This window comes from Peromyscus californicus, unplaced genomic scaffold (assembly GCF_007827085.1).
Source record: "Peromyscus californicus insignis strain IS unplaced genomic scaffold, ASM782708v3 Scaffold_7__1_contigs__length_154581171, whole genome shotgun sequence".
NCBI classification, from domain to species: Eukaryota; Metazoa; Chordata; class Mammalia; order Rodentia; family Cricetidae; genus Peromyscus; species Peromyscus californicus.
Genome location: NW_026294595.1, coordinates 145,342,114 through 145,486,292, shown reverse-complemented (window position 1 = coordinate 145,486,292; position 144,179 = coordinate 145,342,114). Strand labels below are relative to the sequence as shown.

At 46.1% G+C, this 144,179-nt stretch overlaps 1 protein-coding gene across 12 annotated transcripts; it reads left to right on the top strand.

Moving 5' to 3' along the window:
• Positions 1-30,766: 30,766 nt before the first annotated feature.
• On the top strand, positions 30,767-115,438 carry Bcas1 (brain enriched myelin associated protein 1). Of its 12 annotated transcripts, none has more exons than XM_052725694.1 (13): positions 30,767-30,843; positions 32,807-32,885; positions 45,946-46,523; positions 62,527-62,682; positions 63,336-63,380; positions 65,695-65,826; positions 72,446-72,655; positions 81,611-81,652; positions 86,412-86,579; positions 98,416-98,481; positions 102,663-102,938; positions 107,521-107,591; positions 110,834-115,438. In XM_052725694.1, exons 1-13 carry the CDS (start codon positions 30,772-30,774, stop codon positions 110,895-110,897), a joined length of 1,959 nt encoding a protein of 652 aa, XP_052581654.1. In that variant the 5' UTR covers positions 30,767-30,771; the 3' UTR covers positions 110,898-115,438. The 12 variants fall into 12 exon arrangements, with proteins under 12 accessions (XP_052581654.1, XP_052581653.1, XP_052581660.1 ...); XM_052725693.1 differs by having other exon boundaries at positions 65,692-65,826; XM_052725700.1 differs by lacking the exon at positions 86,412-86,579 and having other exon boundaries at positions 65,692-65,826.
• The last annotated feature ends 28,741 nt before the right edge of the window (positions 115,439-144,179 follow it).

The window sequence follows — 144,179 nt, the reverse complement described above, 5'->3', positions numbered from 1 at the left end:
ATTCTCATGCCTCCATTTCCCATCTTGCTGGCATCACAGATGGGTGCTACCAGGCTAGCCTTACAGGAGTTCTGGGGATCTGAACCCGGGTCCTCATGATTAGGCGGCAAGGAAGATAGCTCCCCAGCCCTCTGCAAGTATGTTTTAATAGTTGGCCACTGTTGGTTTGTTTTGTCCCTGCACACAGGAAATTTAATTGACATATCAACTTCATTTCAATCTCGTAGCTATTAGAATGTTTGATTTTTTTTTTTGAGGTCATGTTTTATATGACCCCTAGCAAGTGCTTCAGGTGTAAGCAAGCCTGAAACAAACAACCTCATCCTCATACACAGAACACTCAGTAGAGGAGAACAAAGAGGTCCAGACCTCACCAACTCCAGCTGCTGTCATCTGCCGGGGATAGCCTGGGCGTTTTACAGGCCACTGTCCCCTAACAAAAGACTTGCTTATTTACAGAGCTAAGGAGGAAATGTGAGCCCAGTAGCCTTATAACAAACATGGGTAACAAGATCTATTTAACTTCAGTCAGTAATTCTCTTCCCTGGCCTTTGTAATTGACTTCCTCACAAACACCTTGTTTCTTGGATTACTGGGCAGCGTGATACTCGTGTTGTTTTGACGATTTGCTCAACTCTTCCTGATAGCTGAGCTGCTGGCTGGACAGGGCGGTTGACTGACCATGGATGGGTAACAGGACTGGCATCTCCAGGGCCATCTAACCCAGGCAGCTCATTGGCCTCAGTCCTCTGGCTCCAGGTAGTTTGTCCATCTGGATTCTCTTTCCACCTTCTCCCAACTCCCACCTCCTGTGGCCACCCCAGGTGAGCTGTGTCCACACCCAGTGAAGAGCTTCTGCACCCTTGAGCTCCTAGCTGCTTTGGCTGAGGTAGATGCCAAGCAAAAGCTAGAGACAGAGCATGAGAGCAGAGACCTCAGGTTGACATATCCTTCAATAAAAAAGTTATTGTTCTTGTGCTGGGCAGAGTAGCTCATGCCTATGGTTCCAGAACTCAGGAGTCTGAATAACTGAGGTTTCAAGTCAAACTCAGGCCGCATGGTGAGATGCAGTCCAGCCGGTGCTACAGTGTGAGACCAGGTTTCAAAAACAAAGTCACTGTTTTTAAAGCAACCAGCTCCAACCTACCCTCTATCCTTCTCGGGACATCCCTGTGCTCCATGGGCTCCCATGCTGTCCTGTCCTGCTACCCACACACCTTGTAATGAATCCCTCCTCAGATAGCCCTTGCTTGGATCATCTGCATATTAGCACATGTCACCCATTTCCTTTTGACCCTTACCATGGATGGTCCCAAGGATCTCTTGGCTAACTCACAGTCATGAATAATAGGAGGAACAGAGTGGGCGGGGCAAACCTGCTGCTGAAATGCATTCCTTTTGGTGGTAGGTGTCAGGAGTCAGAAGCCACCCCTTCAAGGAAACAAACTTGGGGATGAGGGCGTGCTACTGTTTGCAAAACTCCTCACCACACATGTACCTGAACAGCTGTTTCCACGGGCCAGGCGGTCTAGAAAGTTTGTACAGTATAGTTCAGACAAGACAAACACATGGTTCCCAAGAAGTAGGCAGCCAAAATGTGTCACTCTGGAGGGCTGACAGAGCCAAGAATGGTCAGATTCTGCTTGTTAAAAATCCTTGTTTGGATGCCGGATGCCGAGGGGATGCGAGGGGATGTTGAGAACGTGCCATGCTGGATCCTGTGAGTGATCAAAAGTGAAGTGAGGAAAGACTTGCAGACACTAATAAACACCTCCTATGGGCCGTGTCCTGCTCCCCTTGGCCTTGCTTCAGGAAGCCCCTCAGACTGGCTATTGCGGTACCCATTCTTTTTTTTTTTTTTTTTTTTTTAAGATTTATTTATTTATTACGTATACAGTGTTCTGTCTGCATGTATGTCTGCAGGCCAGAAGAGGGCGCCAGATCTCATTACAGATGGTTGTGAACCACCATGTGGTTGCTGGGAATTGAACTCAGGACCTCTGGAAGAGCAGCCAGAGCTCTTAACCGCTGAGCCATCTCTCCAGCCCGCGGTACCCATTCTATAGATAAGAAATCTGTAGTCAGTGGGGTTAAAATGACTCACAGTCTATTACCCAGCCAGCAAGTAAGAGGACTAGCATCCAGCCTCAGATCAGAGGCTCCAAGCCTGCTTGGGGATGGGAAAAGGGAGGACCCAGGGGTCCTTGTCATAGAGAAATCAAGGCCAAACCAACCAGGAGACTCCCTGGATGCTGGCTAGCTTTCCTAGCACAGGAAGGGGTTATGTAGATTGATGGGGAAAATAGGCCACTCATGATCTTAGAGCTAGACCATACATGCTGTAATGCCGACCTGACAGATGAGATGTGACCCCTGGTGGAAGAGTAGCGTGACAGTCGTGGGGCAACTGACCACTTGCTGCCTGGATTCAAGGTCTACTCCACAGGAGGGATTGTCATGCCTGATACTGTAATCCTGACCAAAAGCCTACGGCTCAGGAAGTCATAAGCCTAGGGCAGAACCTGCTAATGTGGCCTTGCTAAAGAGCATGCTGCCAAATTGCCTGACCCGTCCCGCGGGCCAGGTTATTGGGGAGACCCGAGGAGGCACCTCCTGAAAGATCAATGGGGGCGAGAGAGAAAGGAGACCAGGCGCCATAAAGGAAGACAGAGTCAGTCTGAGTCACGTCAAGGTCTCGTTTATTGACTGGGTATTGAGGTTTATAAGCAGGGCTTCAGGCAGGGAGGGGGAGCAGAGGAAGCAAAAGGAGAGAAGAATGGAAAATTCCTAAGGAAGGGTGAGGTCGCATTGGTCCCAGGCCCCTGCAGCTGGCTGATTAGCACCTACTCCAGGAAGTTGTACAGCCCGCGGTTAGGCCAGGAACCTGTTTTTTGCAAGGTTTGATAAAGTAAGGAAGGTCACACAAAATTCAAGACACAGCTATCCGGGGTCGGCCCCCAACAATTGCCCTCTAAATATTTGTGCTTATACCCATAGCCCTGGGATATTCTCAACCTTGGTCAGAGGGTGGACAGCAGTCAGGGTAGAGATTCATAACTGTCAAAGTGCTGAGCAAGAAACTGAGAGTTCAGCTCCACAGGGGATATGTTGATCGACTCCAGCATCACCCAAGGCTCAGGAAACTTCGGGGGGGGGGGGGGGGGGGGGGTAAAAGCAGGAGGATGGGGAGGGGTGCTGTGCAATGCAGTTGTCCGGACACAACATGGAAGGAAAATGATCAGTGCTGAGTGGGTAGAGGATCATTATACTTTTGAAGATGTGGCTGCTGTTTGGATTTGCATGCACAAATGGGAAGTGTTATAAAAAAAAATGCCATGAAGTGGAGAGAACATGTTGGAGAAGATATGGGGTAAGTTAGGGAGATGGGAGATAAAAATGATCATATTCCGTTGTATGCAAGTAGGAAAGTCTCAGAAATAAAGAGAGGAATCTAAACCACTGTCTTCGTCCCTTTACATCTGTGTCACCTTGGGCAGGTCCTGAGGCAGCATCCCACACTGGTCAGGTGAAGCAAATACCACCTTTGTCTAGGGTGTGTCACCAGCCTTAGCTGAAGATCCTTTCCCCCTGAGTGGTCCCATCACTTAACGGACATTCAAAAATTTTCAGGAATCCAGGAATTGCTGGGTGCACGGGCTCCCTTTTCTCTTGCATATCTGATTGCATAATTCTTTTTTTAAGATTTATTTTTATTTCATGGGTATGAGTGTTTGCCTACATGTATGTATGTGCACCATGTGGGTATAGTGCCCATGGAAGCCAGAAGAGGGCATTGGATTCCCTAAACACTGGAATTACTGATGGCTGTGAGCCCCCATGTGGGTGCTGGGAGCCAAATCCAGGTCCTCTGCAAGAGCAGTAAGTGCTCTTAACTGCTGAGCCATCTCTCCAGTCCCTGGTTATATAACTTTATATTTTTGCCACCTCAATTGGTGCAGAAGTTGAAAAAGAACCATGAACAAAACAGTGTCCAGGAGCAGGGCACAGGCTACATCTCCACTTCAAACAACTCTGGAAGGAGTGAACCATGGTGATCCCTTATTTTTTATTTAGTGTGTGGTATATGTGCATAAGTGTGCTCATGTGGACATGAGCGTGTTCATCTCTCTCTCTCTCTCTTTCTTTTTCTGTGTGTGTGTGTGTGTGTGTGTGTGTGTCTACCTTATTTTTTGAGGCACTGTCTCTCATTGAACACGGAGCCCACAGACTTGACTGGACTAACTGGCGGTGAGTTTCACGAATCCACGAATCTTTGCTCCCTTCCCTCATTGCTAGAGTGACAGGCATGCAGCATCACACGCTGGCTTTTTATTTGGAGGCCGGGGATTCAAACCCGGGTCCTCCTGTTTGTGCAGCAAACACTTTACAGACTGAGCCATCTTCTCAGTCCTGTGCCCCTGCCCCTTAGCAGAGAGAAAATGGAGTATTAGAAACGATGTCCCATGTCTGCCTGGTTCCCACACAGTCACTCCTAACCACTGCCCTGTGCTTAGTCCCTGTTTGTTGTTGTTGTTTGGTGTGTGTGTGTGTGTGTGTGTGTGTGTGTGTGTGTGTGTGTGTGTGTGTGTGTTTTACAAACATTTCTATCCTTTTTGCTTTATGAAAAAAAAAAACCACTGTTCTGGACACTTCAAATATTAATTGCAAACACTTCATAAAAATTCCCAATGTTGTGACAGCTAGCATTGCCCAAACATACGAACAGAATATTTCAGGGCCAGAGATGTTAAGGAATATCCCAAGGTTGCACAGCCTTTCCAGTCCAAGCCCAACTTTGCTCAGATTGACATCAGAGTCACAGCATTTTAAGAGAGACAGGACTGAACTGCCTGCCGGGAGCCATGTGACTTCTTGAGGGGACAAGATCTGAGAATGGCATGAACAAGCTCTCTGGTAGCAAGGCCTGGGAGAATTTAGCCCATTTTTGGCAACTGCCAACACCATTGTTGATAGGAACAGTCTGTCACCATGCTGTTACACTGTGAGTTTGCAAAAACTGAATAACTAGGTACTGGCTCTCAGCCATCAGCCACACTGTAAACATATATATATGAGGGTCAATAATGACCTTCTTGGCAACATCAAGAAGATTCATAAGGCAAACCCTGCCCTGGTCTAACCTCAGACTTATGCTAAAACCTCCACTCCCTTTGTGGACCAAATAACTGCAACTCTGAACTGGAGAAGTGAGCTGGAGGAGAGCCCGGCCCCTTGTTCCAGCCTCTGTGGGCTGAGCACTAAAGGTTAATTACTCTAAGGGAGATTCTGGCATTTGATCCTGGTGCCAGACAAACTTGGCCAATATTGACGCAGACCCAGCCAACATTGGAATGCAAACACAAATGAAAATCCAGCTTCTTGGGTAGGAAAAGGCCAAAAGCGTCTGAACACCCAGGAGGATTGATCAAGGATTGAGGCAACCCCTCAGGACCTAATGCCAAGGCTTCTGTCTGACACTGGACCACTAGAATAATTTGTACGGATGCTCAGTGCGCTAGACATAGACTCTCTGTCCTTCCCTCCCTTTGTGTTTCACCTGACCAACGCCAGTCAGTGCTTTTGAAATTCAACTCTCGATTTATAAAGTGTTTGCTTCAACCCCAGGCTGGGGTAGAGCATCTCTTCTCAGACTCAGATTCCCCCTTGTTAGCCTTTGAACATTCCTAGTTTCTACACATGCCTCTCTAGACAGTGTTCCTTTGTGAGCCAGACAGAAACTACTCTTCGTCTCTTTCTGGCCTTTGGAAGCTTAGCCTTCGGTGACTGTCATATAGTAAGTGCTTAATAAACGTTAGAAGAGATGGGTGCATGTGTGGGTGCATGCATGGATGCATAGGTGGATGGGTTGATGAGTAGTAGAATGTGGAGATGAATAGATGATATCTGAATATTATGGGTAGGTGAGTAGATAACGATTGATTGAATGCATGGTCTAATGTAATGGTTTTCAACCTTCCTAATGCTGTGACCCGTTAATACAGTTCCACATATTGTGGTGACCCCCAACCATAAAATTATTTTTTTCTACTTCATAACTGCAATTTGTTACTGTTATAAATCATAATGTAAATATCTGAAATATGACCCCCAGAGGGGCCATGACTCACAGATTGAGAACCACTGCTATAATGTTTTGATGGATGCCTCTGTGAGACAATTGATGAACATGACAAGAGCTTCCTTATTCTAGAATTTGAAGAGACCCATGCTCCTCCAACTGTAATTGGTCCATATAATTCTAAAAATCCATTACTGGAGAATAAGCTTATCCTCAATCTAGAACGCACGTTTGTTGGGGAACTTTTCTGTTCTGCCATTCAGCTCTGCCCTGCCAGCTGGCTCCCAAATAACCGCACAGAGACTTATTATTAATTATAAATGCTCGACCAATAGCTTAGGCTTGTTGCTAACCAGCTCCTACATCTTCAATTAACCCATATTTCTTTTTTTTTTTTTTTTTTTTTTTTTTTGGTTTTTCGAGACAGGGTTTCTCTGTGTAGCTTTGCGCCTTTCCTGGAATTCACTTGGTAGCCCAGGCTGGCCTCGAACTCACAGAGATCCACCTGGCTCTGCCTCCCGAGTGCTGGGATTAAAGGCGTGCGCCACCACCACCCGGCTAACCCATATTTCTTATCTATACTCTACCATGTGGAGCACAGCATGTTCATCTCCTGCTTCTTCTGCATCTGGCTGGTGACTCCAATGACTCTGCCCTTCTTCTTCTCAGTGTTCTCTCAGTTTGGCTCTCCTGACTAACCTCTTCCTGCCTAGCTATTGGCCATTTAGCCCTTTATTAAACCAACAAAAGGCACCTTGTCAAAGACAGATCTTCACAGTGTGCAAAGAGATTGTTCCACAGCACAGGTTGTCTTGTTTCAGGAGTCTTGCTACAGTTCAATATGGTCTTGTTTCCCATTAACCAGATTTCTCCCCGATAAAAATACAGTCAAGTGCAGGACCTACCTGTGATTCAATCTAAGCATGTCAACCCACACCTCTTTTGAAGGAGTGTTCTATACTAAATCCTGAGAGGGGACTTACAGAAGTCCCATTTGTTTCTTACATTATGGAAGTTCAGGTCTACAGACAAGATCAGAGTGATTGTGGTAATTGGTCTGAAGTAGTGTCACATTTTAGTTTGAATTTTAGCTCTGGCAGGTACTAGTTGAGGAAACATGGTTTCTTCACTTCTCTAAGCCGTGACTTTTTATTTAAAATGGGGAAATATTTTAAAATAGTAATATAGAGGCTGGACAGATTGCTCAGTGGTCAAGAGCTCTGGCTATTCTTCTAGAGGACCTGGGTTCCCAGAACCCATATGGTGGTCCATAATCATCTGTAACTCCAGTTCCAAGGAATCTGACACCCGATTCTGGCCTCCTATGGAAGTGCATACATATATAAAGGTAAAAACTCATATACTCAAAAACTCATATAAAATAAAATGAATAAATCTTAATTTTTTAAAACAGTATAATAATTACTGCAAAGAATTATATTAAGGGGCAACAAAATAAAGTGGTGTAGTAACTGATCAAGCAGTACAACATGGATATGGTAGCTGGTAGGTATAAAAATAGTCACTAAAATGTTTTCACTCCAGTTAACAATGATGACTAGCAGCAAGCCGGTGTTCTGCAAACCCTGAGGTACTGGCCAATAGCAGTGAAGAGGGTTTTATGGAAAGTTCGTCTTAAATGACATGGAGGCACCCAGAAGAAAGACAGGAAGGTATTCTCCTTGCTATTTCCTTTCAGTTACCAACTGACACTTCTAGTTGCACCAAAGTCAGAGCCTTGGTCTGATGCCAGGGCTTCTTCAGCCTCTCTCCAGGGAGCTCCGCCTAGGTGTGGACCACAGGCAGGTGTCTTAGCCAGGCTCATCCTGGTGATAAAGACCTCTGAGGAAAGGGAGGATCTGTGTTGACTCACTGTGTCAGCAGGCTTTATTTCACCATGGTGGACAGAACACAGTGGTTAACAAAATCACGGCAGCCAGGAAGGAGAAGGAAAGAGAGGGGAGCCTGTGTTCCCAAGTTCCCCCTTTCTTTACCTTTTACACCATCTGGAGATCCTCAGTGTATGGATGGCACTGCTCACATGATTGGGAAAGCCATGCCCCTATGATGGTTAACCTTCATTGTCAACTTAACTAGACTTACAATCACCATGGATACGCACCTCCAAGTGTGTCATTGTGGGAGTTTCTAGGAAGGCTTAGCAGAAGACGAAAGAGCAACCCTGGCTTAGTTAGGGTTTCTATTGCTGTGAAGAGACACAGATCACGGCAACCTTTATGAAGAAAACATTTAATTGGGGGCGGGGGGTGCTCACAGTCTCAGTCTCAGAGGTTCAGTCCATTATCATCATGACAGGAAGCATGCATGTGGGCAGACGTGGTACTGGAGTAGTAGCTGAGAGTCCTACATCTTGCAGGCAACAGGAAATCAACTGAAACACTGGGAGGTATCCTGAGTCCTCAAAGCTTGTCCTCCACAGTGACACACTTCCTCCAACAAGGCCATACCCATCCAACAAAGCCACACCTCCTAATAGTGCCACTTCCTATGAGATTATGGGGGCCAATTACATTGAAACTACCACACAAACCCTGAATGTGCACACCACCACCCCATGGGCTAGGATCAGATCAGAAAAAAAAGAAGGCAAGCTGAGAACCCATCGTCATCCCCTCTGCTTCTACACAGAAGATGCATTGTGGCCAGCTGCCTCATGCTCCTGCCAGTGGAACTTCCAACCACGGCGGGCAGACTGCACCCTCAAACTGTGAACCAAATGAACTCCTTCTTCCTTCAGTTGCTTTTTATCAGGTGTTGGGTCAGAGAAAGGAATAGATTAACTAGCACATCTCTCAGTGAATCCTGGCTGGAGATGTCCACAGATGCATGCAGAGCCACACTTCCTCAGCTCCTGGCTGGATCTCAGTCCAGTCAGACTGACAGTCACATGAACCGTCAATGTAGGCAACAAAATATAACCAGACTATAAGGCCTTTTCAAACCTCTGTTGTATCTTTAGCTTTTAGAATTATTTTTTATTTATGGAAGACAATATTCACTTTCTACTTGTGGCAGTCACCAATTTCCAGGGTATGCACATGCCATAGTATGTCAGAGGACAACTTGCAGGAGTCAGTTCTCTTTTCACTATGTGCGTCCTGGTGCTTGAACTCAGGTTATCAGTCTTGGAGGCAAAGAACCTTTACCTCCTGAGCCATCTCACTGGCCCTGATTTCTTCTTTAAATTCACTAGATAAATTGTGAGTCACTTTACAGGAAATGTGTAATGACATAGGAGGTGAGGGACGGGATGGAGACCGTGTGTGGCTAATTCAAGTATGGAGGACAGCAGTAAGAGGAAGGAAACAGGGCTGGAGAGATGGCTCAGTGGTTAAGAGCACTGGTTGCTCTTCCAGAAGTCCTGAGTTCAATTCCCAGCAACCACATGGTGGCTCACAACCATTTACAATGGGATCTGATACCCTTTTCTGTCATGAAGATGTACAGGAAGACAGAACACTCACACACATAATTAAATAAATAAATCTTTTTTAAAAAAAAAGAAGGAAAGAAACACAAATGCAGTTGTATCATCAACATTTGTACACACCTATGACAACCTTTCCTACATTTTCTTAGTTTCTGCTTCAATGGTCTGTGTAGTCCTTTATTGCTCCTGAGGATGACATCTCATGTTCTCAGCTATAGCTCTAGAGAGACAAAGATGACCCTGATATAGCAGAGAAGTGAACTCATTTTCTCAAGGGAAAGATCCATGACTCAAAAAGTTCAGCTTGAAACTCTGTCCAAAGTGCATCAGGGAGGTGGACGGATATATTCCCTGCTCAAATGACCATAGGAGTCAGAAAGATAAGTGCCCAGGAGATATTCTATCAGTAAAATGCTTGTACAAGTCTGAGGCCCTGAGAGCCCAAGAACTCATGGAGACAAAACACCCAGGTGTGGAGACAAAGTACTTCCAATTCCAGCTGTGGGGAGGCAGAGAGCAGTAGGTCCCTGGGGCTCACTCACCGCCTAAGCTCGCCTAGTCAGCAAGCTGCAGCCCAGTGAGAGACTGTTTCAAAAACCAAGTGGACAGCATCCTGAGGATGACACCTGAGGGTGACACCTGAGGATGACACCTGAGGGTGACCTCTGGCCTCCACGCACATGTGAACATATATGCACAGCACCCACACATATAGACATGCACACATTCAGACAGAGAAATCAGGAAGGTGACATGGGGCCTGTGATCAATACCTCCACACAGATTCTCTGGCTCAAAAGGCCTGGTTACCTCTGCACATCCTAAAGTTCATGTGATATACTGTGTTCCCCAATATATTGTACACCCCAATAAAGCTTATCTGAGGATCAGAGGAAAAGGCCAGCCACTACATTAAACATAGAAGTCAGGCAATGGTAGCACACGCCTTTAATCCCAGCATTCGGGAGGCAGAGATACATCTGGATCTCTGTGAGTTCAAGGCCACACTGGGGAACAGAGCCAGGCATGGTGACACATGCCTTTAATCCCAGCATTAACCATAAAGGTCTGGAGGTCTGTACAGACAGAGAAGAATAGCAGAGCTGGGCAAGAAGAGGAAGTGATGTAGCTGGGCGGAGAGGGGACATGAGATTGCAGGGAAAGAAAGGCACATAGGCATGGGAATACAGGAAGTAGTCTCTTTGGAGACTGAGGCATCTGTAAAGTGAGGTTGGCTATGGCTTGTCTTATTCCTCTGATCTTTCAGATTTTTACCCCCATATCTGGCTCTGGGCTTTTTATTAATAAGACCATTTAGCAATTTGTGTTACAAGTTCACTTTAAAATAATCAGAATATCTAAACATTGGATGGAAAAAATTATGCTTGCTGTTCTAAACACTAATAGTCTTTGTATCTTTACTTCATGTAACTATAAATATTCTAAACTGTGTAGTTATTGTGTTAGATTAATTATGAAATGTGAAATACACAAAGTATCTCCTTTCTAAACACTCTTTTGCATTTTCATGGAGATGTGGGATTTTCTGATCATTTTTCAAACTTTTGAAAGAAACATGGCATAAGAAATAGCTTTATTTAAAAAAAAAAGAAATAGCTTTATTGCTTGTGAATTTGCCCCAAGAGAAGTGATAGTGTAAAAATGAAGCTAAGTAGCAGCAGCCAGAGGGGTAGGGGTGGGGACCCAGAAATACTGCAAAGTGGTGTCCCTTAAAAAGGCCTCCAGTTCTCAGTTCTGCTCATGCAGTTTGTGAGGATATGACCAGCCCCTCCTGTTTTATAAGGAGAAGTCGGAATTCTAAGCTTTCCTGTAAGTTCCCCTCTTTACTGAATGAGGGCAATTGATCCTCGCTTTGAACAACGGCTCTTCACTCAGGACACATCCTGAAAGCAAAGAGCAGGAGCGCTAGAGGTGAGGAAAACTGACTGTCAAGAGCCTGCTGCTTTGGACAAAGGACAAAGACAAATGTCCAGTCAAAACATTTTCAAATTCTCAGCCACCAAGGAAATAAGAGTTTCAACCGGAATCCTGATGATCCACATGTACCCATTGCTCTGCTTCCAGGCCCTTGGTTTTACAAGCAGCTCTGTATGGGCCAGGAGCCCATGAAAGAATAAGGAGGGCCGGGAAGTGTGCCCAGAGGGCCTTTGCACGGCTCTTTCTATTTACCGAGGGTCCTGTGGCCAAACGGGACTACAACAGAGAATTGACTTTTAAAAAAATTTGATCTTGCTGGCCAGTGGTGGTGCACGCCTTCAATCCCAGCACTCGGGAGGCAGAGCCAGGAGGATCTCTGTGAGTTCGAGGCCAGCCTGGTCTACAGAGCAAGATCCAGGATAGGCACCAAAACTACACAGAGAAACCCTGTCTCAAGAAAAAAAAAAAAACCAACCCAAAAACTGATCTTATCTTAGAGGTTAGCTTAAGATCATGAACAGGACAGTCAAGGGCATTCTTGAGAGGAAAGATGGCATGGTGCCCACTGGGGAGGGGGTCCTCATCAGGTCAGTCAAGTAGGTTCAGACAAGGCTTAGAGAGATGGAACAAATGTTTTGCTGGCTCAGTTTCTCCTTTTGGAAATAGATGGGCTCTAAGGTCACAGCTGAGACAGGGACAATGTGTTTAGATACAAACCTGGTGGGGCCCCTCAACTCAGTGTTAGAATCTTGTCATAGTGAGCAGGGGTCCTGGAGAATGGAAGGGTGTGGTGATATATTGTGTACCCTAATAAAGCTTGCCTGAGGATCAGAGGACAGAGCCAGCCACTAGATTAGACACAGAGGCCAGACAGTGGTGGCACACATCCTTACTCCTAATTTCAAGGCAAAGATCTGTCTGGATCTCTGTGAGTTCAAGACCACACTAGGAACAGAGCCAGGCAGTGGTGGCACACACTTTTAATCCCAGTACTGGAAGCACACAGGCCTTTAATCCCAGGAATTGACGGCAGAGTGAAGAAAGGTGTATAAGGCGTGAGGAAACAGGATCTAAGGCAGTTCAACTGAGACCCTTTCGGGTGAGGACTCAGAGGCTTTCAGTCTGAGGATTCATGGAAACAGGATCGGCTGAGGAGTTGGTGAGGTGAGGTTGGCTGTGGCTTGTTCTGTTCTGATCTTTCAGCTTTTACTCCAATATCTGGCTCTGGGTTTTTTATTAAAAGACTATCTAAGATTCAAACAACAGAAGGAGGAACAGAAATCCTGGTTAGGCTGGGAGCCCAGAAAGGAAGGAGTAGAGCAAAGAGCCAAGAAAAGAGGAGGGGGCATCAAAACCCCAACAGTATGACAGACCAAGTCTGGGGGGCCATGTGTTGTGGAATATTACTTTAACTAGGCAAAGATGTATTACATTTGTTTATGCTGCATTTGTTAATAAATATGTGTTGCTTTGCCTGCCTAAAGCACCACATTGGTCTAATAAAAAGCTAAATGGCCAATAGCTAGATAGTAGAGGGATAGGTGGGGCTGGTGGGCAGAGAGAATGAAGAGGAGGAGAAATCTAGGCTAGAGAGGAGAGGAGAGAGAAGGGCCAGGCAGCCAGGCAGCCACCAGCCAGCCAGACACAGAGCAGGACACACAGAATGAAAGAAAAGTAAAAAGCCCCAAGGCAAAACATAGATGAAGAGAAACAGGTTAAATTAAGTTATCAGAGCTAGTGGGACAAGCATAAGATAAGGCCGAGCTTTCATAATTGATAACAAGTCTCCGTGTCATGATTCGGGAGCCGGTTGCTGGCCTCAGAGAAAGCCCGGTACGCCACGAGAACCCTGACAGGACACAAGGTTGGTGAGAGTAAAAGGAAGCAGAGATGGGAGGTGGAGGTGGGTGTGACCCTAGCACTCTGACTGAGTAGCCCGTAAACAGCAGAGTTAAAGACAGAACAGCTGGCAGAGGAGGGCGTGCCCCGAGAGCTGAGGTTTTATTTTAGGTGTATCTGTAACTCCTTTGTGTCCTTTTCAACTTAATGGCTTTTTATACCTATTTGTGTTTGTAGAATCTTGAAATCAATTATATCTTAAAACTTAATAATGATATTTTACACACATAAAACATGTGTGCTGTAGACTCAGTATCCGACACACATAAACATAGGTGGAGCAGAGCAATCACCTTCAAATATATTCCAAAATAGAACTGTGTGTCTTTAAGCCAGTTATGTAGTTTAAAATTCTATCATCCTACACATGTTTGTATTTATGTACATACACACATACACCACACCACACCTTTAAAAGAGATAGGAATATCCTGTGCACTCACTTTACATCAAGGCTGTAAGTCTTATTTAGTTGGTTTTTTTTTTGTTGTTGTTGTTTTTTAACATAATAAGAGTTTTCCAGCTTGCTTCCTGCTACTGTGATAAACACCAAGACTAAAAGCAACTTGAGGAAGAGAGGATTTATTTCATGGTACAACTTGTAGTCCCTCGTTGAGAGAAGCCAGGGCAGGAGCTCAAGGCAGTAATAGAAAGCAGAAACCATGAAGGAATGCTGCTTACTGGCTTGCTCCTTCTGACTTGCTCACCCTGCTTTCTTATATAGCCTAGCACTACCTGCTTAAGGGATGGCACCACCCACAGTGGGCTGGGCCCTCTGATATCAGTTAGCAATGAAGAAAAGGTCTCATAGACATGGCCCCATGCCAGTCTGGCAGAGGCAATTCTTCAGCTGAGGTTCCCTTTACCCAGGTGACTCCAGGCATGTTTCAAGTTGACAGCTAAAGCTAACTAGGACAAAAACATGGAGATCACAGGTGGCAGACTGAATAAATCCCTTAGGAAACACATGACATATTGGCCAGAACATGACAACACATTGAATCACATGTAACTATTTTATTTAACCATTGAGATGAGAGGGGTCAAGGACTGAATAAATGTTTCTGAATTCCCTTTATAAAGTTTTTAAAATAAGTTTGTCTGTTCTGTTTTGGTTTAGCAGGGCAGAGGAATTTTGCTGCCTGAGCGCCTTTACATCCCCCTCTCCCTGCTCCACCTTTTAGAAGAACACCTTATCGTTTGTCCACCACTGAGCGAGGGTAGGGTTGGGGTGAGGGGGTTGAGTCTCAGTTATGTGGTTCCCCAGGATGGGGAGGGGAAGAGAAAAGGGTGGAGCAGGGGGAGTTTTTGCAGACTAGAGAAGCAGTTTGCAAGCCTGTGGACTAAACATAGACTAGCTTTTTAAAAACTTATAATTCAAGTTATGATTCAGGTGGGGTTAGGCCCTAAGGAATCGGGGACTTTGTGTTTGTTTCTCTTATGGGGAGTGAGACTTAGTTTTAAGTTAGCTAAAAGTCAGCAATGGGGGTGGGAGGGAAGGTTAGAGATGGATTTACATTCTGGAGGGGCTGAGTTAGTGTAGATGGAGGCAGGCATTGTGGGAGAAACCACCGCTAGCTATGTCCAGGGCCCTGGAGGCAGATCCGGGCAGCGCACTCACACAAAGGGGACCAGCCTCTTGGCAAATGTCAACCTCTGGTGCAGGGGAGTGAGAAGCAGACAGATGTGGGGAGATTTGACAGAGAGGATCTTGCAGGGGATCATGTGGGATCTGAACTTGCTGGACAGGACTACCTGATTGGAGCAGGGACCTTAGTGTGCAGGGATTTGGTTAGGAAGGAAATAGCCTGAGGCAGCAGTTGTTAACAAGCCAGCAAAAGGAAAGAAATTTTTCTGGAGTAGAGTTTTAGCAACAGGATTTGGAAAGTGGCACCAAATTGGCAGAGAAGGGGGCAGTTTTATAGGGAGAGAAAGGGAACGTGACAAGTTAGGAGGAGGGTCAGATTTGAGAGTGAAGACCAGGAACCTGGAAGATGGTGCAGGGAGAGCAGAAAGAAGGGTCATGGGGGTGGAGAGAGAGACAGACAGACACACAGAGAGAGAGGAGGGGAAGGCTTTGAAAGCATGGAAGCCCTGCCCATCTTCCACTGCACTGGAGAAAGTCCTTAGAGACTTAATGAATTTGCAAGTTAGACGGACCACCCTCTGAGATTATTGAGGGGCTACTTTGGGTATGCCCCGTACAATTGAATATGAGAAGCTGTGGCTTGACAGAGCCCCTTTTAGAAGATTGGTGGCCCATGGCTGCTCAGCAGAGTGAGGAGGAGGATTCAACAGAAATCAGCTCAAAGGGAGGGTCTGTCCCTGAAACCAGCAGCTCCATTTAGTAGGAGCCCACTGAGAGAAAGAGGGTCATTTCCACGAGCTCTCACAAGGGAAACTCCCTGCCTGATGTCTGGGTAGTTCCCGAAGCAGGGAAAAGATCTCAAAAGTCACATAAAGTTAACTCAGCCAGTGGTGGGCGCAATAAGAGCAATGGAAATAGTCCTTGTCTGAGTTTCTCAAGGAACAGGGTTACAAGGGATCCGGCAGCAAGAAAGGAGGGGGGCGGGGGTCAGGAACTCCACTAGGAGAGAGGAACTCTGTTGGAACGCATACTCCCCGACTCTCCATAGGGGCCACCCACCAAATAGAAGGCTGGCAAAAAGAAAGACAGACATGACAAGCATTTCATTTGGGAGGAAACCTTCATAGGGGCTCCCTGGCATGAGAACCAGAGCCTGCCGCCTGCTTACAGCTGGGAGAATCATGGGGAGGCAAGGGGTGCCGAGGGAGATTGAGACGTTTCCTTCTGTGGCCACCACTGCTCATTGCCAGGGGTAACCAACACGCCTGTTAAAGGACACTGAGTGGTTAACAACCATCTTTCCTGGCCAGCCATTTCTGGGGCGTCCATAGCGCAGGGAGGGAAGATTCCAGAAGAACAAACGACTTTAGTTCCAGCATCTGAATTACTTTGGTTTCAGCGATCGTCATTGTTTAACCCAAAAGGGAGCTTTACAAAAATGGAGTGACTGTGGTTAAGAAGACCTTGTTTCGAAACCCAAAGCAGTGTTTCAGAATAAGGACTATGTATAACATTGATATGGAACGGGACAATTACCAAAGAGAATCTTCTCAAGATAGAGTCATTTTTTGTTGTTGTTGTTTTTGGTTTTGGTTTTTGCATATGCCTTTGCATAATTCTCTTCCCGTTTGTTTTTCTGAGTCATAAAGGGGTTTGAACCCAGGGCTTGCCAGAGTCTCTCTGCCACTCAGCTACACCCTGGACCACTGCTCCCTGTATGCTTTATAATGAAAATTTATTTGTTCTAGAATCATGGGAAAGAAATCAATTTAAAAATTTTGTTCTCTGGAGTTGCATTAGTCACCTTCCTCATTGAGACAGAAAACCCAACAGAGACGATGTAAGAGATGTAGGAGGTTTGAGACTTGGTGTTTTGGAAGTATTAACACATCCAGGAGGAAGACTTGAGTGAGGTTAGGGGAGGGGCAAGCGTTGGCTGAGCTTCTCACATCATGATGGCACACAGGAATCTGAGGACACCTGACTGAACCAGGAGTGGCTATTACCTTCAAGGGCCAACCCCCTAGTGACTCACCTCCTTCAGCAGGACCCTACTTTCCAAACATTCTATGCGTCCACCTCTAAAGTATCACTACTGGAGACAGAGTTCAGAACATGACCTGTGGGGACAGCTCAGGTTCATTCCCTGACACCATCAGAAACTATCGAGGACAGAAAGGACTTTTTATTTCTGTTTTTTTAATTTATTAATTATATTTTATGTGTGAGTGTTCTGCATGTATACCTGCATGCCTAAGGAGGGCATTAGATCCTATAATAGATGGTTGTGAGCCACCAGGTAGGAATTGAACTCAGGACCTCTGGAAGAGCAGCCAGTGCTCTTAACCGTTAAGCCATCTCTCCAGCCCCAGGACTTTTTGTTTCATTCGGATGAGATCTAGTGATGTTTGTCATGTTGGAAATCAGAATTAACAAGTTTTAAATATTCATAAGCTCATTTAAAAGTATAATAAGCCCATTTGATGCTAATGAAAACATTAGTATAAAATACTTTTTTCCAATAATCTTCCAGCAAAATTACTTGTTTTGCACCAAAATTTTAAAAAGGTGAAAAACAACAGTAGGATTTCAGAATTTTGAAAGTTCTTGGGGGTCTGCCCTGCTGGAAGACACAGGAGTTCCTCCCGCCTCAGCCTCTGCCACTTTGGTTAAGATGAAAAGCACACACGGTCCCACAAGTGAGCAGCTGAGAGACAGACGCACTCTAACAATTGTTCTCAGATAACTCTGAGCACTGCTCCAAACCTGAAGAGTGAGCGTGTCTAGTTATGCTGTTTTGTTTTAGAAGAGAAAACAAGGGCCTGGTTAAACGGCCTGCAGCTGAGAGTGTGTCCTGAAGTCAGAGGGCCACAGAGCAGTTCCCAGCACCCCTGCCAGGCGGCTCACCAAGGCCACTAAGTCCAGCTCCAGGGATCCCATGCCCTCATCTAGTCACCGTGGACAATTTCACACACGTGGCATATATACACACAGGCACTCACACATGTGGCATATATACACACAGGCACTCACACATGTGGCATGTATACACACAGGCATTTACACACAAATAAAAATAAAATATTATTTTACTTTCATTTTTTTCCCCACTCATTCATTCTAATAGTCATTGTTTCCTGGATGGAGGTATTTCTTTTTTTAGTATAATATTTGTATTGATTCTTTGAGAATTCCAAAAATAAAATAAACCTTTTTAAAAGGAAAAAAACAATTTATGGAAAAATAGAAACTTATAAATGGCTCTTAAAAACACCTGATGCTACAAAAATGTAAAAAATTTCCAAATATAACAAAATTTGATTTCATTTTGATTAGAATCTTTTGGGGGGTTCCTTTTTATTTTTTCATGTGTATATGCAGATGTATGCCTATGTGTGTGTGGTGCGTGTGTAGTATATGCATGTACGTGGCGGGTGGTTCATGCTGGTGTGTGCACATATGGAAGCCGGAAGATGATGATGTCAGGAATCCTGCTCTATCACCCTCTGCCTAGTTCCCCTGAGATGGGATCTCTCATCAAAACTGGAGCGAGGCTGACAGCCAGAAAGCCCCAACCCCGCTCCCGTCTGCCTCCTACAGTGCTGGGCTTGCATGTGTGCTATGTCATGCCTGGCCTCTTACATGGGAGCTGGGGATTTGAACCCAGGTCCTCATGATTGTACAGCAAGTGCCCTTACCCACTGAGCCATCTCTCCAGCCACGTCTATGCTTTCTGCCTCTTACTAGATGTATTGCAGAACAAAAATCGCCCAGGATGAGGGAAATTATTAGAGAAATGTATTTCTAACTCCATTTAAAGTGTTGACAGATGTATCTAAATCAAAACAGTCTTCTGAGTGGATGCGGCGGCTCCTACCTTTAATCCCAGGAGGCTGAAGCAGGAAGGCAGTGATTTCAGTGCCGAGCCTGGGCAGGGAAGTGGTCCCCACCTTCACTCTTCTGTTGCTCTCCCCCAAGATCAGCACGGTTCTCACGGAGGCCTGCTCTCTCTCCCCGTGGCCTTATCTCCCAGCAGATTCTAAATGACCAGAGCTCAGTGCAGTCTATGAATGGTTTGAAGAAGGTGAATTTTCTATCGTTTTTCCCTTTACTATTTGTGGGGCTTTGTTTATTCAGATGTGCATATATTGTGCTTTTACATATGTACTGGACCTTCAGCTGCTAAAAAAAAAAAAATACCACTTCTAGAAACAGATGGTACCTGTGAAAGAAACCTCAATACTATCCCTTCATGGTTATGATCGTTTCACTGGGTCAAGCATTTTCTGTGAATTATCCCCTGCTGGAGCTCTGCAGTGGGCAGCTGCCACTGTCCTCATTTCATACATGTGCAAACCAGAGCATGGAAAGAGCAGCGTCCTCCCGCGGTCACATAGCTGCTCACCTAGTAGAGCAGGAATTTTTGTCACCTGCAGGAACCCTAGACCCCAAGTGTCCACATGAGAGTGAGCCCCGGATCTGACTGTGAGCGCCCTGAAGCCGATGTCAGACCACAGATTGAACTAAAGAAATCATCCAGTCGTCTCTGAGCTTGCATTCCCAGCTTCCCAGATATATCACATGATCACGGCAAAGGGAACCACAGATGCAACAGAGGAGCTGATCAAGAACATGCCGGCGACAAATGGGATAAAAAAACAAAGGTGACATCTGGTTTACTGTCTCAGCTGGAGCAGACTGGAAGTTCACCCAGGCAGGGGGTTGGCTGCCATCAGCAGGTCCAGTACACATGACCACACTGCAATGGTTCATGCCCACTCCAACTCGGATCCTTAAAGCATGGCAGAGGGCCTGGAGAGATGCTCAGTCAGTAAAATGCTTGCTTTGCAAGGACAAGGATCTGAGTTTGATCCCAGGGAACCATGGGGAAAAACCTGGAGGATAGTATAGCCCACACCTTTGAAACCAGCACTGGGGAGGTTCTAACTAGTGGGTGCCTGGGGCTTGCTGGCAGCCTAGCCTACTTGATAAGCTCAGGCTAACCAAAGACCGTGTCTCAACAACAAACACAACAAAAAAATGAGTAACACTTGAGGAGCTGCATCAAGGTTGTCCTCTGGCCTCCACAAACACAGGGGGCGTGGGGGACGGCTGACATTGGCTCAGTGAGCATAGGCAAAGGTCTGTATGGAAGAGGACAGCATGTATGCAGGGTTGTTATGGACTGGCTTGGAGAATGGTGTCAGGATACTCTGGATTTCCAGTGAGCCTTCTGCAACCAGCTCCATCCAGATTCCGGAGACAGGAGCTGACAACCGTGTGGGTCAGTCAATATTTGAAGAGGGGTGGAGATCCTAGGGAGAGAAGATTAGGAGGTGAATCATGTCAGGGGTGTGTTGTGAGCACCTCCAGTCTGTATGCAGAGTGGCTCTGCTCAGTGTCCGGCTTGTCCTGCTGGGAGGCAGAGTCTTCACCAGGAAGTCTTGGCGCTGGAGGCTCACTGCTGTCTCCACCCAGGGCGTTCTGCTCTGCTTCAGGTCCTGTGGTCACCATCTGGAAATCCCTTTGTTCCCATACATATGTGTAGGTAGTGTGTACGCATGTATATTTGAGTACTCACATGTAGGTAGATATGCATACATAGGTGAGTGTACACATGTGTATGTGTGCATGTGGAAGTCTGTGCTGGCTAGTTTCATGTCAATTTGTCACAAGCTAGAGTTATCTGAGAGGAGGGAGCCTGAACTGAGAAAGTGCCTCCATAAGGTTAGGTGGTAGACAAGCCTGCAGGGCATTTTCTTAACTCATGATTGATGGGAGGGCCCAGTCCACTGTGGTGGTCCCTGGGCTGGTGGTTCTGGGTTCTGTAAAAAAGCGGGCTGAGCTAGCCATGGGGTGCAAACCAGTAAGCAGCACCCTCCATGGCCTCTGCGTCAGCTCCTGCCTCCAGGTTCTGCCCTGTTTGCGTTCCTGTCCTGACTTCCCTCACTGGTGGACTATGATGTGGAAGTGTGAGCCAAATAAACCCTTTCCTCCAACTTTCTTCGGTCATGGTGTTTCATCACAGCAGCAGTGACCCTTGAGACAAGGTTGAAGGCTAACACTGGGCGTCTTCCTGGGTCACTCTCCACTTTATACATTGAGGCATGGTCTCTCATTTGAACCCAGAGCTCACTGTTCAGGCTGGTCTGACTCCCAGCTTGCTCTGGGGACTCCTTGCCTCTGCCTCCTACACACTCGGATTGCAGTGAGTCACCATACCCACCTGACTTTTACATCCTCACCCTTGCGTGGCTGAACCACCTTCCTAGCCCCTTGAAACTCTTCTTACTTTTAAACCATTTATTTTATTTTTAATTATGTATATGTGTTTTTGTCTGTGTAAGTATGTGCACCTGAGGATGAAGAGGGGCCAGATCCCCTGGAGCTGGAATTATGGGCAATATTGAGCCTCCTAACATGAGTGATGGAAACTGAACTTGGATCCTTTGTAAGAGTCCCACATGCTCTTAACCACTGAGCTATCTCCTCAGACAACCCCTTGATATTCTTAACAGTGTAATCTGTGAGCTGAGGTTGTGTAAGTAAAGGTGATGGTGTAAAAAGGGTGTACACGAGGTGTGTATAAAGGGTGTATACGAGGTGTATGCACAGTGGCTGCTCTACCACCCTTTCACACCTACCACTCAGGGTGCCACCATCCACATGGGGGTGCTGAGCAAGCCTGGCAGTAAAAGGGCATCTACAACCCAAGTGTGCATAATCTGAGTGTTAGCCTGCTTGCTGTGTAAGTCAGTATGATGCCAAACACAGAAGGGGGTGGGAGCACACGTTCTAAGAACCACAAATATGGGCTGGAGAGATAATTCAAGTGGGAAAGCGAATTCCCCAGAGTCCATGTGAAAAAGCCAGGCATGATGCTACATACTTGTTGCCCCAGCGCTGCGGAAGAGGACACAAGGGGACCCCAGGGGCTCTTGAGTCACCTGGGCAGACTAATCAGGGAACTCCAGGTTAGTGAGAGACTCAAAAGGAGAAGTGAACAGCTTTTGAGAAACAGGAACAAAGGTTGACCTCTGTACGTGTGTACCTGCATACACACAAACACTCATGCACAGGGATGCACACACACGTGCATGTGTACCTGCATATACACAAACACACGCACAAGAACACACACACACACACACACACACACACACACACGCTGCTGAGAGGGCAGTTATGAGGTTCCCAGAGTTCCACACCGGAGTTCCTTGCATTTCGAGCCAGCTCTGCACGGTGTAAGGAGAAGGTAGGATCCACACTGATGGCTTAGGTTTCTACTTCCGCTTTAACTTGCAATGACTTGAACAACCAGTGTAATTCATGAACAGTGGAGTGAGAGGGTGTAGAAGGAAGGGGAAATCCTGTCTCCACTCCTTCCACAGGGCTTCTCCTTGCTTCTAGAAGTCTGCACTGTTTTCTCTTTACACTGCCAACTCCAGAGCCAGCTACAGTGATTTGGATAAGGGTCCCCTATGAAGCCACAAGGTACAAGCTTGTTCCCAGTCTGGTGCTATTGGAGGTGCTGTGGTCTTGAGTAGGTGGGGCCTTACGGGGGAAGAGGACTTACTGGTCCTTCAATCTCTGGTAACCCATCTGGTTAGGGGTCCCCTGTCTCTTCCTCTCTTCACTTCCTGCCCCCAGGAGGTGAGCCAACTTGCTGGGCCACTCCTTCCCACTGTGACATGTTACTCAAAGCATTGGGGCCATTTGATCACGGACTGGAACCAAGTCATGATCCCGAACTGAACCTTTTCTCTCTATAAAAAACCCCCTCAGGCATTTTATCGTAGTGACGGGCGGCTGGTAACACACCAGTGAAGCCCTCAGGACAGCTGCTGACTGAAATCCTGGGCTTCTACAACCTGCTGGTGCTTCCTGAGACCCTTGCCTCAGTGAGTGTCCTCAGCCAAACTCCTACTCCAGTGTGAGCATAAGTGAGGTCCAAAGAGAAGGGCAGTAGGCAGCTGTGGAGGATAACTGGAGGGTGAATAGAGCCAGGCAGCTCTTGGCGTCTTGTCCACCATCTGCCCTTTCCAATGGATCAGGAATATCAAGTCAGATTCAAAATGAACATGGGGATCTCACAGCCAGGAGGCTGTGAGACATTTGAGGAGCTGGTGACTCACTCACAGTCACCCAGCTGGCCTGTGAGAATAAGGTCTGAGCCAGCAGCACCAGGGTGGAAGCTTGCATTGCACAGTGGACCGTGATGGCCTCACTGAAGTCGGGTTTCTTGCATGCCTAGGGGCATAGTCCAGAGCTGAGCGCTCCCCCGATTAGAAATTGAGAGTTTACTTCAGTCCTGTATGATGTTTCTGCTGCTTTCTGACTCTGACTCCATGCTCTCAACTGCTGCGGCTATTCTTGGCCAGCAAGACTCGTGTTCTGTGAGTCCAGCATTTACATTGTTAGGACTCTGTGTCCAGTAACAATAAGCCCAGGAGGGTGGGGAAGCCCCACCCACCAGACCATAGATAGCCTGATGCTTGGCAAATAGTCATGGTGAGGACCTGGATGAGTGCGTTATTGACTGAAGCCGCAGTAATTACTGGTTTGCATTTCTCTTGAGTGTTTTCCCGGGAGTGTCCTTAGCACGTTTTCCTCTTGCATTGGCTGTCAGGAAGCACGGAGTCCTGACTGTGAAGGCTTCTCAGCAAGTCTATAAAGAACATGCACATACTGTTTCATCCCTCCCCATCCTTTTGTGTCTTCATTGGCTTGACTTCACGCTTGTTCTCATGTACATTACATACGTCCTCACGTGCTCACTCTCATGTACGTTACATACATCCTCACGAGGCTCTTTAACTTGTTACACACTGTAACTGTCTTGTCTTAAGAATGTACCTCCGGGGCTGGAGAGATGGCTCAGAAGTTAAGAGCACTGACTGCTCGTCCAGAGGTCCTGAGTTCAATTCCCTGCACCCACATGGTGGCTCACAACCATCTGTAATGAGATCTGGCACCCTCTTCTGTATACATAATAAATAAATAATTCTTTAAAAAAAGAACGTACCTCCGTTGGTAGAGCAGCTTGCCTGGCATGCACGAAGCCCTGAATTCCATCTCCTGAGTCACATAACTTGGATGTGGAGGTGCATGTGCACACCTGGAATCCCAGCACTGAGGAGGTGGAGGCAGGAGGATCAAACGATGTTCTTAAACTGCATAGTAAGATCAAGGCCAGCTTGGGCGACATAAGACCCTGTCTCAAACAAGCAAACAAATTCCTGTCCTGAACTTCTGACCAGCAATGTCACATGCTTTTGTCATAGCAATAAACCACTCTGTCTAAGTGTTTTTTGGTGCTCAGAACTTTTACAGGACTAGGCATTGGGGGTGGGGAGAGGGGGAGGTGCATCATCTTCTAGCTAGGTGGTCAGGTTATGGTGGAGATGGCATCCTGGAATCAACGCAGGTAAAAGACGACATAGAGCTGCAGACCCTCCCAGAGCGTCTTCTCCCGGCTTTGACTGTGATGCACAATGGTCACAGAGAGTTGTTGCATCCCAGGTCCACCCGCACAGCCCCACAGGGTAAAGGACACTGCATGAGATGCTCAAAGTGCCCAGGGGGCATGAATGTAAGAGAATTCAGGCGCTCTGTTTTTTACTGGGAGGAGAGGCACTGACATCCAGGAAGAGACGCGTTTCCATGGGTCGGGCAAGCAGGGCAGGGGAGGACTCCTCCCAGCCTGTGTTTGCCCTGCTCTGTGTATTCAGCCAGCAGGCCGGACAAGGAAGCAAAGAGCCCGGGGGCAGGCTCTGCACTTGTCCGGTACTGGGCAGCAACAGCTGGAGCCGCAGGACCCTGAGCAGAAACAACTGCTGCAAACAGCAGGGGACCCAAGATACTCCCAGGAACAGCAGCAGCTCATCAGGTAACTACCTCCAGCGCCTTGAAGCTTTACTGGGGGTGAAATGATAGAGGCTGGGGACCTGAGGGTTGACTCTGACTCCCCGCTCCTATCTCTCACTCATGTGCTCTGTGGTCTTGGTTTGTGAGAGCTTCGGTTTTACGATCTGTGAAATGGACTTAGAGATCGTGCTTCCTAAAAGCTTCAGTGGCCATGTGGGCTGTGTTGGGTACAGAGCAACTAAGTCACTCAGGTCTGTGTGGACCCTGGAGGGTCATCAAAGATTGGGGACCAGTGTCTAGGCAAGAATCTCACAGCCAAGCAGACTTCCAATCTGAGGCTAGGGACATTCTCTAAGGACCTGCAAAGACAGGTGAAAGGGACTTGTTAAGTGTTGTCTGTGATCGTGGTGACATTCGTGGTGACATCCAGTGAGGCAGATGCTGAATTCGAATGCCTGGGAATTTGCATCACCCTTTGAACCACTCTCCTGCCTGCCTGGATGAGCCATGATGTTCAGAGGGTGGTCTCAACCTGACCATAAGCTAGCCAGATACCCTGGGAGCAAGTTCCTTCAATCTTGTGGGACTCAGTTTCCTCATCTGTAAAATGGATATCACCATACCTCTGAACTCAGGATAAATACACACGAATGCACATACACTGAGCTAACATCAGCCATGGGTCTGCTCTTGGTGTCGGCATCAGGTCCAATTCCCAGTGGAGAGAACGAGACTGTGGAGAGAGAGGTGGGAACCGGTCTGAAGCCACAGAGGTGGAGCCAAGTGACAGCCAGAAGGAGGGAAACTGCATTCACAAGGGACATCAGAAGATGTCCCTCAGCCATCAAGATCAGCTAAAGCCAGGAGCAGTGGTGATTAGGAAGGAGGCAGAGGCAGGAGGATCACCACAAGTTTCGGGCCAGCCTGATCTACATGGCTTGTTCTAGGCCAACCAGTAGAATATAGTGAGAGCATCTTATAAGTAAATAAATAAATAAATAAATAAGGGCTGGAGAGGTGGCCCAGCAGTTCAGAACACTTGTTGCTCTTGCAGAGGACCTGGGTTCTGTTGGCAGCACCCATCTGACCCCTCACAATTATCTCTACGATATGATGCCTTCTTCTGGCCTCTGTGAGCACTGCATGTATACACACACACACACACACACACACACACACACACAGGCCAACACTCATGCACATAAAATTAAAATAAATACATACTTTTAAAAATGGAAACCAATAAAAAAGTACAAAAAGATCAATTACACTTGAAGACAAAATTCACAAAGTGAAAATTAATGTGAAAGCATCGTTGACTCAGAAAAATCTCAACTCAGTAAAAATCAGATCTGTGACAGCATTAATTCTGATTTTTTAAAAACTGTGCTAAAGGTGTTAGGGATGTAGCTTAGAGGTAGGAAACTTGCCTAGCAAACATGAGACCCTGGGTTCCATCGCCAGCACTACAGAAAAAACAAACAGGAAGAAGGCTCACACCTGTGGCCTACCTAACACTTGGGAGGCTGAGGCGGGCAGATCGAAGTGAGCTGGAAGCCAGGCTGAGTCACACAGTGTATCCCAGCCCACGCTGTAGCCTGAGACGCTTCCTCCGAAAAGAAAAGAAAATCGTTAAGCCTGGTTCCTCCTGATGCCTGGGATTCTCGCCTTTCCTGAAGCCACCTCACTGGCTCACCCTGGTTCCAAGCCCGCTGGGGTCTGAGCGGCCGCCCTCAGCCCTGGGGCGCGTATTTTGCTTCCCCAACGAGAGAAGGTGTGTGTACTACAGCGGCTTCAGCGGAGGTGGAGTGGAAGGGAGAACCACGCTCTGAGCCACAGAAAATTCTTTTCTACTTTATTTGTATGAAAGAATCTGAAAGCTCCAGAAGTATATCTGGTTTGGTTTGAGTGATTTGACAGAGTCTCACTATGAAGCCCAGGCTGCTTCCAAACTCGGAATCCTCCTACCGTGGCTTACAGGCATGCACCACGGAGCCAGGCTTGCTGGTTGTGTGTTCTCTTTAAGGAGGAGGGTATGTACTCTAGGAAGCAGTGGGTGTGCCAAGGCTGATCCTGGCTGGATTGTGTCTAGAGGCACAGGGGAGAGGGACAGACAGGTCTCAGGAGGCCACCTCCCTCCCGCTCCCTGTGCTCCGGCTGGTGTCCTGCACAGCACCTGCCAGGGACAGGGGCTTCCATACTTCAACCCAACCCTGCGCAGTCAAGTGGCTGAAGTCTGCTGAGTTCTCACAGACCTGGGTTCGAACCCCGTCTAGCCCTCTCTGTAGCTTTCTTCTCCCTTCTCCATTTACCCAACAAGCAGGGAGTGAGGCCTGGAAGAATGCAGGAAGGACAGACCAGGGACGGTCTTCTTGGTGATCACATGCTTCTGGGGAGGGACTGCAGAACGGTCTCTTCTACAGAACAGGGAACGAGAACCTTTGGAAGGGAAACACACACCGGAACCAGGGCCAGGCTGTGTGAGGCGAGCAGACACCCGCAGCGAACTGCAGGGAGACACTCCCCTCTCCACTCACGTTGTGGCCGCCCGGGCTCTAAGAAGGACATCTGCATGCATGGGCACCCATGTAAGCTGGTGCTGGCCCTGCGCGGTGCACCAAATGCTTCCCATGGCACCGCCCTGTCCTTCATTTAAGGATGTTCAGTTTAGTCCTGAGAACAAGAAAAAAAATCAAACCTGGGCCTGGTGGTACAGGCCTGTTCTCTCAGCTACTCTGGGATGTTTAATGCAGCGGGGTTGCAAGTTCAAGGCCTGTCTGGGTTACAGAATAATCCCAAGGGTAACCTGGGCAACCTAGTGAGATTCTCTCTCTAAAAATAAACTGGGGGCTAGGATGTAGCTCAGTGGTAGAGAGCTTGCCTAACATGCTTGAGGCCCTGGGTTCAAATTCCCAATGCTGAGGGGAGAGAGAGACAGGGAGAGAGAGAGTGAGCCAGTAAGCTGCCGACTTTCTAGAACCAGTCACTCTATATGCAAAGCAATGGTGTATCACAGAAGCAGTACAAGTGTCACCAAACGTTCCTAGACACCCAGCAAGAAGCCCTTCCCCTGGACTCCAGGTATCCCATGCAGGGCTGGGGGGAGGAGTTCAGGGAGGGAGGATTTCTGTCCTGAGCCCCCGTACAGGAAGCAACCTGCACTACTGTGCATGGTCCCCTGAGGGTGGCCACCGAACCCCAGCACTGTGCTAGGCACCCAGTAAGGTAGATCTGGATGGTGGGCTGAACACAGTGGGTCTACTCTCATGATTCGCCAGCAATACGGACCTTGCTTTGGGAGCTGGGAGAGAGCCTGGTGCTGCCCAATATGCCAGCCTGGCCATGTTGGCAGCACTCTCCGTGGAGTGGTGGGTGGCTTGTGGTTTGTCTGCATTCCACTGCATTGATCAAAGGTGATTTCTTGTTTGCTGGGTGACTAATTCTGTCACCATTCCACCCTTCCAGGCCCTCCCCTTGTACCCGAGAGTCATTTAGCTGCCTGCTGGGAGGAAGTTCTCAGAAATATTCTTTTGCTATGGCAGACTTGAATGGTGTGTACATTTATCCCCATCCCAGGAGCAGGGGTCACAGCTAATCCACAGCTGAAATGAGGGGCAAAGGTACAGCCCTCTGTCCAATAAGAGGTGTTCCTTAGCAGCACTCAGAGTGGCACATTCGCATGAATCAAAACCCAGAGCGGCTGGGCTCAAGGCATCATGACAAGAAATGGATATTCATGGCAGCTAGCATGCACCAGCAATGTTTGTGACGTTGGTAATAACTGACATTTTTAATTTATGCACCTGAGTCCTGTAGAGGTCAAGTCCTGCATGGAGCCTTTATGATCGTGTGTGTGTGTGTGTGTGTGTGTGTGTGTGTGTGTGTGTAGACAATCTCAAGGGTCATTTTTTAGATCCTCTGAATCTTGTTTTGTTTTGTTTTCCTGTATACCATGTGTGCCTGGTGCCCACAGAGGCTAGGAAAGGGTGTCTGATCCCATGGGACTGGAGTTATAGACAGCTGTGAGCCACCATGTGGGTGCTAGGAATTAAACCAAGGTCCTCTGAGAGTTTTTTGAGACAGGGTTTCTCACTGGTCTGGAGCTCACAAAGCTGGCTAGACAGGCTGATTGGTGAGCACAGGTATATGCCTTTCTCTCCGTCCTCAGTGCTGGCATTAGGGGTGCACACCACTGCAGCTGGCTACATTCGGAAGCACTGGAGGTTGAACTCAGGCCTCATGCCTGTGTGGCAAGCATTTTACCTCCAGAGCCATCCCCCAAACCCTTTAGTCTGCTCAGGCTGCAAAAACAAAAATACCCCAGACAGGAGTGAAGAGCCTTAATGACAGATACTTATCTTTTCACGGGTCTCATGGTTGGGAGCCAAATAGATTCCTCAGTGGAGTCTCATCACTAGGGAACTCTGAGGGACACTGCCCTGAACTAGCAAGGACAATAACAAAGATGATCCAGTTTGTAGCTAGCATTTGAGTGGCACCATCATGTGTCAGGCCCTGTGTGGAGCACCTGGAATATATTAACTCGATTAATTCTCACAGTAATCACTGGAGATGGGGCCTAATGTCCTTAATTAATTAATTCCATTTTTAATTAGCATAAATGTATTAGGTTTCAGTATGGCATCATCAAACAACTGGTTTTTTGTTGTTAATTCTCCTGCCTTCCCTTCTCCCCACCCCCCAGTCCTGTCACCCCTCAAATGCATCTACTTCCAGTAGCTCCCTGTCTATTTCCTTGCTACAGGCAAGAACTTCCTGAACTAGGCTCCAGTAGCCCAGGAAACAGCCCCTGGAATTACCAAATAAGGCTACATGAAGTTTAAAAGTCACTGCTTACCCAAGGGAACCGTCATCAGAGCACACAAACAGCCTGTACGGAATGGAACAAAAACCTTTACCAGCTATACCCAGACAGATGGTTAATATCCAGAATATATAAAAATTTGTGCCAGGTGGTGGTGGCACACACCTTTAATCCCAGCACTCAGGAGGCAGACACAGGAGGATCTCTGTGAGTTCGAGGCCAGCCTGGGCTACAGAGTGAGTTCCAGGACGCTACACAGAGGGACCCTGTCTCGAAAAAAATTTTTTTTGCACAAATTAAACACAAAAAGAAACTCGCACATAAAAATACTGACAATCTATAAATGAGCTAGTGAGACAAATAAAATGTTTTCCAAAGAAGAAACCTGAATATGCACTTTAAAAAGTGTTTAGAGATGGAGCAGTTACTCAGCAGTTAAGAGCACTTGCTGGTTCTTGTAGAAGACCCGGGTTTGGTTCCCAGTTCCCACATGGCAGTTCACAACTGTCCATAACCTCAGCTCCAGGGGGTTCAATACCCTCTGCTGCTCTCCTTGGGCACCAGGCATACACAGGATGCACATACATACATGTGAACAAAATGCTCACACACATAAAAAAGAGGAAGAAAAGAAAGCATTCCATAGCCTGAGCCATCAGGCACATCCCAGTAAAAGCACTTCATTATCCTCATTGTGTAGATGAGGGTTCTGGGGCTCATGCAGGCTTAGGAACTGGTCCAGAGTCAAGTTTCTCAGTGTGTGGGGAGCAGGAGCAGAGTGTAAACTCTAGAGCCCACTTCGCAATCCCGTGTTCCGCTGCATTCACCTAGAGCTATCTGCAGCCTCGGTGTGAGCTCTCCGGACCCGGCAGGCACACCTATCATTCTTGCTTTGTTAGTCACAGCACTGCTGGGCCCTGGAAGCCTTGCCACCCTCCTGCCAACTGTTAGTAGATGTTCGTTTCCAACCATGCTCCCTTCAATCTTCGGTCCTTTGAACCTAGCCCCGAAGGCTTAAGGAATTTGTTTCTGCTATGCTTATATCTGCCAGTAGGTGGCAGTAAACCTTTTGCTTTGGTTTCATTCCAATGATTTCTTTCTCCTTTTTCTCTATTGGAGGAACAATGGGCAACCAAATGAGCGTCCCACTAAGAACCGAAGTCCAGGAGAAGGAACCGGAAGCAAACGCTTACAAGGTAATACATGCTTAATCGCTGGCACACTGACACCAGAAAGTAGTCTAGAGGGCGCTACTCTGTCTACAAGGGCTCCCTGACGAGATGGGGTGTGAGGGCCGACGCTCTCACTGTTGGTCAGTGGTAGTTGAAGTCCTAGAGTCTACCAAGGAGCTGGTGAAAAATGCAGGTTCTATTTGTATGTGTGGCGTGGCGGGGGGTGCTCAGTGCACCTGAGTTCTGATCCAGCACCCATGGAAAAGGTTGGGTATGGCAGCGAGGATCCCAATGTGACCTCTGACCTCCGCATGCACACACATGGGTATTGGCTGTAGTATTAAGGTAACTCCACGTAGTTAAAAGGGAGGTTTATTTTGTGGGGCAACTTACAAGTGAAGGGATAGGTTACAGGGTCCAGGAAAGGTGTAGCGCAGTCCAGCAGTGTTCTCCAGAAAACTCTGCACGATCTACCTCCAGCATCCAGGATCCAGGAACCAAGAGAGTCGGCACTTCCGGATCTCAGGTCTTAAGGGCTCCTCCTGTCTTGGCCCCACCTTGTAGGCGTGACAGTTACCGAAGCCTCAATAGGGGTAGTACTTCCAGGTCAAAGCTGGAACAGCTACCCACTACACATGGGCATGTTATGAGTACACCTCCACCACAAAATGCAGACTCTGAGACTCCATGTAAGATGAGCAATTGGAAGAAATGGTGATCTATGAAGCCTGTGTCTTCAACAACTTCCAGGTGCTGGCCAGGGAGCTGATTTAGTAGCTTCTCCAAGGTCGGTTTCCAAATGCAGTCTTGTTTCTCAGTGCTCCCCTTGGGGACACCGGACAGTATTTGGAGATGTTTTAGATAGTCAACTAAGGAAGGGGACTTTTCCGACATCTAGTGCATAGAAGCCACAATTGCCACCCACTGTCCTACAGTGCACAGGACACACACACACACACACACACACACACACACACACACACACACACACACAGCCAAGAATTCCCTAGCCCAAATACCCATAGTACTGAGGTTGGCAACCCTGGGGGTATTTCAGTGGTTCAAGACTGACCTCCGGGAAAAGTCTGAAATTACAGTGTCTGACTTTCTCCATAGAACTTTTTAACCCAAAATTATTTGGAAATCAGAGTGGACGGGAGTGCTCTCAAAGCTCCTTGATAATGGCAATACAGCGCAGGTGGAGAGTTCACAGGGCTCTCTCCTCAAAGTGCCTGGCAAGAGCTGAGGCCAAGGGGCTAGGGAGTTAGATCAGTGGGTAACATGTTTGCCTTACAAACACAAGGACTTGGGTTCGATTCCTGAAGCCCACATTAAAAAGGGAGGAAGGAAAGAAGAGAAAGAAAGAGAAAGAGAAAGAAAGAAAGGAAAAGCCAGACTTGTATATAGCAATTCTGAGGAGGTGGGAAAAGGCAGATCCATGGGACTTGTAGATTACTTGGTGAGCTCCAAGGCACTGTCTCAAAATAGGTGGATGTGACTAGTGGAACACCCTCTGAAGTTGTCCTATCCACAAGTGTGCACACACATGCATGTGCATCCACATACATACATAAACACACACACATACACTCACAGAGTGAACTTCCTATATTTGACAGGTGTGTTCACTAAAGGACTGGCTAATGGTTGCATCTGTGTGGCCACACAGGTGAATTTAGCCTGGCAGGCCACTGATTGACATGCTAGACTCTTGCTTGGTTCCTTATTAGACAGTGGACCTTTTGGGCCTCGACATCCCATGTGTGTTGTGGGACTTGCCTGCCTGTGTGAACCCAGGAGTGCTCTTATGATGATGGGAATCCAGCCAGAGTGAGTCATGTTGCTACTCCAAGGCTGGATGGAGAGCTGGCTGTTTCTACAAACACAGCTTTTAAGTATGATGTTGGAAGATGCTCCTGCAGCCTTGAGGCTCTCCCGTGAGCGTTCCCCCAAGACCTGACCACCAAAACCATATGTTCTGTTGCAGGTGATATCAGACAATGGGTGTGTTCAGAATGGGAGCCCAGTGACGGTGTCCACTCACGTGGTTCAACACTATGATGAAGGTCAGTGCTGGGGGGAAGACTGCTCTGCCGGAGTGTGACGTCATCTCTGATTCTATTTACAGTGAGCAGAGCAGGGTTGGACCACAGGTTTTCCTTGAAAGCTCACATATTTATTCCCCAGGGTGGCAGAAACCCTGGGCCCAGGCTGGTGCTTTCACATGGGACGCTGCTTGCCCTATGGTGTTAGAGCCAGAATCTAGAGGTCATCAGTTTGTTCTCCTCTGAGTTCTGGAGAGGATCTAATTCAGGCCGTTCTAACTCAAGGATGGCTGGCTTCTCCCTGGCTTCACAGCATCTCTAAATATACATGGCAGGCTGGGCATGGCTTTGCAGCAGATAAGAACAAGCAAGGGGGTGGGAATCCCAAGGGTCTGGCTTTGGAGGTCCACACACCTGACTTAGAACCCCTACTTGTCAGCTCATTGGCCACGGCACATGGCACAGCAAGGTGTGACTCCATTGCAGTTGGTGACCATTTCATGACTGACCCGGCCTCACCTCCCTGCTGCATGCCTCACCTCCCTGCTAATTCCCTGTGTGATTTTGGAGAACTGAAATCATAGAGTTACAGAAGATGAACTACAGCCCTTCCACATACTTCCAGGCTGACCCAATCAATAATCCTTATAGGAAGATGAGCTGTGCTGGGGCTAGAGAGATGGCTCAGTGGTTAAGACACCTGCTGTTCTTCCATAGGATATGGGTTCGGTGTCCAGCACTCACATGCTGGTTCATAACCATCTATAATGCCAGTTCTAAGAATCTGATGCCTTCTTCTGGCCTCCGTGGGCTCCTGTATGCCTGTAGTACACATACTCACACAGGCACACACACATTTTTGGGGGGGGTTGTTTGTTTGTTTGTTTGTTTTTGGATTTTTCGAGACAAGGTTTCTCTGTGTAGTTTTGGAGCCTGTCCTGGATCTCACTCTGTAGACCAGGCTGGCCTTGAACTCACAAAGATCCACCTGGCTCTGCCTCCCAATGCTGGGATTAAAGGTGTGCACCACCCCTGCCCGGCCAGCACACACACATTTGAAAACAAAAAGGTATTGTACTTTTCACTTCCTAAGCTGTTGGCTATAGAAATGCCACAGCCCCACTGATTTTCCACAGCCCTTCTCATCTGGTAAGGCAGGAGGAAGCTGACCCCCCAGTTTACCTTTGTCACTAAAAGCAGGAAGGAAGAGATGGCACTACGCCCAGAGATCCTGGGAAGAAGTGTCAAAGGGGCTTCTAACCCTCGTGGAAGATATTTGTTCTCCGGGCTTGCTTTTGTTTTGTTTCGTTTTTGCAAAAGCCACCGCACACCTCCCCTCGGGGACGGCAAGGCAAGGATTCCCGTAAAGCCACACTGTGTGAGCAGAGATAATGCTGCTGCTGTTTAATTAACATTTTGTTCCTTGATCACAAAAATGTGCTTTAAAAAGACACACCTGTTCTCCAGAGAGGCGCCCGAGTCACCTTCACACTGAAACAGACTTGAAGTTTGGGGCAGAAGCCAGAGGAAGCAGGGAGTGGGCACTGAGGACAGTGGAGGAGTCGGGTGGGTGGGGAGGATGCTCTGGACTCACAGGACCCCATCGTCCATGTTGTCATATTGTAGAGACGTTGACTCATACGCATGTGTGGCTTGTGCCTGGGTTCATGGGAGAAGAGTAAGGGTTTTTATCCCCTCACCTGGGACCAGTTTTGGGCACTCTGAGGTCCACAGCATCCTCACTGAGAGTGTATGCATTGGGATGCAGTGTATATCTGCAAGGTGTATACTTATGGAGCCACAGAGCATTGCAGGTGAGGGCCAGTGATGTGCAAATCAGTATCCGTCCTCTCCCAGATGGTGTCACCCTGGAACCTGTGGGTGACCAAGAGCAGGCTTTGTGAGTGGGTGAGATGGAGAGGTGGTCCTGAGCTCTTTGTGGAGGTCTGATGTCATCCAAAGGGTCATAAAGAAAGAAGCGAGGGGGACAGAACTGGAAAAGAAGCTGTGACGTTGGGAGCAAATGTTAAAGGGAGGGAGGGAAGAGGGAAGGAAGGAGAGAGACAGAGAGAGGAGAGAGAGGCTGAAAGATGGATGCTGGTAGACTTGACTGTGGCCCATACACTAAGCAGCATACAGCCTCAGAATAGCTGTGGACGTTTCTAGAAGCTGACCCACTTTTAACACGTGACTTTCTGAACTGTAAGATGCCTGTGTTGTATTAAGGCCCAAACTTGGAAGTCATTTGGTATCACAATGCATGCAAGCGTGGCAGTCTAACTAACTTGACTGGGGGTGGGGGTGTCGGCTCAGCCGCTTGCCGGTGTATAATGGTGGAGTGGAATTGGAACTGTGCAAGAGTCACCTGTGAGATGGGACCATGCCATTCTCTCCGCCCATGACGGGGTGTAAGAATGGCAGCTGTGAAGGATGAACTGGAGGAAGTGAAGGAGGAGGGGCCAACTACAGGCGAAATGGGCTGCAGTGACAACCTGTGTCACTGGCTACCCCCGATGAGTCAATCTTTTTTAAAACTTTATTTTATGTGCATGGGTGTGAGGGTGTTAGATCTCCTAGAAATGGAGTTAGAGACCATTGTGAGCTGCCATGTGGGTGCTGGGAATTGAACCCAGGTCCTCTGGAAGGGTGGCCAGTGCTCTTAGCCACTGAGCCATCTTTCCAGCCCGGATGAATCAATCTTACCTGACCAGATTCTCCCCCTTGGGTATTTATTACCAAAACTTCACAGCTCTTTCAGGGAAATAAAAATGCCCATTTCTCTCTTTCCTTGATTCTGCTCTAGTGAATTTATTCTCTTTAAAAGAAAAAAGTGTCTATCTTCACAGCTGACCGATGGCAGAGCCTGGCACATGACTGATCTGCCAGAGCACATCATTTCTCAGGAGCTGATACCTGTCTCTGTGACACACGCATAAGATGTTTCTTAGAATTAATGTCTTCCTTTTCATCCCTCGTCAATTGTCCTTAAAGAAGGAACTGCCTAATTTTGCATCTTTAAAATACATGTGTGTATCTATGTGCATGCACATACATGGAATCAGTTTAGTGAAGGGAAAATTCCCTACTCAAGTGAAAAAGGTTCCGACTGATAAGACAATGAGTGAGAATTTGCCAGTTTTGATCCTTGAGGAATTCTCCCAGACGAGGCCCCAAATCACAGCTGCCTGACAGCGGAAGAATGATGGGGCCTGGGCAGCAGCTAGTACGTCACAATCCCCCTATGTTGTCCACAGTAACTGGGGTGATAGGCCTCAACACAGTGCCAGGATGCTACTCTACTATTTTAAAACGCCTGTATGAGTTGAATAAAAGTCTGGTAGGGGGTTGGGGCTCAGTCAGTAAAGTACTGAGGTCCTGAGTTTTGATCCCCAGAATCCAAGTTTATTTTTATTTTTTGTTTATTTTTTAAGGCTGGCCTGGTGTCATATGCTTATAGTCCCAGTACTGAGGAGGTGGGGAGACATAGATTCCTGGGACTCCCTGGCCAGCCAGTCTGGCCTGCTTGACAAGGGAGAGCCTGTCTCAAAATGGCAAGATAGGTAATGCCAGAGAAAGGCTGTCCTGTAGTTTGCACGCACGCGCATACCAGTAGATGTGCACCACCTCGCATACACCTGGATACACACGAGCATACGCGTACACACGAGATTAATCAATTAATTTAAACTTTAGCAGCCCCTGAGAGCAAAGGGCTCTTTGCCATCTGTTATAACATGCAATGCACTCAAGGTCTGGACCAGCACAGTTTTCTCCAGCCTTCTGGGAGATTCTGATGCCATGGCAATGTGAGGATGGCTAAGGGCCAGTCTGAGGCTGTGTGAGGCATGGAAGCTGCAGAGAGACAGAAATGACCCCTGTCCCCACAGCTCTATGTGCGGCTCCTGGTAGGAAGCCAGTAAGAGATTTGAGGTACTCCAGCGACGGCCTGAAGTTAGAGTTTTCAATTAGAATCCCCCAACTCAAGACACCTGCAACAGTCAGTGTTCTAACCAAACACACTACACGGCAGACCCGGAGATGGCCACCTCTGTCGGTTACGTCTGCCTCACTACTTCATCATCTTAATCACGACCATTATCATCACTATAATCATCAACCATCCTCACCATTACTAGCAGCTGCCATCATCATCATCAGCCATCATTACCATAATCATTACCATCACCATCTTTACCAGACAACATCACCACCATTATCACCGTCATCACGATAGTCATCACCGTTATCAAATATTTCTTTCATCTGCTTTGAATCCTGCATCTCTTCTGTTTCCCTCTTTTCCTTCCATTTTCTCTTTCTTTTCATTACTTGTACATTTATTTTGTTTTCGCTTTCTCTTCTTCTCATGTATATGCAACATACATGTTTGCATGTACGTTGGCACACGTGTGTGTATGTGTGCGCATGTACATGCACAGAGAGGCTCAGGGTTGATGTCGCTAATCATCCTCCATTTCCCTTCCACATTATTCTTCACGGCAGAGTCTCTGAGTCAAGCCCTAACCTCACCAGTATGGCTGGCATTGTTAGCCAGCTTGCTCTGGAAACCCCCAGTCTCTACCATCCAAGGCTGGGATTGAATGACAGGCAGGCTGCCCTGCTCACGCAGCGTTTATGTGGGTTCTCGGGGTCCACCTCAAGCCCTCTTGCTTACAGTCGAGCACTTTGAATTCTGAGCCCTCTCGGTACATTTTAGTGGCATAAGGCGAGTGGATCTAGTTCACAGGCACAGTAAACATTTTGAACAATGTGCAGAGCAAGGTCAAGGCTGTGTGGGGAGATAATGTCTCCAATCTAATTTCATGGATTCTTGGACCCCAGCTCAAATACCCTTCTTCAAAGTGCCTGGATAATTTCAAGTCACAGACTGTTTTCAGAGTTCACCTAGGTTGTGGCATGCATCTGTATTGCCTCATTCTCCTTGAAGGTAAACACCATTCCATTGCCACATTTCCTTGATTCACTCCTAAGTGAATGGACATTTTGGTTGTGATTGTTTAAACTCCAGTATTTATAAATAACACATCCCTGTGCATTTGTGAGCTCATTTTTTGAATAGATATATATTTTGGTTCTCTTGGGCATGCCTATCTAGGAACAGAACTGTGGGTCATATGCTGGCTCAATGTCCACCTCTCTCAGAACTTCCTTAACTGTTTTCCAAAGCAACTGCCCATTTCACATCCCCACCAGTGATGCAGGGAGATTCCAGTGACTCAGTGATGTCACCAATACTGGCTACTGGCTACCTTTTTTGTTGCAGCCATCCCAGTGGGTATGGAATAGAGCTGTGCTGTGATTATGACTGCATTCCCACAGTGGCAATAAAACTAAGCTTCTTCCCATGTGCCCAATGACCATTTGCATATCTATATTTGGAACAGTGATGCCATCCTAACCTGACGGCTTTTCTGCCTCCTGTCCCCCGCCCCCCCCCCCCCCCCCCCCCCGTCCCTTGCCTATTACCATCTCCTCAGTAATTTACCCAGAATTCCAAACTAGCAATAGTTAGCCTTTGGCAGTCTCCTGTGTGTGGAGAGCTTGATTTCTTATCCCACCTCTATCTCCAGAGCCCACCCTAATAGCTGTACACACGAGGAAAGCAAGGTGCCACTTTCTTTGGCAAGCTACTTAACTTTTTAAAACCTGCTTACCATAGTACCTGATCAGCTTCCCTCAATGGTGAGAGGGACATTGCCAGATCACGTGCTGCTCTGAATTTCCAGACGGTTTTTGGAAAGTGATCTGGCGCCATCTTTTTTTTTTTTTTTAACTGTATATTCATTGGATTGGGGCAGCAGCTCCACATATGCTCTCCAGTCTACAGAAGAAAGAAAAACACTGGTTTAGGATTGCTAAATATAGACTTTTACCCTGGAATTGTTTGCAGGAGAGATGAAAGAAACAATATGGAAACTACCAGAATGTTCATGGATTAGGCAATGGTCATGATTAGGATGATGGTTTACATATCTTTTGCAGTATCTATATTAAGAAATATTATATAATGTTAAAAAAGAGAGAAGGCAGATTTGAATATTTTGGCTATGAGGGACAACATTTTCATATAAAAATCAAAAATATTTCTAATATAGAACTGGAGAGAGAGCTCAGTTGTAAAGTGCTTGCCTTGCAAGCAAGAGGACCCAGGTTTGAGAACCAAAAGTCTTTATTAAAAAAAAAAAAAAAAAGCTGGTTATGGCAATGTATCACTTTAATACCAGCACTCAAGAGACAGAGGCAGGTATATATCTCTGTGAGTTCAAGGCCAGCCTGGTCTACACAGCCAGTTCTAGGCTAGCCAGGGCTAAACAGTGAGACCCTGCCTTAAAGAACAAACTCAAACGGAGTGATAGTGTGAGTTAGTAATCCCAGCATGGTGGAGACAGAAACAGCAGGTCTGTGAGAGACTCTGTCAAAAAAAAAAGAAGGTGGATGTCACTTGGGTAGCAATGCCTGACACTGTCTTCTTCTGACCGTCCTACCCACTCACAATGGCAAACACAACCACCGTATACAGACACACAGGATTCCTGAGGAGCCCCAGCAGGTGCAGATGTTGGTTGCGAAAGGGTGGGAGGCAGAGAGAAGGGAAAAGACTAAGAGGGTCGTCAATTTTGTAGTACGGACATGTCTGATGAATATTATCACCTGAGTTAAGAAGAAAAAACAAAACCCCACAAGACCAGCTCAAACGTCTGCTCTGTTTGCTCCTGTTGGAACAGCTGGCTTTGCATTTGAAGTAGCCCTGCATATTCTACATTTTTTCAAAGCACATGAACAGTAGGAAGATGGTGAGGAAAGACAAGCGTGGAAAGGGTCATACCATTGCCTCAGTCTTGCCCTCGGGAACTGATCGTCAGTCACTCTTGAAAATATGTTCTGGGCAGCACAGGGTTAATAGTGCATTCGGATCCATGACATCACTCAATGTCCAGGCAAATCAAGCTGATAATCAAGACTCCATTCCCAAGTCCAAAAGCCCCCTCTGTTATTTGTGCTAGGATTTCCTGCCAAGACATCCTGGCTCTTCAGAACTGAGATGAAAAGCCTGAAATGTGATCGTTCGGTGAAATTTCCAAATCTACCATCTTCCTCCAAGCCATAAGCATCTGCCCCACGAAGCCTGACTCCAACACTTCAGAACCACAAATGCATCTGCCCAGGACTGCAGCCACAGCTGTTTGAAGTGTCATTTGACTCTTGCAACAGGACCAGACCCACAGAGGGTCATTTTTGCATACTCTCTGAGGTCTTCATCAGTTTCTTTCCCCAAGGGCTTCCCATAGCCCTTTGATATTTAAATAGAGTTCTCTTTTGAAGAACTCAACAGCTCCTTCCCTCCCTCTGCAATGAACTGCTTCGCCTGGTGTCTGAATCTGGATCCTGACACAGCAATAGCTGTGTGTCTGACCCATGTATTTTACCCATGTTAACTCCCATAATTCTGCAAACTCCCATAGATCTGCAGGATTTGGAACAACACCCTTTGTGATTACTGAGCATTCTATATCCACTTTGTGACTTACTCTAATAGATCAGGATATCAATGTGTAAGACAAGGTTGTGTAGACAGTTGTGTTGGAGGAGCTGGAAAGATGGTAGAGTACTTGCCATGTGAACATGAGGACCTGTGTTTGGATCCCCAGCACTTACATTATAAAAAAAAACAAACAAACAACAACAAAAAGCCCAGCAGCAGCACACCTATAATTCCAGTGCTGAGAAAGGAGGACCTCCGGGACTTAGGAGCAATCAGTCCAGCCAAATCAGTATGCTCGAGGTTCAGAGAGAGACCCCATCTCAAAAAGTAAGGAAATGAGGGGGTGATTGAGGAAGTCAGCTGAAGTTGACCTCTGGCCTCCATATGTTTGCATACACACATGTGCTCTTGCACACGCACGTGTGCACACACACACCCGACATACACAAAATGAGGTTTGTATGGAGAACAAGCATCGTGAACCAACAGAACAGGCATTCAGAAATGGATGCTTTATTGGGAGAGCAAAGATGAGCAGTCTCGGCTTTCCCTTTGAAAAGTTTTGTGAGAACTGGGACAAGAAATCTCAGGAAAAGAGGAGCCTGTCCCCAGCAGCTTGTTACAGGGTGGTTATTCTGCTGTAACCATCAACGTCTTCCTCTGAGTGTGTGCAAGGCTTCACCCAGGGGCTCTGCTCTCAGAGTTACCCATGTCACGTGACTTAGCCCTACTGCCAGGCTCCTCAAGACAGTTGTAATTAGACATCAGAAGACTCTGTGCACTTGGGGCTGATATATAGTGGGGAGGAAACAAAGAGTTCCAGTAGTTCTCTCTTTTCATGGGGGACATGCTCCAGGACCCCCCTGCCAGGGGTTCCCTAAAACACTTGATAGTACTGAGCTTGGGACATACTACATCGTTTTTCATCCGTGTATGCCTGTGATGATGTTTAGAGCCCAGCAAGACGGCGTAGCAGGTCAAAGTGCTTGCCACCAAGCTGATGACCTGAGTTCGATGCCTGGAACCCACACAGCGGAAGGAGAGTCCTTCGGGCTGTCCTCTGACCTCTGCACGTGTGCCATGGCGCTTGCCCCCGACCTGCGCATCCATAATAAATAAGTAGAAGACTCAATAAAAAGTGCCCCCCAAAACCAGAAGAAAAATCCAAACCAACAGGTGTACAGACATGCAGAAATGCAAAACACTGTTTAAAAAGAAAAGAAAAGCAACAAGACTTCTACAAAAACCAGAACTCCTGACACCCAAGCTCAAGACACCGAGTCGGGTAGAATGCCAGGAAGATTTCAAAAGCTTTCTTTGAACATGATTGATGACCTGAACACGCAAAGAAGCTGCTGAATTCAATCCAGGACCAGGAGAGGGAAGTCAACTACACAGAGGGACGGTGAGCAAAATGGATGAGAAAATCAGCGATATGAGTGGAAAAGTCAACAACATAGGAAAACATCAGCAAAGGAATTGAGATTTTAAAAAATTAGATAGCAATGTTGGGAGTAAAAAGTTTGATGGGTCATATTTTTTTAAAAAAAATAATACTCACACGTGGTGGAAATAATCCTCAATGGATTCCACCAAGCAGAAGAAAGAAATGCAGAGGAGATTAAGGTTAGTGATCACCTTAAGTGTAAATGGTCCTTGTCCATAAAGAGACAGGCTGGATTCCAAAGCTAGAACCAACTGTGTGTTGTCTCCAAGTAAGACATTGCACAGTCCAACAGTGGTGGCGCACGCCTTTAATCCCAGCACTCAGGAGGCAGAGGCAGAGGCAGGTGGATCTCTGTGAGTTCCAGGAGAGCCTGGTCTACAGAGAGAGTTCCAGGACAGCCAGGGCTATGAAGAGAAACTCTGTCTCAAAAAAAAAAAAAAAAAAAAAAAAAAACTAAGAAAGAATAGAAAAGAGAAAGAAAGACATGCTAGTGAAGACTCCCACAGACTGAGAGGCAAAGGATGAAAATCTGCACAGCAAATGGGAAACAGATAAACTAGGTAATCTGGTGTCTGTTAAAGTTGACTCTGAACCAAAGATAGAAGAGGTTTTAAAAGACCACTACATATTAATAAAGAATCAATTCACCAAGAAGATATAAATATACATGCATCAATTTTATAAAACAAACACTACTCATCATAAGAGGTTGGACACCTAAGCTGGACTTTGGGAGGGATGGGGGTCACTGGACCCTGAAGATGGACTTGGGAGGGATGGGGGTCGCTGGACCCCAAAGATGGACTTGGGGAGGGATGGGGGTCACTGGACCTCTTTATTTGTTCTTTCCAGTGTGACTATGTTGACTATATCTCCTTTCTGTTCTTCATATTTGTTGTCTTCTAATCAACCTACTGAGGATGAGTGGCCAAGCCCAGCTTCTCAGGGCTTCCAGAGCCCAGGCTCTGCCCCTAACACTCTGCTAACAGTATGAACTACGCAGTTGATGAGGGATGTCTTTCTATACACTGTGAATATGTTTTATTACCATTGATTAATAAAAAAGTTGCTTTGGTCTATAACAAGGCAGGATAGAGCGAGGCGGGTAATCCAAACTGAAGACAGGGAGAAAAAAGGCAGAATCGGGAAGAGATGCCAGGCAGCCGCCAGAGGAACAAGATGCATTAAAACACAGATAAAGCCACGAGACACATGGCAAAACATAGATTAATAGAAATGGGTTAAGTTGTAAGAGCTAGTTAGTAATAAGCCTGAGCAACAGGCCAAACAGTTTGTAGTTACATTATGCCTCTTAATGATGATTTTATAAATGACTGCGGGACCTTGGGACCTCAGGACCAGCAGGACAGATAAAAGCCTCCATCTACACCCAGCAGGGCTTCAGCTGTCATGAAGGGGACCCACTCAGAACTCCCTGAGTTCTGACAAGTCACCGAGTGGCTTTACCTGCTCTTGTTTCTTCCTGCTGACGGCTCTTACATGGGTTGCGTGGTATCTGGTATTGAGACTTTTCAAAGCAAAATACTAGCACATTTTTCCCCCATGGAGAGTGTTGTCTTGGGGTTTTTTCCCCCTCTGGCTATAACACCTTTCAGCTCCTTTGGTTCCCAGGCTGAACGAGAAGCAGGGAAATCAGTCCATGCTCTCAGGGCGTTGCAAAAGCCTCATCTTGCTTTCAATCCCAGTCTCTCCCTTTTCTTCACGTTTCCTCTCCCTCTGGTATGGACCAGACCCACACTCCAGGACAGGTGACAGGCCTCCCTGGCTCACGTGGTCCATGCTCTGCTTGCTTCTCTCTCCTCCTGCTGCCCTTTGCCTCTCTCCTGCAGTGTATCTGCCCCCAGTATGAGTTCCGGGGCACAGGAGAGCATCAAAGGAGGGTCAGCCAGCTTAGCTAATGCACTGACTGAGGACTTCCTGACGAAGCCTCCCTGGTTCTGTCGCTGGCCTCATCTTATGTCACTTCTCTGTCTTCTGTGTTACTAAGAGGTCACTGAGGCACACAGGCTCTCTCCTCTGGTTCCTGACTCCAAACACTGTAAGATACTGGAGTTTGGTGGAGTGACTGTGAGTGAATGCATGCACATGTGGACATGTGCTTATCGCCCCGTGTTAAAATGGAATGGAAATACAACGACGAGTCTCCGATCCTCTCCTGCCTTTATCCCTGCTCCTTGACTCCTTGCAAACAGATACCGAGACGCATCTGTCTAAGTGTATACTAAACACGATGCAGTGTTGGCAAGGATGGAGAGAAGTCGTCGACATTATCATAGTATCTGTCAGTCATTAAGTACAGCAGCCCAGACCCTGGGTGAGCTTCCCCCCAAGCATCACAACGGCCATACCAGGGAGCTATACACATTCTCATTGGTTTTATTTTATTATATTTCAAGTGTGTATATGCGTGCACTCGCATATTTGTATGTATGTAGATGTTCATATGGGTTCGGGTGCATGTGTACACATGGATGTGTGAGGTGGAGGCCAGAGGTCAACCTCAAGTATTGTTCTCAGGGGCTATACACATTTTTACTGAAACAGGGTTTCTCACTGTCTTGCCAGCCTGGAACTCGCCCATCAGGCTAGACTGGCTGGCCAGTGTGCCCCAGGGATCCTCTAGTCTCCACCTCCCCAGGGCTAGAATACCGCACCCAGCTTTTTCTACATGGGTTGTGGGGGGTGTGGGGCACAGCTACACATGGAAGGGGACATGACCTTAGGTCCTAATGCTTGTGAGGCAAGTGGTTTACTGAACGAGCCATCTCCCCAGGCCCACACCCCCATTTTGTAAGTGATGGAAACTCAAGCTCCTTAGGGATTTTCCCAGGATCTCAAAGCTTGCCAGCAGAAGATCTTCAGAATCAAATACAATTCCAAAATCCTTCTCACTGCTTTGCTACCAAGGGGCCTTGAAAAGAAGGCAGTTCAATTGGTTCAAGGCAGGAAGGGTTGGGTGTTTGGGAGTGCAGCTCCCAGGCGGTTGGGAAGCTGCCACCTACACACATTGAAAGCATGAGCTGGCTGCATCTCTAGTGCCCTCCAGCCCTGCTGAACACACCTGCTCTTCAAGGCTACAGTGTGGCCTTTCTGAGTAGTACTGTTTTAGCCTAGATATTGCCGGAGGCAATGCTGATAGATGTCTTACACTGAGACAGAAAGAACATGAACTCAGGAGTGGGCTTCTGTCTGAACTCACTGGGGACTGGAGGGACGGTGACTTCAGCTCTGGTGCCAGTGGTCTCCCTCACCAGCGGTGACAATAGCTAAGTTTCCTGACGTGTATCAAGCAGTTAGTGTATCTCAGCTACTTTTCTGTGTTCTTTAAACATATTAACCAGTGTTATTTCCTAAGAAAATGGTGAGGGCGGGTCTACCATTTCTTCATTTTTAACAGAGAGTAAAGCCAGAGAAGAATTAAATGACTTTGATTCAAAAAGATGTTTTGTTTATTTCTTTGTTTTTGAGACAAGGCCTCACTGTATGCTCTGACTGGCCTGGAACTCACAGAAATCTGCCCACGCCTGCCCCCATAATGCTGGGATTAAAGGTGTGCACTGCCACTCCCTGCCAGTGGTGGTCCTCGAATATCCCGGGGGACATTAATAAAATATGTTTGACTACCACAGCTTTGGGGTTTAAGGGCATTCAAGAGGCTGGGGTTGATGGAGTTGCTGTACATAATACGCAGGACAGGATCCCATGATAAAGAAAGGCTCAAACCCAGATGTCTAAAGTGGGGAGGGGTTGAAGGGCCTCCCAGCTCCGGAGCCCAAGCTCTAACCTATTGTGATTTCCTATTAGAAAATCTTAACTTCATGCTTCTCTGGGTTTCAGGAAGATAAAAGGTGACAGTAGACCTTGGCCCTCACACACATGGTGCTTGGCAGGTAGTGACTTCCCAGTCATGGCTCTTCTGCCTCATCAGCCTCAGGGGTCTCTCTCCCAGGAAGAGCAGGGTCAGGAGACGACGTCTACTGGGCTAACCCAGCAGGGGACAAGGCGGCCTGTCTGCAGAGGAGACTTTGTTTATCAGAACTTGGAGTCCATTATTCACCCTTGAATTTCCTGGCGTGTTGAATGACCACTGTTTATGTTTGTGTTTACAGTCGATTTGGGAATAAGCATCTCCACGGATAATGTGGCTACTTCTTCCCCCAAGACAATGGAGGCCCAAGCTGCGGCCGATGCCAGCGGAAAGAATCTTGGGAAAGAAGCCAAGCCCGAGGCACCAGCTGCTAGATCTCGTTTTTTCTTGACACTCTCTCGGCCTGTACCAGGACGTCCCGGGGACCAAGGCTCGGATTCATCGGCTGCATCGGGCCGGCTTGATGTCAGCCCGGGCACAGCGCCTGCGAACAAAGACCCAAGTGAGCACGGGGCACTTCCGGTGGCAGCTGCACCCGGGCCGGCTGCAGATAAAACCAGGCCAGGGTGCACTGAGGCCAAGCAGCAGGCCCTCCCTGCCACCTGCCCGCCCGCACCTTCACCACCTGAGTCCCGGGCAGAAGGCCCCTCCAAGCCGAAAGACTTCAGCTTTTTCGACAGATTGTTTAAACTAGACAGGGGAAGAGAAAGCACACCAGTTGACGGCCAGCCTGAAGAAGCCCAGGGGGTGAGAGACCAAGACCAGGGCGCCGAGGCTCCTGCTTTGCCAGGGAATCCCCATGGTGTCCCTGCTGGCGAGGTAAGTGCGTTCCTCTCCAATGGGTGCTTCTGTTGGGGACACTGACCTCTGCACATGTCACCCTGCTGTCACCAAAGTCCCAGACAGGGCAAGTTTAGCCTCTTTACGTTTGTGCGGAAACATCCAAAGAGCAATCTGCAACCTCTGTTTTATGTAAAGAAAGAGAGGGGGTAGGTGATGTAGAGGTGAAGGTAGCCTCCTTATCCACGGCTGAGGTACAGGGCTGGTGTTTATGAGCCCAGACAGAAGGGCAGGAGGGCAAGGAAAATGACCTCTAGCAAGCTGAAGTACCAGGCCGGGATGTAGACTGTGAGTACTTACCTAACATGCTTGAATTCCTGGATTTGATCCCCATGGCCGCATACACCAGGCATGGAGGCTCAGGCTTTTAATCCCAACACTTGGGAGGTGGAAGCAAGAAAATCTGAAGTTCAAGGTCATCCTTGGCTACTTAAAGCCAGCCTGAGACACATAAGACCATGTCTCAAAAAAAAAAAAAAAAAAACCAAAGAATTAATTATATCATGACTATTAGACTCCAGACAAAATTTCTGGATAGTTGAAATTGGGAAAAGACAATAAGACTAATGTATTGAAGTTTCCTGGTATCAATATTTTCACTACACCCATAAATTTGGGCTCAGGGTTTATTGAAATGTTCTTTCACATGTCTACTCCCAAACTGTACTAGTTTGGCAAACAGTCCAATGAGGAGCATGTGGGGAGGGGTCAGCCAAGAGCCCCAAGGTGCTCCTCTGAGGGCTATGACCTGGTCACCGATACTCATGATGATGGCGGGCAACTGTTTACACACATCGCCTGGGTAGAGGAACTCTGGCTGGGTTTGCATCATTACCCATGGACACCCAGAGCCGTTCGGAGGTGGTGACTTTTAAACAGTCATAGGTCTTTAAGATGTAGGGATCCAAAGCCAGTCCGTCACCTGAGTCATTTATAAGAGAGGAGGCTCTGCCCGTCTTTGCACGGTTGCCCCATGACTCGGCCAAATCCTCCTTCATCAAACAAATCAAGCCAGCATCACCAGCCGCAAACCCGGGGCATACTCAACCCACTCTTCCTCTCAAAGAACTCGGTGGCGAACAGTTTTGAAGTGGTGCTTGCAAACTTGGCCTCCTCTATTGGGCTGGGATGAGGACACCCTCAGAGAAGGCGGCTAGATTTCATTGCAATAGGTTCCCAGGTGAGGCTGGCTTCAAGATACCATCTGTGTTAGAGAGACAGCAGGTATGAATGCAGTCCAGCCCAGGGTGACATCTGGAGTTGAAATCATCTTCCAGAGTAACCCCACCCCCAATTAGAGACATGTTTTCTTTCCTGGATAAAAGACCTCTCTCACTTACATTTGCCAAGGAAATGTATGTGCTTAATTGTGTCATACTTCAAATTTCCATATTTTTTTTTTGGTTGGCAGTATCATTGAAATTTGAAATATTGAGTGTCCATCATGTACTATGCACACACAAAACAGTTTTTTTGTTTTGTTTTGTTTTTTACATAGTATGAGATAACCATTTCTCCTTCAGCCTACAAGTGCATGGATATTTGAATGCATATATGTACAAGGTTTTTAAAAAACCGAACAGCAAAAAAAAAAACGTCGCCTTCTGATTTGTACAGGTTTCTCATCTGGCCCCTGGGGCCTACTTCCGTGTTTAGGGGAAAACCAATTGTTTTTTAAGTATAGTGAGAAAATACAGCTCTCAGAAACTAACATGAATAAAACGTCCCAATCAATAGCATTCTTGGAGCTCGTACCACCACAATGCAAAGTTGAGCACTGGATGGATCGATTCAGAATTCTTAGGGTAAATTATGCTTTGGGTTCTGCCATGTCAGCTCTCCCTCCCCGTCTCCCATCCCCCACAGTTCTGTGCCTCCACCACGCACTGTCACTGCATGCTGGCTTTGGAAATCCAGCCATAGAGCCACCGTGAATTAGGACAGAGATAACTGGCCCCCATCTCATCCTGGAGAGGGGAGGGTAAACACACAAATCTGTGTTTTCAGAATGACAATCTTATTTGTGCGCCTCATAAAACTACATTCAGACCATAGCATAATTAAAACAAGGCAAGAATTCATGGACAAATGGAGCATTTACCACAGAGGCCAAAGAAAAGATAAATTATAGACCTGAAAGTCTGACTGAGCTGTGATTCACACAGACCAACTGGTTGGCAGGGATGCGACTCCCCCCCCCCTCCCCAACTGAACCGGGGTTCTAAGATAAACATTTAATAGATTTCATCGCACGTGCACAAAATGACCCTATAATGGAAATCTGGCCTTACTGGTTATAAAAGAAAACACTGTTTCTGTTACCTCATGGTCCTTCCAGGGGTATCTTTGTGGTAGGGGGTGGATGCACGGATGAGTGATGGGTGCCAGAGATGGTTCCTTCCTTAAGACTTAATGCTTCTTTTTGCTTATAAACGTATTCAAGTTCTGCACTGACTGTTTGAACATGAATCTTGTACATGAGAAGGATGGTTGGCTCTCTTAGCCTAGCTTCTCATCTAACAAGTTTCTTTGCCCCCCCCCCCCGAACTAAGCTTTTTATTACAATATTTATTTATTTATTCTGTGAACGTGCGTGCGTGCACGTAGGTCAGAAGACAAACTGTGGCAATCGATTTTCTCTTTCCATCATGTGGGTCCCTGAGTTCAATCCCTGGTCTTCAGGTTTGGCAGCAAGCTCCTTTATTTGGTGAGCCATCTCAACAGCCCTTGCAGATATTCTTAAGAGATGCCAAAACTGAAGCTTTGGGTCACTCAGGCCACGTAGCTGAAGAGCCAGCTTGCTGTTTTCGCCTCCTGCTCTCCTGCCTCCCAGCAATGCACTCAGAGATGCTCACCAAGTGAAAAGACTACCTCTAAAAATGAGAAAATGAACCGGATGGTACATGTCTGTAATCCTAGTGTTTGAGAGGCAGAGGCAGGAGAATCCGATGGTCAGGGTTATCCTCTGCTACATCGTGAGCAGGAAACCAGCCTTGACTGCACGAGATCTATCTCAAAAAACAAAACAAAACAGCAAATGAGCAATCAGTTCCAGAGTGTCAAACTGTGGATACATTGGGATAGGAAATAGAGGAAAGTGACGATTCAAATGGATGGGAGGACAATTTGGAAAGCATTATCTAAGAAGACAAGGAAAAGTTAGTGTGTGTGTGTGTGTGTGTGTGTGTGTGTGTGTGTGTGTGTGTATTTTCTTTCTTTGCACAATACCAAGCAGTACTTAGAAATCTACTGCCATATGTCAGCAGCACTAAAAGCACTTCTCTCTAATAACTGTGAATGCAGTTATCAGTCTAGAGAAATGCATGTGACAGAGATGCCTCCTGTGATCCCTCATTGCTACTCCCCTGTCAGCATGGATGTCCACTCCTTGCCAGCAGCAAACTCATATTCCATTTCAGGCCCTAGGTAAGAGTGAGCTCACGCCTGTGTCCCTCTGCGAAACCCCACAGTAATTACTGATGCCAAAAACCAAAGTCGGAAGCTGGGGACGTAGCTCAGCTGGTAAAGTGTTTACCTAGTGTGCCTGAGAGCCCGGGTTCCAGTCCCAGCATGGCACAAACTAGGCCTGTAACCCCAGCATCAGGAAGGTGGAAGGCAGGAGGATCAGAAATTCATAGTCATCCTCAGCTATATAGTAAGTTTGAGTCCAGCCTGGGCTACACCAGACTTTGTCTCAAAACAAAAACACAAGCAAGAACATCCCATGGAGCTAAAAATCTGTGTTCACCTGCCTGAGCTGATGGGAATCAAGCTGATAAACTCCTAGCCTTCTGATCAAGGAGAAGAGACAGGGAGCCAGAGGAGGGAAGGAAGGAAGGAAGGGGACTCTTGCCTACAGGAAGCAAGGGGGAACCAATGGCCTTCTTTGATATTCTTTCTACCCTCCACCCCAGTCACAAACAACCAGCATGGTTAATGTAAGAATCGCATTCCCCAGTGAGCCTGTGGCTTCTTTGGGTGATGTAAATCCAGTGTCTGGAGCCCTTGAGAGACTTCTCTGGGGAGACACAGACAAGCTCATGCACACTAAGGTTTGTCTGCAGAGGATCAAAGACAGGCGGCCATTTCCGTGTGGAGCCTCTACAACGGTTCAGTTACTCGGCTCAGTTAGAAAAAGCAAATAAAATTGACAGAATTGCTTCTTTCTTCACCCAAAGAGGAAGGAAGTGGGTAAGAATTCTTAGCTCTCTCTCATAGAACATGGCAGAGGACAGTAGAAACATACATATATATATCTTTCAATTTTACGTGAATGAGTATTTTGCCTGCTGCGATGTTTGTGTATCATATGCATGCAGTGTCCCCAGAGGCCAGAAGAGGGCGTCAGAACCCCTGGAGCTGGACTTACTGAGGAGCCATTTGTGAGCTACTATGTGGGTGCTACACCCTCCCGAAGAGCCGTAAGTGCTCCTAACTGCTGAGCCATCTCTCCAGCCCTTTGATTTTTATATTTTCGGGTTTATTTTATTTCCATTCAGAGACTAATCATTCCCAGTTAACTCCATGGATCTCTATGTGGCTTGTTTCAATCCTGGATGGTGACAAGGCAAATATAAAAATTTTTTTCAAGCACACTCACCTTTCAAATGACCCACTTTATAGTTAAATATTTGTTGAGACATTTAGCAACATTTTATCCACAAGATTATTTATTTGCTTTTTATTTATTGCAGTGCTGGGATGGGACCCAGGGCTTTGTGCATGCTAGACACTCTACCAACCGAGTGCTCAATCCCCAGCACAAGGATTTTTTTTTTTTTTTAATTCTAGGGTCCTTTGCAAGAGAAAAGTTCCAATTTGGGGAAGACCCACTACGTCCTAACTCTTCACCAGCCTTCTCATGCACCAACTCTTCCATGGAGAAAAAGAGAATGAAAAATATTGAAATTATTAATAGTGATTTCTTGTCCATAATGGCTCAATGAATATAGTTTTCCAATTTGCTCATTTCTCTATATTTTCTATTATTTTTAGGTTGTTTGTTTTTAATTTGGGGAGGAGGATTGAGACAGGGTTTTGTAATATAGCCTAAGTTGGCCCCAAGCTCGAAGCAATCCTCCTGCATCAGCCTCTCGAGTGCTGGGATTACAGGCATGGGTTGCCAAACCGGGTTTGTTCGTTTCACAAAATGAACCATGCAGTGAATCCCCAAAGAAAAAACACAAAACGAAACCAACACATCCAGTATTTCCTCGGTTCGTCCAGTAAGTGGCGCTATGGGGCTGGAACATCCCAAGTCACATTGGACATTTGGGTTCCTCCCTCCCTGGTCACATTGGCGCCCAGAGATGATTTTTCTCTCTCTTCAGCTCCCAAACTCAGCGATCCAGATCTTGTGTGGCAATTCAACGCTGGCTTTTCAAAGAAACCTGTCTCCAGCGCTGTCCAACAGTGGCAGCGTTTGGCGCCCTTTCCTGGTGGACATTTCCTAGGTTGATTCGATTGCATTCTTTCCCAGGCTCGCCATGGGCTTAAAACGTGAGAATGCATTTTTATTAGTCAGTGTGAATCAGAGTAGGACTCGTGAGAGAAATAAAAGCAACTTTTCCCTACATTGATAATACATTTTTTATTTTCCTCAGTAACTGTGAACTTTGTGGTTTTAAAAAAAAAAGCATATATTGTGTATGGAATAATCACAATTCACGAATGAAGCCACACAAAACGCTTTTAGTATCTTCTTCCCAGTCGCTAACTTACTTCCTTTTTAGGCAAATTAGCGTCTAGTTGCAGCTCTGAGAATGAACCAACCGTCTTTCTCCTCCTGAATCTAATGACTCCATGTGGGTGCCTCTGCTCCAGGAAGAAGGAAAGTGAATGAGAGACACAGGTTGCCGAGCAGATGACACCCACGGTGCTGTTGTGGCATCCCGGGGAGAGGAAAGCCGCATCCCTCGCTTTCCTTTGATCCCAGGCAGCACCCGGCTCCAATTTCTAAGGGATGGAAACCATGGACAGGAGCCGAGGACCCTCCTGCACTTCCCTCCTCCTTCCTTCAGAGCTCTGTGCTTTCAGCCCTGGTTCTTGGGGTAAAGGTTTACAATGAAGTCAACTCTAGCCAAGCTTTGAGCTGCCGTGGTCCTGTTCCCAAGACCCTGCTGTGGAGGAAGCGAGGCACTTCTCCGAGGAAGCAAGGCAGGGCATCACATCCCTGCTTCGTCCCTGAAATCCTAGTTGACGGTTAAAACCAACCAACACAGTAATGCGCTCTCCTGGCTTAAAACAAGAAATTACAATCCATACATTTGTCTATCATGTCACTGACTAAATAACATTTGTATTTTAATGTATCTTTCTATCATTTCTTTGGACAGAAATAAAATCTGGCTTCTTAATTTCTTCCCTCTTCCAGAAATGGTAATATAGTATACCCACTATCTGTTCCATGCTTTTTAATCAGTTAATATTTTTCTGTACATCAAGAGCTTCCTCATGCTGAAGAAGTAGTCTACTGAACAGATAGACATACCAGGATGTGCTCAGCCATGTCCTAACTTCCTCTGTCAGCCTTCTGATAGCAAAGACCTTTTTCCTCTGTCATTTAGCCCGTGTGCTGTTAGATTTAGAACAAACTCTTAGAAATGGAATTGCTAAGCAATTTTTTTAATATTTGGTAAGAACTTAACAAAAATTGCCAGGTATTTACCAAAAATCTCCCATGCTTGCCCTCTATCCAGATTGAATTAGTTTATAGTCTATTGGCAAAGCCTGGGCACCTGTTAGCACAGCCTGCCCGATGAAGGCTTTTACAAACATTTGGATTCTTTACTTTCCGCTCGTTCTCTTCATGACTTCTAGGTTTCATGTCATAGACACAAAAACCTTTAAGTCTAGAACTGCACGATTTCCCTCATGTTTTCGTCTAGTGTCTTTACTCATTTGGATTATTCCCCTGAGCTGGGGTGGGGCTATGACACCAAGTCAAATGGTACCCCCCACCACCTCACCCCGACTCCCGCCAGCCACCCCACCCCGGTTGACTGTTGTTTATCCCTACACTTCTCATCAAAATGTCTTCTTCACCTCACGGGTTTGCAGTGTCATTCATGTCTGGATTAGAGTCCATACATCTTTAGGGAAAATAGCTTGCATGGCTTTTGGAAACATGGGACCATATCCAGCAGTGAAGAATGATAGGGGGCAGTAGACTTAGGACCAAATCTATTGCTGAGAAGACATTTGAGCAAACCTGGAGTCCCCACTCCAGATGAATGATCCGATTTAAGGCAGTGTGGTTCTACAAGTCTTTCACTCTGGAATTACATAGGACAGGGTTCAATCCCAACTCTGCTTTTTGATCATAGGCAAGTATTTATTCTTTTCATACAGCAATTTCTTCATCTGCAAGTTGGAATTGTAAATAGAGCATCCTTCATCAGTCCTCATGAGAACTAGTGTGGCATCGAGCTGGACCAGTGTGTTTGGTTACTGCTAGAATGAGAGTGGGCATTGGTCCTCCTCTTTACATATTCCTCAGTAAAATCTGTGGCTACAGAATATCCATCATATGGCTGTAGTCTAATTTCACATGTTAATACCACATGCTAATTCATTTGATTTTCCAGTACTCATCAACACCACATGCTAATTCATTTGCTTTTCCTGGACTCATCGGATTCTGCAGGGGTTCTTAGTCACGCCTCTCTCACTATCCCACAAGCTTCTTTCTCTTCTGACTCTTGAAGCAGTTTCCCAGGCCGTGAAAGGATTAGACAGAGAAATTCTCTAACCTAGTACTATCCACAGTGGCATCTTACAAGTCGACAGTGTAGTGTCACAGTCAGGTGTTGGCATTGATGTAGACACAGAGGATATTTCCATCTCCACAGATCTACATCCATCCCGCCTCCTCCTCCAACTCCCACAGGCTAGACTGGAACTATTATGTAGCTCAGGCTGACTTTAAGTCGCAAACCTCTTGCCTCAGCCTCTGTTGGGTTGGGATTGCTGGCCTGTGCCTCAGGTCCCCTCCATTCCTCACTCCTAGCAATCGCTAATCAATGTGTCCTCCATTCCTGTTGATTTCCCATCTCAAGGCTGTTATATCAGCAGAGTCATATGCTTTGAGCATTTTTTGACGAACATTTTCCCTCAACGGACTTTGCTATGGATGGATCCAGACCATCGCCTGTGTCAATAGATGCTGCCTTTTCCTTCCTGTTTCATTGCTGAGGAATGCTCCATGCTGTGGATTTATCGGCTTGTTTAACTATTTTTAAAAATTGTTTAATCATTGAATGTTCCCCCAGTTTGGAGTGGTTATTAATAAAGAGATGATGGACATTAATATATGGGGTTTTGTGAATATAGGATTTGTTTCTCTAGAAGAAAAGATCAGGAGTATAGCTGGCACCACCCTCAAGCTTGGTCAGAGAAGCAGAGACTCACAACTGATCGAGGTGCTGAGAGCAACTGTCTTAACCCTAATGCGACATTTATATCCCTACCACCCCATGTCACAGAGAACACCGAAGAAGGGGAACAGAGAGAATGTAAGAGCTGGGGATGGGAGGAGAGCTGTGGAATGCTGTGTTCTGGACATGGCATGACCGTCACCCTCATAAACTTACTGAAGCTGTGGTTACCTGCAGCAGACCCTCAGGACATCAAGCCGACGTGATCAGTGAACATCCCAGCTGGCACTAAGTGGATTACAAAATAAAAGAGAGGGCATGAAGATGGAAGGGGCCTGTACTGGGGGGTCTGGGGTGAATGAGGGCCTTGGGATGGATATATTCAAAATACATTGTATGGATGTATGAAATTGTCAAAGAATAAATAAGATAATATTTTAAAAGTACATTCATTTATGTGTATGTGTGCTTACACACATGTATGTGGGGGACAGAGGACAACTTATGGGAGTCATTTCTCTCCCACCATGTGGGTCTCAGGGATTGAACTTAAGTCTTTGGGCTTTAGCAGCAGGTACTTTTACCTGCTGAAGCATCTCTGTTTGTTTGACTTACATTTTTATTCTACATGTATGAGTGTTTTGCCTTACAGACCAGAAGAGGGCATCAAATCGCCTGGAACTGGAGTTAAAGATGGTTGTGACCCATCATGTGGGTGCTGGGAACTAAATCCAGGTCTTCTGGAAAAGCAGCCAGAGCTCTTAACCACGCTGAGTTCCTTACATATTCTAGGTATTTCATAGGACAAAACTGTGATAGTGTTTGTGGTAGTTTGAATAAGAATGCTCCCCATAGATGCATGCATTTGAAATCTTGGTCACCAGGGAGTGGAACTATTTGAAAGGATTATAAAGATTAGAAGGTGTGACTTTGTTGGAATAGGTGTGGCCTTGTGTGTCACTGGGGGCGGGTGCTATGGAATATTACTTTAACTATGTAAAGATGTGTTATATTTGTTTATGCTGCATTTGTTTAACTATGTACAGATGTATTACATTTGTTTTACCTTGCCTGCCTAAGGCACCTGGTTGCACTAATAAAAAACGGAATGGCCAATAACTAGGCAGTAGAAGATAAGCAGGGTTGGGGGCAGAGAGAATAAGTATGTGGAAGAATCTAGGCTGGAGAAGAGAGAGGAGAGAGAGAACTAGGGAGAAAAAGAGGGAGGTGCCTGGGGCCAGCTAGGCAGCCACCAGACAGACAGACACAGAGGAAGAAGTGAAAGTAGGACAGACAGACAGAAAGAGAGAAAGAGAGAGAGAGAGAGAGAGAGAGAGAGAGAGAGAGAGAGAGAGAGAGAGAGGAGGAGGAGGAGGAGGAAGGGAAAGAAGGAAGGAAGGAAGAAAGAAAGAGAGAGAGAGAAAGAAAGGTAGGTCCTGAGGCAAAATGTAGATGAAGAGAAACAGGTTAATTTGAGTTATAAGAGCTGGTGGAACAAGCCTAAGCTAAGGCAGAACATTCGTAATTGATACTCAGTCTCTGTGTCATGATTTGGGAGCCAGTTGGTAGCCCAAAAGAAAAAGCCTGCTTCAGGTGGGCTTTAAGGTTTCAAAAGCCCAGGCTAGGCCCAGTCAGCCTCTCTCCTTCTGCTGCCTATGGATCAGGATATAGAACTCTCAGCTACTTCTCCAGCACTAGGTCTTTCTGCATGCTGCCATGCTTCCCACCATGATGATAATGGACTGACCTCAGAAACGGTAAGCAAGCCCCAGTGAATGCTTTCTTTTGTAAGAGTTGACTTGATCATGTGTCTCTGCACAGCAATAGAAACCCTAGCTAAGACAGTGTTGTTAACATAACAAAAGTTAGAACCCCTTGGGAGATAAGCCTCTGGGCAGGCCTGATTGGAATTACTGTCATTATGTTAGGTGAGGTGGGAAGACCTGCCCAGGGTGGGTGACACCATTCCCTAGGCAGGTGAGCCAGGCGAGCCCCAGTGTGAATGCACTCGTTGCTTTCTTCTTCTGACTTCATATTTAATGGAAGCAGATGCTTCAGACTCCTGGTGCCTTGACTGCCCTGCCATGTGGACTATGACCAGGAACTGTCCCCTAAAAGAAACCCTGTCTCCCTTAAGTTGCTCTAGTTAGAGTGTTTTTATCACAGTTGCAGGAAAAGATACTAAGGTGAGCTTCTTTAATTTTGGTGAAGCCTAAGGTATAGGCTGTGATTTTGGAAACTAGCCAGCACACTCCTTAATACAACAAATGATGCCGGTCTTACTTGGATCACATTTGTTCATTCACCCATTCTTTTTGAGCATCTGCGATGGGCACAAGTCCAGGTTTAAGTGATGGACACTGGAGAAAAAGAACAAAGCCTCCCATTCTAGGGGGAAAAAGAGACACAAAGAAGTGAATGGGTGATACTTTTAATACAACGAGGGATTTCTCCTTCTCCTTGCTCTTGCTTGATGCCTAGGCTGGAAAATTCTCCGTCCTGTGTATCGCAGGGTATGCTTGGCAGTATTCCCGGTGTCTGCCTACCAGATGTCAGTTGGACCCTCATGAAAATCAAAACGATCTCCAGAAATCACGACTCAAGTCCCTGGTGGGAGGAGGAAGGCCCAGTGTTAGAGTGAAATGCCCTAGAAAAATAAGGCAATTAGAACAGGGTGTACTGGATGAGTTGTGGCAGTTGAAAGCAGGGCGGTAGGGGAAGAGTTGCATGAAAATGTAACAGTTGGCAAAGACTTGAAGGAAGTAAGATGGAATATCCCTGGCTCATGTGTAACAACCCGGGACAGGAACCTGCCTGACATGTTCCAGGAATTTCAAAAAGACTGCTAAGGCTGCAATCGAGAAACTTAAGGGGAAAATATTAAAACACAAAAGGGCAGAAGAGAACTGAGAACAGAACGCATGAGGGGCATTTGGGACCCTTCATCACAAGGAGACATGAAACAGTGCTATTGAAAGTACTTGGTCCCTGCATGGCCTCAGTCATGAAGAGGCCTCTTGAGCCTCAGTTTCCTCTCCTGTAAAATGGTTTTGACTGTTTCTGCGAGACTGAGGTGGTGGGTTTGTGAAAATCCTGATAACTGGGAGACTGTCTACAGGATAAAGTAGTTAAGCTACAGGAGGTAGTTGGAGGGTTTCAGAATTGAGTTTTTGTTTATGGATATGCTTTGTGAAGCTATTGGTTTCTCAGCCTGGGTTTTGTTTCCATGGTGTTGAATTTTACTGCTCATCCAACATCAGTTGATCTGAGTTGATAGTGGTGAACGTCTGTCATGTCAAAGATGGTCACTGTGTGACTTTGGGCCAGTGACCTCATCCCCTGTGTCATTGTCTGAACAACTGCAAATTGTAGCATTTGCTGCAGTAGATTATCAGAGAGATTAAACAGCAATGCATTTGTTTGTATACAGCGATTTGTATATTGTAAACCCAAAATGTTTGACAACGTGCGTTGTCTTGGTTTTGTTTCCTGGTGGTGTGATAAAACACCCTGACCAAAGCAACTTAGAGGAGAAAGGGTTTGTTTTGCTCACAAAGCCAGGTTACATCCCATCACTGTAGAGAGGTGAAGTCAGCAGGAACTCAAAGTATCTGGTCTAATTATAGCCATGGTTAAGGGAAGGAAGCAGGGAAGTAAATTAGCGTTAATTAAACACCCATGCACACTAGTGCCCAGCTTGCACTCTCCCCTTTAATACAATCAGGGATTCCATGCCTAGGTAATAGTGCCACCCACAATGGGTAGGTCTTCCACTAACAAGATAATCCACACAGACGTGACCACAGGCCAAGCTAATCTAGGCAATTCTCATTTGACACTTCCTTCCCATGTGACTCTAGATTATGTCCAGTTGGCAATTAAAACTAACCTTGAGGGGCTGGAGAAATAGCTCAGTGTTTAAGAGCACTTGTTTTTCCAGAGGATGAGGGTTCAGTTCCCATCTCCCACATGACAGCTCACGGCTCTTTACAACTCCAGTCCCAGGGGATCTGAAATGTTCTTTGGACCTCCCTGGACACCAGGCATGTAGCACACATGTATACATGCAGATAGAACACTCATACACATAAATAGATCTTTTTAAAAAATTTAAAAAAACCATTATATTATTTCCATAATGAATAATGATATATTTTGACTAGTGATCTTGTCTGAGTTATAATAGCTCATCACAATCAGAAATCACCCATTCCTCTAACTAAAATGCTTTTCTGGTTTAAGACATTCAGACCACATCAGTTTGTCCTGGGTTTCCAGAAACTACCAAAAGAAGAGGACCAAAATCTGCTCTAGGAGCAAGGTTTTCATATTTCCCCCTCCACTATTAGAGGAAGTGATCAAAATAGGTAGAAATGCGGAGTTTCCTGTCGGCTCCTGGAAGCTCGCACCCTGGGCAGTTGGAGAAATCTCATGTAGAAGCAAAGGGCTCCTTCCATCCCTCCGGTCCCTCCATCCGGGATCTGGCAACAGTGGGGGAAGGGAGAACAGCTGGGGCGTTCACAAGGACCGCCAGTCCTTGGGATGAAGGAAAAGACTATACACGGTGTGTGTGTGTGTGTGTGTGTGTGTGTGTGTGTGTGTGTGTGTGTGTGTAAGGAATGGTGACGAAGCAAGACGATGCCTAGGCCAGGAAAGTGTGGCGTCAGACTAATCCTATCCTGCTGCTGGGAATGATGCTTCCGGCTGTCAGTCCCTGTCCACACCCTCTGCCCCTGCCCATCCTGGGCCGTTACAGGCATCGCCTGCCCTACCACATACCAGGCAGATACACAGAGCTGCCTGCATCATCAGAACTGCAGGGAGCCCAGTGTAACCTCCACTGTCTGGCAGGAATATCAGTTTATAAAATTTGCTTAACTCTTGACCTGTAAATCTCACTCTGGCAATTTGCCAAGGGAAATGGAGCAACATGTGAGGGCTTAAAAATACAAGTGTGGGATGAGGAGATGGCTCAGAGGTTTGCAGTGCTTTCCACAGGAGCCTAACGACCTGAATTTGTAGCTGCAGTTTTCCTGGTCCTGCCTGGCCCACGGTCCGGACAGATCTCTCTCACCCGCCGCGAGTCCTGCAGCTGCTCAGATCCAACTGAGTAAACACACAGAGACTTATATTGCTTACAAACTGTATGGCCGCAGCAGGTTTCTTGTTATCTAGTTCTTCTATCTTAAATTAATCCATTTCTATTAATCTATACCTTGCCACGTGGCTTGTGGCTCACCAGCATCTTCACATGTTTCTTGTCATGGCAGCGGCTGGCAGCCGTCTCCTTTCAGCCTTCCTGTTCCCACAATTCTCTTCTCTGCTTGTCCCGCCTATACTTCCTGCCTGGCTACTGGCCAATAAGCATTTTATTTATACAGAGCGATAGCTACAGCACGAATTCAATTCAGGATCCATGTAAAAGCTGAATTTTATAACCTCACATTCTTTGAGAAGTAAGAGGGGAGGCCAAGAGAAGTGCTCAGAATTCCTGGGCCAGCTAGCCTGGGGTATGCAGCCACAGTAACAAGAGAGGCTCTGCCTCAAAGGCAAGGTGGAATGTGAGGACCAACTCCTGAGAGTTGTCCTCTGACCTCCACATGCACACCAAGGCACATGCACAAACACACTCACACCCATAACCACAACTCACACACACTCAAAAGCAAAACTGTGAGATGCCTATAATATATAAAATATAAAACCACAAACACAATAATTACCCATAACTAAGAACACTGGACAATAAATAAGTACATTGGAAAAACAGAATAAATATCATGAGAGGCACACCAAATGGCAGGGTCTAGCTGCTTGGTTATGGGGAGCCAGCTCTGTCCTCTACTTATGCAAGAAAAGCAAGTTAAGACAGACATCCTTGTCTCACTTGTATAAAGTTTTCAAAAAAGATTTATTTATTTAAATGTGTATATAGGATGCTGTGTGAGTTTATGTATATTACATGCATGCAGGTGCCCACAGAGAGTGGCACTATCAGGAGGTGTGGCCTTATAGTAATAGATGTGGTCTTGTTGGAGGAAGTGTGTCACTGTTGAGGTGGGCTTTAAGGTCTCATATATGTTCAAGATACCACCTAGTGTCTCGGACCACTTCCTGTTGCCTGCACAAGATGTAGAGTTCTCAGCTACCTTTTCAGCACCCTATCTACCTGCATGCCACCATGTCCCACCATGATGATAATGGACTGAACCTCTGAACTGTAAGCCATGCTCCACAACCAAGTGTTTTCCTTTATTAGAGTTGCTGTGATTATGGTGTCTCTTCACAGCAATAGAAACCCTAACTAGGACACTTCCCTTGATACATAAGAAACAGCATGGGGCAAAAAAAAAAAAAAATACAGCCTCTGTCATTGTGGAGATGCTGGTCTGTGGGCCTGTAAGGACAAAGGCTGAAATGGAGGAAGTTAGGGAAGATATTGGGCCATTAAAGGTAGAAAGGGCAGAGATGTGGGAGGAGAGCTTGAGCTGGAGTCTTAGGGACTGGCCCTTGGAAGAGGCAACACTTAAGACTGGGAGGGTGAGGGCTGGAGAGATGGCTAAGACCTTAACAGCTCATACTGCTCTTGGAGCAGACCCCAGTTAGGTTGCTAGCAGTCCACATCAGGAAGTTCACAACCACCTGTAACTCCAGCTCCAGATGATCTGACACCCTCTTCTGACCTCCATGGGCATCTGCACTCACATGCACACACACACACACACACACACACACACACACACACACACACACACACACACTACTGGTACCCAGAGGGGCAAAAGATTCTAGAGCCTCGGAATAGGAAATAATTTGTAGTGTGGTATGTTTGAGAAACTCAAAGAACCCAGACCAGAAAGAATAGAGAGAAAAGAATCAGAGAGAGCCACACCGAGAAGGACACTGAGGAGGCTGTGTCAGAGTTTGGGCCTGACTCCAAAGCCAGGAGAGGGCACAGGAGGCTGGTAAGATGTGAAGCATAAATCTGTGGAGTGAGTGGGGCTGCTAGGACACAAGTAAACAGGACAAGAGTTGTGACTGTCATGGAGTGGAGTGATGACAGTGTCTTGTCTCAGAGTCATGGTGAAAATGGGACAAGGAAAGAAATCAGTTCCCAAGTCCCATCCCAGGTACCAGCAAACTCCCAGACCCCAAAGCAGAGTAGTTATTGGAAAATGACTTGTTGTTGTTATTGTTGTTGATATGATTTGGCTCTGGGGATTGTGGTAAATCCCACAGGGCCATCTCTAGCCTAACATACAGATGATCAGAGAGAGCATAAGGATGGAAAACCTTGGCTTCTCTCACACCCTCCTTGCAGACTCGAGAGAAAAGGGGTTTTGTTGGGGATGTAATGTGCACTGCTCAGTTTGTTACCTTCTGGCCCCAAACAATATCCCTCCTACCAAGTGCAATGAATGTGTTAGTGAGAGGGGGAAGGGAAGAGAGAGGACTCTCATAAACTCCCGATTGTCCTGCCTGGCCGTGGGCAGAAGAGCTATGGCTGGAATTAGGGGATAAGGAAGAGAGGGGTGTGGAATAAAAGGGAGACTCTGAGAGTCCACATCCAAGGAGCTGCAACTGTGAAAACTCTATTTTGTTCCCAGGACATAATCGACAGCGAGGGGAAAGGACAAGAAGTTGACAATCTGAGTTATTCTGTCCCTGGGGATCCAGAGGTGCTGGGGACCAAGAAGGAGGACCCCCAGGAGGTAGATACCACAGAGAGTAGTAACTCCATCATGAGCTTCTTCAAGACCCTCGTAAGTACTGTTCTCTGTTTTTCTTCCTTAATGTCATTGTCGCCATGTCTAATTCTAAGAATACTTGAATGTCATGGTATCAGTATTATCATCAGGGCCATGTAAATATTCTTTCTTAGGAAACTGCATTCCTATGTCTTTCAGTGACAAAGCTTTAGGGTCGGAAGCCATAATAACAGCACTGGGGGGCGGTGCATCATAACTGTGGATTTTGAGCTGTGGTGTGATGGAATCCATTAGTAACTAGTCCCAAGTGTGTTTGGGTTGTATGCCAATATCAGTCCGACTTCAACAGGTAAAATGAAAAAAAAAAAAAACACCAAGATGTGCCACAGATATTGTGCTTTGACTAGTGACATAGAATTGAGGGGACACCTAATGGCCTTCTGGGAGGTGGTTTTTTGAATGTGATCCAACTCTTGGTGGATGTGTAAGATCTAATACATTTCAGAATAAAATATTGATTTTGTAAGCTGTTTATTACCTAGAGGTGCTCATGTTAGAGACATGACCTAATAGAGTTAGGTCAAAGGCACTTTTTATTTCTCAATTTTTGGTGTGATAAACTAGAATACCCTGAAGACTTGTCTTTATGAAACACAAGTCACCCTCTAGAGCTGGTTTTTAACACTTGCATTTCTCTCACTTTTCAGGTTTCGCCTAACAAAGCTGAAACAAAAAAGGATCCAGAAGACACGGTAGGTATCCTGAAGTACATATATGTCTGGGTTTATGCAAAGAATTGGGGTCCGATTTGCATATGTGTCTTGGATGATATGCATATCACGAATATTATATGTTACATATGCAATATATGAATCTACTTAGAAATTTAATAGTGCTATTAGATTTCCTTCAAGTATTTGGTTTAGGTTATGATTGTGGTTTTGTTTGGTTGGATTCTGCAGTGCTTGGCATTAGATTCAGGGCCTCTTGCCCAGTTGGCAAGCCCTCTACCCACTTAGCCATAATCCCCTGCCCTGGTTAATGGTACTTTAATAAACATTTTAGTGGGACACTTGAAAGATGATATACTTGCTCTGGCTAAAGAATGTCACAATGCCCAGTTGCTAAATATACAATAGATACAAATTACTAATAACTACACCATTATCATCTTTTTTCATTGGGCTCAGAAAAGAAAATGAGAGAATTCAGGTTTTCTGTTTGTTTGGTTGTTTGTTGTTTTTTTTTAAGACTTTTCTCTGAAGTGAGGGGCAGAAGCTGTAGCTCTGGGGGTGTTAACGTGTTTTCCATTTTCATGTAATTTGAAAAGTAGCTCTCCACTGCAGAGGTGGGGAGGGGCACCCTTTATCTTGTCCCAGAGAACTTGTGTTTGAGCTCCAGGTCATTGATGTGGTGGCCATATGATCCTAACTTAAAGCCTCCACATCTGTAAAGCTGGCCCAGGGTTGAGGGAAGGGGCTGCAATGCCTTGCAAACTGTAGAGCCCTGTTTGAATGTCATTAATCCTATTCCACAGTCACGTAGTGGATTAATAGATTCCTCTAGACTTTTCTTCTCCCATTGAAAAACAGATTCCTGAACATTACTCGTTTGCTACAAGGCAGCTAAGGTCAAATTCAGTGAATGGTGGGGTCAAGATGTTTGCTTCTGTGTTTTCCAATTCTTGGAGCCCTATCCTCAGCACACTGGGCTGTCAACAGTGGAGGATGTGGGTGGTGTTGGGTGGCTTCCCAAGTGGCCGATTCACTCTTTCTGTTTAGCTGGCCCATGTACCAAGACCCATCCACAGTGCAAAGATGGTTCCCCACTGGGCGTACCTTGTTGATAAAGTCTCATTGTCCCATCCAGCAGGCTGAGGAGTCCCCACTGGGAACCGGTATTTTAGATGAGAGATTATGAATACAGACTGTTTGGGATGCCCAGGAAATGGCCTCTCTTGTTCTGTATTTGTCTTTGGGGCATCTTTTTCTTCTGAAGTTCCCAAAGTACTTTTGAAAAGTCTGCATCTCTGTTACACTTGACCATGAGTCATATATATATATACATATTTATTTATTTATTTCCTTATTTTTATATATTTATTTTATGCGTATGGGTGTTTTGTCGACATGTATTTAAGTGCACCACATGCATGCAGTACCCATGGAGGTCAGAAGAGGCCATCTGATCCCCTGGAAGTTATAGGAGGTCGTCAGCTCCCATGTGGGTGCTGGGAACTGAACCTGGATCCTCTAGAAGAGCAGCCAGTGCTCTAAACTGTTAAGCACTCTTCATCTCTTCAACCCTCTAGGTGACTGCTAATGCACTACATGCTTCATGAAAAACCCTCACGACATTTGTAACTTGAGTCAACAGTTTGTAGTGATTGTAGCTGAGTTATTTTGATTCTTATTTCCTCCCATTTTGGCTCAATGAATTGGTTCACACCAGAAACTTGCTTTGCCTGGGAAACCTGCTCATGTAGAAGTCACTCAAATGTTGTGGGTGATATTATTTCCATGAAGGGTCAAAGGAAATTGGTTTGAGGATGGGAGTCATTTGGTGGTAACATTCAGCCAAGAAAACAAAATCAAGACACAAAACATCTCTTGTCAACGTGTGGTTTATTGGTTTCCTTTCCCAGGTGACATCAGCATTTACATATTTAAAGCTGTTAGTCAAGACTAGCGTTATCTTTTAGGATTTGGTTATGTTTCATTTGATGTTTTAAGTCACAGTTTAAATGGCCTGTCACTGTCTTAAGCAAATAGGGATGAGGAGAGCTGTTTTGGTTGGATTGGGGATGGAGTTCTGAGATGTGTTGATTCAGGTCATTTGCATAGGTGACCCTGTTAAACGACAATGTATGCCTGAAACTGTGAATATACTGTCTAGTGAACGTTTTTGAGAAGCTTTACAAGTATTCTCATGGTGCTTTGTGGTTGGGAGATGTGAGTGACAGACCAGTAATTCATTGTCACAGTGTCTGAATATACTTTGAAAGAGAAAAGTCAAGTGGGTTTGTTCAAAAGCAAATTGCTAAGCTGTGCCTGCTGTTGTCAGAAGGCAACCAAGGCAGACAATGTCTGCGACGGACACGCTGGCCAGAAGACGTTGGAGACGCAGGCTAAGAGCAAGAAGAAACGCCTGGACAGCCCCAGGCTAGGACTCACCTTTAGAAAGTTCTTTAGGCATAAGGTCTGTATCTCCTCATACTAGGAGGAAAAAGGACCCTGCTCTTCACCTGATGCCTAGGATCCAGTGCCTAACAGCTCTGAGTCAGGGAATGCCTTGGGTGGCTGCGATCACTGAGGGGGAAATTGAAGATGCTGAGGCCTGAACTTTGGGCATTTAAGTCCCCATAGCTATAAACATCTCAGATTGGTTCCTTCCAAGTGTGGACCAGGGTTCTGAAATTCTCACCCAGTGTTTCCCAAACGTCAGTTGTTGGCATACACTTTCACCACTTTACTTAAATATACTATTAATCATTTGATATTTTTATACTAAAATTGACAATTCCTATTTAAATGTGCCTTTCAAAAACGCTTTCATATCCCATCACACATGGAAACCAGAATCACTTTTCTTAACAGAAAAATGATCATTAATGTGGGTAATTAAACGTTCTTGCTCATTTCTGTAGAGCTTAGAATCCAATTTCCTCCAGGTTTTCTTGGGAAGAAATTGGCTGGTGATGGAGACTGCTAAAGCCATCCTGGCAGTAGACCCAGCTTTTCCACAGAGCATTATTAAATGACTCAAGAGTTAGAAAAGGAAAAGTACGCTGTTTGAGCTTTGCTTCTTACCCTGAATGTAAAGTTGTGGTATGCCACCCACTCCTTGGGAAATTCTCTTCTAACCTCAAGATAACAGTATTAGCTTGCTGTCATCCGCCTCCCCTGTTCCCTCTGGTGACTGAGTTTACACTGAGCCCACATAGATGCCAACAGGAGAAAACAGTGGATGAGGGCAGAGTCAATCACAATGATGGACATGAGCTCAGCTTTGGAGACAGACTCTTCGTGCACTAAGGAAGGCACCACGCACATCTGAAACCACCAATTCCAAGGACTTCGGAGTTGGGCCCGATGCTTGGAGGGTCTTTTTGAACTAGTAACCGTTGTCCACCAAATTTAGTGGGCCTGTTTTAAACACAAAAATGTTCCCAGCTCCATTTTCTAGTCCTAGGATTGTATAGGCAAATGACAGTTTCCATAGCACACTCACATAGCAGAATCTGCATTTGCACATGCAAACGTGAGGTCACCTTCAATTTCCAAGAAGGCTTATTTTGTTCTGTAAAGAGAGAACTACAGCCATTGAAGGAAGAAGGAAAGGAACACTGCAAAGCGGTCTTGCGGTCTGGAAAGGCTCAGTGGTAAGAGCACTTGCAGCTCTCTCAGAGGATCTGAGTTCATTTCCCAGCATTCACATGGGGTAGCTCACAGGTGCTCGTAGCTCCAGCTCCAGGGGATCCAACACTGTCTTCTGGTCTTTGCGGGCACTGCACTCACATGTGCACGTACACTTGCACACACACACATACATTTTTTAAATAATTTTTTTTTGAAAAGTGGTATAGGCAGGTGGATATAGTGCATGCCTATAATCCCAGAACCTAGGGAAAAAAGGCAGGAGGATCACCCTAAGTTTGAAAACAGCCTGGGTTATTTATCAAGTTCCTAGGAAACTGAGGCAGAAGGATCACCCTAAGTTTGAAAACAGCCTGGGCTGTTTATCAAGTTCCAGGATAGGCAAGGGTATACAATAAGAACTTGTCTCAAAAAAGACCAATAAATATATGCATAGTAAGTGTATGGCCACTTGGGTACGTGGGACACAGTTTAGTAACAGCTAATGAGACATATCATAGACCTTTACACAGAAGAATCGGGTTTAACTCCCACTTTGGGAACTATGTGAGGAGGGGGTGTCTGTAAAATGTGTGACTCCCTCCACACCACATCTGCCCTTAATTATGATATCCATTTTATGTGTCACAAAATTTCACATCTGTAGTATCTCATCCCACCATGAATGGCCACCCAAAGTCCATGACATTTCTAGGGCTTTCTAATATCTGTGGCTCTTATCCTAGAAGTGAGACGCTTTGGGAGAAGGATGGGATCTGAACTCTTAAATTATTACAGGAAGTGCCCTCTTCTGGACTTCTGTAACCCAGACACAGGAGCTTCAGGGTTGTGCCTTGATTGACATCAGTGTGTTTTCCATGCAAATGTCAATTAAAATAAGAGGACAATCCCAAATGTTCCCAATTCTCATTTATACAGTTTGCTACATATAGGTCATCAGCTTTTACCTCTGTGTTGAAAACTTTCTTTCTTTCTTAGTTAGGTTTCTATTGCTGTGAAGAGACACCATGACCATCAAAACTCTTACAAAGGAAAAACATGGAGGGGAGCATAGCAGCATGCAGGCAGACGTGGCGCTGGCTACATCTTGATCAGGAAACAACAGGAAGTGGACTGAGACACTGGGTGTGGCTTGAGCATATATGAGACCTCAAGGCCCACCCCCACATTGACACACTTCCTCCAACAAGGCCACACCCACTCCAACAAAGCCACACCTCCTAATAGAACCACTCCCTGTGAGCTTATGGGAGTCAGTCACATTTAAACCACCACACTTTCTTCTCTTCTTTTGATTACTCTGTTGTCCTTAGAGGGGGGAAAAATCAAGGTCATTAAAACAATAAACCAGATCCTGTCTGTGTCTTGTGTCTCAGCTGTAGAAGACACCAATCCCCTCAGGTTCACCAAGAGGCTGTCCTCTAGGTCAGAAAGGGAAATCCTAACAGATTCAAAGTGAAGCCAAGTCTGGAAGTGCATACTTATCATCCCCAACATTTAATCCCCCCTCAGCCACATAACAAATCTGGGGCCAGTCTAGGCTGCATAACAAGTAGCCATAGCCACAGCAGGACCCTTCTTAAAAGCAAATCAATCAATCAATAAGTAGCTTTTCTTAGTTTAAAAAAAAAAATGTGGGAACTGAGAGAAGGTCCAGCAGTTAAGAATACTTGCTGCTTTTTTGTTTTGTTTTGTTTTTTTGGTTTTTTGAGACAGGGTTTCTCTGTGTAGCTTTGTGCCTTTCCTGGAACTCACTTTGTAGCTCAGCTGGCCTCAAACTCACAGAGATCCACCTGCCTCTGCCTCCCAAGTGCTGGGATTAAAGGCATGTGCCACCACTGCCCAGCTAACTTGCTGCTTTTTTAAAGGACCAGATTTTGTCTACCAGCACCCACATCAGGCAGTTTATAACTGCCTGTAACTCCAGCTCCAGGAGATCTGATGCCTTCTTTTGGCTTCTGTGTGTACCCCCCACCACACACACACACAGGGCAGGGGGCATACACACATGATTAAAAAATAAAAGAAATGTATTGTGTTGGCTAGTCTTATGTCAACTTGACACACAAACTAGAATTATCTGAGAGGTGGGAACCTCAGCTGAGAAAAATGCCTCCATAAAATTCAGCTGTGAGGCATTTTCTTAGTGATTGATGGGGGAGGACCCAGCCTATTATGAGTGTGGCCACCCCTGGGTGGGTGGTCCTGGGTTCTATAAGAAAGCAGGCTGAGCTAGTCATAGGGAGCAAGCCAGTAAGCAGCACCCCTCCGTGGCCTCTGCATCAGCTCCTGCTTCCAAGTTCTTGCCCTGCTTGAGTTTCTGTCCTGACTTCCTTTGATGAGAAACAGCAATATGGAAATATAAACCAATATGAACCCTTCTCTCCCCAACTTTTTGCTCATGATGTTTCATGGCAGCAATAGAAACCCTAACTAAGACATGTACTATTTTTTAAAAAGGAAGACTGGAATTAATAAATGCAGTAAGTTGTGGGTATGAGGCTAGGGCATCCTCCGTGCAAGGGAAATGCCCTACCCCTGAGCTCCAGCCCCGCCAAGGTTACTGTTGGAAGAAGCAGGCACATCACCTTTCCTACCCTCAACCTTTGTCTTTTGGAGTTAGGAAATAAGATGCTTCAGAATCAGACTTTGTCCCATGTCCTCCGCGACAACTTAAACATGCCCGAGGCCAGGCATTGCTTGAAAAGGTTTGGCCAGCGCCTGTCCTCTCGGTGGGAAGCTGCGGTTTTTATTAGAAGCCAGCCCATGGCACTCTTCTGCTTTCCACACACCCGTTGTTTGGTGTTCTTGTTCTGATGTCTGTACCTTGTTGAGACCTCCTGTGTCCCACATCCAGAAATAAAATCAAGGGGGTGACTTATCTATTAAGAAGATAGTCCCCAGAGCTGATAGACTCACACAGGTAGGGTCACCAGGTAGAATATAGCATATGCGGTGAAATTCAGGCTTCAGATACGCAAGAAATAATTTCATGTTTTCTTGCAATCCAATCTTTATATAGTAATTTAAAATTATTAAGAAAAGGAAGTAATTTTAGTATAAATTTAAATATATTTCATGCAATATTTGGAACATACTTATGCTAGAAAAATTATTATTTGCTGATTTGAAATTCAGACTTGCTGGGACATTCCTTTTTCTTAAGTTACATATATGTGTGCGTGTCTATGTGGGTATGTGCACACATGAGGGCAGGTGCCTGAGGAGCACAGAAAGAGGGCATCAGGTCCCCTGGAGCTGGAGTTCCAGGTGGCTTTGAGTTTCCTCATGTGGATGCTAGGAACCAAACTCAGAGCCTTTGCAAGAGTGGGATGCTCCCTAACCACTGAACCATCCTTCCTACATTGTCATCTTCAGTTGCAGTGTGGTGACCGTCGAGAGCACTGGCCTCTGTGTCAGGCTGGAATCTTGACTGTCTCCTCCAGACTCTAGAGAAAGGATGTTACATTAGCTAACGGTGGCAGGATACCTTGTGGGGCTCTCTGGGAGAAAGAAGGTGAACGGGCAGGGAAGGAAAATGCGAAGGAAACTTTGCTGGGGTCCCGTCCCAGGAATCCACTGAGTGGGTGGAAACCAGCCATGGCCGGATCTGGTCCTCCCTCTTCTCTCCCTCTTCTCCACCCCCTCTCAGTTTAGGGGTTGACAGATCACAGGCCCAGCTTCCTTGTCTGAAAATGTGAACACTGGAAAGATGACTTTCAAGACTCTGGCCATCTACAGTATCATGGTGCACACCTGTAATCCCAGGACTCTGGAAGCTGGGGCGGAGGAAGAACTGACTGTAGCCCAGTCAGAGCTACTCCCAAAGACCTTTTAAAACAAACCAACGACCAAGAACATTTCAAAATTCTAAGTATACTTTTTTTTTAATATTTTGGTCTAAATCACATTTTTATTGTCAGGTTTTTTTTTTTGTTTTTGTTTTTGTTTTTCTTTTGATCAGAAATCATCATCTGGGAATTTAAAGGAATTGTGTCATTAGGTCCAGAGAGCAAAAGTCGTAAAATGAAGATGCTTAAGAGAACGAAGTCAGGTTAGAAGAGCCTGATGTTAAAACTTGAATGTCAGTGTTCACTCATGGCTGGATGTTATTTGGGCTTCATGAGTCTTCATCCTGACTCTCGGGAAAGCAGAGCCTAGGAATGAGCAGCAGTTCACTGGAGGAGTAAAGGGTGTGTGTATGGAAGCAGGTGGCCTGGTGCATGACTGTGTTCCCAACACTTGGGCAGGGGGGGTGGGGTGATCAGAAATTCAAGGTCATCCTTGGCTGCATAGGGAGCTGAGGCCAGCCTGGGCTACATGAGGCCCTTTATGGGTGGGGAAAGAGAAGAAAAAAAGTAGAGAGGAAAGAAAAGAGAAAAGAAAGGACTGTGGGGGGAGAGAGGGAGTAAGAAACATCAGATACCTTGGAACTGGACTTCAGCACAGCCTGTAGGCGGGAGTGAGAAGGGGTAGGACGGAGGAACAGGAAGGAAGAGAAGGGAGGAGCAGGAACCTTCTGAAGAGCTTGTGTGTGGAGTGTGGAGGCTCATCTAAAGTGTAGGAGTGGGTTCTGTGGACCTCCATCAGCTGACAGCTTCCTCTCTGCCTTCTCCGTGGCCTGGATCTCCAAAGTGGGATATGGGAGAAAAATTTCAGAATTCTTATGACCATCAAATTTATCTCCACCTTTCCTTAATTTCCAATTTGGCTTGGTAAAGTAATAGTGTTTATAAAATAAACACAAACCATCATGCATGATTGTGTGCATATTCAGAATATTTCCCATGGGTGGGAGCCCGGTCAAAACTATTTGGAGACAAAGGGCCTTGGTTAAAAAAAAAAAAAAGAAAAAAAACCCTTTCTTTCCTTCCTTTCTTCCTTTTTACATTGATTGATTGATTGAGTGTGTGTGTGTGTGTGTGTGTGTGTGTGTGTGTGTGTGTGTGTACACATGTGCACAGTACATACATATGTATAGAAACATGCAAGCCACAACACACGTTTGCAGATCAGAGAACAACTTGCAGGAGTCAGTTCTCTCTTCCACTATGTGGATTCAAGGGATTGAACTCAGGTCATCAGGCTTGGAGGCAAGTTCCTTTACCCACTGAGCCAAGAGCCCGCCCAGAACTCCACTTTCTAATAATATACCACCTCTCCCCAAAACCTACCCCCACTAAATTACTTACACAATCATCATTACTAACAAATCTTCCCCTTTTTTCTTTCCCAAAAGGGAAATATCTGGAATATATTTTCTTTAACACAAAGCTATATTCACAGTGGAAATTTGCATAAAACAGAAAATTAGAAAGAAAAAAAGACTAACACCATGCATGACCCCAGCCTGTGCTTATTTTAACAGAGAATCTTTTACTTTTGAAACTGTGAGATTATTTTGAGTTTTTCACTTTCCTTTTACAAATAAAACTTTTTAGGAGACTGAAAACTCACCCAGTACTTCAGCCAACCTCAAGTCAGATAAAGCCAACTTCACGCCCCAAGAGCCTCAAGGGGCGACCAAGAGTTCGAAAGGCTGCAGCCCACCAAGTCATGCGCCTCCTGCAGCAGCCAACGACCCAAGGGAAGGCAGCAAGGAGAAGTCAGGGCCCACCGCACTGCCTCTGGGAAAGCTGTTTTGGAAGAAGGTGAGTCTGGTCGCGAGGAGTTCGCAGGGTCCGGGGCGATGGCCTGGACGTTGATGATTCTCAGACGTTATTGTCCTCCTCTGTGATTTAGCTTGCCATTGTCATGCTATTCACAGGTGCTCTGTAGGGGAGAAAAGGCTGTGAACAAGTAACATTTGTCATTCTTTGAATGACTAGGGTTAGTGACCAAGGGCTGTGGTGTGTCATGACTATATTGTCCCTCTGCAATGGTCGATAGCCCGGGCTTCCTCAGCACACACTCTTCCAGGGCAGAGGACCCCCTCTTTGTCTTTACCTCTCCCTGTCCAGATGCAGCCCTGGTGAGCCGATTCTTAATCCCCATTTTAGAAAATAACGATGTCCACCAGACCACCAGCAGGGGGGCGTGATCTGTAGTACAGCCGAGTAGGCAGAGGTGCCGCTCGCACAGAAATGGTGGCCGGGCTGTGGTGGTCCGAGAGCGGGGCTTTACCCATCGGTGCAGAGCAAACCCCACCGTAACGAGTGTTCAGAACTCCGACCCGGTTTAAAGTTCTCTAAAAGATGAATGAGAAACTGGGGTGGATTCATACAGCTGGAAGCACCTGAGTCAGTGGTGTCCTCAAAACCCCTGCGCTCGGCACACTGCACAAAACAGCGGCAAATGCCCATCGGTTTCACTCTCTTGGCGAGAATCCAGCTGGACCTCTGAGCCACTTTCTGGTTTATTTCTTGTTGTACAGAAAGTTTTTCTTGTAGATTTTTCCCAGGACACTGATTCCTCTCATTCATGAACACATTGGAACATGTCAACTACTATTTTAATTCTATTTCTGCCTACATACTAATTTAGAAGTATTTTGCCAGCAGTATAACATAGGAAACAATTTCCAAATGATTTATGTGCACATAGTGGTGGCACAGGAGAGGACTTCAGTGACCCATATTTGAATATTCACATTTAAAGAATGATTGTATACTCATATATGTATGAGACTTACATGTATTATGTATGTATTGATCATCTATATAGTTATATACCATATGTACAAGTACATATGATAGTTATACATATATTCAGCCAGGCTTGGTAATACATGCCTTTAATCCCACCATTCATGAGGCAGAGGCAGGAGGATCTCTGTAATTTCAAGGCCAGAGTGGTCTATATAGTAAGTTCCAGGACAGCCAGGACTAAACAGAGAAAACTGGTCTAAAAAAAACAAAAAAACAAACAAACAAACAAAAAAAACCAGAATTGTACGTATCTTCAAAGCATATTAACATATTATACTTTAGATCAGCATAGACTTTTGCAAGCTGGAGAGTGATTCAGAGCAAGTAGCACTCTTGTGGAGACCCCGGGTTCAGTTCCAGTGCCCATACTGGGGGGCTCACAACTGCCTGCAGCTCCAGCCCCAGGGGACCTGATGTCTCTGGTTTCTGTGGACACACGCGCGCGCGCGCACACACACACACACACACACACACACATACACACAAACCTTTTTTGCAAGCAGATTTATTGCTCAAGTTGAGGCCAAGTGCATTGAGTTCAGAAAGGAATCCAGTGAAAAGAGATCATGTTACGTCAAAAGTGTCCTGGTGTGATGGCAAATTTGGATTCTCCAAGAAGCACACACCAAACAGAAGTATGAGTGATTTATAGGGGAAATTCCTGTGAATGGCGAAGGAGTAGAGGCTGGAAGTCAGTGCTGAGGCCACAGTGGGAGGCTGTTGTTGGGTGTGTGGGAGAGAGGGGGGGGCGGGGAGCATGGCTGGCGGCTGGTGCTGGCAGAAGCCGAGGGAATGCCACAGCATAGCTTGTTCATGGTCAGAGTCCCACACTGGACAGGAAAACATGACCCAGGGCCCCTCCATGCTCTGTCAGTGACAGAGTCGTCAGGGAAAGGACAGTAGAGTGCTGAGGGTGTGACAGGTGGAGTCTGTCCCCACAGGAAGTCTGACACACCTCCAAGCCATCTCACGCTGAGCCATCTGGACGGTTTGTCTCACTGACAGATTTTCCCATCTTCATGTGGGGACTAGGTAATGAAGCCCCGATAAAGGCTAGATGCTCCCAGAAAACTAGAGATGAGATGAAATGTTCAGGATCTGTGGAAAAGTCTAACATCTGTGATGTCATGTGACATTTGTGAGCTCAGACCAGCTATCACATGATCAAAATGGGCCATGTCCTATCTTACAGAAAAAAATCTCTTCTAAGAGCTGGACACATTCTTTTAAACAAGAGAGCCCTTGTAGGTGGAGCTGACATGGATAAATTATGTGCTGTGAAGCTCTTTATATGGTTTTTTATGTCTTTATTAGATCTCTAAGCATTCCGAGCAATGTGTTTGATCATATTCACCCCTCCCCTGACTCCTCCCAGATTCACCCCCTTCCCTACCCATTGAGCTCTATGTCCTCCCTTTTTTTTAACTTCTTCACCCATCAAGTCCCATTTGTGTGACCCATTTATTCTTGCATGTGTGGCCTCCCACTGGAGTGTGGCCAACTAACCAGGGGCTACTCTTGTAAAGAAAACTGAGCTTGCTCTCCCAGCAGCTGTCAGTTGCCTATAGTACCATGGCTAGGGGGTGGGACTTCCTCTCCACCTCTCCTGTCCATGCTGGAATTCGGCCTGGCTTGTAGCTCCTTGCTCTTGGCAACACATCTTCAATGGGATCCTGCCAATTTTTTAAATTGGAGTGTTCAGTGTTGTTAAGAGGGCCAGACTATTCTTTAGATTAACCAATTAAGAGCTAAGTGCTACTAGAGGAGACTGGGGTGATTCTGTTTCTGGGGTTTGAATGATTCTCTCATACCAGACATTCCCTGGTTATCAAAAAGAGATTGAGAAATGGAAAAACACTCACATGTTATTAAAATTATTAATAAAAAGTAATTTTAGTATAGGTTAAGTATGTTTCATTCAATATTTGGGACATATTTATGCTAGTAAAATTATTATTTGTTGATCTGAGATTCAAATTTAATGGGGCATTAAATCACTAGGCTGCTCCCTTTCAGGGAACCTCTGGGTTTGGCCTCAGTCCTGTTTACTCCATTTTCAGTCTGAACAGCTAGAGCCTCTCCTTCAAAGCACTGCACGCTCTTCAGTTGTTCCCAGAGATCCTCTTTCTCAGCCACCCTGTCCAGGTTTCCTTCTTGCCTCTGCGGTGCCCTCGCAGAACACATCCCCAGGCTGGGCAATCAAGCCCTCTCTGCCCTTCTTCATGTGTTATCCGACACACCTGCTCCTTGGCTGTGGAAGGCACCGAACTGCGGTCTGGTCCTCCCAGTCTCTCAGCCACAGACTTCTCTGAAGGACAGAGAAGAGGAGCAAGGGGCTGCCAAAGGCTCTTCTTTGCCCTTGTGTACTGAGCTGGGAAACCAGGCCAGGGGCAACATCAGATGGAACACAAGATCTAGACTGGGTTCATCACGGGCAATGTCATGCTTTCAGAGAAGAGTGGAGACATGCCCTCACCCCTCCATAGAAAGACAGGCTTCTGCATAGCAGCAAAGCTCACCCAAGGGTGAAGCCAGTGCTTAGAAGTGACAGATGACTTAGGACAAGGGGAAGCGCTTAACAGCCCGACTGGCAGCCCCAGGGTGTGGGTTGTTAGCACAATTTTGATCTCCATCAGCAGCGGTTCTGTTTATTTTGAGCTCTGTGGCTGCATCTGATGTATTTGAATACAGCAGAAGAATGCAAACCATCCCACATGGCTGCTCCTTTCGGGGAAGCCTCTGGAATCTGTTCTCAGCCTTGCTATTTTATTTGTTTATCAGTAAAAGGAGTAAATGACGTAAAAGCACTCATCAAGCTCACCAGCTGGGTGAGTTCATTAACACAGTCTGAACAACAGACAGTAAAACCCTCAAGAAACTGGCACAAAAAGCTGAGGTTGATATGACCCAGAACTCTGTTTTACAAAAGTCAGTGTGCCCCTTGACTACAGAGAGGGAGCCATTAAGATTTTAACTGAGCCCCACGGCACACCCTGCCTGCCCAGTCCAACCTTGGAGCCGATGTCATTGAAGCAGTGTTTACAATGTCTCTTTGTTGCCGGAGATTTTCGGGTCAGAGCCTGGGTCTTGGTAACTCTTAAAAACTAGGCTCATCCACTCATCCTCAATCTGCCAGTAGTGAGAAGGGGGGTGAGTATTTCATGTGGCCACATTGGGAAGAAGAATAAATAAAGAGGTCCACTGACCTCCAGCTCTATCTTTGGGTCCCTGATGTGAGGTTTATGGTTAAATAGAGAGCAAAATGTATGCACAGCTAAGCTGTCTTGGTCAAGATGTGGTCCTGTCCATTACTGACTCCTGGCTGTATTAAATGCTTTATGTATGTGAACAAACTGCATATATACATATATGACGTATATAAAGGAGTCTATGTCCCGCCCCCACTTGACCTGTCTGTGTGGCTCTAGGAAGCTAAGATAGGTGATTATAAATTATTCTGGGCTTCCATATATATCTAGGATCAACCCGAACCATAGAACTCTCACCAGAGTCATTGAGAGTCACCAGGCCATTCACTCTACCTGTCCCAACTCTTGGACTCCAGCATAGTTCATCTGCCACTTGCAATGTCACAGGGAGAAAGCTGCCTACCTGGATTGGCTCTCTGGGGGCAGAATCCAAGGTCAATTCTTGGGTTCCTGGGGGCATCATTTAATATGGTTTCTCCTCAGCACCCACAAAGTCTCTTCTCTCCATAGAACACAAGCAATTTAAGGGCAGCTGAGCTGGTCGAACTTGATCTACCAGCCACCAGCAGTCACTCCTCCAGACTGACTGCAGAGGCAGCAGACTCCTGGAGTTCTTACTTCCTCCTGTGAATACTCTTTCTGCTTTTTTATTTCCCTTGACCACTGTCTTTCTGCTCTGCTTCCTACACACCAGCTTCTCCAGGAGTCTATGGACAACTGTGCCTAACTACAGACACTGTTCTTGTTTCTTCCACCTTTTACCTGCTCACCTTCCAGAGGAGGCATGTTATGTAAGCAGAGTTGCACAACAGAACACTACCCCTGAGCCTGCCCCTGCAGTCACAGAGTCCAGGACTCGGGTGCTGAGCTGATGTTCTCTTACACCAGGTGTGAAAGTGTGGCTGGAACTGGCCTCTTGGCTCTTCTGAATCTTTATGCTGACTCGGTGTTTCAGTCGCTGCTAGTTGGGAGGCTGCACCTGCAGACAAGTTTGTAAACATCTACAAAGTTCAGAAAGATCTGATGGTTCTTTCGTACAGTCCTAGAAACACTTAACATTACACGGTGCACAGCCATTTCCCTTTTCTGTTCTAATCTAAGCCTTCGGGTGACGTTAAGAGAAGATCTCTTCTTGGTAATAGGAATTATTCGTTACTGTGCCATCACTTTAGTATACAAAACAAAACAAACAAAAAGAGAAACCATACATACAGGGGATTGAACCTAGGCAAGCAAGTACTCTACCACTGAACTATATCCCCTCCACCCCATATCCACCCCACACGCACCCTTTTTTTTTTTTTTTTTTTTTTTAGTTTGAGACAGAGTCTCAACTAAGTCACTGTTGACATGAAAAGTACAGCTCTCACCTCAAAGGGAGAAAGAGTTTACTCTGAAGTTAACTATTGGTGACCATGACCCAGGAACACAGATCTGGGTTATCTGCAACGCCGAGTCCCAACAGTCACAGTTTCATGAAGTTTTTATCTTAACAGAACAAAGCCATAAATCAGCAAGGTTTTGAAATACATCAGTGGAAACATCAGCTTCCAGCAGAGCTGAGTGTGGGCCCCAGATGCTGTCTTGTGACGTTCTTGGCTTTGAGGTTGATGGAAGACGGGAGTCAGTTTGCATAGACCACAACAGCCAGCTAGATATTAGCAGACAGTACATTTAGAACTTAAGAGCGTTGTTCCCTTTGTCTGCTTTTATTTGTGGTTCTGTTGACACAGCAAAGGCTTTGATAGCAAACAGTCTGATCTAAGCAAAACTATGGTCAATGTAGAGGAAAAATAGAAAGTAGACTCAAGTAGTGCAGAACAGTCTTGAAGATGCTATAAAAATTGCTCAGGTGTGAGGGACGCTCATGAGCTCTCAAAATAAGGACTGTTCAGGCTAATCAGATGATTCAGTGAGTGCTTACTGCCAAGCCTGATGACCTGAGTTTGGTCCCTGGGACCCGCATGATGGATGGAGAGAACTTCTACAAGTTGGTCTCTGACCTCCATATACATGCTGTACCACAAAGAGAGACACACACACAAATAAACCACTTTAAAAAGTATGCGTATAGGAGGGGGAGGGGAATGTCTGGATAGTATGACTTTCAAAGTGTAACATAGCAATCTCAGACTGGTCATGAACCCACCAGGTAGATAATCTTACCTTTCTGGTCCACCTCCCAAGTGCTAGGATTTTTAGAGGCATGTGCCACCATGCCGGGTTCATGTGATGCTGGGGATGGAACTCGGGTTTGTACATGCTAACCAAGCATGCTATCACCTGAGCTACACTCCAAACCCCCCAACAGGCAGAAGGATCTGGAAATCTAAAGCCACAGTGAAGATCAAGGGAACATGGGTGTTCAGAATGAACTCCTCCTGCCCCTCTCAGTCACCTACACCAAGCTGACAGTGTCTTCTAGAACACAGTGAGCAACTGACAAGATAGGAACCTTACAGACAGGAACATCCAGATAGGACTGGCCTCACGACAGAGAGCTGGGATGGGAAAGAGGCTTGAAACCTTGAGAGCTCTGTTTTTAAGTAGTGTGTGGGGGTAATGTTTCCTCAACCTAATGTAAACAGTACTTTGACTCCAGAAGCTATTGTAGGTTGGACTTGAGGAGGTCAGGTATCCCTTGAGTCTTTAATTCTATTTAATATTACCTGTGTGTAATATTAAATAACTTCCCACTGGCCTAGAGAGAGAAGTTGACTCTGTCTTAGTTACTTTTCTATTGCTGTGATAAAACACTGTGATCAAGAGCAATTTCGGGAGGAAAGAGTTTATTTCAGCTTACAACTCTCAGGTTACACTCCATCATCGATGGAAGTCAGGGCAAGAACTCAAAAAGGGCAGGATCCTGGAAGCAGGAGCTGATGCAGAGGCAATGGAGGGGTGCTGCTTACTGCCTTGCTCCCCATGGCTTGCTCAGCCTGCTTTCTTATACAACCCAGAAACTCCTGCCCAGGGGTGGCAACACCCACAGAGAGCTGGGCCCTCCCACAATAATCACTAATCAAGACAATACCCCACAGATTTGCCTAGAAGCCAAGGTTATGGAGACGTTTGCTCAGTTAAAATCTTCTCCTTCCAGATATGTCTAGGTTTCTGTCAAGGTGACCAACTCCAGCCAACGCACACTCCAAGACAGCAGCATCCCTTGTAAATGGTTTTGACTGTGGCATCATTTCCGCATCAACAGAAACTTTCAGAAATGTTGGGGTTCCTGTGTGCCCAGGATGTCCTCGATATGGAAATAAGATGGGCAGAAACAAGCAGTCTAAGCCAATGATCTTAGCTAGGAAGCTTGCAAGTTCACAGTCACCAGATGGGGACTTGACTTTCAGAACAATATCCTCCACTCTATTTCACCTGAGCAAGTGACTTGGCCTCTCTGTGTCGTTTCTTACACTGTAAATGATGGTCATGTACTTGTTGCTTGAGACACATTAAGGGAGATAAGGCATGGCAGGCACCTGAGAGATTCGTGTGTAAATATCCCTTCTCTTCTTCCCCTCCCTGTTACTAAGCAGGACTAAAATGGGTATAGGGAAATGGTTTTAACCTGGAATCGAAGAAAAAGACACAGAAGGTCTGTGAGTATCCTGGTATCATCTGCAAAGTATTTTGTTTCTGGGAAATTCTCAAGGCAGTCTGTATCTACAAAAGCCCCACACACCAAGGTTTAAGAACCACTGAAGGAAAGCTACCAAGATGACTTCCAGAGTCATAGCCAACTGACAGAGTGTAGCATTGACCTTTGGAAGAATCAGGATGCCCCCTCTCCTGTTTGGGGCAGGACTCTAGATGCCATGTGACTCCAGGGGGATAATAGTGTCTGAATTAGGGTGTGTGAAACCCTAGGCCCTGGCCTTCCATGGACTAGTCCACTCAGGTTGAACTTGAGCAGGACAGAGTTGCCCAAGACCAAGGGCTAGTGTAGGGAGCTGCCCCCAGTGCTGACCAAGGGCTATAATCAGATAAGGCTGGGGACCCTCTTATAAGGTGGGGGTACCTGCTTGCTTCAAGACCCAGAGCACATTTCTCTGTTTCTCTTATAGAATTTCAACAAGTTATCTGTTTTTGCCTAACAGTAGCTGTGTGTTAAAGGACTATATTTCCCTCTTGGGCTAGGAATGTAGTTCATTTGGTAGAATGTTTGCCCAGCATGCAGGAAGCCCTGGATTTGCTCCCCAATACCATATAAGTGAGGATAGTAGTGCACGTGGTAGTGCATACTTGGAATCACAGTCCTGGGAAAGTGGAGGCAGGAGAATCAGAAATTCAAAGTCATCTTTGACTATAGAGTAAATTCAAAGCTAGCATGAAATGCATGACATTCAGCAATAATAATAATAACTATTGTTATATATTATTTAGTTATTATTATTGTTCTGTTTTTATTTGCTACTAGAAAATATGAAGCAAATATGTTCTTTCTCACAGCCATAACTCTGCAGCTAGCATTTTCTGTGACAATCATTCCTGTTCCAAGCATACCCTACCTGTGACACTGTGTTTATTCTTTGTTTGTTGCATCTTGAAATACACGACTTGTATCATCTTGCTATACCATTTGCCTTTGTGGAAGCCTCCTTCAAATTCTTGCTCAAACAAGGTCTACATTAACAGTCCAGTATGTAAGAACTACCCTGTTGGACTGGTAGACCAGATGACCCTTTGCTCTTGGGTGACTTACTTTGGTAACATCTTGACTCTTGCTTTTGTTTTTATCTTCCTCTAGTCAGTTAAAGAGGATTCACTTTCCACAGGTGCAGAGGAGAATGTAAGTGACTCCGTGCCATCTCAAATCATCTTAAATCACTGTCATCTTTGGTGTGTCGGGCCATTGGGTGTTCAGCTCGGGGATCCCTTGTTTTGCATGTCCTGTGTTTTGCATCCACTGTAGACTCTTTCATCCCTTCCCATGATCAGGGGCCAAGGTGCGGGGGACAACATTGGACCAATTCTTTATCATTCCCATTGAATCATGCAAAAGTAGATCCAAAATCAGAGTGTCCCTTTTCTAGCTTGTCATCCTTCAGGGGCTGAACGAGTCTACTGCACATAGTAATGGCTTTGCACATCCTTAAGGGATGGGGTTGCATCTTCTGCTTCATTCTGCCTGGACTGCTCCTTCACCTTCGTTTCCATGGTTATTCAGATTCTCACTAATTTTGGGTGGTACTCAGACCCAGCCATTTGTATCAGGCATGAGGATGTCTTACAGCAATAATCCAGACTGTTGTCTCCACTAGAGAGCTGACCCCAGGGGTCTGATAGACTGATGGCCAGATATTTCTGGCCTTTAATCTTCTAGAGGTAGTCAAAAATTTTAAAACAGTTCACTCATGTCCAAAGGAATGGTGTTGTATGAGATCTCTCTCTCTGTCTCTCTCTCATACACACACACACACACACACACACACACACACACACACACACACACACACATATGCATGCACGCACACACACAATGTGTCTTTTGAAAATCTCATCCTGAGAGATTACTAAATGGGGCCTTGGCAGCTCCAGGCCGAAGACAGCAGCTCTCAATGCTGAAAGCGGTGCAGACTGGACATTTTTATGATTGGGGTAAGTGAATGTACAGCTTCTGAAGACAACAAAAGGACGTGATCACTTTGCCAAGGGAAAATGTACTTGCCTCCTCTGGAATCTCTTGTTCACTTACCGTGAACAGTGTATATGTTTTCACGTTTATTTAGTTACTGGAACCAAATGGATGTTGGAAATCCAAACATTTTCCCTAAAATGTTAGTAATGATAGGGGTGAACACTGGAATGGCTGTGTATGATTCCTTTTATATATATTCTATACTCATCAGCATCTATTCACTTCCCATGGTATTGAATCGCATAAGGACATTTTCATACAACTATATGGTGTACTTTGAGTGCTACTCCATGTTCCTGACCCTCCTCTTCTCCCCATCCCATGTCCAGTGAGTTCCCATTGTTCCTCTAGAAGTGTTATTATTCTTATTAAGAGAAAAGTCTCGACAATCTGTTGGTCCTGTTTCTTCATACATTCTTTTGTCCATCATTCACTCTTTCTTTCATTCTATCCTTTCCTCTTTTATTTCTTGAGTCAAAGTTAATAGCTCAGCAAAGCTCAGGCCTCCTCTCTTGATTCTAGAAAGTTCTTGTGAACTTTCCTGGTATTTTCTAAGAAGCCGGAATCTTCTCTCCTGTCAACCTGAGAAGCACAAGTCTGCTCGGAGACTGAGTTCTCTGAAGAGAAACATTTGGGGGAAATCGGTGTTTCCATTTATCCTAGGATCCCTATATTCCCCAGCTCAAGTATCAAAAGCTGGAGTTGACCTGAAACAACCAAGCACATTTCACTTTGTACCATATGCTTAAAACAGGAATATGGCTGAATTAATAGATATATTCCTAGTATCAAATAGTAACACAGAAGGAAAGCAAGACATTTTTCATGAAATGAAGAAACATTTTATACATTGCTTTTTTCCCCCCCTTGCTTAGCCCTTTACCTTGCATTTCCAATTTTAAGGCTCTACATTTACCATCTAGCTTCCCATCACTTGGAGGGAATGAAGATAAACAGCTATGACCCAGACACTGTTATCTCCAGGTCACATTTCCCCCTGAACTTCAGTTTACTTATCCCATTATATGGGGATACTGATGGAACCAGTTTGTGGCTCTGGTGAGACTGAAATGAGATGGGAATTTAGACATCAGTAAACTACAGTTCACAGACCAAATCCGGTCCACCACCTATTTTTAATGTGGCCCACAAGTTTAAAGTGGTTTTCTATATTTTTAAATGGCTGGGGGAAAAAAGAAAGAAAAATATTATCATGACATGTGGAAATTACATAAATTCGAATGTCAGTACTGGCAAAGTTTTCTTAGAACTCAGGCACATATCCCTTTACGCATTGTCTCTGGATGTTTTTCCTGGTAGACCAAGAGAGGCAACACCTCTTGCAGGGACATCTGGCTGCCCCCAGCAGCAACTGCTGGTGAGTGGCAGGTGACACAGTGAATGCCGGTCCTGCCATCAATGTCTAGTTCCCAGGGAAGTGATGCTTTCCTAGCGGCTGGACATCCAGGTGGAGTGAGGAGTGTGTAAAACAGAAGTTCATTTCTTCCCCCCGGAGAAGCAACAGCATTCATCACAGCAGTGCCCAGTCCTCTAACGCTCGCTGCAGGATGGCTAGAAGTTACTAACCTTATTCCAAGAGCCTGGTGACCAGTGACTTCTGGGGAATGCGGTTGAACTGCCTCGTTTTGTCTAGTTTCTCTCCCCATGCCTTTCCAAAAGCAGCCTGTCAGCCCATGTACAGTCCACTGTGATCCCTGAGCAAAATGTGGGGGTGACGTCAACCTCAGGTTTTCATGAAAAGAAAATAGAGCCTTGAAGACCATGAAAGTTTAGAACTTCTTCTAAAATGGGATTCTAACCCTATAAAAAGTAAAATCTGGGCCAGCAGGATGGCTCAGCAGGTAAAGGCACTTGCTGCCAAGCCTGACAGTGGGAGTTTGATCCTGGAGATCCATGTGGTGGAAGGAGAGAACCGACTCCTGAGAGTGTCTGCTGTGCACACACACACACACACACACACACACACACACACACACACACAAGTAAATAAACATTTACAAGGCTGAAAAATAGTTGGGCATAGTGGTGTTCACCTTTAATCCCAGCATTCAGGAGACCAAGGCAGGTGGATCTCTGTGAGTTCAAGACCAGCCTGGTCTACATAGAGAGTTCCAGGACAGCCAGGGCTACTTAGAGAGGCCCTGACCCAAAACAGAAAAAAAAGTTGGAAAAAAATCTGTCTTGACTATAGCAGTTATGGAATAGCTAAGGTATACCACAAAAATGTTTTGGCCTTAGTTGGTTAAATTATTATAACTAATGAAACTAATCTTCCCTTGCTAGCAATGTATAAAATCAAAGCAACAGGTACTTCCTTAGTAAGGGACCTATCAGTTTCATGTGAAGAAAACAAAAACCCACCTGGATGCAAAAGAAAAAAGCATTACTGGCTGCCGTTGCTGAAAGTGCTAGGGCGAGCCTTGCCGGGGCTCCTGAAGCATCCACCAGGTCACAGTTTGCAGCACGTCCACTCACGTTCCATCATTATGGCACACCTCCCATCAGAGCCACAGACTGTCTTTTTAGGAGTGATTTTTCCCTCTAGGCTCTTGTACACAAAGGATTGAAATGCTTCAAAGACAGAATAATTCGGAACCCAGGGTCAGGAGGTCAAAGTCTGTCCTTACCTACTCAAGAGCCATCTCCGACTCTTCTATCCGCTGTGATAACAGCTCTTTTATGACCACGAGGTAGCAAATGTAAGGATGAAATCCCACAGACCAAGGACAGCAAAGCCAAAGGCTGGAAAGGGTCTCAGTTCCTAGGGGATGGCAGAGCCTCAAACAGATGTGAGAACATCTTGCAATCAGGCCTTCGGCTTCATTTGCCAGCAGGAAACCCCATCCTCCTCAAAATGGCGGCCGCCCTCTAGTAGTACATTAGCCATGTTAGTCGATTGTTCATAATCTTCATTTGTAAAATGGGATAGCATTACCTTTGTAGCTATGTTCCAAGGTCATATATAAGAAGTACCTTGTACCACAGATGTCAAAAGAGGTAGTAACTGATATAACCATCTCTAAATGGACCTGTAAACCATTGGATGCTCCAGGTCATTGTGGTCATGGAGCAAATAGGTTTAATGGTAACACCAGTAAGAACCAGTAGCATTAGCTGAGTGTTTATGGTGCCTGACACAGGCTGAAGAACTTGACGTATGTTGCCTGATTATTCCTGCTCTGCCTTAGTCACTGTCCTATTGCTATGATAAAACACCATGACCAAGGCAACTTATAAAAGAAAGTGTTTAATTAGGGTCCAGATTATCACTTCAGTGGGTTAGTGCATGACCATCATGATGGAAAGCATGGAAGCAGGCAGGCAGGCATGGTGGTAGGGCAGTAGCCAAGAGCTCACATCTGATCCACTAGCTGGAGACACAGAGAGAGAACTAACTAGAATGGGGTGCCTCAAAGCTGTGAAACACCTCCTTCAACAAGGCCACACCTCCTAATCCTTCCCAAATAGTTCCACCAACTGGGGGCCATTCTCATTCAAACCACCACAGGATCTCTACACAGGCTGAATGTAATTGTTCTGGGGCAGACCAAAGAGAGACTTACTAGAAAGGGTAGAAGGGACTCCTTCTGTCTATGTCTTGCACCTTCATGGGGAAGGAATTTGCCAACTCCACTCCTATCTGTCTATCTGCCTGTCCATCTGTCTGTCCAGTAATCAGCAATCATCTGTCTGTGAGCTCATTAAGTACATCCTGAATATTGCCTCTTGAAGATAGCCTACATAGAAACTAGTCACAGGTTCAAACCCTCAGCTACTCTGCAGATGGGAGAACCAAGACTCCTTCATAAACATGTTCTGGGGGAATATTTAGGTAGTGGGGGTTGTTTTGTTTTGTTTTGTTTTCTTATTACCTGGCAAAACAATCCAGGCGGTGTGTGAGCCACCAGTAGAAACTGTAAGGTTTGAGGAAGTAGAGCCTGCCTTACAAACTGTGGATCTCAATGAAGAAGAGGCCCAGCCTGAACCCACAGATGTAAAAGTTAAAGAAGAAAACAAACCCCGGAGGACCCCTCTGATGGCGTTTCTTAGACAAATGGTAAGCCACCTTCTGTCTGTCCGTCTGTCCATCCGTCCGTCCGCCCATACAGAGCAGACATGCAGCTCATCTGCTGACAGGAGGGGACGCGTTCTACCCATGGTGTGAGATGCAACTGTAGTGAGGCGTGGGCCCTTTGGATGGGCTCAGTGCGTAGATTCCCTGTCGCTCTTCTCATTGGTCCTTTGGCCTGCTTCTTGCTACTGTTCTTTAACTTCTGCTAGCTCCCTTCTTAGTAAATTAAGAGGCTTTCAGTTGTCAGTGATGATGACAGTATCCACTCAGAAGTTAATTTCATTGCTGGTTTTGCATTATGTGTTTGATGTTGGTGAATGATACTGCTTTCTCATTATGATGATGAAGTGAACGTTCCTTTTATTCAAATGAATTGTTTGCATAAAGAACATAAGACTATGTAAAGATGGGGCTGGAGTGATGACTTGGTGGTTAAGAGCACATGTTGCTCTTGTGGAGGACTAGGGTTCTGTTCCCAGTGCCCATATCAAGTGGCTCACAACCATCTGTAACTCCAGTTTCAAGAGATCCAGTGCCCTCTTCTGGCCTCGTAGGGTATTGCACACATAGGGTGCACATACAAACAAGCAAGCGCACATGCATGTACACATTTTAAAAAATAATTTTTAAGAATATGTAAATAAATTAAAACAGGCCTTTAAAAAATGTATAAGGCATTTCCTGAATTAAATACTGAATAATATAACTTATAGCCAGGCATAGAGGTTTACACCTGTAATCCTAGCACTCAAGAGGCTGAAGTGGATTCCAAGTTCAAAGCCAAACTGTGCTACACTGTGCGTGAAACTCAGTCTGCAAAACAAAAAAGGCCAAAGCTATAGATTGAAATCCAGAAGTTTTGAAAATAACATATGAGATATGAATAGCCTAGGCCATTCAAATGCAATAATGGTTGCCTAATATTCTTACAGTGGATACACATATGGCTGCATAGTTTGGTTAGTGAGGTTGCCATACTCTTAATCCGTGTGGAACAGAAAGAATGTGGGCAGAGACCTTTGTGACTACGAGAAAACTAAAGTCAGCTGGGTAAGCAGCAGCAGCCCGAGAGAAAAGTCATCTGTTTAATTCTCTTTTAATGAAGAATAAGACTTTCACCCTCAAGTGCCTCTGTTTTCATATCTGGGAGTCTAATCCATTTGGAAAAAAACTCCCCAGTTTCAGAAGCCTCTTAACAAGATTGCAGACAGAATAAAAGCCAGCCAAACTCTTGCAGGCGGGAATGAGACTTGGAAGGTATCAGCAGGGGCCAAGCTTTCTTCTTGCTGGCTCCTGGTATGGAGGGTGTAGAAGTTATGGACAGGTTAAGGCTAAGCCCCACCCTCTCGTTGCCCATTTGCTCTAAAAATGGGGTCAAGATTTGAGACTTTCCAGCCAGTAAGATGGCTCAACAGGTAAGGGCACCAGCTATCAAGCCTGGTGACCTGAGTTCGATCTCCCAAACCCCCACACAGTGGAAGGAGAGAACCGGACTGTGGAAAGTTGTCCTCTGGCCTCTGTGGCGTTTGTGCGCATGTGCAGGAGAGCACCCATGAGTGTGCGCATGACACAAAACCAGTGTGATTTTAAAAAAAAAAAGAGAAAAGAAAAGATTTGAGACCTTTGGGCCAAGGAGAAGGCTCGGCAGATAAAAGCACTTCCTGATGACCTGGCTCCAGCCCCAGAACTTGTGTGAAATGCTGATGCACTGGCATGCATCTGTCATCCTAGCCTCCTATGGGGCCACGGGAAGTGGAGGCAGAATTTGTTAAGATTCACAGGCCGGCTGGCCTGGTGGCCCCAGCAGCAGCAGAGGCAAGAACTGACTCCCAAAAGTTGTTGTCCGGCCCCACATGTGTGCCATTACATGAGAGAGCCTGCTGCTGCTACACATGTGTGCGTATGTGCCCACAAGCCCACGCGCCCACACACACAGAGTAAATAAATAACAATTTTTGAAAAAAAAAAAAAACTGAGATGTTTACACTTGTTTTCATATGACACCAGTAAACATATTTGGCCCATTTCTGGTGACTGATCTAAATGATAAATGGGATTCCCAAATTCATTATGAAATGAAAGAGGGTCAGCTTTCATGTTTCTGTTTAAAGTGGGGAAACAGAAGAATCAGCAGATAGAGTTAGCGCCTCTTCCAAATCACCAGTGTGGCTAGCTTCACTGCGAAGGGGAGAAAAAGACAAGGAATTCCAAACTAAACATAGAAATGAAGCCAGAGTCCATCTCCAGCAAAGCCTTGAGCTGGGAGAGGTTCAGACCGTGTGTCTTTACCCCTCGATGCTGTCTGCCAGACACTGTTTTCTTGCAGTAAAAACAGGTCATCCGAATGGTTGGTGAAAGCTGGAGGCAGAGGAGGCCTTTGGAGCTGGCTCTCCAAAGATGGGTCACCTTCGTGACCCGTGTGTTCACTGCTCTTGTCATCTGCAAACTTGAACTCTTCTTTTTGTTTAAACCCAGTCTACAGGTTCAGTGATGGTTGTGTTCACACCACACCCCACAAAACTCCTTTGTTTTCCTTAAAGCATGCTATCGGCATTGTGATCCATTCTGATTCATAAGATGAGGTTTCCTAGCCTTAACAACATTCCCCACAACTCCCTGCCGTCACTCCAGCCAACTCCAGCCAACTCTGGTCACATCCCTGTCCCTGTGGGTATTAGAGTTCACAGCCCTGAGACAATCAAACCTCACTGTTTTCAGAGCTTCCTCTACTTATAGTGAATGGACTTGCCACCTCAGAGCAGCCGTTACTCTGTTGATGATGATGACTGAGTCCAATTTTTCTGTTTTAGTCATTTGCTGGCCAACAACGAATCACTGAGTGTACAGTGATGAGCTGGCACTGGGCAGAAAACAGTTAGCATCAGGAGTTCCATCCCCTCGGGGAATAAAACCCAGAGAAGCGGGGAAAGACCTCCATTTTTAACTCTGCTCGCACTCAGTGAGTAGGCTCCAGTATCTCCACACAGTCTCAATCCCTTCTTTTGCCTACATGAAGGATGTACATGCACTCCAAAAAAAAATTGTTTTTACATTCACTTGTTTTGTATGCTGGGGATGATGCATGGATGTGGAGTCAGAAGGCAACTTGTAGAAGTCAGTTCTCTCCTTCCATCTTGTGGGTCCTAGGACTCAAACTCAGGTTGTCAAACTAGGTGGCAGGCACCTTTACCACTGAGTTGTGCCCAGGAATTTACACTCACTTTTATGTGTGTGTAGTAAGGTCCCTGCTGGGGAGATCCCTGGAAGGTGGACCCTGTGATTACTTCTAGGAAACTTTTTTTTTTTTTTTTTGTAGTATATTCATGGCTTCTAAATTGACTTAAAATCTTTTAATTTCTACAGGGGATCAAGGCCCAGAGCCTGCCCTAAGGGATTGAAAATAGACAAGACATGTAACCTACTACTAAGGGTTAGGGCAATCTTTTAAAGCCAAATAACTGAATACTTCAAATACATTTTTAAGTAATTAGGAAATTATAATTTTATTTATAATAATTGATCTAATGGAAAACCCAACAGCAAAACCTCTTGTTTGTATCCAACTTCAGTAGCCGGAGAGCTGACTGCCCGGCCTCTGTCTCGTGTCTCTTCCTTTCTGCTGATGCGTTTCATGTCTTGTGGCAAAGGAGTTCTTTGTTGAATACTTTTTGTTTCAAAGAAATGCACTGAACTTCATTTCATTGCTCTTCTTTAACCTGTTTCTTTGGCTTCTTGAGACAAGCTTTTACTATAATGCTTGAAATTCACAATGGGGCCCAAACTGGCCTCAAACTCATGGCAATCCTCCTGTCTCAGCTTACCAAGTGCTGTGACTACAGATGTGCACCTCCATGCCCCACCTGGCCTAGTTCATTTCTTAAGAAATCATTTTCTTCCCAGAAATGAACCTCTCACAAATTGGAAGATCTTCATTTCTAGTGTAATTCTATTTCAGGTAAAAGAAAGTAGAGTAAGATAAATCCTAACATAACATTCGATACAGATAGTTGGACTAAACCACCAAAGTCCCACAGGCTCCTACAGGACTCCAAAATAATTGCAAGGTATGTCTAAGACATCAGCCCATCAGAAGGGAGAAACAGATTCTTATACATACTAATCAGCTGATGTCAAGAAAGTGACTGAAATGCTAGTATATTTTTATAGTGTGAGTAGGCAGAGGGCTGTGTTCATGTACCTAATCACCAGGTAGGCAGATTCAAACCAGAAATGTGGGAGATAGAAGTATGGAGATTTCAGATTTCTAATCTGTCAGTATAATAACAGGCTGCTTTTGGAAAGCCCACTTTTTCTTCACACTGGTTTTAACTACATTATTCCATTTACTCCTCCTTGGGAGCCTTTCTCTGGCCCACTGGTTTTATAAGAAAAATCTTGATTGGTGTGACATTCTCAGACTGAGAAAAAGACTTTGAGGTTTAATAGGGGGGCAGCTAAAGGCCCAAATGAGGAAACAGCCAAGAAACCTAGTTTTCTGTTAATCACATTCAATCTAATAGGCTAATAAAATCAAAAATTAGTATTATCAGGGGAAAGGAAGATGGTTTGAAAAGGGAATTATAAAACAAAATACAGTAGTCTTTAGGCCAGAGTTCTGGGTCTCAAATGCCCCTCTGAGTATTAAAACATTAATAATGAGGTGGTGAAGATATGGCTCAGTGGTTCAGAGTACTTAAGACATCAGGTTGGTTCCCAGCACGAACGTCAGGCAGCTCACATCCCAGGGGCTCTGAAGCCTTCTTCTGGCTTCTGCAGACACACACACACACACACACACACACACACACACACACACACACACACACACAAACACACAAACAAATAAGGAAAAATAGAATAAATATTTTAAAAAGTCAAACCAGGCCCAGCTGTAATAAACGTTCTTACTTCTTCCAAGTGATCAGCAGCAGAGCCTGGTCTGAACAATTCACCCAAACCCTGGAGCAGACTTGGAGTCCCAAGTCAAGTGTTCCCTTTTATTCCATTTCTGTTGTTTCTAAAGCTGCCCTTTGACCGGGGCGTTATTGCTGCTTCCTTGGTGGCCGTTGGTTCCTGGAGTTTGTGGAAGTAGGATGATGCTGAGCCCTTGCTAGGGGTTCTCTTATTAAGGTTTTCTCTGTAAACATTGTCTTGATATGTTGGGCCACTGGTCTTAAAATTACAAGGCAAAAGAGCAGAATTAATGCTTGGCTTATGTTAAGCTTGGGTATAGAGTTCTTGGGTATATTTGTTCTTATAGTGAAAGTTACTTCGGAGAGATCATTTATATGACTAACACCGTCCTACTTCAAATGAACATCTCAGTGAAGCAGAAAACTGGGATGTATTACCTCTGTGGACCTGGACATTTAATGAAGATACATTTCCTTGGATCCAAATTAATATGGTTGAGTTAGGAAACATTTTGCTAATAGTCTCACACTGTGTTAAAATTTTACCTCTAAACTGAGAGTGGTGACCCACTTCTGTAATCCAAGCATTCAGATGAGGTCCAGGAGGCAGGAGGATCAGAAGTTCAAGGTCACCCTTGGGTACATATTAAGTTTGAGGCCAACCTGGGCTACATGAAACCCTGTATCCCCCACAAAAAAAAGATAAACAAATAATCACCCTACTTATTCTTTGGCTTGGAGGTAGTGTTTTATTTGTTTGTTTGTGTTTTGTTTGTTTGTTTGGTTTTTTGTTTTTTTGTTTTTTTGTTTTTCGAGACAGGGTTTCTCTGTAGTTTTGCACCTTTCCTGGAACTCACTTTGTAGACCAGGCTGGCCTCGAACTCACAGAGATCCGCCTGCCTCTGCCTCCCAAGTGCTGGGATTAAAGGCGTGCGCCATCACCGCCCGGCCTGTTTGTTTGTGTTTTGAGATAAGGTATCTCCATGTAGCCCTGGTTGTCTTGGACTATACATCTCACTATGTAGATCAGGCTGGCCTTGAACTCACAGAAATCCACTATGATGGCTAGTCTTGCTTGTCAACTTGACCTACATCTTGAATGAACTATAATCCAGAAATGGAGGGCACACCTGTGAGAGATTATTTTTGCTTGGGTGCATCCACTTCTAGTCCAGACCTTTGAGGTAGGAAGATGCACAGCTTTGATCTTGAGGCAGGAAGACACAACTTGAATCTGGGCCACACCTTCTGCTGGAAGTCTATACAGGGACATGGAAGAAGGAAGCTTTGTCCTTTGCCTGCTTGCCGTTGCCTTGCTAACAAGTCCATTCCTTCAATGGCTTTAGAGCCTACTTCTTTGGGATCCCAGTGTATACTGAAGACCCACTGAGAAATCCAGCCTAGTGGACTAAGAAACTACTGGATTCTTGGATTTTCTGTTCCCAACCAGCCATTGTTGGATTAGCTGAACTGCAGCCTGTAAGTTATTCCAATAAATCCATTCATAATATATATATGTACATACACACACACACACACACACACACACACACACACACACACACACACAGTGAGAGATTCATTCTATAAATTCTGTTACTCTAGAGAACCTTGACTAATGCATCCACCATGCCCTTGCCTCCCCAGTGCTGGGACTAAAGGCTTGAGCCACCACACCCATCCCACTTCTTTTAACTGTCAGTTTTGGCTGAAGGGTCAAAATCCATGTGCATTCCTTTCCAAACAATGTGAACTGACCACCAAATGTTTCTGTTCAAATGTTGGCCATCTGAGTGCCCCATGTTAGAAACAGCTCCAATATTCCTCAGGGTATCAAGCTATCAGCGTGTATGGCACCTTGCAAGCAATAAAAACTAGGACCATTAACATGCAAGGCTCGAACACCAGGACTGGATTCTGTCTCTAAACTGCAGGCTGGAGTCCTGAGACGCCTCACCTTTGAGTCTCATGAATAAAACCATGGGGGAAACAAGGTACTTGGCAGGGAGTGGGAAAATCTCAGAAACTGCTTCCGAACCTCTAAACTTTTCTACATGACACTAAATCATTTCTGAAAGAATTTTAGTATCCTCAGACCGTAACTTTGTTATTTTTGACAACTGGAAAAAAATAAAGCCTCAGTGGTCACGGCTGTTTGGATGGCAGAGCCCAACATGGATTATCTGAGTTGTCACTGAAAGAGGGCTCTGCCTAGTTAGGTTCTGAGGGAGGGCAGGTGGGAGGTGTTGGTATGCAAGATAGGCGTGATTAAGGAAGTGGCCTCAGATGAACTTAATGACATCTTTGTCTGATGCCAGAAGTTAGTTTGGCCATACACACAGCTTCTTGGGCTTCAAAACCAACAGAAAAAAAGCCATCGGAAGGCTTTCGAGACTAGCTCCCATTTTTCCTCAAGAAGGATGGGAATGGTAGTGATCCTGAGGTCCGCTCTCACACTGCCAACACAGCATGGTACTGAGCTGACCCAATTCTCCTCCAAGACTAAGAGACGGAGGGAAAGAAAGCCTGCCCGACCCAGCCCTTGAACTGGAAGCATCTATGGAACACATCTTAAAATAAGGAAAGTCAAGTTCAACAGCGCTGTCTTAGAATACAAAAGAACTTTATTGTCGAGAAGTTGTGGAAGGATCATTGTTTTCATTTTTGTTGTTTTGGGTTTTTTTGTTTTGTTTTTGTTTTTTTGCTTAAAAGCTATGTTGTTCATGCATGTTACATTGATTACCTTTCTATTGCTGTGATAAAACACCATGGCCAAAGCAACTTAGAGCAGAGGGTTGATGGTGGTTGGAGCCGGAAGCTGAGAGTTCATGTCTTGAACCGAAAGGAGGAAGCAGAGAAATAACAATGGTGAGAGCCTTTAAACTCTCCAAGGCTGTGTCCCGTGACACACTTCCTCCACAGCCCACACTTCCCAAGCCTCCCCCAAACTGTGTCACCCACTGGGGACCGAGTGCTCAAAGGCCGGAGTCTACAGGAAACACTCTCACTCAACCCACACCACACATGTGTTTGTATTTTACAGCTCAACATGCCCCTGGGAGGGGATAGGGGACTCATTTGGTATACTGTTTGATTTCCAAGTATGAGGATCTAAATTTCACCCCTGAACCAGGTATGATAGCTTGTAATCCCAGCACCAAGGAAGCAGAAACAGGTAGCTCTCCGGGGTTTGCTGGTCAGCCAGCCTAGCTATACTGATGAGTTCCAGGTTCAGTGAGACTCTGTTTCAAAAAGAACACGTGGGTGCTTCCAGGGGAACATCACTCAGTGTTGACCTGTGGCTTCCACGTGCACACTGCCACACAAGAACACCTCCCCACTCACCCACACAGACAAACATACACAGTCCCCCAGGGGCTGAGGTGGACAGAAGCCATATTCTGAAGGCCACTCTGGAGTGCCAGTCAGTAGAAGGGGCTCCTTCTACTGAACCCAGGGGGCCCAGTGAGATCACAAAGTGTCAGAATGTTAGCAGACGGTAAGGAGGGCTGCCAGCAATCGCCAAAGGAGTTAATTCCCTTTCCTCGATGCTCTCAGGCAAGGTTGAGCCTCTTAGAACAGCACAGGAGACCGAGAGGAAGGAAGAGCCACTCTCCGTGCCCCAGGACCTAAATTCTCCCGAGAACACACTGATCCCTGGTGTATCTCACGAGTTCTCTGAGAGGACTGCATGGAAGCCTGGAACAGTCTCAGCCACAGTTCTACTGCTGTGAAGAGACACCATAGCCAAGGCAACTCTGATAAAGGAAGCACTGAATTGGGGGCTTGCTTACAGTTTTAGAAGATCAGTCTATAATCATCATGGTGGGGAGCTTGGTGGCACACAGGCAGGCATGGTGTTGGAGAAGTAGCTGAGAGCTACATTCTGATCCAGGCAGCAGGGAGAGAGAGAGAGAGAGAGAGAGAGAGAGAGAGAGAGAGAGAGAGAGAGAGAGAGAGAGAGAGACTGGGCCTAGCATTGGGTTTTGACACCTCAAAGCCCATCTCCAGTGGCACGCTTCCTCCAACTAGGCCACACCCCCAAATCCTTCTAATCTTTCTCACACAGGTCCACTCCCTAGGGACTAAGCATTCAAATATGAGCCTACAGGGGTCTTTCCCATCCAAACCACCACAGTGGTGCCTGCCAGTAAATCCCAGTTACTTGGAAGGCCGGGGCAGAAAGATGGCAAGTTCAAGGCCTGCCTGGGCAATGTAGCAGATGCTGCCTCAAAAAACAAAGAAACAGGAAGTTCATAGAGCTTGGCAGCACCCCATCCTCCATTCCTAACCAATCAAGAAACACATCAAGGGTGTACCTGTACTTGGGATACTCTGGAGATGTGGTTTTAGGAATTTAGGGATCCCCACACTCTGCTCAAACTATTGATGGTGTTAGTCAGTGTTTCTGTTGTTTGGAGAGGAACACCAAGTAATATTTAAGAAGCTCAGGGTCCACCTTGATAATGGGCATGTCTCACAAACATCTGTACTTCAGGTTCATCCGTCTGTAGCTTCTCCAAACCTACATTATTTTGCTTACTCTAATTTCAATTTATCTGATTCAAATATTCTAATTTCAAGTAAATGTTCAACCATCACTAGTTGACGGTGTGATGCTTGCTCTTCCTTGGGGAGGTAGAAAGCAGAGGTGACTTAGAGTATGGAGCCTGGACTCACTGCCCATTGTCACAGCGTGCGTCTCTAACCAGCTAGGTCCACAGCCCAGCCTCATATCTCTGAGCTTTCATTTTGCTTGCTCCTAAAATGAGAAAAATAACGATTCTCCCCGTTAAGGTTCTGCTGTGGTGAATAAAGCATGCATATTTTTCTCTTTAGGCACAGTGCCTGCTCTCAGTTAGCTCCCCACTCAACGTTAGCCTTGTGCTCTTCTCCGAAACCTTGAGCATCCCATCTCAGACAACTGAAGCAGATTACACTAATCAGTCAAATGCATTTGAGTACCAGTACAGTTTTCTTTCCTCATGCATGTATGGTATGTGTGCTTATATGCACGTTTGCCTGTATATGGGTACACATGTGTGGGGGTGTGCATGACATGTGTACGTGTGTGCCTGAGGCTGGTGCTGGGAGACTTCCTTATGTTAAGGCAGAGTCCCTTGATTGAACCAGGTGCTGTCAGATTTGACTAGCCTAGCTAGCCCGATCCTCCAGGAATCCTATTTCTTCTTCCCGTGCACTGAAATTCTAAATGGTCACCATGCCCACCCAGCTTCCCAGGGTCTGAACTCTGCTCACACCTGCTGCTTTCAAGAAGGTGTGGAGCCAGCTCCCTGCCTGCTCTAACGTTCTTGGGATTAACTGTTCTTGGCTGTGCCCTGTGAGTGCACGCCGTCCGCTAAGAGAACAGCCCAGGTGATAACAGTGAGGGTGAGCATCTCCTCTTCACCCCACACCGCTTCCGCCCCACTTCTTGCCCAGCTGGAAGAGGTGATGCAAAGTAATGACTAGCTATTCCAAGATTCAACCTGAGTTGGTGTTGTGGATGAGACCCGAGCGCTCATCACCACACCCAGTGGGTATTTGATGGCATCAAGCACTGGGCATTACTGTGTGCACAGCTAAAGCTACGGAGCTCAGGTTAAGTCTGAGTGTGACTGTGGCCAGCTCGGGCATTAATGTGCTCAGAATCCCCTGAGGGGCTTGTTAAACACAGGTGGCTGAGCCCTAGCCCCCAGAGTTTGATTCAGCAGATCTACACCTAAGCAGGTGCCAAGAATTTGCATCGCTCTAACAAGTCCCCAGGTGAATCTGATGCCTCTGTGCCTGTGGCCACACATTTGGAAATACTAGTTCATTCAGCTCACCTGGTTGAAGGAATCAACGATGCAGAGTCAACTAGATGCAGCCCTGTCAAGAAAACCACTGGCTCTAGGGGGCGCTAAAGGATGGCGCATGGAATGCTCACTAACCCTCAGCACTCCACTGGATGAAAATAGCAGTTAGCACCAGGTGGTACCAACGGGAGGCTACAACGCCCAGTTGTTCATTCACTCACGTTTCATCACCTCCTTCCAACACTGCTTTCTTCTCCTCCTTCCCCTTCTCAAAAAGGATCTCATTTAGCCCAGGCTATCTTGTGGCCCTGCTGCCTCAGCCCATGAGTGGAGGGATTACATGCATTTTCCTGGGGAGACAGGACAGATGTCTATTCACCCCAGCTAGGGGGCCAGTGACTGAGCAAAGTACCAACTCCACCGAGGTCTCCCATGGTAAACCAATGAGTTTATTGGGTTTTCTTCCAGAGCATGAGTGAGGGGTGACTTATAGGAGCCTGGGTGACCCCAAAGCAGCTGCTGCACTGAAAGGTCTCACCCCAGCATGGATAATGACTTCCTTATAGCTAGCTAGATGGAGCCACACCCTTCTCCTCCAGTTAGCCTTCCACATGCTGTATGCCCTAGTACTTCCTGAGACTACAAACAGGTGGGGGGGTGGGTAGGAAAGAGTGGCTAGAATCTCAGGTGAAGGCCTAATGATCCCCCTTTTCTATGAGGGACAGTCAACAGGCCTGATTTGGAGGGTCTCTTGTAGCAGTCACAGTTGCTCCATGGCAGTGGCTGTTACGCCCAGAGGACCATGTTCTGCAACCCCAGGCGTGCCCACCAGAGCCAGCCTCTACACTGGCACTTTCCTCGTGATCTACTCATCCCGGAATGACATAACCCTGGGGGCTTGGGACTTTGGCTGCTCCTTTGGGAAGCTAGCCCTTGAGTTCCGTCGGACTCCACATCTCTATGAGCGGTCCTTCCTAGTTGCTCTTCTAGGGTCTTGATCCTAAATCTCAAGAATAAATGACAGGGATCATCGGTTTGGGGAGAGCATGCATCTGTCCCTTGTTGCTGTGCTGCGGTCACTGAAAGGACACTGTCTGTTTGTTATTATAGTCAGTGAAAAGGGATGGAGGGATCACCCGCTCAGAAGAAAGTAATGGGAAAGACTCCAGTTGCCAAGTAAGTGACCTTGAACTCAGTCTGGTGGTGGGTTTAGCTGATGCCTTCTCGCTCCTCTCCAGGCTTATTTTCAATGCAGTTCTCAGTCATTGATGCAGCGTTTCCAGATTAAGCACCCACTGCATACCCACCACTGTTGGGCTCTGCAGACATGATATAAACTAGTCTTCAGCAATGTGGAACCTCCTCCTCTCTCTTCCTATGGGAAATTTCTTCAGCCTTCAAGTTTTAGCAGAAATGTCACCCCCTCAGAGATCCTATGCCCTGCAGTCATCACCGCCATCTTGCTGGTTCACTTCATGATACTGTAATGATTCTCCTGTGTGTCTCTCCTGCCTCACCCATGTCTGGAACATTGTGGAGCAAGCAGGTGTTTGCATTTTTCTATCGCTGTGTGTGGGGTCTGGCACACAGTAGGAACTCTCCTGAAGCAGATGGGTGATGCCCACTGACTTAGCTGCTTTGTTCTTAACAGACTATTTTATATCTGCATGGGATCTTCCTTTTAAAAATCGGATCAGTGGGCTGGGGATGTAGCTCGATTAGTAGAAAGCTTGCCTGACATACACAAAGCCCCGATGCCATCCCAGCACTGCATGAGGAGACCAGGCATGGTAGCACATGCCTCAATCCCAGCACTTGAGAGCCAGAGGGAAGAAAATCAGGTGTTCAACATCATCTAAAGACCCTCTAGTTTGTAATCCGGCACTTTTTAAATTTTAAATGAATACCTCTATAAAAATATCAAATACTGGAGCTGGAAAGATGGCTGCTCTTCCAGAGGACCTGGGATCAATTCCCAGCACCAACATGGCAGCTCAAAAAAGTGTCTGAACTCTAGTTCCAGTGGATCCAACACCCTCACACAGACATACATGCAGGCAAAATATCAATGCACATAAAATTTTAAAAAAATTTAAAAATATATCAAATACTTTTCTAGTAATTTTAGTAATATGAAGAAGTGCTTAAAAGCCTGGATTTTAGACTCAATGGGCCAGGGTCTTTTTGTTTTCTGTTTTTTGTGGAGTTTTTGCTATAGGTGTTTTGGCAGATTACTAATCTCCCAGGGCCTCAGTTTCCACACCCAGGTGGATGTAGGGGAAGTAGACATTATAGGGCGTCCTACCTAGATGACTCAGTACCAGGAAAGGACTGAGAACATTCCTGACCTGGAAGGCTCAATGAATTGTTTTATATCAGCATAGGCTGCCATAACAAAACACCATACGCTGAGTGGCTTAAACCACAGACATGTCTTTTCCCTCATTTCTGTTGCTGGAAAGGCTAAAATCAAAGCATTGCTATGGTTCAGTCTCTAGTGAAGGTTCTCTCCCTTGCTTGCAAATGGCTGCCTTCTGCCTTGCAGGGGACATAGAGAAGAGGAGGAGCGAGGGGAGAAGAGTGCCCCCTAGTGTCTCTTCCTATAATGATGCTAAACCTTTGGAATCAGAGCCCCATCAGTACAACCTCATTTCACATTGAATTATTACTTTATTCCAAATGCAACCACAAAAGGGATTCATTTTCAGCATATGAATTGGGGTTGCATGATCCGGCCAAATGTAGGTGCTATTTGTCATTATTATTAAACTGTTGGTAGGGAATGGCCATCCAATATTCATATCACATGAATCTACAGCATAATTCAGAATGCAGTCTAGAGTTGCTATTTCTATTAATAATTAGAAAACTTCTATATATGTGGGCAGAAGGAACAAGGAAAAGCTCAGTTCCCAGATGGAATTTTTCCCGAGAAGGGAGGGGGAGTCCCTGCAGCTGGGCAGTGTGAGCGGTGGGCCACTAGTGTGTCACTGTGCGTCATCATTTCCCGGTGCTTCATCTGCACAGTGCACTCAGAACCTCACAGTTTCTTAAAAAGAGGAACTGCAGGCAAGGTTACGAGGGTGACCAGCTCTTCTGTTAGCCTGTTGGCTGGGGACTTTCCTGAACATCAAGCTGTCAGTTCTGTGTCTTGGAACCACCTCCCTCTAAGAAAACCCGAGATGATCGCTACCCGGCATTTGGCATTCCACATGGGCCAGATGTGGCCATTTGACCCTCAGGTGGCATGACACAGACGAGGACAGGGAGAGCCTCTCGGTGCCTAGTCGCACAGCAAGGGCATGATAGAACTGTACTCAAGCCAGGTCTCTGACTCCACTGTAAGGATTTGAGTCACTGCTAGATGCTGACATCTTCCACACAATTTGTGGAAATTCAGGGGTTTGCACAGCATCGCAGGTCCCCAGCCTTCCCAAGGAGCCTCGCGGTGGGAGTCCCCTTCACCCACGGAGACAGTTGCTCTGGGCTTCCTATGCTACTCAGGGATTCACCTCCATGTCTTATCACTTGCTACAGCTTTGGCTGCTGAGAAATGGCAGGATTAGGTACAGGTGGCTGCAGAATAATTTGAAGGGTTTTGGCTACCTCCAAGGACATCTACTTCCCGAGAGCTGCAATCTCCGTGAGCTCAGGCTCAGAGCAGCCTGTCCGCTTGGCTTCTGGCTTCTTTCTCAGAGCTGTGCTGGGTTCACTGATGCAAAACACCAGCTTTTATTCTTGGTCAACGTAACAGCTCTGCTGTGGGACTTCCTGCCTGGGTACATGACAGGACTTCATGAACCAGAGTTTGTAGACCTGAATTAAGGGGTCAAATGTGGCCCACGGGTAGTAGTTACACTTCTATTGTTTGGTGTAACTTTCAAAGTTGATACGGATTGCATTTTACAAGAGTTCACTGCCAAGGTCTCAGAAGCCTCATGTGGGGGCATGGGACCACCAGCACTTGGGAGGCAGAGGCAGGAGGATCACAAGTTTGAGGCCCGTGCTGGCCATGTAAAGACATGATGTCTCCCAGCTAGGATGTGAGCAGCCACTAGCCAATTGGATGGTGTGCGTGACATTGGGTTCATCAAATTTCTCTTGCTACTCCCGTTTGCCTCCCTGCACCACAGCCAGAGTTGCTGAGACCTGTGCCTGTCTAACACAGGAGAGCTTGCTTGGGACCCTGTTCAATCACCGCTGAGGAGTAGGATTTCTCTGGGGTTGTTTGGTCTCCCTCTTTTCTGATTTTCTGTGTCTGTACTGGTAGTCAGTTGAGGTCAAAAATGATGGGAAAACGATTTCAACTTCCTGACAGATTTTTTTTTTCTCTGCGTAGCTACAGTTTTCCCAGAACCTTCTAGGCCTGGGGTTTTTATAGCCTCTACATTGTAGGTACTGTGTAGGGTGTCTCATTTTGGTATTGAAAGATGCCCATTCAAAACTAAAAATAACCATCTGGGTTTTTTTAAACTACCGTTTCATGAAATAAAGGGACAGTTTCACATAAAAATATAAGGCATATGTAATTATGAATTTCAAAGTGTGCACTCTCAAGAAATAAGTCACTTGGGCTAATTATGGGATACCCTCTCAACACTGCCCTGTTCATGAAAGGGCTTCAGGAATGCTGGATCCACGGTCACATATGCTGACACCCGTACTGATGTCATTCACGTGTTCTCAGCTCTGCTTTTCTCTGTGTTGACTTCCTATCTGGAGATATTTTTTCTCTTGAAACGAATTCACAAAGGCTCAGGCTTGTATTTTCATAGCTTCAAATCCAGTGGAGTAAAGTCAGACCTCTTGATTTTTCTAGCAAAGCTCCAATATCAGATCAGCCTCTATCTGTCTTTGCTATCCTGAACCAATCAGAGCTAGGTTCAGTTATCCTGAACCAATCAGAGCTGTCTCTAGCTTATCCTGAACCAATCAGAGCTGTACATGTTCCATCACATACACTGTTGTGACTGGCCAGGCCTAGGCCACACGCTCTTCTCCTGGGGGTAGAATTAGTTTGCCTAGATTGCATGGGGTAGATGTTATTACTACCCCAGTTTACAGGTGGAGAAATTGAGGCTTTAGGGAGTTAAGTGGCTCAGCAAAAGTCATGTATGTAGTTTGACAAAGAGAAAGAGTCCTTACAGGGAATGCATAAATGAATAATGGATTATTACAAAAATAAATACATAAATAAATGCCCCCTGTTATGCACGACCTTGATGATTTTTTTTTCCCCACATTTTACCCAAACTCATTTCCAACATCCGAACATCTCTGTTTAACACATTTACCCTTCTGCTATTAAGAATCGTCTTTCAGACACTAAACGGGGGCTTTGTTTGGAATTACTGTAGACGTCGAACTCCACGGAGAAGACGCTCTCGCCTCCAGAACCGGAGCCCGCGCCAACAGCCCAGAAAGGCAAGGAGACCTCCTCGAAGGAGAAGTCAGTGGACAAGAAGTCTGTGGCTGAGACCAACAAACAGAAGAGCAGCAAACAGGAAGCCAGAGAAGCCGCGCAGTGCGCGCAACAGCCCGTGGTGGAGGCCAACTCACCGCAGAGTGGGGACAAGCCCCAAAAGAGGTCCGAGAAGCGGCGACAGTCCCTCGGGGGCTTCCTGAAGGGGCTGGTAAGTGGATGGGGTCATCTTTCTTGGTTCTTAGCTAAGGGGTGAGGTATTAATCTCCAAAGTGTAGGCTGAGGTTAGGGACAGGAAGGATGAGGATGCTGGGTTGTAGGGACAGGAAGATCTAAATAGCATTGGGGGTGGTAGGAGACAGTGAGACCAAAGGCCTATGCTCCCAAGCCACTCCACCCAGCTTGTCTGCAGTCCTGCTCCGGCTGCCTCCTAGCTGTGTGTCCTTAGCTATTCAACCCCTCAGTGCCTCAGTTTCCCCCGTTGTAAAATTTAGGTCAAGCTGCACTTTGCTTTTTTTTTTTTTTCCAGCTTTTCGAGACAGGGTTTCTCTGTGTAGTTTTGGTGCCTGTCCTGGATCTCTCTCTGTAGAGCAGGCTGGCCTTGAACTCAGAGATCCACCTGGCTCTGCCTCCTGAGTGCTGGGATTAAAGGCGGGCGCCACCACCACCCGGCCCTCAATTTGCTTTCTATTGCTGTGATAAATACCACAACCAAAAGCAACTTGGGGAGGAAAAGGTTTATTTCAGCTTACAGTTTACAGTCCATCAAGGAGGGAAATCGGGGCAGGAACCAGAAGGCAGGAACTGAAGCAGAGACAATGGAGGAGTGCTACTTAATGACTTGCTCCCCAAGGCTGGCTCAGCCAGCTTTCTTACACAACCTAAGACTGCCTGCCTAGGGGATGGCACTGCCCACAGTGAGCTTGGCCCTCCCACTGAAGTCATCAATCAATAAAATGCCCCCATAAACTTGCCTACGGCCCAATCTAAGTCAATTGATGCTCCCTCTTCCCTAAAGTCAACATATTTAATGTGGAGCATTTGAGGAAGGGATCATTTGTGGATTGGACAGAACTCTGAATCAGAAGAGGATCCTAGAGCCCAGCTCAGCCCTACCAGCCATGAGCTTACAGGCTGGACAAAGTAATCACTTGCCGGGAGCCATTCCCTGGTGGTGAATGGGTCCTGCAGAGGGTGTAAAGAGTCGGCGGGAGAAGGAAGTGAGCCAGGCCATGGTGGTCGAGAGAATCTTGCAGCCTGACTGACTAGCAGCCAGAGTGTTTCTTTATTTTTACAGAATTTAATTAGCAGGGATACATTCATGATGTTCCAAAACATAGATCATATTATTTTTGGGTTTTGGACATGTGTTTCACTTCCTTTTGCTCATCTTTTAGTCATCATTAATAAACTATGACAGAACAGAGTTATCATTTCCAATCATTTCCCCTCAAGTTTTGACATCATTAATAAACAGAGTTATCATTCTTACTCGTTAACCCCATAACCCAATTTTTGAGAATCTCAAGGCAAATGACAGTCTGTGCTCAAGCTTGTTGCTTTGGTTGCTTCAAGGACATTAGACCAAAACAAAAATCTTCAACCACCCTGGGCATTTTGCCATGTCCCAAGCAGTGTATTATTAACTCTTAGTGATCAGAGTGCCCAGGAAAAATCCTCAGACTAAAGCTGCTGCAGTTATTATTCAAATTCTGGCATAATACAATCAATGTTCACATTTATATCTTTATAGAATTGGTCTATATGTCTAATCCTGGCATTCCATTGTTCCTTGGTCATATGACATTATAGTGGCTCTACATGAGCTAACTCCTAAGAGAGGGAGGTCCTAACATCTCATACTTTTATCATCTTTCCACTCCACACTTTACTTATCAATATGTCTCTGTGTAGGGCAGAGTTGTATGCCACATAATTGTCTGAGTGTACAGTGGGAAGAGGCTTGTAATCTGAACTGTGGACAATTCCTCTAGCCCACCGGATCTTGATGACCTTTTTGAATTTACTTTGTTTTGAATATCTTGTTCCAGTGTAAGTATAGGGACAAATGTTTCAAGAATGTCTCATAGCCTCATGAAGGGACCTCTGGCTTCTTCTTTATGTGTCACAACCTCCAAGGCATAAGGAAGACCTTCAAGTAGATAAGGATATCTCCCTCAAAGTGTGTGTGTGGGGGGGGGGGGGAACAGCATGTTCAGGACTTTCCTGGATACGCTTAGAAGCAGCATTCCTGGGAGAAGGCATAAATGATTCATAAGGAATTTTCCATCAATCCAATATCCTCAAACTGTACAAATATGAAAAGTGCCCCAAGTATGTAACAGGTGGAGATGAAAACCAAAGGTGACATGGCAGCCATCATGTGGCTCAGCTCTGCTGGACCTTTGTCAAGCAGCTGTGCTGGCTTTATGACTTCTGCCATTCCATTCAGATATGGCTGTGCCAATCACTGATTGGCTACAAGAAGCACCAGAGTGGTGCAGTGCACCATTTACCTTATTTAAGTATGATATGCTATGTTGCCTGCTTGTGATTGGCCAAATTAGACAGTTTGTGATTAACTGGAAGTCCAGCTATTTGCTATACAAAATACTCTCTCCTGTTAGGTTCTGGTGTGTTTAGCCACTCAGTCACACTGTACTCTCTGTGACATAAAAACTTAGAGAGCCAGCCTCAGGCTGATGGTCCCCTGCATCTTTAATCTGCCAGGGATAATGCTTGCTTGAGTTACTTCTTCACTGAAGGAGCAGCTGAGACTGCTGGGAACAGAATTCCTTTTGTGGCTGCAGTTTCAGGCAGAGTGGCCAAGACAGTCAGATTTGTTCTGACCATCCCATAAAATTATCAGAGTTGGTATTCCCAAAACCCATGTAAATACCAAGAGGGTGTGGCCACAATCGTGTAATCCCAACACTTAAGGAGGCAGAGAGAGGATCCCTGAAGGAAGATGGCTATAGACTAAGTCAGTGTGGTTTTGGTCCAAGATAGAGACCCTGCCTCAGTATATAAGGTGGAGAGCAATTGGGGAAAATGCCTGGCATCAACCTGTGGCCTTCGCATGGCCTTCACGTGTGCACCATACACATGTGAGCATGCATGCACATGTGCTTGCACACACACACACACAATTAAAAACTATACTGTGTTATATTTCCTTTACTAGACTATGTAGCAAATAGTATGTATATATTATGTAATATATACTATCCTATGTTATGTATAGTATATCACACTATTCCCTTTATATAACTTACTACTATAATAATAAACTGTGCTCTGTACACCTTTATGTGCTCTGTGCACGATCCCATTTTGTAAGGTTCTACTTTATACTGAAGAAAGAGCCACCAGTAACTGCCTCCAATCCATGTGACATGTATAAATCTCAGCTCACATGTGACAGGAAAGAAACTGTGTTCAAAGGCTAGGGATTCTCTTACTCGTTGGTATGAAATCCTGGGAAATAGGCATAATGGTGCAAGCCTATAATCCTAACTCTCAGGAGGATTGCTGTGAGACCAGGACCAACTAAATAGTGAGTTCTAGTGTAGATGAATTGCTAAACAGTCTTATTAAATAAAAAAAAAAAAAAAAAACACAGAGCCAGATATAGGAGTAAAAACCTGAGAGACCAGGGAAATAGGAAAAGCCACAAGCTAACCAACACCTCAGTCTCCAAAGAGAGCTACTTCCTGTATACCCACGTCTATATGCCTTTCTGTTCTTCTCCCTCATTTGCTCTCTCGGCCCAGCTACATCACTTCTTCTTCCTGCTCAGCTCTGTCACTTTCTGTCTGATTGTACAGACCTCCAGACCTCTATGGTTAGTGCTGGGATTAAAGGCATGTGCCACCACCTCCCAGCTTGTATCACCATACCTAGCTCTGTTCCCAGTGTGGCCTTGAACTCACAGAAATCCAGACAGATCCCTGCCTCCCAAGTGATAGGATTAAAGGTGTGTCCTACCATTGCCTGACTTCTATGTTTACTATAGTAGCTGGCTTTTTCCTCTGAATCTCAGATAAATTTTATTGGAGGACACAGTATACTGGGGGACACAATACATTACCGCATTCTAGGACAGCCAATATTTGGGAGATGGGCAGAGACAAGGGTGGTATGTATTTGATTTAGGTGGTACTAACATGACCATTGTACTAATGCGAGCTCATTGAACTGTATGCAGGAAGGGCTAGTTTGACTGTGTCTAAGTAACACTTGACAGAAAGTACAGTAGTACAGTCATAACAGCACCTGCATGCATCCACCTGCCACACCAGGACAGCAATAAGGTGCACCCCCCACATGCCAGGAACTTGGGTGGCCCTGAGGATGCAGCAGACAGAATCCATAGAGGAGGAAGATGCCAGATTAAAGATAGTGAGATCACTCCAGATAGTGATGAGGAATAAATCAGAGCTCCATTTTGTGAGACAGTGAAAAAATGAGTTGCTTGACAATGACTAGAGATGAGGTGTCTAGAATGAGCTAGAACAGGAAGTTCCCCACCCCAGGACTATTCTAAGTGCATCACAGTGTGAGTCCATTTTATCTTGGGAACAACCCTCTGAGATGTTTAAATATCATCATCAAATCATAATGTGTCTAAGATTTCACAGAACCAGAAAGCAACGTCACTAGGTGCTGAAGCTGGACATCTACCCACGAATAGGGCATATTTAAGCAGCACATTACCTAGCTCGGAATAAGTATGTGGTATGTTCTCCTTGCTGCTGTTAGCTTTATATGGGCTGCTTTATGTTTTTCTCCAGGGACCAAAGCGGATGCTGGATGCTCAGGTGCAGACGGACCCCGTATCCATCGGACCAGTCGGAAAATCCAAGTAAACAAACCACTGAGTTCCCACCAGGTCCTCCTCCACTCCATCTCCCGTCCAGACTCACTCTATGTATATATTTGTCTTTCTCCTGGCCAGCCAGTGGAATTCTGCCTACAACTTCGACCTGAATTGTTGTAGATTGAGGTGTATTATTTATGTCTCTGGTCCAGTCTTTCCTGGCAATATAACTGTAAAAATGGGTTAACAGGTTAACTAGTTAATCCAGGAGAGCTGGTGAGTGCCAGGAATGGGATGGAGGAGGTAGATAAAGGCATTTGTGTTAAGTTATGAAAAGATGGCAGTATCCAGTAAGTTGCAGAGGGAAAATGCAAAAAAAAAAAAAAAAAAAATGAGAAAAAGAATATTCTGCTTTGTAGCAGATGTCAACTCATCCCCTAAGCCTGATCGGGGAAGGGAAGACCTATTTGTTCATCTTGGAGGAAGGAGGACTCTGGGCAGGCCCTGTGGGCATCTGCCTACTTTCTGGAACGGAATGTGTAGGGTACAAAGAGGAATGGGTAAGAGTCAGTTTTCAAATAGGACCCTTGAAAGTTATCGGGGAAGGGAGTGATTGACTGGAGAGGGATTGCAGTGATTTGGGGGAACAATTATTTCTGAGGTGTGGGGACAAGGCCTGGATTACCAACTTTAAAAGAAAAACTAAGGGCAAAATGAAATTAAGTTGCAGGTTTATTTGGTGACACAAAGGGGTGCCACGACCTCCACTTTCCCCTTTGCATTCGGTACCCCTAACAAAGATTTGTCTCTGCAATATTTCGTTATTAATGTTTCTCAGATGCCTGAGGAGTCCGCTTCATCTTTTCTGTCTGACGCTTACCTCACGCCTGTCTGTAATTTCCTAATGTGTTCAGGATGTTCTCTGATTAAAAAAAAAAACCTTCCCCTAACCCAGTTAATAAAAATTGACAGAAGATTATTCAAATACTTGAGGTGTTTTTTTTTTAATTCTTGTATAGAGAACTAAATTGGATCATGAGTCCATTACGGTGTAATGCAAAGTAGTGTATGACTGGCTGATGGTCGTGTATATTGTACCTCTCTTTTTCTGATTTAATAAAAAATATATTGAATTTTAGAAAACCTTTTTATTCTAAACTTTAAATGTAGCTCTCTGATGCTCTCTACAAGCAGGTGAAAAGTGTCCACTACACATGCCCACATACACGTTCAGATATCCCTTCACACATACCTTTGTGTACAAGAACATTCCTTCTTGAAAACTGATATATACGGGACTGGAGAGATGGCTCAGAGGTAAATAGCACTGGCTGCTCTTCCAGAGGTCCTGAGTTCAATTCCCAGCAGCAATGTGGTGGCTCACAACCATCTATAGTGGGATCTGACGCCCTCTTCTGGCATAAATTCATACAGGCAGATAGAGCACTCATACACAAAATAAATAAATCTTAAAAAAAAAAACTGATACATACAGAAATAGATTGGTGCACACATGTGACTGAACTTAAGGTCGCAGCCTCTGCCCCAGCAAACCAGATTCAGGCCACCAGTCCTCCATAAGCCTTTAATTAAAAGAGCCAGATTAAGAGTGAAAACCAGAAAAGGGAGATTTACTCCATGTGGCCACACTGGGAAGAGGGACAGAGATCCAGTAAGCCTCTTCCCCCACCCCCACAGCCCTTCTTCAGGGTCCTGACAAGTGGGTAAGGTTTAAACAGAAGACAGGACTACATAACCAAGCAGTCCAGCCCTGGCCACCATTATCTCAGCTCCAAGTCTGCCCCACAAGCTGTAAAACTTTCTCCAGTGAACAAACACCTCCTCTGGAACCCTGGGGCTTCAGCCTTTTCCTTTTCCATCTGGAGACTCCTGGAGAAATTGTAATTTGTTTCAGTAGTCTGATAGTCAAAGAGGATCACAGGAGTCCCTTTAGAATATATCCACTCCTGCCAGTCAGGCAGGTTTTACACACACACACACACACACACACACACACACTCATATCCACACAAGTAGACACAGATCCACACCCACCTTCACACTGGTTCACACAAGCCCACTCACTGCACATGAGAACTCTCACAGGGGTCAGAAATAAACATAGACTGTCCTGTCCTGGCATGGCTGAGAGCATAGGGACCATACCTAAAGCAGACTAGGAAACTGGTAGACGTGTCCGAAGAAGGACCATGTCTGTAAACCCCCAGATGTGGAGGGAGTGATAGCAGCATGGCCTGCAGGCTTCTGACAGACTGACTGGACCAGAAGCGGTTTCCTGTAAGCTAAATTTGCTTCCTGGGTCCTCCTGACCTGAGTTAGAAATCACTGTCTGTTCCTCAACCGGTTGGGGGTGGGGGTAGAGGCTACTAAAAACACCTCGGGAAAGCTGGAAGGGGAGGGGGAAGTGGCCACAGGTCCCAGTCCCTCCAAGTTGCCCTCAGTGAAACCAGCCAGCTGTCCGCTCCTTTGTCTGCAAAGCCCGGGGGTGTTGCCCGCTGTGACCTTTGGCCAGCCTCTGGGCTAGAGCAAGCCACAGAGGAAGGTGGCAGTCTCTTGGCCCGGTTCACCTTACAGGGCATCAGCGCTTTGGGTTCAGATGGGAAATGTTTCCAGGCAGGATAGGGAGGTCCAGAAGCAGTGAAGAGTGACTCAGGCCACCAGGCAACAGCGCCCTCCCACTTCCTGGAAACCGAACACAGGTTGGGGTGGGGGAGGGGCTCTTTGTGGCGAAGCTCCGAGAAGCCCCTCGCTGGCTGCTAGTCCTGGTCTCTCCCTTCTCCTGGGCCGAAGAAGAGGGAACTCTTAAACGAAGTTGTGGTTTTGCTTTTGTTTTTATGAAGGTCAGGAAATTGAAGGCACAAACTCAAGCAATGATTTACTACTGCAAGGACCCTAAACCCAGCTGCAGTTTAAGAAGGAAGTTTTGAGTTTCGTGTGAAAGTTGTGTGCTCTCCGTTGTAGTCCGTTTCTGATGAATTCACAGCAGACGCTAACTGCCACACCTCATGCCACTGTAGTGTGAGAAAGCAGGCACTCCACAAATGTGTACAGAAAGACTGTAGGACGCAGGGGTAAGACGTTGCAAACGACCCCGTGGAGCCAAATCAAGCTCTGGCAGGCAGAATGGGAAGCAAATCTGACAGGCGGCAAAACAGTCCAGACTACTCTCCCCAGAGAAAACAAAATTAAGAAGTTCGGGAGGAGAGGGGACAAAGTGCTGGGTTTGTCACGATGAGTCATTTAATGATTTACTGATTTATTTGTAGGTGCACAGGGAAGTGTCTGCTCTCCCTTGCCAAGAAGACGTGGCTTTTCCAAGAATGGAGCTAGTGAGATGAAATGTCCACCACTGTGCGCGCAAGTGTATACATACACACACACACATATACACACATGCTCGCTCACTCACACTCATGTGCACAACACGTGTGTGCACACCCTCAATGATGCCTTCCAGTTCCTGATGACAGAAACTTTTTGACTGATATCCGTAAAAGAATTCACTCAAAGGAGCAGCTGTTCCCAGCAGCCCGAGGCCACCCTTGGATTCATCCTCTTGAGGAAAGAGCCACAGACCTAAGGAGCTGCCAAAAACAGGGAGTGAAAGAAAGCCAGAGAGGGCACTGGTTTCCTTTGTAGCTCTTTGTAGCTAGAGTTTTCCTGCCTGGCCCACAGTCAGGACAAATCTCTCTCACCTGCCAGTCCCACAACCACTCAGACCCAACCAAGTAAACACAGAGACTTATATTGCTTACAAACTGTATGGCCGTGGCAGGCTTCTTGCTAACTGTTCTTACAGCTTAAATTAATCCATTTCCATTAATCTATACCTTGCCACATGACTCGTGGCTTACCGGCATCTTCACATGCTGTTTGTGATCATGGCGGCTGGCAGTGTCTCCGACTCAGCCTTCCACTTCCCAGAATTCTTCTCCTCCTTGTCCCACCTATACTTCTTGCCTGGCCACTGGCCAATCAGTGATTTATTTATTGACCAACCAGAGCAACACAGCTCTTTGCTCTTTAAACACGGTTCTCTGTGTGTGTGTCTCTCTGTGTGTCTCTCTGTCTCTCTCTGTCTCTGTCTCTCTCTCCCCCTTACTCCCTACCCCCAAACACCATGCAAACAGTCCAGATACACTGGGCAGTGGGGATCTCATTAAATTTACAAAGTCCAGAATTGGCCCCTCTGGCTCCTCCTCAACGATGCCGAGAAGCCTAGGCCTCTTGGTCCAGGACCTGCAGGTGTGGTCTCTTCCGTCCCGTAGCCCCAAGCTAGTCCTGGGCCTGAAGCAATAAACCCAGAGCTCAGGATGCAGCACAGCGATTCGGTACTGGCCATTCCCAGCCTTGTGGGAGCAGAGGGGGCAGTGGTGTGGTCATTACCACAAACGGGAGAGAAAAATCCTTCCCGGCCTGCCTGCGAGGAAAGTCACCCACCTTCCCACGGTGCAAACCCCGAGACTAGGGACGGAGGCTGGCAGGGCTCGCTTTAACCAACCACCCTCTCCATGTCCTCTTCAGAGCCGTTTAAGTAAGCACAGTGAATAGAGTCGGGTCCTTCTCTGGTCGGACTGTGTTCGCGCTGTTGAAAACGGAGCAGCATGGTCCCCTGAAAATCACTGCCCGTTAGCAAGAAAAAAAACGGCAGCAAACAACTTCCAAACATTGATTATGGGGGTCTTTGGGCCAGGGCTAGGGATTGCTTCTCGGGAAGTTGGAAGTTTTGGGCCTCTGTGCGCCACCCATAAAGCTACCCCTGGCTCCACTGCACCCTGGAGCCTCTAACTTGCCCGGCAGAAGCGAACCACGTGATTTAACAGAAACAAGGGCCCCTGCTGCCAGACAGGATCTCACACACAGCCTTCCTAAAGCACTATCAACTTACGTCTGTGTGTCGGCCCCCAACCCCGACCCCCCCCCCACACCCGCCCCTACACACGTACAATTAATTTAACTGCTTCGTTACATTTTCCTAGGAGCCGATGGGCAGGAACCTGTATGGGTTTGTTTCCAAATGGGTGCTTCCTGACAAAATGGCCCCAGCTGCACATCTGGCAATGGTTGCCTTTGAAGGGCGCTCTTGGGAGAGACTGTCATTCAAACGCCTTTTACCTAATCCGACCACATGGGTGCGCTCCAGGACCTGAGTTCTGCAAACTGACCAAGGCGCTTTCTTCTGTTGCCTCGCCAGGAAATTGGACCTAAGAAAGGAACATTAAGAGTCTGTTGATTAACTTCTAGAATACAGTCGGGTTTCGTTGGGAGAACTGGAAGAATTAAGACAAACTGGCCACTTACTATCTATGATCCCACAGCCCTCCGAACCAAGATGAGCTAGGTAGATTTTATGCTCCTTTATGCTCCACCTGGAAGAACGCTTAAGGAAGAATGTGGAATTGCCAAACTTTCAAGCAACCTTGCAGCTTCTGTCATGCTCCACAGCCTGACCTTACCTCTCACACCGGCTCCCCTCCCCCAACACACCCGATTAGAGATCAAATGAATTCCCATCTCTATTTCCTCCAGCAATAAAGGGATAGCAACGGTGAGGGTTACAGGGGTCACAGCTAACAGTGCAGTAGCTAACACACTCTCAGTACTCGGTAAACAACAGCCATTCCGGCATAGGAACCCGCAGCAGCAACAGGAGCCCCCTTCTCACATCAGCTACTAATACTAGCAATACTGATATTTATCATTGCACACATGGCGTCATGCCACGGCCTTCGCTCTGGTTCTTGGAGACTTCTGACTGATAATGAGATACACCCTTACATATAACAGGTGTGCCATAGCCTGGCTCTGGTCCCAAAAGGCTTTGCTCTGCCTTGTTCTGTGGGTTAACTTTGGACTAAAACTAGTGGCAGGTGATAAGTGCCACAGTAGGCAAGGGGATTATGGGATTATTATAATTAGTTTCACCTGAGTGTTTGAGTGAACTCAACCTCGAGAAGGCAGCTTCGATGACTGCGGTAGTTAACCGTGAACCCCAAACCAACCGCTTCTCCAAAGTCTCTGTTAGCCATAGGGCCTGTGTGAGCCGAAGCTTAGCCCCCAAAGCATAGTCCCTGGACTGTAGGTTTCTCCAGATCAGGACATTTTTGTGATTCGTGGACACTGGCGGATACTCAGTAAATGTCACTTGAACCGCTAGATGGATAGATAGATAGATATTCCACGACTACTAGCCCTGAGAACAGATCACCAAATGCTCGAGAGTGAGCTTTGCTTAGCTCCAAACACCAGGTGGCCCGCTCAGTGGCTCGCAATGGATGGCCCTGGGCCAGCAGCCGCAGCATTGACCGAGGGCTTGATGGGGCTGTAGAGTCCCCTCCTACTCTAATCCAGACGCTCTGACCAAAAATTCCCAGAGTGGGACCCACGCACCTGTGTCCTTACGTAGCCTCCAGGCAGTTCCAGTGTCGAAGAAAATGTGAAAAACCCTGAGAGAGACCATATCCTGAAGTGCCCACCGAGTATGCGGTCCAAAGACTGGCCCTGAAGGTACACATTACAAAAGCCGGTACTGACCTTCACTAGAAGCTGGGTACTACTGTGCAGCAAGCAAATGGCCTTGTTTCCTCCCCATTTCACAGACGGAAAAACCATCTGGGCCTACAGAGAGCAAAAGCGCTGTTGTCCAAGGCTGAAACCCAAGCTAAACTATTATTTGCATGTTTTAGAGACGGGGTCTCATGTGTACTGGGCTGGCCTTGAACTCGTTACGTAGCTGAAACTTCTGCTGTTCCAGACTCTGCCTTCTGATGTTGGGATTCCAGATGTGCGTCACTGCACCTAGTTTATGTGGCACTGAGGATCAAACGTGGGGCCTTGTGCATGGCAGGAAAGCCCTCTACAACTGAGCCACCACCCCGGCCCTGCCAACAGCGGCTCTTAAAGGTCTGTGGGAGACACGGGAAGGAAAAGAAAGGAGACGATTGTATGAGGATGTGACAGCGGGGGACTGAGAGAAAGCACTGTGACAAGGCCACTTGGATGGAGGGTGGCCCTTTGCAGAGGGGACGGTTGAGCTAATTCAGGAAGAACGAGGAAGGGCTTGGCCAAGGGTTCCCAGAGGGACAGGAAAGAGATAGACTGCCCGGAGTGAACTGAGTAGTTCACTATAGCTGGCCGGCTGGCGGGATAGCCTGCCTTGGAGGGGCCAGAGGGCAGCACAGAACAGGTCTTCCAGAAGGTGTAGGAGTCTGCCATAAGAATTTGAAACTATCTATAAGCTGGGAATACAGTTTCTGTGGCAGACAATGTGCTTAAACATGAGCAGGACTCTGATCCCCAACATTCATGCTTCTCCTCTCTCTCTCTCTCTCTCTCCCTCTCTCTCTCTCTCTCTCTCTCTCTCTCTCTCTCTCTCTCTCTCTCTCTCTCCCTCTCTCTCTCTCTCCCTCTCCCTCTCCCTTTCCCTCCCTCCCTCTCTCCTGCCCTCCTTCCCTCTCTCTCAATAGGCAGCCATAGAAGAGATATGAGCTGCAGGGGTGACATAATTAAATTGGCATTTTGGCTTCAAGTAGGGCCTAATATTCAGCCAGTATTTGCCACATGACTAACCATCCATCAGATACTAATTAAAAATGCATCATTTCTTTTTAAGCTTAGGTAGTGACTATAAGAAATATCCACTTAGGGCCTGGAGAGATGGCTCAGTGGTTAAGAATACGTACTGTTCTCACAGAGGACATGAGTCTGGTTCCCAGCACCCACATGGGGTGGATCACAACTGCCTGTAACTACAGCTCCAGGGGATCGGGCACCCCTTTCTGTCCTCTGGGACACTGTACTCATACACATATGCAAACACACACGTATACACATAATTAAAAATAAAATCTTTTTATGTAAAAAAAAATCTACTTAGATAAAACCTATCCGTGGATTTAACCGTTAAAAAGACATCCACAGAAGCATTCATTTCTCAGTGTCAGTGTTGACTGGACTCGGGCCCAGCCATCCACCGGGGTGATCCATGGCTACAGTGCATGGCTCACAGAGCCTGGACAGGTCGGAGACCCTCATTTGTTCTGTTGAATCTGCACAGTAATGGTTCGGAGCTTGAGAGCAGACCAAGGAGAAACCGCCTAGGGCGTGCGAGCTCAGTGGCCAGGTTAGCAGTGCACAGCAAGAGGTATTGATTGCAGATGGCATCTGGCCTGGGGAGAGCATGGGTGTTCTCTGGTGTGAAGGCCTTCGGTCTCTGGGATGCCTTGCCTCATCCTGTCCCCTCTCTGGCTCATTAGAGGGGAGGGGAAGCTCCCGGATCACATCCCATTCTGAAGTACACCTGTTTTTCTGGGGAGAAGAAATCGATCTGCCTTTGACTTTCCTTGGTTGCAACAATATGAGAAGGTTTCCATGGCAATAGACTCTGTAGCTGCCCAGCCCCATCTCTTCAGCCCACGTCAGAGTTCCCAGGAAGTACTAATGGCTTCTCATCTCAGAAGTTCCTCATTCTCTGCTCCCCTTCTTGGTGGCCTTCTGCAGATGCCGTCAGAGCTTGGTCAACCTACCTTCAGGGTGTTCTGGAAATCTCTGAAAGTTTGTCCTCAGAGCCACCTTTCCCCAGTGAGAGAGGGAAGATGGCATATAAACCTCCCGTCTTTCTGTGGACAACTTTAAGGTGTCCTCTCCACATTCCTGCAGGGTCCTTAGTGGGCACTCACAGTAGTGAGTGGCATGCTCATCGCTACACATTGCCCCCCATCACTTCCCAAATAAACTGCTCGTGTCTCACCTTCCTGTGGCAGGGGCCGTGTCTACATTAGGCATCTCAAGAAGGCTGAGAGAGACCATGCCAATAGTTTGGTGGTGAAAACTGGATGTGGGCAATGGTTTTAACATTCTGGAGGGCAGAGAGAAGGCTAGCCTGCAGCAGAGAGGTCCAGAGAATGAAACTACAGACAGACGGATGGAGGAGGCGTTAGTATGGTAGGAGAGAGTGTGAGTGCCTGTGAGAAACAACGCCAGGAGGTGGCTGAGGACAGCTGGAGCCAGGGTGCCTCGGAAAGTATGGCCTTTCTGTGGCTGGAAGGGATGGTAAGGATACGTACCCATCAGTGACACCCCCGACCCCTGGCTGAACAGACCCAGAAGCTGTCGGCAACGGAATCAGGAGAGGCAGTTTGAACAGGAGGTTGGAAAGAGGACCCGAGAGACATCACAGCATAATCAGAGACCTGGCTGTAGCTGGAGTGAGGTCCCAGCCCTTACGTGGGTCTCAGGAAATGAAGATGGATGGAATGGTCACGATGGCATGACTACTGTTTCATCTTCAGAACAAAGTTAGTGTTGGGAATATGCCCGGGCAATCCAGGTCAGCATGCCACAGAGACGCCTGGGCACTCATGCTTGTTGCCCCATTATTCACAACAGCCAAGCTACGGAAGCAGCGTTGATGCCCATCAACAGGTGAATGGATAAAGAGGATGTGCTGTGTATACATTATGACATTTTCCAAAAAATGGCTGGGACTGGAGATCATTGTATTAAGTATGTGTGAGTTGGCAAGATAGACTATGGGGTGGGGGGAGGGATCTAAAGGGAAATAGGGGGAGGGGGGCACGAAAGCCAGAGGAGGACTGTCGCGGGGAAGCGTGAGATAAACAGAGCGGAAGAAAGGATGGCAGAAAGGGCATGAAAATGTCGGGATGAATCCATTATTTTGTACACTAACTTAAAGGTAATTTTAAAGATTCTTAAACCCTTAAAAATAAAATAAACACTTAAAAAAAAAAAAGAAAGAAAGAACGGAGTGGTGGTTACGGTTAGTGCACAGGCCCCGAGTCCACAGAGCCTCCGCTGGAATGGAGTTCTGCTACTCACTAGCCATGTGGCCTTGAGCTTAAGGTCTTCAAGCCTGGCTTTCCCGCCATGGAGGTGATGAGCAAAGCCCCCCCACCAAAAGGTGATGGAGATTCAGCGATGCTTAGCAGAAGATGAGTGATTGTGGGGCTGGGGCGTGTTTGGTACCTACTAAGTGCTCATTTCCATGGAGACACTGGAGCTGAAAGTCGGCTATTTGAAAGTGAAAAGGTTGTCAGGTCATTGACATCCCTGGCGGTGGGAGGGCAGCCCAATGGGAGAGGTGCTTGCTGCTCAAGCGTTAAGGACCAGGACTGCAGTTCGATGCCCAGCACGTCATACAAGTCCAGATGTAGGGGCACCTGCCTCTAATCCCAGAGCCGGGCAGCAGAGACACAGCCCTGGGGCTTGCTGGCCGGCCAGTCTAGCCAAATAGGTGAACTTCGGGTTCAATGAGAGGCCTTGCCTCAGGTGAGAGCGATACTCAATGTCCACCTCTGGCCTCCACACGCATGTGTATTACATACATATGCACCCAAATGCACACGTACACACTAACCGGCTAAAAAGTGAAAAAGTGTCTCTTCTTTTTACTACTTGTCTAAGATCTGCCTCCAGACTTTTCTTCAAAGTCTTACGAAAACATCTCCTTTCCGGAGGTTAGGCCAGAGCTGGAACTCGAGAGTCGCCCCTCTGGGTGTCCACCTTCACATACCCCATCCACTCACCCACCCCATCCAGGTATCTTGGCTGGCCAGTCCTCACAAGTATGCAACGATTCTGAGAACACACAAACAGGAAGTTAGGCCCTCAGCCCAGTGAGGGCTAAAAACTTTATGTCCCTCCTTCCTCGGGAGAGACTTCTTCAGTTCCCATAAATTTGGGCCTTGAAACACCAGGTCCCGTGGCCAAGGTCTTGGGATGGTTAAATGGCTTTGCAAACATAGAGCCTCTTGAACCAAACAGGAGGCTTGTTGAGAAAGAGCTGGGCAGAAGCACCGTAGTTTAAGTCAACCACAAGACAGGACATCTAGAGTGTGGGGCAATTTTATTTAATCTCTGCAGTGGAGGAGCTTTGCATGGCAATTCTGGGAAACTTGCCTAAGAAATCAGCACTGAAAAACAGGCCTTTCTCTTCAGACGCAGAGGAGAATTCTCAGGCCTTTCATGAAGTGTCTCCTTAGCAAGCAGGAGAAAGATCACCATTTCCCAGGTGTGCTATTCAAGAGAATGTCATCCATCCTGTCACTTACCTGGATCTCCTCTTTGCTGCTAACCTGGGGTCCACCTACCTGGATCCCCTCTTGCTGCTAACCTGGGGTCCATCTCTTCGGTTTGTTGTTCTAAGATGGGACGTGGCTATGCAGCCCTACTGCTCTCGGTTTCAAAACTCTCCTATGTATGTATATCAGCCCCCAAGTGCCAGAATTAGAGTTAGTGTGCCACCAAGCTGGACTCTGAGGGTCTCTCCTCCTAAGTAAAGCCCCTCCTCCACCCCACACATAAACCTTCCCTCCATCCTCCAGTCTCCAATATTACCTGGGGGAAACCAAAGTCAGTTGATATGTAAAATTCCTTCCCCTTCTGAATACAACTACAAACATAAAAAAATAAAAAAATACACCTAAAACGTTGTTGGAAGCATCATAGGACCTGGCAATAAGGACAATGGAAAACACCTAGACTGGCCATGCACTTTCAGCAGATGGGAGCTGGAGAGTAATACCCAGGGAAGATAGTGAGACCCTGTCTCAAAACAAAACAAAAACAAAAAACAAGGAAGAAGAGAGGGAAGAAAGGGGAAGGGAGAGGAGAAGGAAGGTTGAAAAATCCTGCACCAAATAAAATATGCTTGTCAGAATTGAAGACAAAATATGCTTTCAGAAAAACAATAACAAAATTAATATACTACCAACAAAGGTGCATTTGTGTGTATGTGTATGCACTCATGTATGTACGTGTGTGTGTGTGTGTGTGTGTGTAGTGTGTGTGTGTGTTTCTGTGTGTATGTTTGTGTGTACATTCATGTATGTGTGTCCGTGTGTGTGGTGTGTGTATGTTTGTGTGTGTGTGTGTTTCTGTGTGTATGTTTGTGTGTACATTCATGTATGTGTGTCCGTGTGTGTGGTGTGTGTATGTTTGTGTGTGTGTGTGTTTCTGTGTGTATGTTTGTGTGTGCATTCATGTATGTGTGTCCGTGTGTGTGGTGTGTGTATGTTTGTGTGTGTGTGTGTAAGTTCTCTGAGAGGAAGAAATGATCCTGGAGAGATGACAATCAATGCAGGAAAGATGAAGCAACAGGATTAAAGCATTACTAAATGTAAATGGATACCGGTTGGGTTAAAGATAGTGATATCTCACGGACATCAAAAGGTATGTACAGTTTTAAAGCATGGCAGCCATAGCATGCACACATGGTAGGAAAGACGAGAAAGGAATGAAAGGTGTTCTCCCATTGCGTGATCTAGGAAAAAAAGTAAGTGTGCTAATTTTATCAATTTCTGATGGTCACCACAATCCACGAGGCAATAAGAAAGACAAGAGAATGCAGCAACAGCAAGATAAAAGGTGACATTGATCTAAAAACACGTTCAAAAAAAGATAATAAACATCTCACTTAAAAAGTGAGAAAAGAGCCAATAGGGAACTGAGCGGGGAACTGCAGCCTTCACTTGCAATCCAAACACTAAAACAGAAGGATCTAGAATTGGAGGCCAGCCTAAGCTACATAGGGAGCCTTTGTATCCAAAGGGAGGTGTTGTCAAGACTTGGACTCATAACAGGTGAAACTTATTGAAAACAGCTAATAATACATTAGCATTGTGTTTCTAATGTATTAATAATTACATTAGGTATAAACAAACTAAATACTTCCATTCAAAGCTTTCATCCCAGAGGCTGGTGAGATGTCTCTGCGGCTAAGAGGACATGTTACTGCTGCAGAGAACCTGGGTTCTGTTCCCAGGGCACAGCCTGTGGTTCAGGACAGCCTGTGACTCCAGCTCCAAAGGAACCTGACACCACTGGCTTCTTCAGACACCTGCACTCACGTACACAGACTACACACACACACACACACACACACACACACACACACACACACACACGCACACACAAACACATTTACAAATAAAAAGAAGAAGCCAGGTGGTAATGGTGCATGCCTTTAATGCTGGGGCACTTGAACCGCAGAGGCAGGTGGATCTCTGTGAGTCTGAGGCCAGCCTGGTCTACAGAGTGATTTCCATGACAGCCAGAGCTGTTACACAGAGAAACCTATCTCGAAAAAAATCAATCAATCAATCAAAGAGATTTCATACTAAATGGGAAAAAAAGACAACTATGTTCTAGGGGGCGTCTGAATACAAGCATTCCAAAAGGGTGAAAATTAAAGATGAAACTATTCCTGGCAGTTGTGCAGTGGGGTTGACACATGTCAGTACGATATGCTAATGAGGTGAAGGCCGGATGATTAAGAGTCTGAGGCCAGGGGGCTGGAGCGATGGCTCAGCAGTTAAGAGTACTGGCTGCTCTTCCATTCCTAGAAGCCCATGGCAGCTCACAACTGTCTGTGATCTGGCACAGACATACATGCAGGCAAAAATGTCAACGCACATAGAAATAAATAAATAAATAGAGAAATAAATAAATAAATAAATAAATAAATAAATAAAGAGTCTGAGGCCAGTCCAAGACTGCAAAATGACTTGGCTAGTTAAGGAAGTTGCTACCAAGCCTAATGACCTGAACTTGATCCCTAGGACCCACACGCTGGAAGAAAAAAACCAATTCCTGCAAATTGTCCTCTGATGTTCACATGAGTGGTATGGTACACATGGATGCCCCCCCACAACACACACATACAAACAGAATATAGTAAGTATTTTTTAATGTGGGAACATATCATATGAATGTATTAACCTAAAGTAGGCTGCCTTAGCTATTCCAGTATCAAGTGAAGTAGATTTTAAGGAAAGAAGCAATATAAATAAAAGGAGATATTTTATAATAGCAAAAAAAAAAATTCATCATGCTCTCTGGAAAGGCAAATCAATTCCGTCTATATGTACCTAAAAACATAGCCTCAACATGCAAGAAGCAGAAACTGCCAAATCTAAAAGGCAAAATCAAGAAATCCACACACAGTGGCAGGCTCTTCAACACTGTCTGTAACTGAAAACAAGACAAAAGCCAAAAAGAATGAAGAACTTTGATCAACTCTGTGTACACGTGACCTCAAGAAACTTCAAAGAATAAACACAAACTCGGCATGTTTCCTGACCACGGTGGAATTAGCTAGAAACCAACAGCAGAAGAGAACACGTCTAAGTTGTTGGAAATGGAATAAAATGATTCTGAAAACTCACAGCTTTAAAACCAAATGCCAATGGAAAACAGAAACCATTTCATGGGCACAGGATGGCTCAGTGGATAACGGATTTGATGTGCAAACCCCAGAGCCCATGAAAATGTGTGTCTGTGATCCCAATACTCCTACAGTGAGATGGAAGACAGAGACAGGGCTGCACCAGAATCATGTTAACTGAGGAGAGTCGGCAGGTCAAGCATCCTAAAGGGGACATAAGGAGACAAGTCTTGGGAATGTTGAAAGGTTCTAGTGCATTCCCATCCAAGTCAGGTTAGCTGCAGGTCTGAGTGCTGCAGGCCTGTCTGGTACTTGACAACCTCCCCAGAAGACCTTCCTGAACAACTTCGGAATCGTGCAGGCCAGCAAGCACGGTGTATGCAGCTGCTGTTGTATGAGACCATGTCTCAAACAAGGTGAAGAAGTCAGTGACCAACACCTGAGATTGTCCTCTGCCCTCCGTACCTAAACCATGGTGCACACACACACAAGCATTTTGACTAAGTGAACCTTTACCATATCAAAATAAAGATTCACCTGAAGAGCAAATTTTTGCCAGAAAGTGGTGGTACACGCTTTTAATCCCAGCACTTGGGAAACAGAGGCAGTCAAATCTTTGTGAGTTCAAGGCTAGCCTGGTCTACAGAGTGAGTTCCAGGACAGCCAGGGCTATACAGAGAAACCCTGTCTCAAAAAACAAAATAAGCAAACAAACAAAAAGCAATTTTTTTCTATTTAAATACATTTATTAGAAAGGAGGAGAGAGGCCGGGCGGTGGTGGCGCACGCCTTTAATCCCAGCACTCGGGAGGCAGAGCCAGGCGGATCGCTGTGAGTTCGAGGCCAGCCTGGGCTACCAAGTGAGTTCCAGGAAAGGCGCAAAGCTACACAGAGAAACCCTGTCTCAAAAAAAAAAAAAAAAAAAAAAAAAAAAAAAAAAAAAAAAAAAAGAAAGGAGGAGAGGATAAAAATCAAGTATAATCAGACTTTTCTTTGTGACACCAGCTCACAAGTAATGACTCTGAGACTTATTATTAATTATGAAAGCTTAGCCCTAGCTTAGACTTTTTCCCCCAATAGCTCTTATAACTTAAATTAATCTGTTTCTATTAATCTACATTCTGCCATGTGGCTTGGTTGGCTACCTCTCCTCTATACTGTATGTCCGAGTTCTTCAGTGTCCAGATTCATCCCAACTTCCTCTCTCTGCCTGGAAGTCCCGCCTATTCTCTCCTGCCTAGCTATTGACCATTCAGCTCTTTATCAAACGGTCACAGTGACACATCTTCACATGGTGTAAAAAAAAAAAAAATCTGCAGTAATCAAGGGCCCAAGTATCTGTCATGTAGAATGTAGAAAATAAAAGCAAATGAACTCTACAGAGTAGAAATAGAAGGGACTAACTATAACAGAAGAAAGGCATGAAAAAGAACACAAAAGCAAAGTAGCCCACAGAGACACCGCACATCCCAGCAGCACGTCCCCTTGCTCATCCACGCTTTCGTTCGTCCATCCAGCACACACAGAGACCCTGCTGTATATGAACTTGTTCTGGTTTCTTAGGTAGAACGGCAAGCATGCGACTTCAAAGAGCATGTAAGCGACTAAAGAGAGACAGCAGCAAGCAACAACTCAGTAGTGTCAAGAAACAGGGTGTTCCAAATTAAAATAAAGCACAGAAACAAAAGAAGAAAGAACTACCAGAAACAAGGCAGAGAAGCCAGGCTTGGTGACACTCGGCAACCCCCAAACCTGAAAGGCAGAGGGAAGTGGGCCTGAAGTTCGAGGCCAGACTGAGCTACATAAAAGACTCTGTTCCTCAGTGGATGATTAAGTGATAGGTGGATAGATGATAGGTAGGAAGATTAGATAGATAGATAGATAGATAGATAGATAGATAGATAGATAGATAGATAGATAGATAGACGGACAGATAGAAGAAAGGTAACGCACAGAGAAACATGGTCCAATTTAGTTAGCAAGATCAGAGAAGCCTTCTTTGAAAGCTGCATTTGAGAGTTTCAAACACTCAGAAGTCAAGCATGCCAATCTGAAGAGAAGGATTACAGAGAGCAGGCTCAGCAAGCCACGGGGAGCAAGCCAGGAGGCAGCATTCCTGCACTTGCCTCTGCTTCAGCTCCTCCCTTGCGTTCCCACCCTGACTTCCCTCGGTGACAGATTGTTACCTGGATAGTAAGATGAAGCCAAGCCTTCCTTCCCCAGTGGCTTCTGGCCATGGTCTTTATCACAGCAGAAATAAAAGCGGGCAGTGTTGTTTCCAGGCACTCCATCTGTAAGAACTTACTACAGGACAATAGACAAACCAATGCACCTGTGTTTACTCAAGAACCACAGAGGGAGGTGCACCTGCTGGATGCTGGTGCTGGTCCAGTAACCAGAGCTGTGCCAGAGAGCAAGAAGGGTAAGTGCCCAATAGCCTCAAGCACACAGAACAGGAAAGGAAGTCATGTCTTAGACTCTCTTTCTCTCACACACATACCCGGAGTCAGTCTCTCTCTCTCTCTCTCTCTCTCTCTCTCTCTCTCTCTCTCTCTCTCTCTGTCTCTCTCTCTCTCTGTCTCTCTGTCTCTCTCTCTCTCTCTCTCTGTCTCTCTCTCTCTCTCTGTCTCTCTCTCTCTCTCTCTCTCTGTCTCTGTCTCTGTCTCTCTCTCTCCCCCCCCCCCCCCCCCCATTTAGGCCAGAGAACAGCTCTGTCAAGTTTTGGGCTTGGGTGAGGCATCCCTCAAGAGCCACCCACCTTCTTTTTTTTTATTTGTTTGTTTGATAAAGGTTTTTCACTAGGACCTGGAATTGTCCATTCAGCTAGGCTGGCTGAGTAGCCACTGAGCCCCAAGCTCCCATCTGTCTCTACCTCCCCAGACCCGGGATTACAGGTACACGCTGCCACGTCCGATTCTTAAGACCAAACTCATGTCCTCATGTTAAACACTTCACCACCCTAACTGTCTTTCCGGGTCAGAAGTCAGCTCTTCAGGGAGACAAGGAGTGGATCAGAATGCAACCATGCCACAGCTCTGCTCGGATCTTCTGAATCAGAGGGTGGGGTGTCAGAGGCCACCGGAGAACAAGACGAGTCCAGGCTGAAGAGGAGGACCCTGTGCTCTGGATCCAAAGGTGACTCACTCACATTGTACACTCGGCATTTTGGAAAAGGAGAGAGAGAGAGAGAGAGAGAGAGAGAGAGAGAGAGAGAGAGAGAGAGAGAGAGGAGTCCTGACAGAGTCAAGAGTATTTACATGTATGAGTCAACCTGGGAGTGAGACTGTGTCCAATTGAACACGATGCAAGTTTTGAAACTTCATTTCCAGACTATTCCCAGGGTGCAATAACTTCCTGTTTTCATTGCAGCCTTCCCAGTCTCTGCGGCTGCCATCCTCTACTTCAATTTGGAATCATGGGCACACAGAAAAGCTCGATGACAATCCTGTAAGAAGACGAAGTGCAAGGCCTGATTTCTGGCTCCTGTCACAGAGGGGAATTCATTCGGTTATTTTTCAGCTGATTCACCGTTGACCAAGAGTCCTTTCCTGCTCTGCAGAAGTGGGAAACAGCACAAGCAGAGGATGGAGCCAGGACAGTTCTTGTCTTGTCTTGTCTTGTCTTGTCTTGTCTTGTTTTGTTTTTTTCAAGACAGGTTTCTTTGTGTAGCCCTGGCTGTCCTGGAACTCACTCTATAGACCAGGCTGGCCTCAAACTCACAGAGGTCTGCCTGCCCCTGCCTCCCAAGTGTTTGAATTAAAGGCCTGTGCCACCACCACCTGGCTACATACATAATTTAAAATAATAAAAATAAAATGCTTTAAAGTGTTGTGGTAGCTTGAATGTAATTGGCCTCCATAATCTCACAGGGAGTGGCACTATTAGGAGGTGTGGCTTTGTTGGAGTTGGTATGGCCTTGGAGGAAGTGTGCCATTGTGGGGGTGGGCTTTGAGGTTTCCTATGCTCAGGATGCCCCCGCCCCCCAGTGCCTCAATTGATTTCCTGTTTTCCTGCAAGATGTGGGACTCTCAGCTACTTCTCCAGCACTGTGTCTGCCTGCATGCCACCATGCTCCCCACCATGATAATAATGGACTGAACCTCTGAAACTGTAAGCAAGTCACCTCAATTAAATGTCTTCCTTTATAAGAGTTGCCGTGGTCATGGTGTCTCTTCACAGCACTAAAAACCCTAAGTAAGAAGAGTATATTCTCTTCTACTCCCCATGATTTAAAATTTAGGAAGGCAGGCAGGATGGTATATTGACTCATCCTAGCAGCTAGGGGGCTGGAACAGGAGGACCATGAGTTCTAGACCATTCTAGTGCACAAAGTAAGACTCCATCTCAAGAAACCAAAGTTGGGGATTTGGCCCAGCAGCAGAGCACTGTCTCTGTGTATGGCCCAGCACTGCTAAATCAATTACTTCACTTTAAAGGTTTAATAGTCTAAAAGCATTGATTTTTAACAACTCTTGTGTCTGCTCCACAGATGGAGACAGCTAATCACTGCTCCACGAGGGGCCTTCCTGAGTGCTAAACCTCAAGCAGCCTTCACCCCTCATGAGCCTTTGTATGAAGAATGTGTCCATCCCAAGGAGCAAACAGTCTTGTTTTCCCACCAACTTCCTTCCTGCATCAGAAGAGCTGGGTGCACACTTCAAGCGTGACCCAGACTTAGAGATGGGTCCCGCTCTCTCTATGTGGAAGCATCGCCTTCCAGGAAGAAGGCAAAAATGTCCTTTGGTTGAGCTTCTTTGTCACCCTGTTAAAAGCAAACTGACAGAGAGAGATGTCATCTTACCCACTGTCATCACAGAAACAAATAACAACAAATGTTGGTAAAGATGTGGGGAGAGCGGAGCCCTCACGCTCTCAGACAGGAATGTGCAGCCACTGTGGAACAGTATGGAATTCTCCAAAACTGGGATTACAAGTACCACACAAGCCAGCTGTACCTGGTTACACACCACAGAGACGCTTGCACACCCGTGCCTACTGCTGTGAACACTAACAGTTCCCACCGACTCCCTTCAGCCCCACGCTAGCCTGTCTGTGGTCTTATGTTCTTCTTCTGTTACTTTCAACTTCTGCTTCTCTCTCCCTCTTCACCCCAGCCCTCTCCTCACTATAATTGTCCTCACTTCCATTTCTCTGTTCTGAAATGGCCCTTGCAAAACACCAAATCTACTGTCCTGGGCCCCGAATCAACTTCCGGTTTCGCAAGTAATACAGGAAATCATTTTCCTAATTAAAATAACGAACAATTTAAAGACGGGTCCACAAATCCCCCTTTTGATCATTTATTCCCACTCTTAGAACATCTTCCCCTTGAGGAAAGTTATGAGGAGAGTGGGGTGGCTCTCCTCTCCTATGCGAGCTGGATGTTGCTTGTTTTCTTTGGACGTTTGTCGGTATCTAATCATTTGAACTGTTCCCCAGGCCTCCAGAGCACAGATGAACTGTGGTTCATTTCCCTGAAACTCTGTGGAAGAGTATTTATTTCTCCTTCACTTTAACAAGCAATAAAGTGCCAGAGGGTACCATTCACTCTGTCTCTTCTATAGGGGCCATTCCTTTCTCTAGACCAGATGCTAAGAATTGCTCCTGAAGCCACTGTGGTATACGAATTGTCCCTTCAGCATTGATAGGCACTGACCACCCACACACACACACACATAAGCAGTAGCACAGATGTATTGGCCCAGCACACTCCCATCCTGCCACAGGGCTTTTGAGTGGCCCTGGATAGCAGACTTCCTGTTTTGTTTCTCTGCTTCCGCTGCTTTTTCACTCTCTGGTCTGTCTTTCCTAAGTCCTTTTGCCTTTGTCCTCTGCTCTACCATCCTGAGATGCAGCCATTGTCTGGGATTCAGACCTTCCTTCTCTGCCCAAGTGAGTGTGTTGACTCCCATGGTTTGCACAACCATAACTTCAGGGAGCCCAACAAAAATAGTTTTATGCGCCAAGTAGTCCCAGGACTTGAGAAGTAGAGGCAGGATGATAAGGAGTTCGAGGCCAGTCTGGACAACATAAGACCCAGTCTCAAAACAACAATGAAAAAACAGATAATAAGTAAAAATCCTGGGGTTTCATCATGAACCTCTGATGAGGGTTCTTCTGGTACTGCCCTGAACTCCATGCACAGCTCCAGCTGTTATGGCTTTCTTAGAATCCAGGAATCCATATTCTTAAGGTTTTTTTTAACCCCCCAAAGAGCAGCAAATCTAAATTTGAATGTAAAAGTTCACATTTTCTTAAGAGTTGAAAATAGATTTAGAAGAAAATTTAATCCCACATGATTAATAAAGCATCCTTGTGGGGTGGTTCTGCTACCAAGAAGCTAGACCGTGGTTTCTCCCTCAAACTCACTTCCTTCCTCAGGCCCTCCTCTTCTGAACTGCACCCTTCAAATCAGAAACTTACCCTATGATTCCACCTGAGAAGCTGCTCCAGAACGCAACACACCCTTCCATCTTCACTCTGCTGCCTGAATTGTGCCCATCATTCACCAATCACAACCTATCACAGAGCATCCTAACTGGTTTCTTTGCATGCCTGTGGGGCACTCCTCCATTCTAGAACACCCTTGCCATCAATACTGTGAAAGGAGGGGTGGAGAAGGAGGAAGAGGAGGAGGAGAGAAGCAAGAATAGTGAAGGGAGAAGAAGATAGAGGAGGAGGAAGTGAGGGAAGAGAAAGAGATAGAAGATAATGAGGAGAGAGAAGCACCCAAGTCCTCCCCGATGAGAGTCTTACTAGTCAATGTCATGTAGTCCCCAAAGCCAAGGTGCCAATTGTGACCCCTTTGTTCAACGCTTGAATGCTTGCTGTGAAATTATCCTTTTGTACACTGTGAAGATTTTTCACTCAGAATGGCTTAATAAAAAGCTGATTTGGCCAGGCAGTGGTGGCACACGCCTTTAATCCCAGCACTTGGGAGGCAGAGGCAGGTGGATCTCTGTGAGTTTGAGGCCAGCCTGGGCTACCAAGTGAGTTCCAGGAGAGGTGCAAAGCTACACAAAGAAACCCTGTCTCGAAAAACCAAAAAAAAAAAAAAAAAAAAAAAAAAAAAAAACTAGAAGAATGATGGGAAGAAAAAGGGAGGAGTCAGAGAAACGCCAGCCAGCCACCAAAGAAGCAGGACATGTAGAAAATGAGGTAACAAACCATGAGTCAGGTGGCAAAACATAGAAAAGAAATATGGGTTAATTTAAACGTAAGAGTTAGGTAGTAACAAGCCTGAGCTATTGACTGAGCATTTATAATTTATATTAAGTCTCTGAGTCAGCTATTTGGGAAGAGGCTGTTGGTTATTTGGGAGCAGGGGGACTGGACAGGAAAACTCCACCTACATTTGACTGACCCAGTATTATAAATTTTATCCAAATTTATCAAATCAGATTTCATAGTAATATGCAGACATCAAGTTTTCCCTGAAAGATCTAACCAGCTAGTAGCACACTGTTTGCAGTCTCAACTATAACCAAGAAATGACTGGGGGGAAGCGGGAAGGTGGTACTTTGTAGTCTTTGCATTGTAACTGCCTGGTCCTGAGGGCATTTACAACCCCTGAACCACAGGCCACAAGTCAACCGGCCAGTATGAACCATAAGTAAGCCCTGCTCCCAACCCTTCCTCCATCTCCATCCTTTCTCCCATTGCTCATCACAGCTGGCTGGCGAAGATACTGCTTCAGACTTGAGCAAATGCTCCATTCCACCGCTGTGACCTTTGAGTCACTTAAACCAAAGTGGATATGCTCCATTCTGAGAGGGCTTGCCTTCGGCTCAATAAATCACTCCTCAGATCACTAATGACATTGAACTTTCTCTAGACAGCACATTTGGGTTTAAGACACTGCGGCTTGAGCTCTTCATTTAATTTTCCGGAGCACCTCATTCAACTCAGATTCCAACAGAGGAAGACAGAGTTCCTGGCAGACAGGCATGCCTCATGCCTTTGAAATCTGCCAGAGACATGCAGTGACTGTTGTGAGGCGAGAACACTACTTACATTCTTAGAAAGCACACCCACCCAGAAAGAACACACACACACACATCCCCCCTATTCAACTATTATCCTTGATATGTGTATAACATATATAAAAATCATCGTTTTATACTGTGATAATTGGTTATGAATAAAGCTGGCTGAAATAGATAAATAAAATAATCAAATAGCTATTTTAGGGGACTGCAGAGATGGTCTGTCAGTTAAGAGAAGAGATGCTGCTCTAGCAAAACAACCCAAGCTCAGCTCCCAGCACCCACATCAGGCAGCTCACGACCATGTGTGGTTTCAGCTCCGGGAGATCTGGGGCCCTCTTCTGGCTTCCTCCAGCACCAGCTACATGTGGTGCGCATACTGACAAGCAGACACACACACACACACACACACACACACACACACACACACACACACACACACAAATAAATTGAAAGATTATTTTGTCAAAACTAGGTTAGAACTAGGTTCTGTCTGGTTCATATCAAGGCTTTTCAAGGTGGTAAAGTCTACTAGGCACGTAAGCCGGTCTCCCTTCTTTCTTGGTAAGAGAGCAGCAACTGTCATGTGGAGAGACTTTTAAAACTACAAGTCACAGACTCCGTTACAACCAAGAGTGCCATTTAACAGGCCTCTGGCCAGGGAGATGCCAGAGTGGTAGGTGAGGAGCTTCCCAAACAACTCCTTAAAGGGAAAGGCGGGTCTTGGGTTGGGTGGCACAAACTGGGAGATTAGGCGCGGCCCACTTCCTAAGTGCCATGCCAGATAAAGGAATGGCTTCAAATTCCCGCCTTTCCTCATCACCCACCTCTGAACTCCACACCAGAGAACACACTTAAATCTTCCCTAACCTGCGGGAACCTGCATCTTTCCATTATCCACAGGTAAACTGTGTGCTGTCGAAAGCTACTTTGAATAAATGAAGAGGAAAGGGAGAAGAGGATGGAGGAGGAAAGAAAGAAGGGAGCTAGAAGGAAGGAGGGAAGGAGAAGAGGAGGAGGAAGAGAAGGAAGAGGAAGAGAAGGAAGAGGAGAAGGAGGGAGAGGATGAGGAGAAGGAGGAGGAAGAGAGGGCAAGGAAGGGAGGGTGGGAAAGGAGGAGAGCGGAGGAGGAAGAGGAGGAAGAGGAAGAGAAGGAAGAGGATGAGGAGAAGGAGGAGGAAGAGAGGGCAAGGAAGGGAGGGTGGGAAAGGAGGAGAGGGGAGGAGGAAGAGGAGGAAGAGAAGAGATCTTTTCTTCATTGACTAGCCCAGTAAATCATCACAGGTGGAAGCAGGTACTAATTACAGGATAGTTGCAAGTAACATTATTTTTACTCATGGTATCTCAAAATTCTTCAGGTGTGCTTTTTTACCACTTTCTGCCTTTTAGCCCAAATAAACTCCAACATGAAAATTATCCTCTGTGCATATAAAAATTACCTACACAGGGTTCTGAATCATTTGCCAAACTTAAGCCCCAATTTTTATTTCCAGTTTGGCTTGAGAGCAAGATGTTCCTTTTAGGGGATGGAAGCTTCTCAGTTTCCCACATTGAATGACTCAACTCGAATGTATTGTATCCTCATTAACATTCTAGATTTTTCTGTAATCTCCTCTGCTCCATACATTCAAGATAACTGTGTCAATCACTAACAGCTTTTAACAACCCCGCTGTTTCTGGGGATGTGGCCCGTCCAGTAGCTGTGGCTGTAGATTATCTGAGCAATTGCTTCAATCCCTCACTTGTTTTTGAGTTGAGTATCAGCCTGACCTCTGGGTATGGCTGCCCATGACTCAGTCAAAGTGAGAGTTCCATCACTAAATGTGGCTGTGTTTGCTATATCTGTTTTCTCTCTAGCAGATTATTCAAATACCATCTGGCTGAAGTCAAGTTGTCTCAGAACCCACAGAATCTCTACCCTGGTCCCTGTTGGGTCCCCAAAAACTCAGCCATGCTGTAATATCCTTCTGAGACTACACAATGCCTGCAGGCTGTCAGCCCAGCTCTCTCCTCCAGCCTCCTGCCCTCCTGGGACTCTGATGCCTCCTCTAATGACCATGTGTTTCTTATCTCCTCCACCGCTGTTGCTAAGCCACAACGCAGGCGAGAGCACATTTCCCTGGGTGCCTGCATCCCTTCTTTCCCTTTTGACACCTCCAGCTAAGTCCTCAGCATATTGTCTTTCCCAATCCAACACAGCCCCACTGTGCCTTCGGGGACTTCATCATCACCCAGGAATGCATCCTTAGGAACAAAAATGCAAAACCAAGAACACCAGGAGACAATTAAAGAAATTTTCACTCGTGAGGTCACAAGTAGTAGACACTTCTCCTTAATGGGCAGAAACTTTCACGGACTCAGCAAGTTACTGAGGCAGTTCTGCAAACAAGCTGAAAATGCCTTTCCTAACTGCCCAGGCCAGTGCCACACAAGTGCCGTCTTTAAGACAGAGCCTATCTTGAATGGTGTGCAGAGGATGCCACCAAGCTTTGGATGAACTCGATAAAGGAAAGACATGTCATTCTCAGGAGTCTGAATTTCTTCCCTTCTCTTCCTTCCTCTCTCATTCCCTATCTTTTTTCTTTCTCTCTTTTCTCTCTCTCTCATTCTCTCCTTCCTTCCTTCCTCCCTCCCTTCTTTCTTTCCTTCCTTCCTTCTTTCCTTTCTGTTGCAGGGCTGCAGATGACCATGAGACCTCAAGCATGTCAAATCAACTGCTCTACCACTGAACCACACCCCAGCCTTCATTGTAATTACTATTATTATCTTGACACAAGTCTCACAATTGCGCTCACTCTGTAGCCCAGGCAAGCTTTGGACTTGCATTGCTCCTGCCTCAGCCTCTGGAGTAGTAGGCATAGCCAACCCCACTCCAGTTTTTCTTCAATCAACCAGTTCTTAGCTGTTCATTAACACACACTCGTAATTCCAGTACTTAGGAAACTGGGACAGGAGAATTGCCGTGAGCTTGAGGCTAGCTTGGACTACATTATGAGACCTTGTCTCTAAATAAATACTTTTTTAAAAAAATCTTATCAAGCACCCCTCCCAGCAAGCTCTACCTGGGGCCTCACTGCTGTGGTGGGAGTTCTGGTCTGTTCCAGTTACTAATGGACCCAGAATTCTACTGGCTAGCACATTAGCCACTAGACACGGGTGGCTCTCTAAATGTGAACATACAGTCACAAAAATGAAATGAAGTGAAATTTTTATTTCTTCAATTGTATAGCCTCTCTTCAGTGTGGATTGTAGTTATTGTCTTGGATAAAATAGGCACAGAACATTCTTATCAGTCTAGAAGATTCTCACTCAGCATGGTGCTGGAACCAATAGTCTGGTTCCAGGGGGCGGTCCTGGATTCCTTCTGCTGGGTCATTCTCAGGGCACTTTCTCCAAATCTTTGTCATGTTGGATTAGAAAAGTTAGTGTTTTCCCCTCCCTTTCTCCCCTCCCTTGTCTGTCTCCCCACCCCTCCCCTCGCCCTCTGATCCTCTCCCATCTATCAAGTCCAACAATTCCAGTAAGAAGGGAAAAAACAGTCTAAGTGAATTCGTTGATTGTCAGTTCCAAAGCGAGACTGACTTTAGTTCCGCGTTTCGGTTTCCGTCATGCACCACAGCCTGCGTGCACCGCGGAAGGATGCTCGCACGGGTCCTTGGCGGTGCCCGCTGTCTTCACCTCCCCAGCAGAGGGCAACTGCGCTCCAGGTTCTCAATGGAGAATGTTTACACAATCATTGCAGCTTTGTGTCCGTGCTTGCTTCCAGTGATACTTTTTCTTTTTTCAGTTCATTTCAGTGGAAATGCAGAGTGCCAGATAATTCAGGCCATTTGAAAGGCAAGCCGTGGGAGCTTGGCGAGCAAGGTCCTACTTCACAGAGAACTCATGCCTGGCATTTCAGGAAAGCACAAGAACCTGGCACCGTGACTCTGCACGCACTATTTTGCAGAACTCTTTATTTAAAGGCGGGTTTCAAGTCCAGCTGGAGGCGACCAGGTCAGCACCTATAAAACCCCAGAGGCAGACATAGGTGTCCTTTCTTGGGACCAGATAGGAGTTGGGTGTCAGACTTGGCACCAGCTTGACAACTCATTCACTTCTCCCAGGCCACAAAATGGTGGTGGCTGTAAGAGGTGACGCCAGGGACCCGGGAAGAACACTGCAGTTTGCATGAGTTCCTCTCCAAAGACCCAGGCCAGTCACTCTCCCTTTCCACCTGCCCCTCCCCCTCCCCAGCACCTCCCTCACCCTCCTCATCTCCCCCAACAAGACTCTCAACATCTCAGCACGAGGAGATGAAGACAGATACTTGGGGGTGAGAAGAAGAAAGAGAGAGAGGGGAGGATATATAGATGACACATGCATTTGCAGGTGACATGTAGCTAATCATTTTTTAATTAAAAAAGAAAAGCAAATCAAGGATATATATCTGATGTCGTTAGAACAAGTATCCAGAAGGGCTGGGGACTTAAAAGTGCTTGTTAAAGCCAGGCTCACATCTGTAATCTTATCACCTGGTAGTCTGAGACAGGAGGAATGCCAGGAGCTCAGGCCGGCCTGAGCTACAGAGTGTGCTTCTATCTAAAAAAAAAAAAAAATTAAAATACACAAAAAGAGTGCTTGCTGAGCAAACAAGCCTACAGCCCTGGATTCCATCCCTTGCGACTGGAAAGCTGGCTTAGAGGTTAAGAGCCCTGGCTGCTCTTGCAGAGGACTAAAGGCTCAGTTCCCAGAATCCACACTGTGGGTCACAACTGTCTCTAACTCCAGCTCCAGAAGATCCAATGCCCTCTTCTGGCCGCCACAGGTACCAGGAACACATATGGTGCACATACATATATGCAAGTAGATATTTATACACATACAACTAAAATAACATTTAATAAAGATATAGAAGGATAGCACTGAGCACAGCTGGATACAGGGGTTCAAACTACACCCCCAGAGTCATCCCTTTCGCCTTCACACTCAGTTGGCTCAGGTAGCGCTCCTCTCTGAACTGGCCCCTTGCCAGTTTCACGTTGAGGTCCTTTCGTTTTTAAACCTAGTTCATCTGGGTGGAGTTAATGTACAGCCAGGGCTCAGGCCAACACTTCTGCTTCTCACTGCAACCACCCTCCAAGTTCCGCAAGATCACCAGGAACTGCTAAGTTCATGGGAACCTTAATGGAGAAACTGAGTCTTTCCACGTGATTTCTGGCAGGGGGTTCCAAGCTAAATAGAACTTTGTGATAGCTAAACAATCAAAGCAGAACTCTGTGTGTGTGTGTGTGTGTGTGTGTGTGTGTGTGTGTGTGTATGTGTGTGTATTCATGTATGTATGTGTATGCATGTTTCCATATACAAATGTATGTGTGTAGTGTGTGTATGTGTGCCTATGCATGTGTGTGTGAGTGTGGTATGTGTGCAATATGATGGTGTGCGTGTGTGTGTTATGTGTATAATGTAGTGGGAATGTGTGACTAGGCATGGGAGGATTGGGGTGTGGTATGTGTGTGATGTGGTGTGTGTGTGTGTGTGTGTGGTATGTGTATGATGTAGTGGGGATGTGTGACTAGGCATGGGAGGGTGGATGTGTGTGATGTGTGGAAGGGTATGTATGTGTGATATGTATAGGTGGTGTGTTTGGGGTGTAGTATGTGTGTAGTGTGTGTGTGGTTTGTGAAATGTTGTGTGAGGGGGGACATAATATGAGTGGGGGGTGTGTACTCACCATGGCCACCCTCACTCCAGGGAGTGACATCAGTCACATGGACCACTCATGATGCTCATGATGATGGACATACATCCGATGCTCAGGCACATCTTGACTGTCACCCTCTTTTTCTACTGCTGCACTATGTCACTTTCCCAAATCCTGGACAACAGTTTGGGGCATCTGATTCCACCAGTGACAGAGACATCATGTGTTTCCAGAGGGACACCCTCTGTCATCCAGGAATGTAGCAGAGTCACAGAGAAATGTCACAGAAACCAAATGCAGAGTATCAAGGTATAACTAGGCACAGAGTTGAGGGGGAACCACTGAATTTATTAAAAATGTCAGTATCACAAAGACAGTGGACAGCGGTGGGGACATCCATGGTCCAGGAGCACACAGGCAGTCTAAGCCTGATCACCAAAAGGCCGTAGGTAAAGAATGGCTACACACAGATTCCTCACACGGTTTATATATGTGTGACTTCGTGGTAAGTTTAAGCTTACTTTCGATTTAAAAGGAGCTCACAAGCTGGGACCAAGAACGGCTACAGTCAGCATTCCATCACTTAGTCACACTGTGCAAACAGCACCTCCTGACTCACCCTGACTTGTAGTAAAATGAAGAGCCCATATTTGCATCCAAGACAGCTCATCAGTGCAGAGTGAAGAATATCTGTTCCTCAATATTTGCATAAATCACCCCAGGTCCAGAGACTGATTGTGAGTTCCCAGGTAGCACAGCCAGAATGTCACGTTTTCTCAGGATTCCAGAAGTTTCTGAAACACAGACCAAGTACTCATTTGCATTACAAAGTAGCTGACTGATAGAATTGATTATATAACATAAAACCTTTTTAAAAACTGAGATCAGCTTTATCACCCAATGGGGTCCCTGGCCCCTTAGAAGAAGACCCAAGCTTTCCCTGGTTGACAAGGCTCTAAGGCTATCCAGTGGGTCTCAGTTCCTGTTGCTTCAACTGGAAGACCTCTCCCACTAACTTGCGCCTGACCCCTCCCATCTGCTTGTCTAGGCTTTCACGGCCGCCTGTCTGTGCATTTGGGCCTCAGCCTAGTCACCCCTCAGGCCTCTCCAGTTACTGTACTAATAGAAATGACCTCTAACTACATTTTCAACACGCATGCTGCCTCCTCGAAAACATGTGTTCTCCGAGGGCAGAAACCTGCTGAGCACCGCTCCTGACCTGCTGGAGTTCTGGGTGTCCCTTGTCCCCTCTGTGTCTGGGAGATTGTCACCACTGTGTTAAGTGGTTCAGTCCCTCACTCCCTCTGGCGTGTGCCCAGTTCCCAGTGCTTTGGGAAGTCCTTCCCTGGTCACTCTGCTCTCCTGTCTTTAGTGTGTTTTTTTCTTCATGGAACATATTTCTGTCTGGACACACACACACACACACACACACACACACACAGTAAGGCATATGTTTCAGCTTCTCATTCTACCGTCACACAATACCCTCATCCCTGAAAAACCCTATGAAAGGCAGAAGTTTGGGCATTTTTATCACCACCCTACCCCAGCACCTGAAGCCAAGCCTGACTTAATAGATGACGAATAGTTAGTTTGGGTTTTGTTTCCAGACAGGGTCTCCTGAAGCCCAGGCTAACCTTAAATTCAATATGTAGCTGAGAATGACCTTGAACTTCTGATCCTCCTGTATCTACTTCTCCTGTGGGATTATAGGCATGTACCACTATTATTATTATTATTATTATTATTATTATTATTATTATTATTATTGGAATGCACTTATTTATTCAGTTCTGGGCATCACATCCAGAGCCTTAGGTAAGCACTCTACCAACTGAGGCCCCAGATACCCTATAATTTTTGCACAAATGAGCAGAGGTAGATACAAGGTTAGTACTCCATAAATGGATAGAAAGACTGGAAAAGGGAGATTTCAGCTGCCTGAGCTCAAGATCTAGCACAAAGTTACAAGTGACTGACAGTGTGTCACTGGCTCAGGACAGATCAGTGGACCATCAGAAAGACAGTCACAATATAGTCAAGTGTGCTGTTTATTTATTTAAGTCAGTGAGTCTTTCCAACAAAAGATACTGAAACAACTTGCAATGGTGGCCGGCCGACAGACATAAATGTGAAAGGTGCATTTATAAAACCCATGAGAGAAACCGGAGAAAAGAACCCTGTGACCTTGGACTGGTCCAATTCTTCCTATAATTCAAAATCTTTAAAAATTTTAATAGACACTTAAGGCATCATAAAAACAGACCATTTCCGTCTTTAGGGGTCTCCGTTAAGGAATTAAAAAGGGTTGGGTGTTATATGTGCTTGTCATTCAGTATTCAAAAATGGGGACTGGAGGAGTATGAGCTGGAGGTCATCCTGAGCTGTATTAGTAAGACCCTGGTAGGTAGGAACGTAGGTAGGTAGATAGGTAGAAAGGAAGGATGGAAGGGAGGGAGAAAGGGAGGGAGGGAAGGAGGGAGGAACGGACAGAAAAGGAAAGAAAAACCATAGACTGGAGAAAGGGGGCTTTTATTTTAAGCATGCTTACTAAATTAAAAACACACCTGCAGTCCTGGGACACAGGAAACTAAGGGGGAAAGATCGAGTGTCCAAGGCCAGTCCAGGCTACATAGAAAGATGCTGTCTCAAAACAGAACAAAACAAACTAAAACACCTATGAGAAGAAACCAGTATTTTTAACTAAGCAAAATATTTGAACAGATACGTTTTACAAAGAGACACTGGATTATTAACTAAGCATTAAGTACAATTATTCATTGTCACCAGCCTTATAGAAATGCAAATTAGAGCCCACGATGAAATGTAAAAGTACACAGTAGGATAGCTAACCCTTGTTGATGGCACCAGCTGTCAGTAAAGACATGGGACAATTGGAGCCTCCTACCATGTCAACGAGAGCACAAAACAGTACAGCTATTTCTGTCTAAAAAAAATGAATACAGTGAGACACATACTTAGCTTGTGACCCAACAGTCTCATTCCTATGTGTTACCCTGAAAAAGTAAAGACATATGTCCACCAACACTTAGACTCAACTGTCCACAACTGCTTTCTTCACAGTGGACAGGAAGCAAAAGAGCAAACATCCATCCCTTGACTAAATAAAGCATGGGTCCGATTGTCAGTGGAGAATTGTTCGGCAACGCCAGGCAAGATTCTGTAAAAGAAGTCTGTGATTCCCTTTACAGGAAGTCCTAGAAAAGACAAAACCATTATGACAGAGCAAATGGGTCACTGTCACAGTTGTGGGATGGTTTAAATGACTATGCATCGGCCAGAACTCAAAAGAAGGCTTAGCACTGATACATGGATACAATAAAACACACCCATGTTGGGTGGTGACGTGAATTCCTATCCAGTCTGGGTCCCTTTGTTTTTCTCCTCCAAGCAAACAGTCACTCAGCAGCTGTTGCCAGTCTCTGCCGCATTATTACTAAGCAGCTGGGTCACCTTAACCTCCCATGATGTCACCATAGGACACGATAATGACTAATGTTAACACCCTGACGAAATCACTTACCTCATCCATGAAATGGGATCATAATAGTACCAGCCTCCTGGGCTTGTCAGGGGAGGGTGAAAGGAAGTGACAGACAGGCCTGATGAAACACTCCTTGCCCGATGCCCTGTCAGCATTAGTAAGCTCTGTGGCAGTCAGGACTCGGGCCTTTATTTACATGCCTGCCTGGGATGAACTCTGGGCTGCTCCACTCCACCCAGCCACAATGGGCCTGCTGCTTATATCCCTCTCACTGGGAAGAGGCGAAAGGAGGCCAGAAAGGTTGTAAGACTTAAGGATACACTATGGCTACCCGACTGGAGTACAGGTTTCTGTCCAGACCCTCCTGAAGACATGCCCAGGGGTGCTACTGGAGCATCCTCTTTCCCAGTTCTTATTCTTGCTTCACCGAGGAGTCACTTCCTACCTTCGTTAGGTCCTTCAGTGGCTTCTCTGCCCCCTGAGTCCTCCATGATCTCTGTGGCACATCCCGTATGACCGTCTTGCTAGAGGCATGTGGGAAGCACTAAGGGCGGCGGAGGCCTCTCTAGGCCACACTCTCTTCCATCGCTGGGTTGCTCTCTGCAGCACATGCCTTGCCCGTGCCTGACTGCAGCGTAACACAAAATCATACACGTACTTAAAACATTATGAGAGTTTTCTTTCCTAACTCGACTGCGAACTTTGCAGACAACCGTGTCGTGTCTTATGCCTGGTAGACACCCCTTCCTCTCCCCACATCCCTACCTCCTTCCCACTTCACCTGTGCATAGAACGTGGGCTCCCTGCAAGGAAAATCTGTGTCCCCAGGACTGAGATGATGTCCATGCAACTGATGCGGTCATAAACTCTTACAGGGAGCTTGCATGGGCCTAAGGCCCAACACTTGCCTTTTTATGGATTCGGGCAAGTGGCACCCACAGGCTCACATGGCTAGCTGGGGTAAAGCCATAAAGCAAGCACTGCATTCCTGTGGGTCCCCATCAAGTAAGTGACATCATCAACATGAGGCATTCATTTTCAAAGGGATGCATAAAAGTGTCCCCCATCCACAGACTGTGCCACCTCCAGCTTCCTGTAAATCCTGTGGTTCCAGATTCAACATATGTCATTACAGTGTGTATAATTGTGTGTGTATCTGTCTGTCTGTCTGTCTGTGTTCCAACTCTTATTTATTTGTTTACTCATTTATTTTTTTAATAATTTATTTAACTTTATTTTATTTGCATTGGTCTGAAGGTGTCAGATCCCATGGAACTGGAGTCACAGACAGGTGTGAGCTGCCACGTGGTGCTGAGAATTGAACCCAGATCCCCTGGAAGAGCAGCCAGTGCCCTTAACTGCCGAGCCATCTCTCCAGCCCCCTTATTCATTTATTTTGAGACACACGTATGCAACACAGGCTAGTTTGAATGTGCTGTGGAGCTGAGAATCATCTTAAATTTTCTTATCCTTCTGCCTCAGCCTCCTGAGATAACAAGGGTATGCAATCACATCTGGTGTGTGCAATGCTGGGGACTGACCCTGGGCTTTGTGTAAGCCAGACAAGCACACTACCCACTGAGCGACATTCCCAGCTCCCTGTTCTGTTCGATTGAAACACTGAAAATACTTTCTGACTCTTCTTAGCTCTTGGTTTGGCATCCCATCATAGCTGTTCCCTTTAACACCAGAAGCCTCACCGCGTCGGTGTGCCTTGAGCCCTGCCGGTATCTGTGCAAACCAGGACCCTGCACCTGCTCAGCTTCCATCTTCCTGGATGTCTACCCCATGTTCCTTGTTCCCTTGGGTACCAGCCCTCTGGAAAGCTGAAGGGAAAGACAGTCTTCAGAGTCACAGGCTGGAACAGAACAAGACAGCTATGCACCCAGCTTACAAATTTTCCTCTAGCTTCTCTCGACAGCTCAGCCCTGTCCCTGGCTGCACACCGTTCTTGGTGTGGAGTGTCCTATCTGCAGGAAAAACAAGTCAAAGGCTTAAGCTGCTGAAGGCAAAAAATCACTGCTCACCCTGTGGGGAGCCAGGGGAAACAGGTCCCTGATTATACCTGAGCCACTGGATGATGGGGTGACATCCCACACGACAGAACGTTACACAGAGGTCCGTTAAAGACAGGCATTTGGGAGTGGGTGTCATGGACTCAAAATACGGGTGAAGAGCCATCCAAAGGAAGGAAGAGCTGCCAGCCACTCAGGGGCTCCGAGTGAGTTGGCCCTTCTGCTGTGAAAAGCCTTTGCTTTTGCTCATTACAGTCTCAAGTGCTGCCTTATCTCAAGGTATGCCATACCCGGCTGTGTGCATGGGTGCCTATGTGTGCATGTGTGTTCATACACATGGAGGTCAGAGGTCAGAGTCAAGGGTCTCATCCAGTTGCTTCACCGCCTCATACTTTGGGAGCAGAGTCTTTCCCTGAACCTGCTGAATTAGTGAGTTCATGTGGAGAAGAGATGACTAATTCCCTGGACACTAGGTGCCACCCCTGGCTTGCACTTAGGTGCCACGGTACGAGAAAAGCTGAATTTGTACATAGGTTTGCACTTTGTGAAGCAAGAGAGAACTTCCTCCTTGAGGGAGGGGAAGATATCTCTTCCCTGACAGGGTGGGGCAGATATGCCCTTCCCGATCAAGCTCCCTTAGCTAGAAGGCTGTGTGAGAAAATTCTCAGCCCCAGTGGGAACATCAGTGACATTATTTCTCGCTGGGATACTGCTGCCCTAGCCAACCCTGGGACCACAGGCTTGGAGTAAGGTGTGGCCAGTGAAGAAAGTCCTGCAACTCCTTTGTGTTGAGGAAAAGGATGGGGCGGGCAGAGAGAGGCTTGACTAAGCGCTAAGGCCCATCCCACCACTTGGCCTCATCTGCTGGGTGGAGTGAATCACTACCCTGGTCCTTCCCTAAAGCAGCATGGCTAATGAGAGCCAGAGTCCTCCTCTTGTGAAGTGACCCTGGGTCAAGAGTATGAAGACCTAGAGACCCCAGAGAAGAAAGGAAATCCCAGAAACTGCTACACTTGGCTCTCCTTTCCTTTAGAAAGCAATTTCCTTGGGGTGAGCTGGATACCTTCATGCAATCGATTTTAGGGACTGAACGTGGTGCTGTAGTGTGGATCTTCCCCACAGTACTCCCGTTAACATGCCCCCCCATGTGTTCAAGGCTTACTCTTTGGGTGCTGCCATGGGGTAGGAGTGGGCTAGGGGTGTGTGGAATCTTTAAGGGGTGGAGCCTAGCGGGAGGTCATTGGGGGCATGCCTTCAGAGGAAATTGTGACCTCCTTCTCTTTTTTAGTTCCTTGCTGTGGGGTGAGTGACTTTGCTCATGCACTCCCCACTGTGAGTTACTGCCTCACTAGAGGCAGATAACAAGAGAGCATGCTGGATCCTTGGGGGAAGTAAATGGTTGTGCTGTCAAACTGCCTTCTAAGCGAGCATGTTCAGATCCATGGAACAACGATGCTCTCACCCTTGGGCCGAGAAGCTTCCCTGTTCATGAGGGGATGTGAGTACAGAGATTTATAATGGCTCAAAGTGCCAAGAACAACTGCTCAGTGCTCAGCCAGTGGCATCTGTATCCCCACCTCCATGGTGGCGGAGACTTCGAGGAAGAGGGTTCAGAAAGACTAGAAGAGCCAGAGAGGGGAAGAAGTGCCTGGAAAAGCTCTCTTCTTGACACGACTCAGTTGTTGCACTCCTGAACTCGCGGCAGCTATGGTTACCTGCATGACTGGTTACCTGCATGATACCTGCACAAGACCAGGCCTGCCAACATACCTACATGAATCAGGGAGAGGCTCAGGAGGCCCCACCCCTCCCTGAGGAGATGTGGACAAGTTAATGGTGTCTGGGGGAGGGGAAGGCACTGTTCTATGCTGTAGTCACTGCTGAGTTGCCATTGATCAAGTAAATACTCCCCCACACACCATGTTCATGCAAGCTCAACCTTTTAGAACATGAGCCTTTAGGAAGTATCAAAGACCTAAACTATAATATCATCTTCAAAAAAAAAAAAAGTGAATTCATGGCTTCCCACTTTTCTTCCTGTCTCCTTCTCTTTTCATCTAAGCCTTAAATGTTCTTTGGGGTGATAGAATTGTTTTTAAAACCGAGAATGGAGCACTTCATGGGATCTTTCCCAGTCTGTCTGCTTTTTGTAGTCTACAATAGTCCGAATATCACTTGAATGTCATTTCATCCGAATAAGCCCCAGTCTGCCGAAGCCCGCACACCTGCAGCGGGTCCCATTAGGACACTTCTGACCCAGGCAAAGCCCGGGATTACAGGCTGCCTGGAACCTGAGCCCACAGCCATTCAACTGGGACAGAGCCTCTGAACTCTGCCCTCCTAGAAGGCTCCAATATTTCACTCTCTCATTTCCTCAGAACCTCCTTGGGAGTGTCTGGGTGATGATTGTCACAAACGGGCGTGTAGCAGAAATAATCAAACACATAGAGGACATATGTACTTCCGGAATTAGATTCTTGTGATAGCCAAGCAATCACACAGAATGAGCAAGGCGAAGCCAGGTGGGGGCAACACTGCTGTGGCCACAGACTTAAATTTCACCCCTGTGGGACTCATTGTTAGGAACAATGGCCCTTTTAGCTATGGAACACAGAACGACTAACATGTTTTTAGCCTGTCAGTAAGAACTACCATCATATATGGGTAAGTATTTCCGCACAAAACGCACTTGGAAGGGATATTGTTTCAAGCCTGGACAAAGCTCATACTGTTGGGCTCCTGTTCCAGTTATTTTAGGCAGGGAAGGGGAATTTCCACAGCTCCCTCCCTCCCAGAAACTCTGAACGCTCAGCCTTAAGAAACCACTTCCTTGTAATCTGTCAGAGTCTGAGTTATTTAACGGAAGAAAAAAAAAATCCCCTGACTTTATGAATAAAATCCCTAGCCAAGCAATTCACTGGAGAACATCGCTTAAGTTCAAACAGGACAAAGCCATGACCTGACTTAGCGGAGAGAAAAGAATACAGGAATGCAAGCTGGAATATAGTCCTGACGATGCCAATTTCACTCGTCACAGACAGCAGAGTGCCAAGCAATGGTCTTATTTGCAAGTTTATTGTACTGTGTGTAAATGATTTAACCGTCAATTAATGTATACTAAATAAGCCACCGTACAGGTGGCAGCAGCTATGGCAGAAATCCAAGGTAGCCCGCAAATGACAGTTGAGAAACAGACTTAGACCATGCCAGTTTCATAAATAAAACAACCGCAGCAGAGGAAGT

Excerpts from the sequence above, each read along its gene's own strand:
- Bcas1 (XM_052725693.1), top strand. The coding sequence starts at position 30,772 with ATGGGCAACCAAATGAGCGTCCCACTAAGAACCGAAGTCCAGGAGAAG. Across the intron at positions 32,886-45,945 it reads GGTTCAACACTATGATGAAG|TCGATTTGGGAATAAGCATC; the intron begins GTCAGTGCTGGG and ends TTGTGTTTACAG. Across the intron at positions 86,580-98,415 it reads TGGCGTTTCTTAGACAAATG|TCAGTGAAAAGGGATGGAGG; the intron begins GTAAGCCACCTT and ends TTGTTATTATAG.